The sequence below is a fragment of the Diceros bicornis genome, chromosome 16, assembly GCF_020826845.1.
Source record: "Diceros bicornis minor isolate mBicDic1 chromosome 16, mDicBic1.mat.cur, whole genome shotgun sequence".
NCBI classification, from domain to species: Eukaryota; Metazoa; Chordata; class Mammalia; order Perissodactyla; family Rhinocerotidae; genus Diceros; species Diceros bicornis.
Genome location: NC_080755.1, coordinates 29,441,179 through 29,546,922, shown reverse-complemented (window position 1 = coordinate 29,546,922; position 105,744 = coordinate 29,441,179). Strand labels below are relative to the sequence as shown.

Below are 105,744 nucleotides of genomic sequence, written 5' to 3'. Positions count from 1 at the left end.
TATGTGAGATGCCACCACAGCATGACTTGATGAGCAGAGTGTAGGTTTGCACCTGGGATTCGAACCTGCCAAGCCCGAGCCGCTGAAGTGCAGCATGCAAACTTAACCACTATGCCACCGGGCCAGCCCCTAACTCTGTTATTATTAACTCTTCATTACTAACTGTGCTAGAGAGGCTGGCCATAGTTCTGGGCTCTTGATTTTGACCTTCTTCCTGAGCAAAAAGAGAAGATATTAGACCTAATGAGCACAATAGATGCAGTGTTACGGTCTTTCTTCTCTCGGAAAAAAGGCGATGGGGGCTCTGGTAGTCAGAGGGGGGAGAGAAGGGCAGAGGTAGTCATGAGGGTGTGGCAGGTGGACAGGCCATCCTCAGGGCCTGGCACCACTCATGTCATCCCTGGCACCCTTTTGTCTCCCTTCTTCAGGTTTTGCTTTGGCTCTGAAGCTTAGACAGAATTTAATAGACTCTAAATCAATCAATTCTAATTTAATCAGTTCTAAAATCCACATTTTTCACATTTTAATATCTTTAGAGTAAAGATGGTGTGTGTGTGTATGTATATGTATATATATATATACTATATATGTTCCTGCTCCTTGTGATCAGTATCTGGGACCATGATAATGCCCAGGATTGTATACTTCAGGATCACCTTCCCACAAGATTCACAGTCATCTCAGTTTGTTGACTGTTCTTTGACATTTGTGTAAGGCTCTGTGATAGTTTTGTATTGCTGCTGTAACAAATTACCAGAAACTTCATGGCTTCAAACAGCACAAATATATTTTCTTATGGTTCTGGAGGTCAGAAGTCCTATATACTGAGCTAAAATCAAAGTGTCAGCAGGCTTCATTCCTTTCTAGAGGTGCTAGGGAAGAATCCATTTCCTGCTCATTTGGGTTGTTGGCAGAATTCAGTTCCCTGTGGTTGTAGGACCAAGGTCCCATTTCCTTGCTGGCTGTATGCTGAGGGTTACTGTCAGTTTCTATAGGCCACCACTTTCCTTTGCTTGAGGCTCCCTTCTTCTATCTTCAAAGTCAGCAATGGTAGGTTGATTCTTCTCACACTTTGAATATCCTTTTTCTTCCATCTCATCTCTCTGATCCAACTAAGGGATTTTTGCTTTCAAGTCTCATGTGATTAGATTGGGCCTACCCAGATAATCCACGATAACCTCACCATACCTTAATCACACCTGCAAAGTTCCTTTTGCCATGTAATGTAACATATTCACAGGCCCCAGGGATTAGAGCATGGACATCTTTGGTGTGGGGGGGCATTATGCTGCCTATCACAGCCTCCTCTACACAATACCTTGCCTATTAAGACAACTAAATCCCAATACCTTAATCAGCAGAGGGCTTTGCCACAGATGGGAAAAACTGAACTAAAACCACATGTATGCTCCATCTTTTGAATAAACTTTGGTCAGGAGGACACATGAGTAGGTATACTGGGGATAGAAAGGGGTGGTGAATTTCCTGGGAGACCTCATGAAGGATGGAATCTTGTAGGTCTTATTGTACCTATCTGAGCTTGGTAAGAGTAAGAACAAGCAAAAAGTCCTCACGTTATTTCAGACAAAGAGAGAAACTTTGGCTGATTCATATCTTTTCATCTGAAAAAATCAGCTTGTATACACAAAACACACATACACATACTTGTACACTGTCCAGTATGGTGTTCTTCCAATACTTCTTTCCCAAAGACTCCCCTCTCCTTCCAGCACACTGTGTTCCATAGACACTGCAAGCACATTATTTTACTCCTGAGACCCAGCTGTGCCTGTGCTCCTCCGGGACCAAGCCAAACAACCCTGAGAACAGATTTGAGTGGAAGCCTTGGGAGAGGGATACAAAGGCAGGTATCTCCATTCCAATTAGATAGAACCCAGATGTACCTGGAAAACAGAGTAGGCATGGCTCCATGCCCATCCCCCACTGACCTTGCCACTGGGAATTCAATACTTCATAATAAGTTATCTGAGAGCAAACTGATAAAGGATTTTGAGTTTTCCATGATTTTGTGATTGGATGTTTCCCTCAGCTACAGAATTTATCATGCAGGGGTGGTCAGTGGCTGCCCCACAGATCTTGTGGTGGGAATTACAGCCCCAGCTGCAGGGTTTAATTATATGGAGTCATCACCTTTCTCTAGCAAGAGATCTGGTATCCTGCCTTCATTAAGGATATTTGGAAAAAAGAAAAAGATGGCACTCTGTGTGAGACAGAGAACCTACAAACAGCCCAGAACCAGACAGACATCAGACTTGTCAACAGCAACTATTGATGTGAGGGGAGCATGGAATGGTGGTTTTGAAAGTGCTTCAGAAAAAGAGCTTTGAACTAGAATTTTACATCCAGCTATATTACTATTTAAATAGGAGGATGAAATAAAGATATCCTCAGGCACATAGAATCTCGTAGAGTTTTATTGGACAAAAAACCCTTTTTGAGAGCAATCTGGGAGGAAGAATTCTAGCAAAAAAAAAAAAAGAAAGAAACAAATATAGGAAAGCTTTAGAATAAGGGATATAAGGGTGAGTACATAATTTGGTAAAGTTTACTGTTGTGTAAATATAAAGCTTCCTATTGTGTAAATAGTCAAGAGCTTCCAATTTTCTTTTAAATGTCTCCTCTGAAATATGAATGAGAAACCAGAAATCACCTGACAATAGAAGAAAGCCTTTAACATGAAATCTGGAAATCAAATAGACAGATAGAAAAATGATATCTGGAAACAAAAACAATGCAGAGAGCAGAAGGATATGCTTAAAAATATAGTTAATATTCTAGATAGATGAGATATTATATCAATTAAATAATAACAAGAGGCTCTTAAAAAAAGAAGCATTCAAAAAATAAGAGAGATTTCCTGGAAATTTAAAATACGATAGCAGAAATTTAAAATTCAACAGAAAATTTAAAAGACAACGTTGAGGAAGTCTCCAAGAAAGTAGAATAAGACATAGATAGATACATAGACACATAGATAGATAGACAGATAGACAGACAGACAGAAAACAGGAGAAAAAAGAATAGAAATTAGGGAATTCGTCCAGGAGATCCAACATCCAAATAACAAAAGTTTCAGAAAGAGAGCATAGAGAAAACAGAGCGAAGAAAACTATCAAAGAAATAATTCAATAACGCACAAGATATTTATGGAGACTATTTAAAATCTCAAATTAAGAAAATAAAGGAGGGATATTTGCTTCCGCTCAAGATGGATTAACAGGGACTGGATTTTACACTCTTGCCTCAAATAAACAAACAAACAAATACACAATATATGAAACAGCAGGTTTAAAGACATTGGACATTAGGCAACAACGACCATTAACCTGAAAGACAAGAAAGAGACGAGGTGAGCCCTGTGTTTGTCCAGCTTCCTGCCCTGAGAGTTTCCAGGCTGCAGCACAGGGAGAGGGAACCCAGGCAGAGTCTAGCAGGAGTCAGAGCTGAGAGTCACAAAGAGACCAAGGTAGCTAAAGTGCTTAGGACAGAGACAGAATCCCAGAGATCTACAGAGGTTCACCCCTGAGTATTCAGCAGAGAAGTGACCAGCACAGGAGTGAGAGAAAACTACCTAAGACTGGGGGAACAAAACTATCTGAAAGGACTGGAGAGCAATGCCTGGCACTGACACCAAGCTGAGAACGTGCCTATTCCCACCAGCCAGACTGGAAAAACTCATATTTCACAGGCACCGAGTAGAATACTCAGGAAAGCCTTGTCTCAGTAATGGAGATAATTAGCCCTAGACTGAGCACTACTCTGGACCCACTAGAACCATAAAAGTAAGACTTGAAAGGATCAGACTTTTTTTTTTTTTTGTGAGGAAGATCAGCCCTGAGCTAACATCCATGCTAATCCTCCTCTTTTTTGCTGAGGAAGACCGGCCCTGAGCTAACATCTATTGCCAATCCTCCTCCTTTTTTCCCCCTTTTTCTCCCCAAAGCCCCAGTAGATAGTTGTATGTCATAGTTGCACATCTTTCTAGTTGCTGTATGTGGGACTCTGCCTCAGCATGGCTCGACAAGTGGTGCATTGGTGTGCGCCCGGGATCCGAACCTGGGCCTCCAGCAGCAGAGCGTGTGCACTCAACCGCTAAGCCATGGGGCCGGCTCCAGGATCAGACTTTTTTTTAAGAAACTTAACTGCATCCCAGAACAAACCTTAAGAATATTCACAAAACCAAATATCCAGCACCCAACAAGGTAAAATTCACAATGTCTGGCCTCAAAACAAAGGTCACTAGGCAATGAAAAGAAGCAGGAAAATACAATTCACAATAAGGTGAATAATCAATCAATTGAAACCAACCCAGAACCGACACAGCTGTTAGAATAAGCAGAAAACGCTATTAAGACAATTGTTGTAACTGTATTCTATATGTTCAAAAAGTTAAATAGAGACATGAGATATATAAAAAAAGACCTAAATCAAACTTTTAGAAATGAAAACTACAATGTCTGAAATGAAAAATGCACTGGATGATATTAATGGCAGATTAGACTTGGCAGAAGAAAGGAAGAAAAAAAACAGCCTCAGTGAACTGTGGGACAACTTAAAGCAGAGTAACATTTAGATAAATGGATTCTTCACAGGAGAGAAGAGAATGGCAGGTCAAAAAGTATATACTAAATCATGGCTGAAATTTTTCCTAATTTTTTGCAAACTATAAATTCAAAGATCCAAGGAACTCAATGAATCCCAAGCATAAGAAACATGAAGAAAACGACACCAAGTCACAAAATAATAAAAAGACAGTGATGAGAAAATCTTAAAGGCAGCCAGGGCAGGAGGTAGGGGGATATCATGTACAGAGAGACAAAGGTAAGAACAATATAACCAAGAAAACACGAAGCAGTATCTTTAAAGTACTGAAAGAAGAAACTGTCAACCTTAAATTCTATACCCAATGAAAATATCCTTCAAAAAATGACGGCAAAATAAAGACATTTTCAGACATAGAGATGCTGAAAGAATTCATCAACATCAGACCTGCACTAAAAAAAATGTTAAAGCACATCCTTCAGGCAGAAGGAAAATGATGTCACCAGTAAATCTGGATCTACACAAAGGAAGGAAGAGCACCAGAAATGGTAACTACATAGATAAATATATAAGATTTGTAATTATCTAAATCACTTGAAAAAATAACTGACAGTTTAACAGAAGTAATAACATTGTATTGTGGGGTTTATAACAAATGTAGAAAATGGATAACATAAATGCTAGGAGGGGAGAGATGTAAGTAAAGTATTGTAAGTTTCTTATACTATTTGTGAAGTGATATAATATCACTTAAGGTAGATTGTAATAAGTTAAAGATGTATAATATAAACCCTAAATATAGTATAAACCTACTTATATTAGAGAAGAAAAGATTCATGAACTTGAAGATACAACAATAGAAACTATCCAAAATAAAACACAGAGAAAAAAAGACTAAAATAAATGAACAGAGCATCAGTAAAATGTGGGATAACTTCAAGTGGTCAAATATACACACAATTGGAATCCCTGAAGAAGAGGGGTAGAGGGGATGGGCAGAAAAAAATCTGTAAAAATAATGGTCAAAATTTTTCTAAATTTGATGAAAATTATAGACCCACAGATCTAAGAAACTCAATAAAACCCAAGCACAAAAAAATGAAGAAATTACTCCAAAGCATATCATAATTAAATTTCTTAAAACCAAAGAAAAAGAGACAACCTTAAAAATAGCTGAAGGGGGGGGAAAAAAGATAGTACATTACATAAAGAAAAGAATGATAGCAGATTTCTCATTGGAAAAAACTCAAGCTAGAAGACAGTGTAGCAACATCTTGAAAGTACTGGGGGAAATCTGTCAACCTAAAATTCTCAACTCAGCAAAAATACCTCTCAAAAAAGAAGGCAAAATATAGCCTTTTCCAGACAAACAAAAGCTGAAAGAATCCATCACCAGTGACTTGTACTAAAAAAATATTTAAGGATGTCCTTCAGGCCTTTCCATACGAGTTGGAAAACTGGATTTACTCAAAGGAATAAAGAACATCAGAAACAGTAATTGTATGTGTGAATATAAAGAACTTTTTAATTCTTTAAATTACATTATAAGATAATCAAATGCTTAAGAAAATATAATAACCATGTATTGTGAGGTTTAGAAGTAAAATATATGACAACAATAGCACAAAGGCCTGGAGGGGAGAGATGGAAGCATACTGCCATAAGGTACTTATAATGTACATGAAGTAGTATAATATCACTTGATATATTCAGGATGTACACTATAACCCCTAAAGCAAGCACTAAAAATAATATGACAAAGAGTTATAGTTAGTAAGGCAATAAGTGAAATAAGATAGAATCACAAAAAATCCTCAACCAATCCCAAAGGAGGCATAAAAAGGAGAAGGAACAAAGAACAAATGGGATATATAGAAAACAACTATCAAGATGAGAGACTTAAACATAACCATACCAATAACTACATAAAATGGAAATGCTCAGATTGTCAATTTGGATAAAAAAAGCAAGACCCAACTATATGCTGCCTATAAGAAATGGAATTATATTAGAAATAAAAAACAGAAAGATCTCTGGAAAACCCCAAATATTTGGAAACTAAATAACACACTTTAAAATGACCCATGAATCAAACAGAAAATTAGAGAGTATTTTGAAGAGAAGGAAAATTAAAGCATATGTTATATATCATAATTTGTGGGATGCTGCTACAGGAGTATTTAACAGCACTAAACACCAGTATTAGAAAAGAAGAAAGGTCTCAAATAAATTATGTCAGTTTCCAACTTATGCAACTACAAAAAGTAGGGCAAATTAAACCCAAAGTAAGCAGAAGAAAGGAAAGAATGAAGGTGTCTTAACATGAGTACAGCCATGTTTGGCCGCTCCATTGACCTATAGCCACCAGCACACAAAGTAATATAAAGCTGCTTTCTGTGTGGTGGGAACTGGCCTTTTCCCGGGAACTGGCCTTTCTCTCACGGAGAGAGTTGCAAGTTGTAACATTTCAAGGCTCTTGGAGCATCGTAGCACAGGATGGACTGGACATCTATGCCGGGCTAGGACGATAACCAGAGAGAACAATGCACGTACACAATTACTGGGCTGGGACGTTAGCCAGGGGGCTCAGTGCACGTACGCCACTGATAACCATTTGTGCATGGAAACACTAAATGCTTGCTCTGCAAACTCTGTAATTGCTTACTCTGAAAATTGATGGTATAAAAACTTCTGGAAACTGAGACCTGATGAGAGTTCCACCTGTGGAAGGGCCACCTTGCCCAGGACGTGTGATCCTTGCCCAGCCGCATCAATTGACAGGACTCTCCCGGCAGTGGGGCATGGATATTGTGAGTAATTGATTTGATGTGAAGTAATTGATTTGATGTGTTCTCTTTTCGGTCAACCTGGTGTTTCTCTTTCCGGTTGATTTGTGTCATTTCTCTTCAGTCGATGTGGATGTTTTCCCTTTCCAGTCAAGCTGATGTTTTTTCCCTCTTAATATTTGACCTATTCGGATCTGTTTGCAGACTATCACCTTTACTATCCTCTACATAATAAAATATACCTTCAGTTCATTTGTTTGAAGTGGAGAGTGTTTTTTACATCTCCGATCGAATCCCCGAACCTCTCGTAACAGAAGGTCAAAGTGGAAATCAATAAAATAGAAAACAGTAAAACAATAAAAAAAATCAATGAATCCACAAGCAGATTCTTTGAGAAAGTTAAATGATAAACCTCTAGTCAGACTGATCAGGAAAAAAGGAGAGAAGACACAAATTACCCACCTCAGGGAAAAGTAAGGTGATTCACTGCAGATTCTACAGATATTCCAAAGATGAATAAAGGGATATTATGAAAACATTATGCCTATAAGTTTGAAAACTTCAACGAAATGGACAAATTACTTGAAAGACAAAAACTACCAAAGCTTACTCAAGAAGAAAGAGATAACCTGAACAGCCCTATATCTATTAATAAATTAAACTGGCAGTTTAAAATCTTCCCACAAAGAAAATTCCAGGCCCAGATAGCTTGACTTGTGAATTCTACCAAACATTTACAGAAGAAATAATACCAATTCTACACAAACACTTCCAAAAATTGAAGTGAAATGTTTCCCAATTCATTCTTTGAGGCCAACATCACTCTGATACCATACTAGTACAAGGACATGACAAGAAATAAATCTACAGATCAGTATCTTCAACAAAATTTTAGCAAATCTAATCCAACTATATATAAAGGACAATAGATGACGGCAAGTGGAGTTTATCCCACGAATGCAGGATTAGTTTAATGTTCGCAAACTAATTTAATTCACCATATTAACAAACTAAAAAAGAAAAACAATATAATCATCTCAATAGACAAAGAAAAAGCATTAGACAAAAATCCAACATCCATTCCTGGTTGGAAATAAAAACTCTCAGCAAACTAGGAAGAGGTGAAAAAATCCTTAACCTGATAAAGGACATCTATAAAAGACTTACAGCTAACATCAATACTTAATGGTGAAAGACTGAATGTATATCTTCTAAGATCAGGAACAGGACAAGGACATTCAACACTGTACAGGAGCTTCTAATCAGTGCTATAAGTAAGAAAAAGAAACAAAAGAAACAAAAATAAATTGCATTTCTATATACTAGTAATGAACAATTATAAATTGAAATTAAAACACAAGGCCATTTAAAAAATATAAAATACTTCAGGATAAATCTGACAAAAGATGTGAAAGACCTATGTAATGAAAAATACAAAACAATGTTGAAAGAAATGAAAGAAGATCTAAATAAATGTATATATCTTGTTCAGTGGTCAGAAGACACAATATAGTTAAGATGTTGATTCTCCCTAAATTGATCTCAAGACATTGATCAATTGATAAATTGATCTCAAGAATTGATCTCAGATTTCAAGACATTATAATGCTACAGTAATCAAAACCATGTTGTGTTGGTATAGCAACAAACAATTGGATCAATGGAATAGAACAGAGATACCAAATAGAGACCCACACATATACAGACTATGGATTTTTAAAAAATATTTCATATTTCTTATTAGGACTTTGGCAGTAAAATTGACGGAAAGGTACAGAGATTTCCCATATATTCCTTGCCCCTGCACATGCATAGCCTCCCCCATTATCAGCATCCCCCACAAGAGTGGTATATTGGTTACAATCGATGAACGTACATTGACACATCATAATCACTCAAAGTCCATACTTTACATTACAGTTCACTCTTGGTGTTGTACAGTCTATGGGTTTGGACAAATGTATAACGACATGTATCCATCATAAAATATTTTGCATTTTCATTGCCCTAAAAATCCTCTGTGCTCTGCCTATTCATCCACCCCCCGCCCCCCAACAAATGTAATTTAGTAGAGAAAGGATAGCCTTTTCAACAAATGGTGCTGGAACAATTGGATAGCCACATGAAAACAAACACACTTCTATCCATACCTCACATTATACACAAATATTAACTCAAAATGGATCATTGACCGTGGGGGGCAGAATTATGTTCCCCAAGAAGATTCCATGCCCTAATCCCCAGAATTGTGAATATGTTATGTAAAAAAGGACTTTTACAGATATAATTAAGGTTATTAATCAGTTGACCTTAAAACTGGGAGATTATCCTATATTATCCATGTGGGCCCAATGTAATCACATGAGCCCTTAAAAGCATAAGAGAAAGGCAGAAGGGGAAGTTGGAGATATTCAAAGATGAGAAAGAATCAATGTGCCATTGCTGCTTTGAAGATGGAGGGTGCCATGTGAAAAGAAATGTGGATAGCCTTCAATTGCTGAGAGAAAGGTCCCTGGCCAACAGCCAGCAAGGAGCAGGGCTCTCAGTCTTAGAACCATAAGTAACTGAAATCTGTCAAAAACTGTACTTTGCTTGGAAGAGATGAGAACTGCAGCTCCGGCCTACGATTTGATTTTAGCCCCGAGAATCTAACCGTGCTGTGCTGGACTTCTAATCTACAGAAACTGTAACATATTAAATTTGTGGTGGTTTTAAGCCACTGCATTTGTGGTAATTTGTTATATGACAATAAAAAGCTAAACATAGACCTAAATGTAAAACCTAAAACAATAGAACCCCTATGAAAAATTCTTTATAAATGAGTTGGGCAAAGTTTTCTCATATACAACATTTCTTATATACAATTTTTTTATATAAAAACATGATCCACAAAACAACAATTTGAGAAATTAGATCTACTCAATAAAACTTGTGCTCTCCAAAAATATTTGCAAATTACATATCTGATAAAGGACTTCCAACTGGAATATATAAATAACTCTGAAAGCACAATAAAATTTTTTTTTTTTAAATAGGCAAAAGTGGGGCCTTTTGCGGTGGCGCAAGTGGTTAAGTGCATGCGCTCTGCTACTGGGGCCCAGGGTTTGCTGGTTTGGATCCCGGGCGCGCACCAACGCATCGCCTATTAAGCCATGCTGTGGCGGCGTCCCATATAAAGTAGAGGAAGATGGGAACAGATGTTAGCCCAGGGCCAGTCTTCCTCAGCAAAAAAGAGGAGGATTGGCATTGGATGTTAGCTCAGGGCTGGTCCTCCTCATAAAAATAAATTAATTAATTAAATTAAATACGCAAAAGATTTGAACACACAGTTCACCAAAGAAGATGTATGGATGGCAAATAAGGAGATGAAAAGATGCCCAATACTTTGACAAATTAATTACGGAAATGCAAGTTAAAACCACAAGATACATACAACAATACGTTAAAAAGATTATACACCATGATCAAGTGGGATTTATTCCAGGGATGCAGGGATGGTTTAACATTCGCAAATCAATCAACGTAATACACCACATTAATAAAATGAAGAACAAAAATCACATGATCATCTCAATAGATGCAGAGAAAGCATTTGACAAGATACAGCATCCATTTATGATAAAAACTCTGAATAAAATGGGTATAGAAGGAAAGTACCTCAACATAATAAAGACCATATATGAGAAACCCACAGCTAATATCATCCTCAATGGTGAAAAACTGAAAGCTATCCCTCTAAGAACAGGAACCAGACAAGGATGCCCACTGTCACCACTCCTATTTAACATAGTATTGGAAGTCCTAGCCAGAGCAATCAGGCAAGAGAAAGAAATAAAAGGGATCCAAATTGGAAAGGAAGAAGTGAAACTGTCACTATTTGCAGATGACATGATTTTATATATAGAAAACCCTAAAGAATCCACCAGAAAACTTTTAGAAGTAATAAACGAATATGGTAAAATTGCAGGATACAAAATCAACATACAAAAATCAGTTGCATTTCTGTACACTAACAACGAAGTAGCAGAAAGAGAAATAAAGAATACTATCCCATTTACAATTGCAACAAAAAGAATAAAATACCTAGGAATAAACTTAACCAAAGAGGTGAAAGATTGTACACCGAAAACTATAAAACATTTCTGAAAGAAATTGAAGAAGACACAAAGAAATGGAAAGATATTCCGTGCTCTTGGATTGGAAGAATTAACATAGTTAAGATGTCCATACTTCCTAAAGCCATCTATAGATTCAATGCAATCCCTATCAAAGTTCCAACAACATTTTTCACAGAAATAGAACAAAGAATCCTAAAATTTATATGGAACAACAAAAGACCCCGAATAGCTAAAGGAATCCTGAGAAAAAAGAACAAAGCTGGAGGTATCACACTCCCTGATTTCAAAACATACTACAAAGCTATAGTAACCAAAACAGCATGGTACTGGCACAAAAACAGACACACAGATCAATGGAATAGAATCAAAAGCCCAGAAATAAACCCACACGTCTATGGACAGCTAATCTTTGACAAAAGAGCCAAGAACATACAATGGGGAAAAGAAAGTCTCTTCAACAAATGGTGTTGGGAAAACTGGATAGCCACATGCAAAAAAATGAAAGTAGACCCTTACCTTACACCATGCACAAAAATTAACTCCAAATGGATTAAAGACTTGAATGTAAGACCTGAAACTATGAAACTTCTAGAAGAAAACATAGGCAGTACGCTCTTCGACATCGGTCTTAGCAACATCTTTTCAAACACCACATCTGACCGGGCAAGAGAAACAATAGAAAAAATAAACAAATGGGACTACATCAAACTAAAAAGCTTCTGCACAGCAAAGGAAACCATCAACAAAACGAAAAGACAACCTAACAATTGGGAGAAGATATTTGCAAACCATACATCTGATAAGGGCTTAATCTCCAAAATATATAAAGAACTCATGCATCTCAACAACAAAAAAACTAACAACCCAATTAAAAAATGGGCAAAAGACCTGAACAGACATTTCTCCAAAGAAGATATACAGATGGCCAACAGACACATGAAAAGATGTTCTAAATCACTAACTATCAGGGAAATGCAAATCAAAACTACAATGAGATATCACCTCACGCCCGTCAGAATGGCTATAATAAACAAGACAGGAAACAACATGTGTTGGAGAGGATGTGGAGAGAAGGGAACTCTCATACACTGCTGGTGGGAGTGCAAACTGGTGCAGCCACTATGGAAAACAGTATGGAGATTCCTCAAAAAATCAAGGATAGAACTACCATATGATCCAGCTATTCCACTCTTGGGTATTTATCCAAAGAACTTGAAAACACCAATTTGCAAAGGTACATGCACCCCTGTGTTCATTGCAGCATTATTCACAATAGCCAAGACTTGGAAGCAACCTAAGTGCCCATCAAGGGACGAATGGATAAAGAAGCTGTGGTATATATACACAATGGAATACTACTCAGCCATAAGAAACGATGAAATCCAGCCATTTGTGACAACATGGATGGACATTGAGGGTATAATGCAAAGTGAAATAAGTCAGAGGGAGAAGGTCAAATACCGTATGATTTCCTTCATTAAGTAGTAGATAATAACAACAATAAACAAACACATAGGGACAGAGATTGGATTGGTGGTTACCAGAGGGGAAGGGGGGAGGGAGGAGGGTGAAAGGGATAATTCGGTACATGTGTGTGGTGATGGGTTGTAATTAGTATTTTGGTGGTGAACATGATGTAATCTATGCAGAAATAGAAGTACAATGATGTACACCTGAAATTTTTACAATGTTATAAACCAATGTTACTGCAATAAACAAAAAATTAAAAAAATTAAATAAATAAATAAATAAAACCACAAGATAGGCGCTGGCCCGGTGGCGTAACAGTTAAGTGCACACGCTCCACTGCAGAGGCCTGGGGTTCAGATCCCAGGCACGTACCAATGCACCTCTTGTCAAGCCATGCTGTGGCAGCATCCCATATAAAGTGGAGGAAGATGGGCATGGATGTTAGCCCAGGGCCAATCTTCCTCAGCAAAAAGAGGAGGATTGGCAACAGATGTTAGCTCAGGGCTAATCTTCCTCACCAAAAAAAACCCCACAAGATACCTCTACACACCCATTAGAATGGCTAAAATATATAAAGACTGACCATACCAACTGTTGGCAAGGATGAGGAGGAAGTAGAACTCTTATCTACTGCTCGTGGGAATATAAAATGGTGCAAACACTTTGAAACACAGTTTGGCAGTTTCTTAAAAAGTTAAATGCACAACTACCACGTGATCCAACCATTTGACTTCTATGTATTTACCCAAGGGTAAAGAAAACATATCTACATGCAAAGACTTTTACACAAATGTTCATAGAAGCTTTATTTGTAATAACCCCAAACTGGAAACAACCCAAATATCCACCAACAGATGAATGGATAAACAAATCGTGGTGTATCCACATAGTGGAATACTACTCAGCAATAAGAAGGAATAAACTATTGATTCGTGCTACAAGATGAATCTCAAAATTATTATACTGACTGAAAGAAGCCAGACAATAAAACTACCTACTATGTGATTCCATTTATGAAAAACTTTAGAAAATGCAAACAAATGTATCTATAGTGACAGAAAGCAAGCACTGGTTGCACTGGAAAGGGGTGGGGAAGGGATAGGAGAAAAGGATTACAAAGGGGCACAAGGAAATTGGGGAGATGATGAATGTGTTCACTACCACTATCTTGGTAGTGAGTAGTGAACATTGGTGATGGTTTCACGGGTTCATCCATATGTCAAAGCCCACCAATTTGTACATTTTAAATATGTGCAGGATTTTGTGTGATGATTTTATTTCTATAATGCTGTTAAACATGAAATACAGGAAGATTTATAAATGCACACGGATGTAATGGCAACACTTTAAGAATTTGGTTATTCCAAAATTAATCTGTAAATTAAATGCAATCCCTATTAAAATTGCAGCAAGATTTGAGAAAACTGACAAACATTCTAAAGTTTAATGGACGAATAAAGGTTCTCGAATAGTCAATTTGATCACGAAAAGCAGAGAAGGGCAAATTGTCCTACCAATTAATTATGAAGACACACGACAAAGGTACAGTATTAAAACAGTGGATACTGGCATGGAGCAGGCAAATGGACCATAGTATGGAACAGAGGGCTAAAAAGTGGATCTAGGTATTATTGGACCTGGTATATGAACTTTAAAAAAAATGCTTTCACATTTTTAAATCAGCAAAAGGGCTGTAAGTTCAAGTTGAGGAATTTTCTTTTTTCCTTCAGCTTTATTGAGATAAAATGACACTTAACATTGTATAACTTTAAGGTGTACAACATGTTGATTTGATACATTAATATACTGCAAAATGATTACCACCATAGCATTAGCTACCATCTCCATCCTGTCACATTTCTTTTTTGTGGTAAGAACATTTAATATCTACTCTCTTAGCAACATTAAAGTATAAGATAGAGTACTATTAGCTATAATCAACACACTGCTCATTAGATCCCCAGACTTGTTAATCTTATAAGTGGAAGTTTATACCCTTTATCCAATATCTCCCCATTTCCCCCACCCTCCAACCCCTGGTAACCACCAATCTACTCTGTTTTTCTGAGTTTGACTTTTCTTAGATTCCACATATAAGTGATATCATACAGTATTCGTCTTTCTCTATCTGATTTATTTCACTTAGCATAAGGCCCTCAGGGTTCATCCAAGTTGTCGCAAATGGCAGGATTTCATTCTTTCTCATGGCTGAATAATATTCCATTACATACGTATTATATTATATATATATACATTATACATATACTATACATGTACACACATTATACACACACACACCCCACATCTTCTTTATCCATTCATTTGTTGATGGACACTTAGGTTGTTTCCATATCTTGGCTATTGTGAATAATGCTGCAATGAACACGGGAGTGTAGATATCTCTACAAGATCTTGATTTCAATTTCTTTGGATATATACCCAGAAGTGGGATTGTTGGATCATATGGTACTTCTATTTTTTTGTTTGTTTTTTGTGAGGAAGATCAGCCCTGAGCTAACATCCATGCCAATCCTCCTCTTTTTGCTGAGGAAGACTGGCCCTGGGCTAACATCCGTGCCCATCTTCCTCCACTTTATATGAGACGCCGCCACAGTATGGCCTGACAAGTGGTGCATCAGTGCGCGCCCGGGATCCAAACCCAGGCCACCAGCAGCGGAGCATGAGCACTTAACCGCTACGCCACCGGGTTGGCCCCTGGTAGTTCTATTTTTAATTTTTTGAGGAACTGCCATACTTTTTTCCATAGTGGCTGCACCAATTTGCATTTTCACCAACAGTGCACTAGGGTTCCCTTTTCTCCATACCCTCGCCTATACTTATCTCTTGTCTTTTTGATGATAGCCATTCTAGGTGTGAGGTGATATCTCATTGTGGTTTTGATTTGCATTTCCCTGAAGATTAGAGACGTTGAGCACCTTTGCACATACCTGTTGGAAAGCTGAGTAATCTTAAAGGAAGTAGATGAAAACAAAAAATCCCAAGAGATGCAAATGAAAGAAAAAAGACTGGAGAATTAGAGTTTTAGTCCAGTAGGTCAAACTATAGAATCCTAAAAGCACAGTGCCATTGATGTAATTTAAAACATACATAAAAGACTACCACAGTTTTTAATGATTTATGAATTATGCAATATCAGAGTTGGACTCTGGAGGAGGGGGGCAAATGGGAGTGGCACTCAGAGGTGAGGAAAACACAATTAAATTAAAATGGGGGTGTGGGGGCTTGTGTGGACTGATTGAGACAGTATGGGTTCATAAGGAGTGTCTCTGCCCTTATGGAGACAGAAAGGGAAATGTTAGGACTAAAAGTGTGATGCTTAGAAAGGGAGAAAATAATTCAACAAGTCAGCCATGTGGAAACAACTTTGAAAGGGACCTTCCTTATCTTCTCTGCCCTCCCTAATTTACTGTGTCACTCTGGCTCCAAAGGAACAAGTCAAAGAGAAAATAAGATTCTGTGCAATTGGATTCTTTAAAAATGGTGGTAATTCAATAATATTTCCTCTCAAGGAATGAAAGTGCAGTGCAGGCTGAAGCAGGCACTTATCTAAATTTCATTTCACTCATAGTAAAGTAGCAAAAGACAGCATGATTTATACCTACACCAGGAAAATGTGAGCAAGACTTTTAGCAGCAGTATCCTACCAAGAAACAAGGCAGGGATGCCACAAAAACACCTTCAGTATTTCCCATCACCTGCAGAATGAGATCATTCACCATCTTGCTTCTACTGACCCTTTCCAGCCTCAATCTCCATCCCAAACAGACTGACTCACTGTCCCACCAATAGCCCTTGAGATTTCTGACCACCTGCCTGGGAAACATTCCTTGCTAATGCCTCTTTAGTGGCCTGCTCAAACCATTTCCTGTGATCCTTTCATATGTCTCTCGTCCTAAGTGAATGTCCCATTATGAACTAGTAGAGCACTTATTGTCTACACCATTCACTGACTGATAGTCATTTTCTTTTAGCATTTTTTTTTTTAAGAATGATATTTATTTATTTATTTATTTATTCCCCCAAAGCCCCAGTAGATAGTTGTATGTCATAGCTGCACATCCTTCTAGTTGCTCTATGTGGGACGCGGCCTCAGCATGGCCGGAGAAGCGTTGCGTCTGTGCGTGCCCGGGATCCGAACCCGGGCTGCCAGCAGCGGAGAGCACGTACTTAACCGCCAAGCCATGGGGCCGGCCCTCTTTTACCATTTTTTTTTTTTTTTTTTGTGAGGAGATCAGCCCTGAGCTAACATCCGCCAATCCTCCTCCTTTTTTTTGCTGAGGAAGACGGCCCTGGGCTAACATCGGTGCCTATCTTCCTCCACTTTATATGGGACGCCGCCACAGCATGGCTTACCAAGCAGTGCGTCGGTGCGCGCCCGGGATCCGAACCAGCGAACCCTGGGCCGCCGCAGCGGAGCGCGCGCACTTAACCGCTTGCGCCACCGGGCCGGCCCCTCTTTTACCATTTTGAAGATATCATTTCACTGTCTTCCAGATTCCACTGTGTCTGCTTTGAAGTCAGTTATAAATTTATGGCTTAATATCTTCAATCAATTTTTGAAAATTCTCAACTATTAACTCTTCAAATATTGCTTCTGTCCCACTCATCCTCTCCTCTCCTTATGGGACTCCTTTCTGTAACTTCTTTGTCTCTTACCCTTACTTGGTTTTTTTTGTTTTTTGTTTTTTTTGGTCTTTTCATCTTTCAATACTGTATTCTGGATATTATCTTCTAATCCATCAAAAATTCATTAATTCTCTCTTCAGCTATCTATTCTGCTGTTAAATCCATCTACTGAGTTACTAATTTTGATTGTTGTATTTACAGTTCTAGAATTTCCCTTCTTTTTTATAGTTTATAATTCTCCGTCAAAATCCTCAGTCTCATCTTTCATCTCTCAGTGAACGCAGCAAACATAATTATTGAGTTTATAACTTCATTCTCTAGATCTCCTGTGGGTATCTGGTTTCTGCTGGTTGCCATTTATATTGTTTTGTTCCCTCATGTACCTGGTTGGTTTTGTTTTTTTTCAGGTGAAATGCACATAACATCAAAATCATTTTAAAGTTGACCATTCAGTGGCATTTAGTACATTCACAACGTTGTGCAATCACTACTTCTATTTAGTTCCAAAATATTTTCATCACCCTTAAAGGAAACCCTGTACCTGTGACTTCCCACCCCCACCCTCATCTCCGGCCCCTGGCAACTACCAATGTGCTTTCTGTCTAGATTCATGTCTTTGTCTTTAAATGGGTTTCTTGCAGGCGGCATGTCATCTGGACTTGTTTTGCATGGGTCCCCTGCTCTGCACTGTTGCCTAAAAACTCTTAAGGCAAGAAGCTGGGGCAGTCATTTGTTTCCCTGATCTCAGGGATCACTGTCATTTGTTGCCTAATGTTCATTCTCTTGAAAACCATTGTTTCATATATTTTGTCCGCTTTTCTTTTTTTCGGTTGTTTCAGGCGGGAGGACAAATACAATCTCTATTGCTCCGCCTTGGCTAGGAGCAGAATTCTGCTGCCCTTTTAAACCATGTGCTTTAGTTTAGCAGTTAAATTCATTCTATTCAATTTTAATTTTAATTACTTAATTCAATTTTCATTTTAGTTTTTTTGAGGCATGATGTTATTTGATCACATTTTAACCAAGACATCCATCCTGAAATCCTTCCCTGGTAGCCTGTATTGTATAAAATATGCTCATTTCTTCCAAGGTAACCTCCTTTGCCTGTCACCAGCAAGTGCCAGCCTCCACACCCTCTTCTCCCTGGGAGCTGGTGAGAACACGTTTATGAACTGCTGACAATGTCCCCAGCCATCAGATACACTGACTACAGCTGGCCTCTCTACTAAAACAGGATCATAACTCCCCCACCCCTAGGATGCGCATAGACTCTTGGGCTTATGCAAGTCTCCTAGAGCTCTGGGGGTTTTGATATTTGTTTTAAAATCCAACACAGTTAACTTTTAGATGTTGGTAGATCTTTAAAAATAATTTCCATTTACATGAAGATTTTTCTGAGTTGAGTTTTCTCCTCTTTCCTCCTTCTTGATTTTTTTTTTTTTTTTCCCATCAGCTTGTAGTGCTTCTAAATAATCCAGACGCTGTCAACTCCCCAGCCCAGACTGTCTTGGGCGGAACTTTGTCTGAGAACCATTGGCACTGTGATATGTAAGTGATCAGTTGCCACCATGGTCTTGTCAGAGGCAGAACCCTGTGAAAGTCCTACCAATGGGAGGACTGGAGATCCCATTGGCTTTAACATGCTACAACCGAGGAGCATTTAAACAAAAAGCAGGCTTTTTGTCGTGCTCAAACCTTGCCCATCATGAAAACACCTTCCCTGCAGTTATTGCCCCATCTTTCCCTGCCTTTTCTCAGCCAGACTTCTCGAAAGAACTGTCTGCACTTGCTCTTTCCATTTCTTCACGCCTGGCCTGATTGCAATCTGGCTTCTACTCCCTGAGGTCTCTCACTAGCTCTTGCAATCGCCCTTCAGGTCTCGTCCTGCTTGCATGAGCAGCACTGACAGTGCTAACCCACCCCCTCCTCTTCCTCTGCTTCTCTGCCACCCTTCCACTCTTTTTCTGCCCCCTCCTTTTGTTCCCTCCTTGTTTTGTTGATGGTCCCCCGGAGCTTTGTCCCCACCAGCCCTCTTCTCTTCTTCCAGGAGAACCGTGGGCTCCTGTGTCTCTGATGACCCCACCCTCTAGGGAGGGTTGGGGATGAAGAATGAAGACTTTGCAGATTGAGGGGCAGGGGGTGTCCAGCCTTGGATTAGACCTGGAGTGGATTGCTGGGGAGGAGAATTAAGTCAGCTGAGGGAGAGTGGAGACGCTAAGGACATGCCTGCTGCTTCCGGGTGTGGTGCCTAAACGCTGATGAGTCAGTATCGCTTGTGGATTCAGAATACGAGAAACGTAAACTATGCGAGGCAAGATGTTCCCACAGACAAATTATTATAACACCTGATACTCCATGCAAGCACCAAGCAGTATATCAACCTGGAACGCCGAACAAGGCTTCTTTGTCTAAAGTACAAAGAGGAGTATGATTTATATGTTGAAACTCCCCTCCCCGAGGGGAAAGAACCCTCAGATGTGTTTGTCCCAGTTTGCTTTATACCCGTGTATGTGGTACAGAGAAGTGACAGAGGATGCTATCTTTCTATGGCTGCTGGTTCAACACCAGAACCTATTAACCATGATTGTGTCCAATTGCCAGTCTCAGCCCGGAAATCTCCCTTCCTGCTATGAGTCGACCCTCCTTCTCTCCTTCCTAGCTGAGCCGGCAGCTGCCTTTCCCAGGGAGTCCTCCACCACCCCCTGCTTGCCCCTTGCACCTGAATGTCTGGTTGTTCACACTTCCCTCTGCTGTGACTCAGGGGCCTCATAGAAACCTTTTTGCTTCAGCCAGTCTGTTGGCTTCTTGAAGGCGAGGCTTGTCCTTCAAGACACCTAGCAAAGCAACCCACCCACCATGAGCACTCCACACTTTTGAATTGCAGTTTGTCTGTAACTTCCTGCAGGAGGGCAGGGATTCCTGCAGACGGGTGCATTGGCAGAGCTTGTGCGGCTCACCTCAGCCTCAGCCACCCCTGTCAGCCATAAAGAGGCACTGGAGAGTGCTGATGCGGTACCCTGCCAGTTCCTGCACCAGCCAAACAATTCCCTAGTGGGAATGAGGGAGAAAGGGCAGAGGGAAAACACGTCAGTCCATCCCTGTCTCACTCACTCTGCAGCATGTCCCGTCCCAAGAGCCCTTGGAGGACATTAGTGACGGGAGGGGGGGGGCGGTCAGTCTACCCTGGACTGGGTCCAGGCCCTGGTCAGCTCAGGCTGTGTGTGTGCATGCGGTGAAAGGACTAGAGCATAATAATTGGATATCACACTGTAGCATTCCAGTCATTCCAACCATCCAAATCCATTTCTCCCCCCTTGAAGTTGAGCTCCCTTAAAGTTCATGCCCCGAAGACTCACCACCCATCACCCTCCTTCTGGCTGATTTCTGCTCACCTCCTCATTCCGTAGCCACTTTAGCACCTGACTGATCTGGTCCTCTCCACCCCTCTCCTGTCACTTCTGTACCTTGGAGGAGCCACCACACTCTGGATTCTCAGTCCTTCATCATCTCAACAACCATCCTCTCCCTCCACAACACCTCAGCTGCCCACAGCCCAATCCCAGATCTTATTTTCACAAATGAAGGCACCATGTTCAAAGCTTGCTTGGCACCACCATGTCCTGTGGTTCCCACTCTCTACAGAATCCCAGCTCCAACACCTGGACCCACAGGACCTGGTCAGCAGCCAGCGTCTCACTTTCTTCTTCATCTGGCTTAGATTATCTGTGGTCCAGTATATCACCACTTGCCTTCTGATACCCTTAACCACCTTCCACCCTTTCTCTCCACTAGGGCAAAACCCTAGTGCCAGTTAACCAGAACCATCCAGCCATAGAACCTGAGGCGAGGGACCAAAAGGACAGGGATGTCACAGCCAGGAAGATCCCTCACAAATCTCAAATAAGCACCAGCCCTTCCAGCCAGGCTCGCCACACTCCTTGGACACATCCACGTCCCCTCCCTCTGAACAATCTATTTTACACGCTCCCCTTTCTCCTCTGCTCCCCATCTCATCTCAAGCTCTGCAGAGATCCACTGCTTCTGGGGGAAGTGAAAGCCCTCTGCTCCCAGGAGTGGGGCAGGAACCCTCTTGGGCTCAGGATCCTGTGCCAGAATAAAGCCAACAGCCACTGCCACTCCACTGAGCTCCTAACTCTGGCATGGACTGCCAGCCTGGCCTTGATGTGGAGCAAATGGGCTTCACAGAGGTGGGGTCAGAGAGCATCATTCATCTCCCTTACGGTGGGGCTAGTCCTTCCCTGTCCTGTGCAGAAACATTCGGGCAGCAACTAAGATTTTTCTGGTTACTTATGAGGAACAAAAGGTCTTCTAGTTACTGTAAGTAACTAATTAAATTGTGGTGCCCAGCATAATAATAACAAACTTTAAACTTCATGTTTGGGCTGTGTTTCCTCTCCTCTGCCATGACACCTGCAGGGGGAAAGGTCCTGATACATTTCTCTTTCCTCTCCAACCTTTTTCAAGACTTGCTCCTCGTTTTGCTGTGGTTTCTGACCCCAGCAGAGTGGAGGTGGTGAAGGCGGGACAGGAAAGTTCTCAATACCTTGGAAGTCTGTGATGATCTGGCATCAGTCCTTGCCGTAAAGCAAGTGCTTTCCTCCCTGACGTACTTTTGTGGGGTTTTCGGAGACCCCCTAGTCTCTGGGGCTCTTTCCAGCCGGTCATTCAAGACCTTTTCCTCAGCCTTTATGTGTCTGATGGAGCCTCAGAACTTACTCTCCTGTGGGGTTCTGCTCGTCAGGTAGCCTTCTTGGATGGGATATAAAATGACCCCACGCCTGCTTTCTCACTTGAGTGGCCCACGCCTGGTCCTGGAGAAACACACGTTCTCTCTGCCCCTGCAAACTGTGGGAGCACAGGCCCCTCCTACATAGCGCCCCTGCTTCCTCCCTCCACAGCACAGGCTAGGACCAGCACACTGGCAGCTCTCTCTAAAATCCCTTCTCATTTCCAGCGTTTTCAGTCTTTTAAACCTCTTTTCTTGGCTACAGGTAGGTGGTCAGCTGGGGTCAGAGAACCGGTCTTTGGAAACCTTCTTTGTAAGGTAGTCTTGACTATCACCTGGGACAGCAGCACGTGGGAACGCAGCGTCTATCATTCATCCCTAACTGGGCTGACTCTAGCTCCATTTTCAGATCCTGCCTTGCTTAATTGCAAGTGCAGTGAATGCAAAGTTTACTCATGGCTGCTGTTGTTCTATAGCAGGAAAGCAGCAAAAAGCCAGGAAACAGAAATGCCCTAAACGGGAATGGGCATCCTGATCAGTTTAACACATCAGTGAAGGTTCAGCCCTTCCCTCAGGCCCTTCAGGGTGCCCCACTGCAGGCTGTATGAGATTTTGCTCCAGAATAGAAACGAAAACATTTTGCATACACCAGGTGGTTTGTCATGACAACCAATATGGCGTCCTTTGGCCCACAGTCATATCTAGAAACCTGAACGTGAGCAGAAGTGGCAATGACTCCTCTGGTTTAGCCTGTGTGCCCCCCTTGTCTGGGGCTGACTCCCCAGATGGTGAAGCCACTGCACGCAGAACTGAAACCACTCACTCTTTCAAGCAGAGAGGAATTTAGTGCAAAGAGCTGTTTACCAAGGTGTTGCAAGGGCTGGGGGTTGCCAGAGCAGAAAAAGAGACAAGGGAAGCTATAATGATTGAGTTATAAAACGTGACCAGCACGTATGGCGTCATATTTAAGAAACACAGAGGAAAGACCTTGAAGGAGCCTCTTAGAGATCTTTTAGTCTTCCCTTGGCAATCCCACTTGAGTTTCACAGGTGAAGGAATAATAATAATAATAATGGCACCTTCATTTTTTTACTGTTTCCTTTTAGTGTAAAGGATCACTTAGACACTTGGAAACACTACCTCATTTATTTATCACCTCATTTATTTCTCAGGACAATCCTCTAAGTTAATTACTATCATTGCCTTCATTTTACAGATGAGAAAATCGAGACTCCGAGAGGTAAAGTCACCTGCCCCAGGTGCCCTGGCCAGGAAGGACAGCACCAGGATGAGAGCCTGTGCTTTATGACCCCTGGTCCAGTGTGATTTCCATTACACCATTACACCTCACAGCAGACAAGCTCAACTGGAAATGCTCTCCTAGAACCAGGTTTAAGATCTGAAAGGGTAGTGTATACCTTTTCCACTCTTCAAGTTCAGAGTCCATGAGCAGCGCCATTGCTTTGAATACACTTGTAGTATTAGATTGAAATACCAAAGGTAGAGCGTGAAGACCAGGCCATAAAAGGAAAAACGGAGGTGTGAAAACAGCCATATTCACCAGAGCGCCATGGGTCCTGAGAGTCAGTGCATTTCCAGGCCCCGAGAAAGGCAAGCTGACCACGCGACAGATGTGAGACCACTGGGGAAGAAGGATGGAGATCCCAGTGTTGGGAGAGGAATGGGTCCAGGAGAGGAGAAGAAGTCTAGAGACCAGGGAGGCTCAAGAGAGGAAACAGGCTAAGATCAGGGAGAGTAGTTCATCAGAGGAGCTTAGATGTCCTGGACAAGAAGGCAGCCGGAGCTTGATATTTGAGAGCAAACCCTCAAATACGGAGGAAAGGCCTGAAAGAAACCACTGGTCTCTAAGAGGAAAGGGCCCTGGACAAGGAAAATGGCCTCTGTGAGAGAGTGAAGCACACCTGGAGAAGACCATGGTGGTGGGCTGAAGGTCATGGGGCCTTGAGGGAACAGAGCAGGCTGCAAGGGGCAAAGGAGAACAGACCTCAGATTCTGCCCAGTGTTTACAGGCAGAGTCTTGGCTAAGAAGCCTTCACCTCTTTCATCATTGCCCCCAGGTCTTCTAGCGTGATATTTCCCACCTTCCCAGGCACCCTGGGCCCTCAGTGCTCCCGCAGCTGATCTCTCCATGTGCAGTCTATCCTACCCCACTGCCTGATCCAAAAGCATCACTGACATTGCGACCAGGTGTGCCCTGTCCCCAAGCATTCCAACCTCTCCCAAGGAACACCCCCAACTCATTATCTGTAGGACTCCTTGGGGCCTCAGCATATCCTCCAAATATATTGTTCTTGCTCCCTCTGTGACCCCACTAGATCATGAGCACTCTGAATCATGCCTTATTCGTCTGGGTATCCCTTTAAAAGTGCCCTGACCTCAAAGACGGTTGTTGAGATGTTAACAATAGCAGTTTGTCGACTCTACCAAAATGGAAGTAGGTGGTAGTCAGCTGGTAACAGCCAAGGCCAGCGCTGAAACAATCGAGTTGAAAATCTTATTCTCCATGCGCCCTCTTGTGGAGAAGAGGGCAAAGAACACTATACTACTATCTTGGAAGATAGGGATTTCGTTCTTTCCCTATCACCTCCTCCTCCTCTAAATATAGCTATAATACAATATTAGCAAATAAAAATATATTTAAATATAAATATATTATTCTATATTTAATTTTAATTTAATATTATTCTATATTTAAATATAACTACATTATATCTAACTATAGTTATAAACTATTAATGAATCACCTTTACTATATTATGATTTATGATTTTGTAAATACTGTTCACAGATGAACCAGAGTATTGTATAATTACATTTTCTTTCTGGTAACATCCTTGTGTGTTTTTGCTCCTGGAAAAACATTACATTGCTCCATTTTTTATTTGCTTTGTTTTCTAGGTACTTATCAAAATTAACGCCCAAACTCTCTGCTGAAGCTTTAAGGTCCTCTCAATATTGTTAAACAAATCTGGAATCTCCAACAATACTACTTTTAAAAATGACTGGAGCTATCTTCAGTGCTACCATTCGAAGTGAGGCTAATTATTTACCCTCTCATTTGCTGCACAGTTATCATCCTGGGATCTCACACTTGCTGCCTTTTCAGTCTTTTGATGAATAGAAGTTCTGAATATTAATAAGCCAAATTTATCATTTTTTCCCTTTCTGGTTAGTGCTTTTAGTGTCCTATTTTTAAAATCTCTCCCTATCCCACTATCTTGAAGATGTTTTCCTACATTATATTCCAAATCTTTATTATTTTGTTTTGTACACTTAGGTCTACAACTGACTTGGAAATGATTTTTGTGTATGGTGTGAGGTAGGGATGAAATTTTATTTAACTTTTTCTATATAGATAACTAATTCTCCAACATCATTTATTGAAAAGACCACCTTTCACCCACTATTCAGCAGTGCTATTTGTGTCATTCATCAAGCAACCATGTATGTGCGAATTGTGTGAATCTATTCCTGGGACCTTTAATCTCTTCCACTTATCTATTTATCCTTACATTAATACGACACTGCTTAAGTTACTGCATGTTTTTGTTTTTTTGGTGAGGAAGATTGGCCCTGAGCTAAGATCCATGCCCATCTTCCCCTATTTGTATGTGGGACACTGCAACAGCATGGCTTGATGAGCGGTGTGTAGGTCCGCGCCTGGGATCTGAACCTGCAAGCCCTGAGCTGCCAAAGCAGAGCACATGATCCCCACTGCTACACCACCAGGCCAGCGCCAGTTGCTGCATACTTTTAATACATCTTGACAGCTGATAGAACAAGTCCTACCACCTCATTCTCTCCTTTAAGAGTGTCTTGGCTCTTCTTAATTCTTTGTATTTCCATATAAATGTTAATATCAGTTTTTCAATTTCCAGAAAAAGTGTTGAAATTTTTATTGGGATTGCACTAAATCTACAGATAATTTTTGAAAGAATTGTCATTTTTACAATATCATGTCTTCTAATCTTTGAACATAGGATATCACTCCATTTATTTAGGTCTTCTTTAATTTCTCTCAATTTTTTTTACTGGATCCTTAATAATTTTCTCTATAAATTTTACTTTATAGACTCTGTTGGATTTTTTAAATTGTGGTAAAATGTACATAAAATAAAATTTACCATCTTAACCATTTTTAAGTGAACAGTTCAGTAGTGTTAAGTACATCCATGTTGTTTTGCGACCAATCTCCAGAACTCTTTCCATGTTGCAAAACTGAAACTCTATATCCTTTAAACAACAACTCCCCATCCCCCCTCCCCTAGGCCATGGTAACCTCCATTCTACTTTCTGTCTCTATGAATTTGGCTACTCTATTGATTCCACTCATGTAAGTGGAATCATACAGTATTTGCCTTTTTGTGACTGGCTTATTTCACTTAGCGTAATATCCTAAAGATTCATCCATGTTGTAGCATGTGTCAGAACTGCCTCCCTCTTTAAGGTTGAATAATATTCCATTGTATGTATACACCACATTTTTTTAATCAACTTATCTGTCAATAGACATTTGTGTGGCTTCCATCTTTTGGCTACTATGAATAACGCTGCTATGAACGTGGGTGTACAAATGTCTCTTTAAGAGTCCGCTTTCAATTATTTTGGGTATATACCCAGAAGTGGAATGGTTGGATCATACGGTAATTCTATTTTTAATTTTTTGAGGAACTATAGTATGTCGTTTTAATTCTTCTTACATAATTATTTTTAAATAATGGGGAAAAGTCATATTACAAATATTATAGAGTGTATTTTTTAAAGAATTTTTTGATATGTTAATCCAAAATATTTTACATAAATCACTGCTCTATATCAAGCAACAGTTGATGAATTTTTTTTTAATTCCCAAGTGGTTTTGAGAAATTACATATTAACGTTAAAGATGCTCTCTAGTCAAATTAGGTTGAGAAATACTGTATTCACCGAAACACTGAATTTGGAGCAAGAAGCAGATTAATCAGTGTAGCAAGTAACAACAGCTATTTAATTAAGAGGTATTCATTGAGTGTGTACTCACATGTGTGTTTTTGATGGATAATGTAAAAAAGGAATGAGACACAGTCCTAAAAGAGCTTAGGATCTAGTGGACTGGGGCTGGAGGAGAGGCAATGTAATACATCAAATAATTAGAGGAAAACTAAATTCAGAATATAATTAGGTGCTAAATGTGTGATATAATCAAGTTCTTCAGAGACGTGAGAGGAAATATTACTAGAGGGTAGAGTAATTGGAAGAAACTTCACGGTGAAACAAGCTGTGTCTCAAATTTGAGAGGATAAGAAGAGACATCTAAGGTTCAAAGAACAGCTCAAGCAAAAGCACAGTGATACAAATGAGGATGGTCTTTGGCTATTCAGCGTCCATGTGCACCCTTCTATACATTTTTGAACTTCTGTACATCAATAAAACAACTCTAATTTTTCCCGTAACAAAATACAATGATCTCTCTTAAAGTTCTCACCTTTTCTTCAAAATGTAGAGATACACAGTCCCAACCATCATTGTATCTGTCACTGATTATATTAATTACTCCTCAAATTCAGGCAGAGTCCCACTGAATATTCTGCTACATAAAGAATAAATTGTAAAGTTAACTTTCAACTACATGCACACAAAATAACAATGGGAAGGAGAGAAAAGAAAATGGTTAGCATATAAAATAAACACACATATATAATAAGCAGATAGAAAATATACAAAGCTGCTACTGTCATCATTTCTGTGGTTTGTTGTGAGGCTGTCAATGATATCTCTGTCTTCCTTCCTCCACTACCCAGTCCACATTTCCCCATCCACAGCCAGAATTCAGCTGACTGGGGTTCTTTGGCTACTGAAGTGACCCAAGCCTTCACTCCCAAAGGAGTGGGAATCTTCAATCCTGCCTTTTTTGGTTTCTGTAGTTTTCCCTTAACCTTTACTCTTGGGCATGGAAGTACTAAGAGACACCCCGATAACTCCCTGGGTTTCAGACATAGTCTTCCTTGCCCACATTATGTAGTAGCAACCCAAGTTCAAGCACCTCAACTAGAGTAACTCTTTTTTTTTTGGCCAGTTGGTCCAATGGCACAAGAAGTCCAAAAATGTGCAGGAGGCAGCCTCACTTTCGAATCCAATTGAACCATTGTGTCTGCTGGTGGAAGCACTCCTCCCTTGGAGTCTGTGACTTCCAAACCAGCATTGCACAAAGCTTCTGGGGCAGGAAGAAAAATTCTGCAAACAGGTTATGAAGTTTAAGAGTGAGAGGACCCACTCCCATTTCCATCTCTTGATGCCCAGATCCATATTTTCTGACTATAGGAGAGAGAACATCATACAAAGGTCTCTGATTCGTAGCATATACTGTACATTGTACAGCAGAATCTCATTGTTGTGGGGTGTTGTCTCTCATTTAGCACCATAACTGAGTCTTCAATAAGCCTTTGTAATTTTCAGTGAGGCCAACTGCTCCTGGGTGATGGGGTATGTGGTAAGACCAATTGATTCCATGGGCATAAGCCCATTGCTGTCTTTCCCTTGCTGTGAAATGAGCTCCTTGATGAGAAGCGATGCTGTGCAGAATACCGAGACAATGGATAAAGCATTCCATCAGTACACAGATGGTAGGGCTGGCTGAAGTACTATGTTCAGAGAAGGCAAATCCATATTCATAATACATGTATATTCCAGTGAGGATGAATCTCTGCCTCCTCTATGAAGAAAGAAGTCCAATGTAATCAACCTGCCACCAGGTGGCTGGTTAAACCCCAGGGGGAGTGGAGCCATAAGAAGGGCTTAGTGTTGGCCTCTGCTGTTGACAGATTATGTACTAAGCTGTCATGTTAGCCAGGTCAGTCTTGGGTAGTGGAAGTCCATGTTTTTGAGCCCATGCATAGCCTCCATCCCTGCCACTGAGGCCACTTTGCTTAGGGCCCATTAAGCAAGCCCTGGGAAGACTGGGGTAAGAGACTGACATAGCCACAGAGTGTATTGTTTTGTCCACCTAATATTAGGATCCTCCTCTGCAGTGCACAGCCTTGGCTCACTGGATAGCACAGAAGTCACTGTTGTGCCATGGTACTGGAACTTGCTGAAAATCTTCCCTCTAGAGTGCAAGGGAAAGCCATTCACTGGAAGGCTTCTCACTAGTGGCACTCTGCTATGAAACTGCCTGAGAGGTGCAAGAGGAAACTGCTGCCAGGGAAAGCTCCTGCTCACACTGAAGAGCTGCAGGCAGAGCTTGCTGAGCCAGAGCACACCAGAATCAGGAAGGGAAGCCTGTCCTCCTGCGCCGTCTGTCCAGTGCTTCCTACTGACAAACTGTAACATTGTGCTTGTGGGTAAAGGGAAAATATTTAAGAGACCCATTCGACATTTACAGAGCAGGCAAAGAAGGGTGAATTTCAATAAATCACTAGCTGGCAAAGGCACTGTACTGGGTTAAATAGTGTCCCCCCAAAATTCATGTCCACCTGGAAGCTCAGAATGCGACCTGACTTAGAAATGTACATTTTTTTGCAAATGTAATTAGTTAAGATGCATACTGGATTAGGGCAGGCTCTATATCCAATGATGGGTGTCCTTTTAAAAGGAGGCAAGACATGCAGCCAGACTTAGACACAAAGAGATGAAGGCCTGGGGCCGGCCCAGTAGTGCAGTGGTTAAGTTCACACGCTCCACTTCGGCAGCCCAGGGTCCACAGGTTCAAATCCTGGGCGTGCACCCACGTACCGTTTGTCAAGCCATGCTGTGGCGGCATCCCATATAAAGTAGAGGAAGATGGGCATGGATGTTAGCCCAGGGCCAATCTTCCTCAGCAAAAAAAAAAAAAAAAGAGGAAGATTGGTATCGGATATTAGCTCAGGGCTGATCTTCCTCACAAAAAAACAAAAACAAAGAAATGAAGGTCGTGTGATGACAGAGGCAGAGATTGGAGTGATGCAGAATTGCTGGCAACCATAAGAAGCTAGGAAGAGGCAAGGAAGCAGTCTTCTCTAGCACCTTCGGAGGGACTATGGCCCTGCAACACCTTAATTTCAGACTTCTAGCCTCTAGAACCATGAGATAATAAATTCCTGTTATTTTAAGCCACCAAGTTTGTGGTAATTTGTTATGGCAGCCCTAGGAAACTGATACAGCACCAAATCAGGTATCATCAAATGTTTAGTTCCAGTTTGTGGAGAACCAACTCACAAATGAATACATGGAGCCCCACGCCTTGGGAGAGAGGCAAGAAGCAAGAGTCCATATGGACAGTGTGCTAAACACCCGAGGTTATAGCAGACTCTGAAACTCTACCATATATCTCACTCTCATTAGGCTTTACTGTCTTCCCAGATGTGATTTTCAGTACTGTATGAAATTTATTATCTTCATCTCTTCACATTAAAATGTCCTGAAGCCATTATGCTTTTATCTACCTGCAGCAGCTCTGTGACCCACTGGACTCTCCTCCTCATGGATTATCTATCTTCTTTGGTGATGATGCCTTTAAATCTGTCTGAACAGTCTTTGTTAAATTTCAGATTTAACATTTTGGCTTGGCTTTGTCCTTCGTCTCCTTCAGACCTTACCCTGGGCTCCCATTACCAATATAAATCCAATTTCATATCCTTTTCTTTCCAGTCCACTCCCATAATCCCATTGCTAGTAGGAAACTGACCTTTTTACTAATTTTATCCTCTTCTTTTTTTATTCATGCATTTATGGAGCATGTATTATGTAGAGATCAATGCGCCAGCCACCATAAAGGAACCAAGGCCACAGCACAGGATGAATGGGACACAGACCCCACATGACATGTACATGAGTAAATTAGACATGTCTTGGAAGATCCCAGATTTCTACTGGGGGGAATAGGTGGGTGGTGGTAGGCCAAGAGATAAGGAGGAAAAAGGCGAGGGTACAGCAAGTGAGGAATAAATCATGATTAGTTTAAGGTGCCTGTGAAACAAACAAGTAGTGATGTTTGGTAAGCAGTCAGCTCTACGGAGAGGAGGCTCAAGGAAAAGACCAGGCTCAAGATATAATTTGGAATTCATTAGTTTGGAGATGGTAGTTGAAGCCTTAAAGGTGGAAATAGATGAGCTAGCCCACAGAGAACCAATAGCATGAAACATGCAGGAACAAAAGGCAGAACAATGGAGAACACTAATAATATGTGGGATTGCAGAATAAGAGGAAGCACTGTAAGGAGTGTTCAGAGGAAGGAGAACCTGAAGACAGTAGAGGAATGAAAATGAAGGAGAGAGAGTTCAAAGTGGAAGAAACACTGTAATTAATAATGTGAAATGCTGAGAAGATAAGGACTAAAATAAGATTTGGCAATAGGGAAGACAGTGAAGGGATGAGAGTGGAAGCCTCAATACAGAAGGCTTAAAGAGGAATGGGAGGTGCAACTATAGTTTATTCTCTATAATTGATATTATAATACACATAATTGAAAAGTCAAATAGGTCTCTAAGACCTAAAATGGACAAGGGCAGTCCTTTCCCCCGTCACACCATCAAGTCCTACTCTCAGGACTGCATCCACTTTCAACTCTTACAGCTGTTTCTATGGGGATTTACTTACACTTTTTAAACAACTTGTTAATACAGCTATTTCTTTTTTACTTATTACTGATCAACTTTACATGATGGAAGATAAGGATTTAGCTCTCTCATATATCCACACCACCTCCACCACACAGAATTCTCATCTCTCCCCCAACCCCAATCCTCCCAATATACCTCTAACATAATTTTGGTTAGACCAGCATTCAATGTGTATATTATTGTGACCATATAAATATTATCTGTAGTTAAGCCTTCTAATGTACTATAATTAAATTTCTTGTGCACCATTTTGTTTTCCTGGACTTAATGATAGTGTTGTTTTCCCCCTTTGCTTAGTCTTCTATGTACCTATCACTAATTCTGCCACTAACTTTCAGCCAGAGTATAAATCTCCTCTCAACACTGGGACATAACATAACAAACACACATGGCACTCCATCTGCACCATTTTTTTTTCTTGGAGGCATGTTCCTTGAGGTCTCCATCCCTCTGCTTCTTAACTCTGAACCTGTCACCTGGGATCTCCTTTCACCACCCTCTCGGGAATTTCCTTCATTACCTACTATGTTGAATCTCCTATTTGTGTCTTCTTACTTCATTTACTCCCTTTTGGGTAGACCTCCAGTAGCCTCCTGAGAAAGGATGCATGAGAGGTCACTTTTTTTTATACTTAGTATGTCTGAAAATGTCTTTATTCTCACTTTGAATAATGATTCAGCAGAGTTTAAATTAGAGATGAATTTCCCTCAAGATTTTGATGGCATTGTTCATCACCTTCTAGACTGAGAAGTCCAATACCATCCTGTTTTTCAATTTTTATCTTGTGGCCTGTTAAATTCTGGAAGCTTTTAGGATTTTCTATTTGTCCCATATTTCAAGAAATTCCAGAATAATATAGGTCTTTGTCCCTTGTGTTGAGCACACAAAGGGCTAGCCCTTTTAATCTGTGAATTCTTGTCTTTCGGTTCTGGGACATTTTAAAAAATAGTATCCCTTTTCATTTTCTCTATCCTTGTTTTCTGTAACCCTTACTATTTGGATGTATCTCTCGAACTAATTCTCTAATTTCCATTTCTTTCTTTTGTGCTTTCTGGAGAATTCCCTTGTTTTTCCAATCCTTCAACTGAATTTTCTTTATCTGTTGCAGTTTTAATTTTCAAGAAATCAATTTTACTTTCTGGATTTCTTCATTAGAGCATCCATGAAACATAAACAGGAAACAAGGTCCTCCTTTTTTCTCCAAGGACATTAATTATGGTTTTTAAAAAGTTATCTTCTGCTTCTTGCATTGTCTGTCATCCCTAAGTTCCCTTATTTCTATCCTATTTGTTTGCTTATTTGTGTCTCTGTCTTTCACACTGGTGGCTTTCCTCAAATGCCTAGAGACATCCTTGACTAACAGGCAGATTGGAAGCTCTGTGGGAGAAGAGGGTGTTGATTGATGGAATTCCCAGTAGGGTTATCTGCTAGGGCCATGTTGTCGGATGACCCCTGTTGGGGAAGAGGGAGAATTCCCCTCTACCCTTTCCCTTAAGGTTCTTATGGCTGGCCAAATAATTAAAAGATAGCTTAGCAGGAGAAAATAATACCAAGTTTAATAAATGTATACATGGCAGAAACCAGGGAAACTGAGTTTCTCACTAAAATGGCCAAAGCCACCACCTTAAATACCATCTTCAGCTAAAGACAAAGGAGGATATTTCGGGTAGTGGGGAGGGAGACAGCAGGGAGACAGAAATCACAGTAATCAAAAGTATGCAGATTTAAGTCCTTTCCTTCTGTACTGATAAAAGTTTCCCGGAGATAAGGCCATCCCCACCCCACCCCCTCGTCCCAGTACAGAGAGGTAGATACCTTTACAGATGGAGATTTCCCTTATAAATGTAAATGTTTTGGTAAACAGAACTTTGAAAAGAATGGGCTCAGCAAGAACCCTCCTAGTCTGTCACTGTTAGGCATAAGTTTGGGGGAAGGTTCAAGTTTCTTTCAGAGAAAATAATCAAGGTAAAAAGATATATTTCAGGGTGGCCAATTTTGATCTTCTACACCCCCATCTGTCAGGAATGCATGCCATTCCTCCTGGCCTGGTCAGTGTAATAATATGCATCTCACAGAGCTATTGGAAGAATTAAACGAGATGACAAGTGAAAGAACTTATTACAGTGCCTGATACATAGCAACTACCCAGTAAATGTGCTTTTTTGGTTGTTATTTCAATCTAATCACTTTTCAATCCTCCTGACTTGCTGCCCCTCACATATCACCACTGTAGCTTGATAATCCTGTTTTAGTCTCTTGCAATTCTCTTTCCCATAAGCAACCGTAAGCTATGAAGCACTGTGTGTATGTTTTTTTCCATCCATTTCTTCTCCACTGATTCTGTCTGCCTTAAGAGAATAGGTAATGTTTGTATTTCTACTTCTCATTTCAACTTAAGGTATCTGTATGAAGAAGAGGAAATACTCTTCTAAGCAGGAAGTTGCTGTAGAAACAGGACCATATGAAGATGTTTCTGAGAGCCATAGTGAAGACGTTCTCCATGATTTCATGTTCGAAAAATCTTTGAAGGCAGGTTAGAAAGAAACCAGAGAAAACCATCTCATAAAAAACAATATAAATGTGATGAGCATGGTACAATCTTTAGCCAAAACTCAGTCTTTATTCTACATCAGATAATCCATACAGGAGAGAAACCATATGAATGAAAGCGACAGGGCATAAAAGCCTGCAACTAGAATGCAGATCTCACAAATCCATCAATCCACAGTGGAGAGAAATTAAATGGATGGGATAAGGGTGGAAAAACCTTTACTTAAAGCTCAACCCTTATTCAGTGTCAGAGCATCCACAAAGCGGACAAGCCCTATGACAGTCATGACTGACAAAAAAACCTGTCAGACAGAATTCAGCCCTTATTGATCATCAAAGAATCCACACTAGGGGTATGTGTATCGTCTTCAGGTTGTTTGGTAAAATGTTTTATGCTAAGAACCTCAGGTATCAATCCTCACATTGTTTGATCATCTTCAGGTGGTTTGGTAGAACAGTTTATGCTAAGAAACTCAGGCAGGTTTTACCTTAGAAACATTTCCCGAGTGGGCAATTAAAAACATCTCCACCCATATCTGTGCAATAATTAAACTAAGGTTTTTTTTTTTAATTTTTATTTATTTACTTTTCCCCCAAAGCCCCAGTACATAGTTGTATGTCATAGCTGCACATCCTTCTAGTTGCTGTATGTGGGACGCGGCCTCAGCATGGCCGGAGAAGCAGTGCGTCGGTGCACGCCCGGGATCCGAACCCGGGCCGCCAGTAGCAGAGCGCACGCACTTAACCGCTAAGCCACTGAGCCAGCCCTAAACTAAGGTTTAATTGGTACAAATTCACTATTAAATTCCAAAGAAGCCATTTTAAAGATAGGGAAAGAAAGTTCATTCGCAGTACTACTTATACTGTACAGTTATACTGTACCACTAGTGCTGCAACTTGTCTGATATTTGGAGCACGTCTCTGGCAGCTTGAATTTGGCTCTGTATTAAGTTATTCTAGGAAACAGATATTGTCTTGGTTTTTGTTGATAGACATCATGAACCAGGTCCTAGATTCAATCAGAGTCTTAATACTCAAAGAATTACCATTGCCTGGGAACATGTTAGAAATGCAGAAACTTGGGCCCCATTTCAAACTTATTGAATCAGAATCGGCATTTTAACAAGATCCCCAAATGATTCCTATGCACATTCCAGTTTGAGAAGCAGTGATCTGGGTCATGGACATCTGTATGAGTATCAGATAGAAGACGAAGACCAAAGTTTCAAACTCCAATACCTACAGGAACTAGGCAGGTGATGGAAATGGCAAGGGGCACGAGGAGACTTTGACCAACCGGGGAAAGCATGCTCTGTCTAAAGCAGGTAGCAGATACTTCACTCCGGAAAACATTTGCCCTGAGGTAATGCAGGATCAATGTTCCTAGATTTTTCAGTTTTCCAAAAGTAAGTAGTGTGGAATTTTTTTAATGCATTGAATCAAAATTCACATGTTAGAAACCAATTCAGTTTTAAAACAATGGGCCAAATAAAACAGGCTGGTCTTTGTCAAGGTTGGTAACTTGTATCTTCTGTAAGACTCTGTCCCTAGAGAAGTGCCCCTATGCACCTAGAAACACATATCTCAGGAGAGTATACAGTGTGTCCATTAGAGCTTTCTGCGATGATGGAAATGTTCTCTATTTGTGCTGTCCAATATGGCAGCCACTAGCCACATGAGGCCATTGAGCACCTGAAATTGGCAAGTGTGACTGAGGAATTGAATTTCTAATTTAATTAATTTATATTTAAACTTAAGTAGCCACATGTGTCTAGAGGTTATTACATTGGGTGCATAGAGAGCTAGCCCATAGACCATGGGTTAAAACTCCTCTCAAATGCTTGTTTTCCTAAAGCTTTCCTTTTGAAATAGTTCTTTATCCAGCTAATATGGAGGTTCTCAGCCTTGGCTACTGTGGTAGGCTAAAAAATATCCCTAAAGACAGCAGGTCCTAATTCCTACAACCTGTAAACGTTACTTTACTTGAAAAAAAGGGTCTTGGCAAATGTGAATAATTAAGGATCTTGATTATAGGGAAATTATCCTTGATTTTCTGGGTAGACCCTAAATGCAATCACATATATCCTTATATGAGGGAAGCAGAGGGAGATTTGAAGATGCTGGCCCTGAAGAATGGAGTAATATAGCCACAAGCCCAAGAACGCTGGCAGCCACCAGATGCTGGAAGAGGAAAGGAGTGCATTCTCCCCACAGCTTCCAGGGGGAGCGTCAACCTGCTGCAAGTTTGATTTTGGACTTCTAGCCTCTGGAACTGTGAGGGAATCATTTTCTGTCGTTTTAAGCCACTGATTTTGTGGTAATTGTTACAGCAGCTCTAGAAAACTAACACAGCTGCCCACTGTAATCACCTGGGGAGCTTTACCCATCTACATTATCTTATTTAATCTTTATCTAATGAGATGACTATTGTGATCCCTATTTTATAAATGAGGAAACAAGGATTAGAGAATTTTAGGAACTTACCCACAGTTAGCTTGTGGCAGAGTCAGGGAGTGAACCCAGCTCTGTCTGCAGACTTCTGGGCCACACTGGATGCAGTGAATGAGGGAGAGGGAAATGTCCAAGATGACTTCTAAGACTTCTGCCTGGAACATGGAGTCAACAGCAGTTTCACTAGCAAAGCAAGGAATTTGGGGAGCTCAGCCAGTTGAGGGTGTAAGGGGGAGAAGATGAATTCAGTTTGGGATGCTTCCTTAGTTGTTTTCCCAACTTGATACTTCATTCCTCTCTTCCACAAAGGGATGCATAGTTCCCCTGGTTCCCTCATCCAAATTCTTCTCTTGGACTTCCTACACACATCCTATCCACCACTCTCTTGGAAACTAGTTTCTTTGTAGGCAAATTGCCTTCTGTTTCTAAACCTAAATTTCTTGACTCTCTCTTTATCCTTCTAGAAACATGGCAGCTTGTGTCTAACACACCTGCTTCATACACCTCTGGTCAAGGAAAAAATGGGTATGTGCATAGACAGCCACAGATGCACACCCTTAAAAGCTTCTAACCAGGTGGAGAGCAAATATGTTGGGATGAAGGAATGTAGTGATGAAAGAGAATAGAAGGTTGAGGACTGAATGTCTCTATAGTCTTATTATAGAATAACTGCCCTCTTCCTTCACTGTTTATAAGTGGTTTATGAAATTCACGGGGAGTTTAATATATAAGAGAAGTATTCAGATAGAGAGCAAAAATTTGGTATTTATTTTCACACAATCTCACGAAATGTTCAATTATGTATAGGGTATTGATTATAGCATCTTATTCAGCCTCAGATTCAGTCTATTAAAAACTCCCCTCAAATGTCCACATAAGCCACTGTCAAACCTAGTCATGCTGTTTTTTTTAAACCTCACTGAATGACACACTATCCACCCAATCATCTGTCAGTCTACCATCTAAGTAAGGACCAGCCTCTCAAATGTTTCCTGAATCTGCCTCCATCTTTGCCCCCTCTGCACCAGTTCAGACCTCCATTAGCTGCAGCCTGGATCCTTGCAACAGCTTCAGAGCTGGTCACTCTGCCTTGAGTTCTGTCTCCCTTCAAATCCATCCTTCATACTGCCATCAGAGAGCTCTCTCTGAATTGCAGACATGCTTGTGCCACTCTCTCAAGACTCTGCTTAAATTTTTAGTTCATTGCCTTTTGCCTGGCCTGCCAAATCTTTTAAAACTAGGCCCCTGCTTACCTCTTCATCCTCATCCTCAGCCACTCATGGCCTGCCATCCTTCAATCCTGCAAATCTAAACATTCCACACTGGTCCCTCAGTCTGGAATGCATCAACAACACTCAGCTTTCCCCATCAACTCCAATGTCAGTCTATCTACCCCCTCCCCAACACCTCCCTTTCTTTGTGTTTTTATACCATCCTGTAAATAGCGCCATCAGAACATCTGCCACGTTGTTTGGAACAGTCAATTTATACACCCTTCCCCTTAATTAGTCAGTTCCTAAAGAGCAAGAATCTGTATCTTACATTTGAATTCCCCACGTTTACCATGCCTCTGATATATAGGAGTTGCTCGCTCTACTGGGACCATTGTTTCTGCTAATTTCTTTCCACCCCACCCCCAAACATTAAAAAAATAAAAAGCAAAAACAAAAACCTGTCCTTTATCTAGCTTACTGTGAAACTTTATAAGCAATCTTTTACATTTGCTCCTTTTTTTTTAACTTTAGCTTCCAGGATCTGGCTATTTGGTGGAATCCAAAACCCATGAATTCACCCCTGACCTCCTGCCAAATCCTATGGTTTTTCACAGTTCCTTATTCTCCTTTCAGCTTTCAACTTTTGTCTATTTTCCACTTAAACCACCTTCTTTGACGTCACACCATTGCCAGGCACTGCCCTTGAGGAATTGTTTCGGATTCCTCATTGCCTTGAGTCATTTAACCTCCCCATCATTACCATAAACATATTCCCTTCTGCACTTTTGGGTTGTCTTGCTATTTGTGTTAGCAGTTGCCTCAGCAAAAAATCAGATCCCTGTTGAAGAAAGAATTTCTTCAAATTTAAGGTCATTGTATGTTAATTAGGATGAAAGTTTCTCCCCTAACCTTCTAGATGTAGTATAGACTGAATAAACCAGCCTTTTTTTCATCACTTCAGACTCCAGTACAAACATCTTTTTTTTTTTTTAGTCATATCAAAAGGGGTTTTTCTCGTTTTAGTTGTTTATTAATTAGCAAGTGGTTTTCAAGCATCTCTGTTCTCTCCCTGTCTGATTTCCCCCTTCCCTCTACAAGTACATTTTCCAATAATCCCTAGGGAAAGTGGGTGGAGGAGGAAGCCAATGTATGGGGCTGTGGCCTTGTAACCCATTTAGCCCCATATTTATTTTTAAATTTACTTAAGATTATCTAAGGATATATATACGTATATATTGGTGCTAAAATGTCTATGTGAGCAGGTTCTCACCTTTTCAAGGGCCATTAGGTTCTCTTATAAAAGCATGGGGGGAGGGGGCGTTTATACCTGTTCCTTCAAATGGCAATGCCTGAAGCATAATCCACTTCAGTAGCGCGAATGGTATTAGAGGAAAAGTTGTCCTTAGCAGTAGAAAGCACATGAATCTCCCCTCTCTATGATCTTTGAGCAAGTCACGGAACCTTTGGATTTATTTTCTGTAAAATGAGAATAACCTTACTGGGTTATTGAAAGAATAAATGAAATAAGGTAAGTAAAAGTACTTTGAGAAATAACAATCTTGTTTATTCGAACCGGGATGCCCAGCAGCTGGATTCCCACTCATGCCGGTTCTCTCCTTCTCCTAGCTCCGGAGCGGCCTCCCAGGAAACCCGAGGCGGCGGCGCCTCGTCTCCACAGCAACTGCTCCCGCTCCCCCCCGGCCCCGCCCCCACCCCGCCGAGAGGACCGGAAGCAGCTTCCAGCCTGACGCCTCCCCCCGGCTTCTCCGGGATAACGCGAGCTCGTCCTTCCTGGTTCGGAGGTGAGACTCGAGGGCTCTTCTCTGTCTCTAGGCCGCAGGGGAGAAGCGTCCGACACCCGACGGGTGGGGAAGGGGTGGCCGCGGCTCTCGGCGCCGCCTCGCGACAGCCCACTCCGCGCGCCCGCGCGCCCCCTCTTCACGCCCCTCCCCGCCGCCCCCGCCTCACGCTCCCCGGCGCCTCCTCGTGGCCCCCACCTCGTCCCTGCACGTCACTGCCTCTCACCGCGCGTTCGTGTTTCATTTCTCCCTGTCCTCCCCCGCGCACCTCTGGTGCGTCTGCCCTCCCCAGCCGGACCCACTCCCGTCCCCACCCCCCCCAGCCCCGGGCGCGCGCTTACCTGCTCTCTCCGCGCCCCCAGCCATGCCCGCGCGCCTCTCGCGGTCTCGCGGTGTTTGGTTCCCGCCCGGGAGGGGCGGGGGGCTGTGCGGGGAGCTGTCCCTGGGGGGGCAGGGGAGAGAGGTGTCCTGGGACTGCTAGACGTTCGGCCCACTAAAGGAGGGATTTCGAAGTGCGAGTCAGTGGTCTCCGGAAAGCCCCTGGCTCTGGGGGTCTGAGCGAAGTCTCTTCGTTACAGGCCGCCGTGCGGTGTTTGGTCTCTTGTGTAGGGCCGAGAGCAATTGTGGAGACAGCACAGATTCGCCTCCTGGTCTTGAGGAGGCAGAGTGCGTTCCGCCTGCCACTCTCCTGTGACTTCAAGAGGCTGCTTTAGCTTGGCGGCACACAATGTAAGGCCCCAGAGGGCTCCAGGCTCTTGACCTCAACCCTTCCCGCGTCTCTGGTTTCGAGCCCAGACTCTGTTCCCGCCCAGGATCATCTGGGTCTGCTGCTCCTTCTCTGCTCAGGGACTCCTGCCTTTGCCTCTTTTTTTTTTTTATAATTTTATTTATTTTTTCCCCCAAAGCCCCAGTAGATAGTTGTATGTCATAGCTGCACATCCTTCTAGTTGCTGTATGTGGGACGTGGCCTCAGCATGGCAGGAGAAGCGGTGCATCGGTGCATGCCCGGGATCCAAACCCAGGCGGCCAGCAGCAGAGCGTGTGCACTTAACCGCTAAGCCATAGGCCGGCCCTGCCTCCGCCTCTTGACCACGAAGCCCGGTGGATAAGTGTGGACATCCTGGATTCAGACTCCACCCTGCCCCTTTGCCCATGGTGCGGTTACCTGACCTTTGCGTGGCAATTTCATCATCTACAACTGTGGGGATGAAAATAACTTGACAGAGCTTTTGTGAGGGTTTAAATGAGTTTATATTTGTTAAGATGTTTAGAACAGTGCTTGGCACATAGTAAGTTCTATATGTGTCAGCTGTTATTTGCATGGTAACACATCATTGTATAAAGTTGTATCATTTATTTGGTAACATTGTTGTCTTTCCCCGCTAGAGTATGTGGATGCAAATAATCCATACTCAGTCTATAAATCAAAATTGGGGTGAGTTTATTATGAGCCAATATTTGAGGACCATAAAGTCTGGGGCCTTCCTTCCCCAAGGAAGGAAGAGCACCAAAGAAGGGGGGTGTACAGAGTGGTTATGTACTGTCAAAGAGCATGTATGACATATGATTGCAATGTCCCTTTTACAATAGACATGAGATTGTCCTGGAGGTTGTCCTGTCAGCACAGTGATTGATGGACACAGCAGGTATCAGGTCTGCTCTCTGGATAGGCACAGCAAGTAGCGGGTTTGTTGTCTGAAGTTGTGTGGTCACAGGATGAGTGCAGCAATCAAATCCTAGCCTAAGGGGAAATGCTTATCTTTAAGGAAGTGCCAATGTGGGGGAAGTTGCATCCTTAAGGGCATTCTTGTCTTTGGGACATGGTAAATGCTTAAAGCAGATATACAATGCACGTTCAAAGGCCACATCAGACCCTTTTGGAAAAACAAACTCAAGCCGAATTAGTTTTACATCAAATGGCTTCCTCATATACTCCAATATGTCCTATTGCTTGCCATTCATCTATCAAGTATATGCTCCATGAAGCCACAGGCGTTGTTCAGGTCACCCCCGTATCTTCAGTGCCTAGAACAGTGCTTGGTGAAGTGGGAAAAAATATAGCAGGCTACATAAAGAGGAAAAATAGGGGCACATATAAGATTTTTAAATTAGTCATCAGTTAACTAATAATACTCAGTAAATAGTAATAGTACTGAGTAAAATGGTACTAAGAAAAGTATCTTCCCAGCCCGTTCCTATTAACAATCTAATCATATTTGGAGAAATTGTTGCCCTCATACATCATTATGTTGCTGGTGGCATTGTGAATTGATAATCTTTTCTGTAATTTATTTGATAATACATAGCAAGACAGAATTTGCCACTGTCATTTGAAAACCTCAATAAGGCAAGACCTTGGGACATGCTTGAAGGAAATAATTTGAAAAGAGAAAAATAGTATATTCATGAAGATGTGCCTCCCAGCATTGTTTATAATAGTAAAAATCAGAAACAACCTAAATATTCTACAATAAAAATATAGTTAAGTAAATAATATAGATGTTACAGATGGAAAGTATAAGTGATTATGAAAAAATTGAAATATATTAAGATGGAGGAATATGCGATTACTTTTTCTTTTGAATGGTTCCTTTAATGTCAAAATAATATTGTTTTAACAATTAGTAAATGTTTAAAAAAATCCACACTTAAGTATTTCTCTCATGAGATTATTTCTTAGAGTTCTTTGCAACAGGCTAGATAAAATTAATTGGCTCTCTGAACCTGCTCCAGAGTCATAGCTTTTCTCTGGCTTCTGTTGTTTCTATTCTCCAGAGCTCCTTTGCAATCCTGGCTGATCTCTTATTGTGATATTTAGTCAGCCTCATGGGCATGGTTTTCAGAATAAATTAGGAATTACTCACGCATATGAATTAATGTGTCTTAGCTCTTTGATTCTCTTAAAAAAGGAAGTATTCTTTGAAAGAATGGTTTATGTTAGATTAAGGGCAGTACTTTCTGTACAGTCTTATGTTTCTAATCTTAGTTGTATTGTTCTAAGAAGCATTTGTCTTTGTCTTGTTTCCACTTGTTTCTTTAATCGTATTTAAGGAGTGTCTTAGGGAGAGCTTCACCTCCTTGAAGATTAAAGCCTAGCAGTCCTGAGCTATTCCCAGTCCAGATGTCTGCAAAATTGAGAGCATCATCAACACTCCTTCCACAAATTTCGGAGGAGCGTGACGGCATTCTGGTAGTGAAGATGGAAGAGGAAGAGCAGGCCTGTGATCTGGACTCCAGCCTCCACTGGAGCAGCTGCTATAGCCCAGACACCTTCCGCCAGCGGTTCAGGCAGTTCGGCTACCAGGAGTCCCCTGGGCCCCGGGAGGCTCTGAGCCGGCTCCGGCAGCTTTGCCGTCAGTGGCTGAGGCCGGAGGTGCACACCAAGGAGCAGATCCTGGAGCTGCTGGTGCTGGAGCAGTTCCTGGCCATCCTGCCAGAGGAGCTGCAGGCCTGGCTGCGAGATCACCGACCAGAGAATGGAGAGGAAGCAGTGACTATGCTGGAGGAGCTGGAGAAAGAGCTTGATGGGCCGGCTGAGCAGGTAAGAGGGTGTCTGTGGGGATGAGTGACCAGGCTGAGTCAGGAGCCCTGGCACATCATTGTGGGTAGAGCTCCCAAACTGTACTCTTACTCAGCACCACTGGATGGATAGCATGGTGAATGTACTCCCGGCTCTGCCAGAAATAGAATGTGGCTCTGCTTTTTTCCTCCCTTTTCCTGTGTCCCAGGGTATTTTCTACATAGTTTCTCCTCTGTTATTTTATCCTCAAGTCCCAACCTGATTCCCTTCTTCAGCCTCAGTTATACTTAACTGTTTTCAGGTTGTCTTTGGACGAAATGAGGACATGCCTGCAGAGAAGCTAGCAGCTTGGGAAATCACTCAGGAGTCACCAAGTAGCCAGCTCAAGCCTGTGAAGAAGCAGCTTCACTCCTTAAGACAAAAGGGTGAGGAGCAGGATTTGGTTCATGGTGGGGGGCAAAGTTGGCCTCTCCTGTCGCACACACCTCGGCTGCTTTCTGCATATGGGCTCAAATCTCCCCTCTTGCCTCCTCTTCACTGGGGGAACTTGCACCATTATGTGTCACACTAATGAACATTCACAGTATTTTGTTCTTGTTTCTTTCTCATAGATTCTTATAAAATCTTCAGATTTTAAAAATTCTTAACATCATCTCCATCAGGATTTTCAAACCTTTTTTAAGCAGTATGACCCTTTTCTCAAATGAAATTTTATGTGGAGTTCCAATGTATAAGACACATGAAAACACAGCTGCTCTGACTGAGGCAGGAGCAAGCAGTCTCAGCGCACAAGGGCTCCAACTCAGCCTTGTTCCCACCTCTTTTACCTTCAGGAGCCCCTGTGGCCCTTCTGAAGGACCTCAAGGTTACAGTCTAACCTTGATCTCACACTGGCCTACCTCATCATTTTCTCTGTGTCGTCTTGCTCAGTTACTGGTGGGATCTAGTATCAAAATTGCCATATTGCTACTAAGATGACTTTGTTTTCTTGTGGTGCTTTGAATACATTTCTCTACTCCCTCCCAATCTAAACTTGCCTCTGTTACTCTTTGCGTCACTTTTTACAGAAATGCCTCAAAATGGCTGACATAGCAATCTTTTCTTCCATTGCATATACTAAAAAAATAAGTGCTATGGGAAAGAAAGCAAAGCAAAATAAGGGAGATACGTGACGTGGGGACAGGGTCTTATTAAATAGAGTGGTGGAGAAGGCCTCTCTGGTGAAGTGACATTTAAGCCTCCTAGATGATCATCCTAGATAAAATGGGAGCCAGAGATGAAGAGGGAAACCTCAGTTGGGAGGATCTCCTTCCCCGCCCCCCCCCAACTGCTTCTATATTCCAGGGGTGGCTTATTAGCTAAGCAACGTTAGAGTTTTTTCAAGGGAATTTTGATAAGAAACTACAGAAAAAACAAAATAAAAAATTTAGAGAAATATTTAGAAAAGATTTCTCTTATTTGACAAATACCTGTTTCCAAGAAGCTTGTACACTGGGCACTTAACACCTCCAGTCTAGCAATTGTCTTGGCTTTACTAGGAGAAAAGTGAGTCTTTTCACACTTCATCAGGATAGAGAGGGAAGCCATCCCCGCCTCAGCGGCTTGGTGTGGTGGTACTACAGAAAGCCGGGTCCTGGGCTCCTGGTATTGGCAAGAACCACATTCTACCTGTGAATGTCCTCACAGGGGGCTTTCCTACATTTTTATCAAGATGCACAGAAATTTGAAACAGAAAGCAGAAGGCCCAGAATCTTGGGATACAAGGCATAGAAAACGGGAATCATGTTATAGGGTAACAGAACCATTTAAGGCCGCTACATGATTTCTGTGGTACCAAGTCATGTCTTATCAAAGCTTCTGCAGATGACCTTGGTCTCCATGCTGTCAGGTGCTAACTGTTGCTAGGATTTTTTTTTTTTGTGAGGAAATCAGCCCTGTGCTAACATCTGCCAATCCTCCTCTTTTTTTGCTGAGGAAGACGGCCCTGGGCTAACATCTGTGCCCATCTTCCTCCACTTTATATGGGACGCCGCCACAGCATGGCTTGCCAAGCAGTGCGTCCGTGTGCGCCCGGGATCCGAACCAGCGAACCCCGGGCCGCCGCAGTGGAACGCGCGCACTTAACCGCTTGCGCCACCGGGCCAGCCCCTGTTGCTAGGATTTTGATGGTAGTAACTAGATATTGAGGTCATTTTAGAGTTTGAGCTATAAAAAATGAATTTGAGACAGAATTCTTACCATTTATAAAATGATTTCTATTTAAACCAGTAATGATGTTGTTCAACTGGTACTATAAAATACATATAAGAGTAGAGGTATTTTGTAGAAGAGTACTCTGCTACCCTTGATCTCCAGAGGTGGCATTTACTCTAGTCTATAATCCTCCCCTCCCTTTCTCTTTTCTCCCCGGACTTGATTGTCTAACCTTATTTTCCGTATTCCTTTTTAACTCCTTGGCTTCTTTCATCTCCTTTCTTTGCTTAATTATTGATTCATTTATCATATTGAACTTTTGTTGATTGATACTCTTGTACTAAACCCTGTTTATTACTCCCACTGCCACATTTGATTCCTCTCCTTCAGTTGCTGCTCTGTTTCTCCAATAGTTCCTCATCTTTTAGGCCCTTTCTTTTCTTCCACACTTTCCTCAGTCTCTCACATATCTTTTTGCCCCTACTTACCATTCTACCTTTTGCATAGAGCTTTTCATCTTTCTAGTTGACTGCCTCCTCAGAATATAAACCTTTCTCTTTTGCCTTATGATCTTCTCAGTGTTTTCTGCCTTACCCTCTCCGTCCTCCACATTGTGATGCTGTTTTACAAACATGCTAGCTAATAATAATAATTCGTATATATTTCATTTGGATCATCCTATTTTCCTTTTTTTCTTTCTGAACAGAGAACTGGTGACATTTGCTTTTCTGTGTATTATTTCAGATAAAGACACCAGAACTACAAACATCAAATCAACTTCGAGGCAAAAGACTTCTTCAGGCGTAGAACTGCATTCCGATGTTTCTAACACCCTTCATATGCATACTTCGCAGAGTTTCACATATAAAGGAACCTGTGAACAAGGTGGCAGGTTTGAAAGAAGACAGAGAAATCCGTCTCGAAAAAAACAACATAAATGTGATCAATGTAGCAAAATATTTAGTCAGAGCTCAGCCCTAATCCTACATCAGAGAATCCACAGTGGAGAAAAACCTTATGTGTGTGATGTGTGTGCAAAGGCTTTCAGCCGAAGTGCAGTCCTGATTCAGCATCGAAGAACCCACACTGGGGAAAAACCCTACAAGTGTCATGAATGTGGGAAAGCCTTTAGTCAGAGCTCAAATCTTTTTAGACATAAAAAGGGACACGCTAGAGGAAAAAGTCCCATCAGTATCCTGAGGGAATCAAAGCATTTACTCAGAGCTTTTTCAACAGGGGAGAGGACACAAGGCACAAACACTCATTTAGTATAAATCAGTGGTTTTAATGGGCTCATTTCCTTTCAAAGGTCATAAAAGCCACAGGGGAGACTATCGACTATCTTATGTCAGCATTGTTTGCTTTTCTGCTTATCAATACATTGTCAATTCAAATGGTTGAGATTCTAAAGCTTAATTCAGATTTCCATCCCTAGGGCAGCTCTTGAAAAGACAGTCTCAGATATGTTCTACTATTTCCATTATTAACACAAATAATGAAATAGTATATTCCTTTTTAGACAAGTACATTTTCCCTGTTGAGAAGGAATGTGTGAGTTACTCGGTATAAAAATGGATATTCTCTTCCATTTCATTACTTGAGCATTGGAGTTCTGAGACCAAAGATTAAAGCACTTTTTAGAAAATTTCCCATTTTTTTTTTTCTGTTACCAGATTCAAAATACAAGAATAGGATTGAGAATGCCCAAAAGAGTATGTTCCTCAAGACCAACGCTGAAATGTCCAGGGTCATTGTTAGGAGGCAGGTGAGTAAAGGGACTTAATCTCTTATGAAACTCACAAGAGCCTGTACATTATTATTGATACTAAGTAATTTCCTATGTAGGAAAAAAATAATCTCCTTTACAATATAATTTGAAAATAACTCAGTGAAAACATTAAGGTGACACTACACATGTCTTCAGAGAATGGCCTAAACATAAAGAATGTTCTAATAATAAACAGGGCTGTCTATGGATGCTCATATAAGATTGATGACCATCTCAATATAAAGAATAAAGGGAGATGAAGAAAAGACTGTCCAAACAAGACTGACTGATGTAACACGAATGTTGCCAAGTGTGGCATGTAATGGAGAAGTGTGCCACAGCTTACCTGGAAAAGCAAACCCTTAACAGCTGAAGACTATCCTTCAGTGTTCTTCCTGGCCCCTTTTCTGGCATAAATCAGCTGTGAACATGTTTCAGCCATCACAAGACAGCCTTTTCAGGGTCTTACGCATTAGTAAGATCAGTTTCTAGACAAGCTGTCACAAAGTGAGGCCTTGGATTTTGATTCTCCTGTACTAATGAGGAAATCACTAAAGTTCACTTTAAGGAATCCACCAAAGTTTTACCCATATTTAATTCAGTCAGATTCCCTGTTGAAATATAAAATGACTGACTTATATGTTATCAAAATTATTCTGACAGTATACAATGTAATGTTCCCTATTCCAGGGATTCTTGATGAAACTCTGTATGTATTACAAGAATACACGTATTGGTGTGTTTTCCATGGTGCCACAGTTACCCATCATGGAGGCAAACATCAGAAGTGAAAGTCCTTGGAAGGAGAAGGGAAGAGGGGGCTTATAGTGGACTTTGATTGGGTGAACTGTAAACATTTCTTTATCAAAAAACCCAGCCATATCTAGTGCTTAGAGTAACTCCAGAAACAAATGTGGGATTACTGTGCTCTGCTTAGTTAGTATATTGATAAATAGAAGAGTAGGGGGAGAAATAAATACAAATTTTAATTATAGAATTTTCTGATAGTGATTATATTTTCTAGTTCTAGTAAATATGCACATATATTGGGTTTTGTATATTTCTAGTTATTAAAAATGTAGGAATCTTTTTATTTGGAGCTCATTCTCTAAAGAGAGGAACAAGCCATCTGTTAAAGCAGCAAATGCCCCAGAGATATGTGTATATTGAATTACTGCTTAATTATGGAAAGACAGTTTCTTAGGTACTATGTGAATAAAATGACAGAATCTAAATCAAGTATTCTGAGGGAAGTGTCTTGTCTTTACTTGTTGCTGCCATAAACTTTGCAAGATTGCATTCTTTTCATGGTGAATAATCTGAACTTCTCCACCAGAAAGTCATGTGAATCATATCATCTAAGTACATGATGAATCTTGAAAGGGTGTTGCTATGCACTTTGAGTTATCTTGCACTAACAGAGGTCTCCTAATGAGTAGAAGGTGTTAGCTTATCTAAATGGAGAATTACTATGACTTGGGCTAACCTTGATAAAAATTAGCATGATATTAGCACCCCCATTAGATTGATTAATTTCCACATATAGTAAATAATCCAAAATGAAATTGGTTTTTTTTTTAAATGAATTTCACTTCATCTGGGCCTTTGATGTTATCTATAATCCTGTGTTCCTTCTTCATCTCTCTCCCATTCTCTTCAGAGACATGCTCCTCACTGTCCTTAAACCTTCCTGTATCAGGAATGCTTCTGGTTGCAAAATCTACCTTTGGTGGCTTAAACAAATAAGACTTTGCAGCAGGAAATCTGGAGGGTGAGTTGCTGCTGGCTCTCAGTCAGCAGCTGGACAATGACTGGTCTCGCTGGCGTCTCTGCCCTTCTTTTGGCCTTTCCCTCATGTTTATTTTCTCAGATATGTGAGAGAGCTGTCCCAGCTCCAAGATTGACATCTGGGGTCAAGTCAGGAAGGAAGAAAGAAGGGCTCCAGCCATGGCTGTCTCCTTTACTAGGAAAAGTAAAGCTTCCCAAGAAACCCTAGCAGAATTCAGTGTATGTTTCCTTGTTGCAAGTGTGTCTGGTAAAGCAAGCATTTTCAACTTCCAGAGGGAAAGCAGCAGGGTAGATGGGGATTGGGAATAACATTGGGTCAGCCAACAGTGTTTGCCATACTCCTTGGCCACCTTCTTCATGGGCAGATGACTATGATTTTCCCTCTTTTTTTTTTCTTTAATAGACTGTCACCCTTTGGGGCTATCGGCTTTTTTTTCTTTTTGAGGGAGATTGGCCCTGAGCTGACATCTGTTGCCAATCTTCCTTTTTCGTTTTTTCTTCTCCCCAAAGCCCCAGTACATCATTGTATATCCTAGTTGTTGGTCCTTCTAGTTCTACGTGGGACGCTGCCTCAGCATGGCTTGTTGAGCGGTGAGTAGGTCCACGCCCAGGATCCGAACTAGCAAACCTCGGGCTGTTGAAGCAGAATGCACGAACTTAACCCTACGCCACTGGGCCCGCCCCTGCTTTTGCCTCTTGCATTATAGAAAAACAGATAAGAACTCTTAGAACCTCCTGCCACCAAATTTGCCAACTTATCTACACTTCACTCATCATTTCCTCTTCCTCTTTCAGGGAGAAATCTTTCTCTCTTACTCCCTCAGAGTGAAAGAGGGGTCTCTCTGGTCCCTCACCATTTCTTCCCACCTTTCTGGTTCCTTGGTTGCCATCAGTTATTGTCCCTCTCTTCTATTTCTTCATCATTTGCCTTCCTTCAGGATCTATCTCTTCAACGTTTAAATATGCTGATGTGACCCACCCTCTAATTGTCTACTTTTCTAGCATGTCTTTAAAAAATTCAAGATGGTGGCTAGTCCCTGAGTGAAGGGGAGCAAAATGGCCCTTAACTTTGCCTTCATATGCATCCATCTCTTTCAACCAGAGTGGTCATCCTAAAACATAAATTTGATAATATCCTTTCCATAGAGACAAAACATAGGCTTCCCACTGTTTTTTTTTTTTTTTTTTTAATTTTTTGTTTATTGCAGTAACGTTGGTTTATAACATTGTATAAATTTCAGGTGTACATCGTTATACTTCTATTTTTGCATAGATTACATCATGTTCACCACCCAAACACTAATTACAACCCATCACCACACACATGTGCCGAATTATCCCTTTCCCCTGCCTCCCTCCCCCTTCCCCTCTGGTAACCACCAATCCAATCTCTGTCTCTATGTGTTTGCTTATTGTTGTTCCCCATTGCTTTTAATGTAAACTCAGAGCTCCTAAACAAGGTTTTTGAGGCCCGTCATGGTCTGACCTCGGCTTACCACTTCAGCTTTATCTCTTGCCATTGCCTCCTTTATACTCTGCCAAAGACATTCTGAATTATCAGAAGTCCTGCCTCTGGGCCTTTTACCTGTGTTCCTTTTGAATTTTTATCCAGCTTCTGCACTTCAACTCTGTATTCTTCAAGTTTTAGCTTAGATACCACTTCTTCCAGGAGCCCTACTCTAACATCCCAAGAGTAGGTTGGGGAGCACCACTACACCCTTCTATTGATTCCATAGCAGTCTCTTCTTACCCCTGGCATTACCTTTATCACACAAAATGTTTTTAAAATATCGAACTGCAAATATGGCCCGAAGGAAGAGGAGGAAGATGAATGAGGTAGCAAAAGAGAAAAATTAAAAAGCCCTCCTGATCCTGGGAATGGTGAGACAAAGAGAGGGTCAGACACAGCGTGTCCTTTCACCTTTTCTTGCAACCCCTGTGGAAATTCTAGAGGGGGTTGGCAGAGAACTTGAAAAGGGAGACGGCTGGGCCCACTTGCCTTTGAGTGCATTGGGAGAACAATTGCGGAACACACTTCCTGTGCTCCAACACTGGACTGTTGTAAAAATGGCAATGCAGTGTTGGGCAAAGGGTCTCTACCAGCTAACACGTGGCTTAGAAGATAGATAGCAATTCTCCATGCCTGATGAGGACCTTGGCAAATAGCTGATTATACCAGCTGGAGAGTTGGAGTCATTGCACAAAGTAACTTTGTGGATCTTATAGCTAAGATCTGCAGGACTCAGCAGGCCCAGGATCAGCTGAGAGTCTCAGCGACACCTTAGAGGTGGCTAGAACCAAGGTGGAGGCAAATTACCAAGGAATGGGTACTGGCCTCCAGTCTAGCCAAAACACCAGATCACTTGTTGCTGCAGATGTGATGAGCAAGCACCACAGTCGCCAGCCGCCCAGAATAGAGACCAGAGAAGATCAGGAGGACAGCAAGCCCGTCTGAGACCCAATCCTCAGCACCACCTCACCATAGGGAATGTAAACTCCCCTTCCCAGACATCCAGATGGCAGAAAAGGGCAGAGGGAGAAATAGCCATGATAGGGAGTTGAACATAAAATGAGCTGAATAATTTAATTCAATTCTTTCACCATCCCTATCCCCCACCCAGTGAAGTGGAGATTCAAAAAGCAAAAACATCCGTTGTAAAACATAAGCTCCATTTTCCTTTGCATGTTTGAGAAGCAATGTGATAACTTTTTACCCCACTAAATGGACACTATATCTGCTTCTGCATTGACCCCACTATTTTTTTTATGCTTCTTGAGAGCATGAGCTGCCTCATTCACTGATATTTCTCAAGCATTTGGTGCAATGCATGGCCCATAATAGGCACTCAAATTCTTGTGGAATAAAATATTTGCAAATCATATATCTGATATGGGATTAGTATCCAGAATGTGTAAAGAACTCCTACAACTCAAAAACAACAACAACAAACAACTAGATTTTTAATATGGGCAAATGGTTTGAATAGATATTTTTCCAAAGAAGATATACAAATGGTCAATAAGCACATAAAAAGATGTTCAACATAACTAATCATTAGGAAAATGCAAATCAAAACCACAATGAGATAGCACCTCACACCCATTAGGATGGCTATGATTAAAAATACAAAAAATAACAAATGTTGGCAAAGATGTGGAGAAATTGGAACTCTTGTGCATTGCCGATGGGAATGTAAAATGGTGCAGCCACTGTGGAAAACAGTTTGGTGATTCCTCAAAAAGCTAAATAGAATCACCATATCTAGCAATTCCACTCCTAGGTATATGCCCAAAAGAATCGAAAGCAGGGACTCAAACAGATACTTGTATTCATATTCATAGCAGCATTATTCACAATAGCCAAAGGTGAAAGCAACCCAAGTGTCCATCAGTAGATCAATGGATAAACAAAATGTGGTTTGTACATGCAATTCAGCCTTAAAAAGTAATAAAATTCTCATACATGCCACAACATGGATGAACCTTGAAAACATTACGCTAAGTGAAATAAACCAGACACAAAAAGATAAATATTGTATGATTCCTCTTATATGAAGTACGGAGAATATGCAAATGAATAGAGACTAAGTAGAATAGTGGTTACTAGGGTTGGGGAGAAAGAGAAACGATTTGTTTAATGGGTACAGAGTTTCTGTTTGGGGTGATGAAAAAGTTCTGGAAATAGTTGTGATGGTTGCACAACATTATGAATGTACTTATTGCCACTGAATTGTACCCTTAAAATGGTTAAAATGGTAAATTTTATGTATATTTTACCACAATTAAAAACAAAATGGGGGCCGGCCCCGTGGCTTAGCGGTTAAGTGCATGTGCTCCGCTACTGGCTGCCCGGGTTTGGATGCTGGGCACACACTGACGCACCGCTTGTCCTGCCACGCTGAGGCAGCGTCCCACTACAGCAACTAGAAGGATGTGCAACTACGACGTACAACTATCTACTGGAGCTTGGGGAGAAAAAGGGAAAAAAAAAAGAGGAGGATTGGCAATAGATGTTAGCTCAGGGCCAGTCTTCCTCAGCAAAAAGAGGAGGATTGGCATGGATGTTAGCTCAGGGCTGATCTTCCTCACACACACACACAAAAAACCAAAACAAAACAAAATGGAAATTACTTAATGGAAATTACTTTTATACAATCCTTGCCCTAATAAAGTTTATATTCTAACAAAAAAAAAAAGAAGAAGAAACCCTATGGAATTAGTGTTTTTGAAGGGCAGAAGATCTGGAAGATAAAATCAGGTGAGTATTTGGTGAAAGGACAGAATGTGAGCCCAAATAATGTTCTCTTTGCTACTAACATTGAGGACAGGCAATGATGAGACTATCCCAGCAGCCCTAGTAGAGGAATCAAATAGACTATAAAAGCCACAAATCCTGGATGGCTAGTAAATAATATTAAAATTAGTTGTAATTTCCATCTTGGATTCAAAGTATTTCCTTGTATAAAGCTATATGCTAAATTAATTACTTTATTAATTTCTGAAATTTTACCTAATGGATGTATCTTATTGTCTGGGTTTCTTAATCTTACTTGAGTTTGAATTTAGCTCACATAAACTGACTTGTCTTCAACTGAAGGATTATTTTTATTCAAAGGCTACGATGACATTGAGTGGCAACTTATATAAGGTGTGAAATAAGGTGCCGGAGCTAATGATCAGCCAGGCAGACTTCTGCCATCTTTTCCTGTGCAGCATTGCTGTCTCCAGTCTATTACAGAAGGAATTGTAAGGATTCCAGGTAGAACATCTCCAGTTGGACATGTCAGTGGGGCTACATCAGAACTGGATTAGTCCACTAAACTTTGCTTTTTATTCACTGGCTATCAGCAGTCTTGTCACTTAGGTGGCTTTATAGTTTGACTTCTCAATATTCATTCAACCCTGAATGGCTGGTCTAAGCCAATCACGGTAATCCTATTCCACCTACAAGTAATTTTGATTTAGGAATGGGCCTATCACCCAATCTGGGCCAGTGAGACATTAGGGGAAGCCTGCTGCATGGCTTCTGGGGAAAGTTTGCTTTCTTCTAAAAAAGACATGCAGAAGAGATGATGCCTTTCTATCTCCAGATTTTGTGACTTTATGATGGCAGGCAATGCTGCAGCAGCTGGAAGATGAAGCTGCCCCATGTGGAGGGAGGAGCTAAGAAAACAACAGAGAAGCAGAACTGAAGTTCTGATGTACCATTACTTTAAAAACTTATATAAGAAGAGAAGAAAGGTTTAAAATCAATGATCTAATTATCCACCATTAGAAGGTAGGGAAAAAACAAAAGAGCAATTTAAAACCAAAGTAAGTAGAAGGGAAAATATGATAAAAACAAGAACAGAGGCTCTGGTTCCAGGGAAGATAGAGTAAGCACACCATCCTGTCTCTCTCCGTAGATTGATTCCCAGAGAGTCCTGGATAGAATGCATGGGGCAGCTCCCTGAGGACTCCTCAAAGCAAATAGTAGCAAGCAGATTGGGGAAGAAGACCAGAATTTGGAGTTCCACCTTACTAGCATTGAATTTACCCCCCCCCCCTTTTTTTTTTCCCTTGGTGTCTCCTGGCTTAGACTCAAAGGCAGCCTGAAACCCAGAAGTGCACACACAGAGTGAACAGGAAGAACTCCAAGAGAAGAGTTCTGTTTCTGGCCCAAGGAGTGGGAAAAGAGGCTTCTTAGGGACAGAGAGAATGGGGGAAATCCCATATCTTTTTTTCTTCATTTGCCTTCTCTCCAACGCCTGCCTCCAGGCAACACTACGGCAGTAGCACAGCAATGGCAGAGGTCACAGAGAAGGCTCCTTCAACTCAGAGAGAGGGGAACTCTTCACTCTGATCAGAGGAGCTTTGGTCCCAAGAGTCCGGTGCCAATACCCATTGCTTTTATCCTCTCTGTGTCCTCTCAGTGTGTGGCCCAAGATGCAGATGTAGTTGAGAGAAGGAAGCAGCAGAGTAGGGAGTCTAAAACCCCAGCTTTCTAACTGGAGGACTAGTAAGGGAGTCCTCAGGGGGCCAGAAAGTGTTGGGTTATTGCAAAGAGAAGGGAGATCAAGTGTGATCCCCAACAGTGGTATACGAACTTCTCTGCTCACCTCTAAATTGTGCATGCAGGGGCCGGCCCGGTGGCTTAGCGGTTAAGTGAGTGCGCTCGGCTGCTGGCGGCCCGGGTTCGGATCCCAGGCGCGCACCGACACACCACTTCTCCGGCCATGCTGAGGCCGCGTCCCACATACAGCAACTAGAAGGATGTGCAACTATGACATACAACTATCTACTGGGGCTTTGGGGGAAAAAATAAATAAATAAATAAAATTATAAATAAATAAATAAATAAATAAATAAATAAATTGCGCATGCATGAATCTGACTCTTAAACAGCAGACAACCGGCATTGAGAACTGAGCTACAAAGTAGACTACTGCCCAGGATCCAGACTGGCCACTGGGTGGCATACACAAAGGACAGATCCAAATTGCACTGGAAATGTTTGAAAACCAAACTGACATTGGAACCACAGCTCATGCAATATAGATCAGAACTTGTGGCCTGACCCTAACTAGAGCAATTGCCAGCTAAAACAAATAAACAAATCAACCTTCTCCTAAGGGTTTAGGTGATACCCAGAATCTGATAAAATAATATTCAAAATGTGCAGGATACAATGCAAAATTACTAGGCATAGGAGGAACCAGGAATATCTCAATTTTTTTAAAAAAAAAGAAAATCAAATTATGCCAATGCCTAGATGATACAGATGTTAGAATTACCAGAAAAAGACTTTAAATCAGGTATTATAAACATGCTTAGGAAATAAAGGTGAATGAATGGAAAGATAGAAAACCTCAGGAAAGAAATAAGAGATACAGTATAAATAAGAACCAAATGGAAATTTTAGAGCTGAAAAATACAACAACCAAAATAAAATATTCGCTGGATGAGCTCAATGGGAGAATGCAGATGATAGAGGAAATAGCTATGGATCAATAGAAATTATCCAATTTAGACAACACAGAGAATAAAAGATTGAGGAAAAAAAGTAGTACAAGAAAACTACAATCCAAAATCATTAATGAGCATAGGCACAAAAATCCTCAACAGAATATTATCAAATTGAATCCAGCAATGTCTAAAAAGAATAAAACACCTGCACCAAGTGGAGTTTATCCCAGGACTATAAGATTTTTTTTTTTTTCCCTCAGGAAGATCAGCCCTGAGCTAACATCCATGCCAATCCTCTTTTTGCTGAGGAAGACCGGCCCTGAGCTAACATCTATTGCCAATCCTCCTCCTTTTTTTTTTCCCTTTTTCTCCCCAAAGCCCCAGTAGATAGTTGTATGTCATAGTTTCACATCCTTCTAGTTGCTGTGTGTGGGATGCCGCCTCAGCATGGCCGGAGAAGCGGTGCGTCTGTGCGCGCCCGGTATCCGACTCCCGCCCGCCAGTAGCGGAGCACACGCACTTAATCGCTAAGCCACGGGGCCGGCTGCAGGACTATAAGATTGGCTCAGTATTCAAAATCAAAGTTATCCAACAGAATAGTAATTTCAAAAGGAAAAAACCACATGGTCATGTCAATTGATGCAGAAAACGGATTTGAAAAGTTCAACATCCATTTATGATAAGAATAGAAGAGAACTTCCTCAAACAGATAAAAGGTGTCTATTGAAAAACTAGAGTTCACTACACACCTAATAGAATGGCCAAAATCTGGAACACTGACAACACCAAATGCTGGCGAGGAGCAACAGGAACTCTCATTCATCGCTGGTGGGAATGCAAAATGGTACAGACACTTTGGAAGACAGTTTGGAGGTTTCTTACAAAACTAAACATACTCTTACCGTACCATCCAGCAATCATGCTCCTTGGTATTTATTCAAAGAAGTTGAAAACATAAAAACCTGCACATGGATGTTTTTAGCAGCTTTATTCATAATTGCCAAAACTAGGAAGCAACTAAGATGTCCTTCAGTAGGTGAATGGATACATAAACTGTGGTATATCCAGACAATGGAATATTACTCAGTGCTAAAAAGAAATGAGCTATCAAGCCATGAAAAGACATGGAGAAAACTTAAATGCACATTACTGAGTGAAAGAAGCCAATCTGAAAACACTACATACTGTATGATTCCAACTATATGACATTCTGGAAAAGGGAAAACTAGGGAGACAATAAAAAGATCAGTAGTTTCCAGGAATGGGGGAAGAGGGAGTGATGAATAGGCAGAGCACAGAGGATTTTTAGGGTAGTGAAAATACTCTGTGTTATATTATAATCATGGATATATGTCATTATATATTTGTCCAAACCTATAGAATGTACAACACCAAGAGTGAAACCTAAGGTAGACTATGGACTTTGGGTGATTATGATCTGTCAATGTAGGTTAATCCTTGGTAAAAAATATGCCATTCTGGTGAGTGTTGTTGATAGTGGGAGAGGCTATGCATGTGTAGGGGCAGGGGGTATATGGGAAATAGCTGTACCTCTCTCTTAATTTTGTTATAAACCTAAAACTGCTCTGAAAAAATAAAGTCTTGGGGCCGGCCTGGTGACATAGTGGTTAAGTTCGTGCACTCTGCTTTGGTGGCCCAGGGTTCGCAGGTTCAGATCCCAGGCACAGACCTACACACAGCTTAGCAAGCCATGCTGTGGCAGGCGTCCCACATATAAAGTAGAGGAAGATGGGCACGGATGTTAGCCCAGGGCCAATCTTCCTCAGCAAAAAGAGGAGGATTGGCAACAGATGTTAGCTCAGAGCTGATCTTCCTCACTAAAAATAAAAAAAAATAAAGTCTTAAACAAAACAAAACAAAAAACCCTAGAGCTAATACCATACTTAATTATGGAAGACTGAATATTTTTCCCCCAAGATTGGGAACAAAGAAAGGACGTCCACTCTTTCCACTCCTACTCAACGTTGTACTGGAAATTCTAGCTAGTACAAGAATGCAAGAAAAAAGATATAAAGTAATATTGATTGGAAATTAAGAAATAAACTCTCCCTATTTGCAGACAACATGATTATCTACATTAGAAAATTCCACTGAATCTATAAAAAAGTTTCTAATACTAATGATGGAGTTGTGATGGTTAATTTTATGTGTCGACTTGATTGGGCTAAAGGATGCCCAGATAGCTGGAAAAACATTATTTCTTGATGTGTCTGCAAGAGTATCTCTGGAACATATTAGCATTTGAACCAGTAGACTGAGTAAAGAAATTCACCCTCATGGGTGGGCATCATCCAATCCCTTGAGGGCCTGAATAGAACCAAAAGGCAAAGGACGGGCAAATTTGCTTTCTCTGCTTGAGCTGAGACATCCGTCTTCTTCTGCTTCTCAGACGTCAGCTGGACGGAATTACGTCACCAGCTGTCCTGGTTGTCCAGCTTGCAGACAGCAGATTGGGGGACTTCTCAGCCTCCATAACTGCATGAGCCAATTCCTATAATAAATCTCTTCTTATATATATATATATGCTATTGGTTCTATTTCTCTGGAGAACCCTAACTAATACAGGAGTTTATCAAGGAGTTTATCAAAGTCAATACACAAAAATCAATTATATTTTAAATACTAGTAATGAACAATTGGATATTTTATTTATTTATTATTATTATTTTTAATTATTTTATTTTATTTTATTTATTTATTTTTAATAATTTTATTTGTTTATTTTTTTCCCCCAAAGCCCCAGTTGATAGTTGTATGTCATAGCTGCACATCCCTCTAGTAGCTGTATGTGGGACGTGGCCTCAGCATGGCCAGAGAAGCGGTGCGTCAGTGCGCACCCAGGATCCGAACCCGGGCCGCCATCAGCAGAGCACGTGCACTTAACCGCTAAGCCACGGGGCAGGCCCAACAACTGGATATTTTAAAACGTCATTTTAAATAGCTCCAAAAAAACAGTGCTAAGGAATAAATTGAAAAAAAAATGGGCAGGATCTGTACACTGAAATCTACAAAATGCTGATGAATAAAATCAAAGAAGATGAAAATGAATGGAGAGATAGAATGTATTCATGGATTGATACACTAAATATAATTAACATGCCAATTGTCCATAAGTTGATCAAAAGATTTAATGTAATTCTGATAGAAATTCCAGTAGGATATCTTTGTAGATATAGGCAAGCTAATTCTAAAAGTTATACGTAATGTTAAATGAACTAAATAGCTAAAATCATTTTGAAAAAGAAAAAGTTGGAGCACTCACACTACCAGATTTTTAACAATTATTATGAAGCTATAGTAATCAAGGGTGTGGATGCATAGATCAATATAACAGATTAGACAGTTCAGAAATAGACCCACACAAATATGGCTAATTAATTTTTTTATAAAGTTGCAAAGGCAATTCAATGGAAACAAAATTTTCATCAAATAGAGCAATTGGACATCTATATACGAAAAACCCACACACACATTTAAAAAAACCCTCAACCTATAATTCATAGCTTATACAAAAATTAATGCAAAATAAATCATATACCTAATACTAAATGTAAAAATATAAAACTTTTAGAAGAAAACATAAGAGAGAATCTTCATGTGCTGGCGTTAGGTATTCTTAGCCTTGAAACCAAAAGCACTATCCATAAAAGAGAAAAATGGATAAATTGGAGTTCATCAAAATTAAACATTTTTCTCTGTGAAACACACTATCAAGAGAATAAAATACAAGCTACAGACTGGGAGAAATATTTGCAAATCACAAATTAGACAAAAGACTTGTGTCTAGAATATATGTAGAACTTCCAAAATCCAACAGAACGAAAAGAAATTTTTTTAATGAAGTGGGGGGAACTTGAACAGACACTTCACAGAAGAGTATTTATGGATAGAAAATAAAGAAATGAAAGATTGCTCAACATCATTAACCTTTAGGGAAATGCAAATTAAAACCATGATGAGATATGACTATACACATATTAGAATGACTAAACAACAACAAAAGATAATAACAAGTGCTGGTGAATACATGGAGCACCTGGAACACTCACACATTGCTAATGGGAATTTAAAATGTTGTAGCCCCTCTAGAAAGCAGTTGGTCAGTTTCCTATAAAAGTAAGCATATACTTACCACATATATTAGTCAGTTCCAGCTGCTATAACAAAATACCATAGACTGGGTGGCTTAAATAACAGGAATTTATTTCTTAGAGTTCTGGAGGTTGGGATGATCAAGATGCCAGTTGATTCAGTTCCCAGGTGAGACCTTTCTTCCTGGTCTGCAGAAGGCCATCTTCTTGCTGTGTCTACACATGGTGGAGAGAGAGAGGAAGCAAGCTCTCTGTGTCTCTTATAAGGGCACTAATCCCATTATGAGGGCCCCATTCTCATGACCTCATCTAAACCAAATTACCTCCCAAAAGGCCCATCTTCAAATACCATCACATTGAAAGTTAGTGCTTCAACCTGTGAATTTGGGGGGCAGGCACAAAGATTCAGTCCATAACACTATACGACCCAGCAATTCCACTTTTAGATATTTACTCTGGAGAAACAAAAACTTATGTTCACACAGAAGCCCGTCCATGAGTATTTACAGTAGTTCTATTCATAATTGCCCAGATCCAGAAACAACAGAAAGTCCTTTCTGTTGAATGGTTGAATGGATAAACAAACTGTGAAACCTACAGTAAAATACTACTCAGTAATACTCAGCAATGAAATGAAATGAACTAGTGAGACATGCAACAACACAGATGAATCTCTAAGGCATTATGCTGAACAAAGGTATGTAAAAGGTTACATACTTCATGATTCTGTTTATATTACATTCTGGAAAAATCAAAACGATTTTGATGGAAATAAATCAGTGGTTGCCACTGGTTAAAGATGTAGGAAAGTTGTGAGTACATCTTGAGGGAGTTTTATGGAATGATAGAAATATTCTGTATCATGATTTGGTGGTAGTTTCACAAATCTAAATATGTGTTAAAACTCATAGAGCTATGTGCCTAAAAAAGAGCCAATTTTACTGTACATTAAATGTTTTAAAAAATGAGCAGAACTTCATGAAATAAAGAACAAATAACAGAGCAAATAAAGAAAGCCAAAAGTAGATTTTTTGAAAGATTAATAAAATTGATAAACTTCAAGCAAACTGATAAAGGAAAAGAAACCAGAAATTACCAATTTCAGGAATGAAAGAGGGGACATCACTACTGGTCCTATAGACATTAAAAGGATATTCAAGAAATATTATGAACAACTTTATGCCAACATATTTGACAACTTCCATGAATTAGATAAATTTCTTGAAAGACACAAACTACTTCCCCTTATATCTCGTTGACCAGAACTGAATGATACAGCCATTCTTAGCTGCCAGGGAGGCCAAGTGAGTATCTGGCAAAGGGAAACAGAATGGTTATGGATGGCTTAGCTTGGTCACAACTTATTACCTATGGCTGAGCACAGTGTTACCCCCACCCCAAATCCAAAAAACCAGGGGTGTACTAGAAGTAAGGGATAGTGCTTTATATAAGAAGCTAACAGTCCTTCCCACAGTTAATTTTTTAGTCACTTGCAGTCAAAAGACTCCTGGTGCAGTGCACTTAATCGCTAAAATGGAATCTTTAACTGATGTACTTAAAGTTGCCCAGAGGGAGATACTTTTGAGCTGAGGGGAAGGACTGAGAGCTCCAAAATAATTATTAGAAAAAAGCCTAGAAAAAATTACTCTTGGATGAAATCTGATAGCACCAAGTCTGAAGGTCTGTGCTTTCCTTCCAAAGGCAAAACTTTTCTTACTTCGTTTCCTCCACCTCAGGGTGCCTCTCTTCCCCCTCAGCACACTACCTCATTTAGGGGCTCCTGCTGGTATTCTGTCCTTCTCTGCTGAAGCACTTCTCCACTGCCTTGTAAATACTTGTTTTCTTGTCTATCTCCATAATGAGATGGTAATGTTAAAAGAAGGAATCATGACTTCATTTTAGTCATCTTTAGTTCTCTGAAATCCAGGTAGTATCTGTCGTTTTTGTTTGTTTGGTTGGTTTTTTGTTTTTTTACCATTAATTGATGAATGAGATGCTTTCAAGGCAAGGCTGAAAGATCTGGCTGGTAAAGACAAAGAGTCCTTTTTAGATTTAGACAGATTGTTACTTACGTAGACAGTGAAAGCAAGAGTAGCCAAAGGTGCCAGCTCCCCATGAGCTTTTGTCTCACACACCAAAAGGATGACACTAAAACAGAAGGAGCCAGATGACTGCAACATGAGCTGTGGAACGCCTTGTTGCTGAAGGGCTAATGCCATGCTGCATCTAAGCCTTTTTATAATCCGCTGCTGTATTCTAGGGGAGTGAAGCAGAAAGCCTTATCACAACCCAAGAAGCAATGAGAAACTGTCTCATGACACTCTCCTTGGAAGACAAGATGCTGAGTGGCAACTGGCCTTGTAGCAGCTCCTCACAAAGCTCTCGTGCTCTCATGTTCCGGGAGGATCACAAGGTGTTCTGCCAAGACTCAGATCGGCTGCTGTTCAAGCCTCGCCTATGTGGCCTATGTAGATACGTGCAAGGTTGCCCCTGCTGGCATGGAACTATTCCTTACACTCAGGTTTCCCAGAGGAACATGATGCTCCATTTTGACTAGATCTTTAAGATGGCAACCACGGCCACCACTCAAGAAAGAGCCCACATGATGGGGCTCAGAAAGATGGTGTTTCAAAGTGGGTGTTGTTGGTTCCTGCCCTCAAAAGAGTAAATTAGGGAGGATAACCTCATTGTCATTTCCATTTACTTTCTTAGAAAGAATTAGGAATAATAGAACGCAATCCTAGCAAAGGGTTTTGTAAAATTTTGCAACATTTTTAACTTCCCCAAGTATTTCTGTTTGATGTTGTTTATCTTTTTTGTTTTCCAACATTAATTAGATGTAAAAACTCTTAAAGAAAACAAAACAAAAATGCCTTCAGCTAGCCTTTAGGGTGACAAAAGAGGGAAAGGTTGGGAAGAGCAGCCAAGTGGGTTGATGGCAGTAGCCAAGTAGGAAAGTGAAAAGCTGCCATTTCTGAAGCCTCCTAAATGAAGAGAGAAGAGGCATCAAAGAAAGAGAAAAGAGGCATCGAACTTCATCTGGGGAGAAGAAGTTACTATCAGAATGTAAAGCATAGGGGCCGGCCCCGTGGCTTAGCGGTTAAGTGCGCGCCCTCTGCTACTGGCGGCCTGGGTTTGGAACCCCGGGCTCACACCAATGCACCGCTTGTCCGGCCATGCTGAGGCCTCGTTCCCCATACAGCAACTAGAAGGATGTGCAACTATGACATACAACTGTCTACTGGGGCTTTGGGGAGAAAAGGTGAAAAAAAAAAGAGGCAGATTGGCAATAGATGTTAGCTCAGGTCCAGTATTCCTCAGCAAAAAGAGGATTAACATGGATGTTAGCTCAGGGCTGATCTTTCTCACAAAAAAAAAAAAAAAAAGAATGTAAAGCAGAGCTATCCCATCAGTTGCTGGCTCATTTATTCTCTCATTCACAAATCCATCAGAGGCTAAAGGTACTTTGTAGAGGACACTTTCCTGAATGAGGCAGAAAGCTGAAGCCTGGGCATCTTGGAACGCTTCTGGAAGGCTAGACCTGCACTTCTAACATCGACCTTAAACAACAGGGCTCTTTTGTGTGGTTTCTGATGCCTGACATGTGACCTAGCAAAGACAGCAATGTGACCAGCCCACAATTCATTCATTTATTCAACAAATATTTGTTTTCTCTATGTAACAGGCAGTCAGCAGCCTGGGATGTTGTGGTGTATAAGACAGACAAGGTCCCTGCCCTTATGGGACTTAATAGACAAAAAAAAAAAAACAGAGAAAGCAATAAATGAGATCATTTTTACTAGTGCTGTGAAGAGGGGGAAGGCTTCCAGGAAGAAAGGCAATCAGTGAGGCCAAGAATCCTGGGCCACTGTGAGCCTAAGAGCTGAAGTCAGAGGGAGGAGGCAGGCAACAGACCACAGGGGGCCTTGCCGACAGATGTAAGGAGTTTTTATGTCAGTCTTAGGGCAGTGAGGATCCATTGAAGGCCTTTAAATAGGGGAATGAAGTGGTCTGATTCATGTTTTTAAATGATCACTTCAGCAGCTGTTTTGTGGTATAAAATGCCCAGCCTGAAGTCAGAACATGACTATGCATTCTGCAAATTCCATGTGAGATCATTGCCAAAGCTCTTAACCTGTCTCATCTTGTTTCCCTGGTAGATAAATTGGTCAAAAAAAAGCTCTGCAGCATAGCCAGTGGGAACCATAAATTGGAATCATGCCTTGGCTTCACATCTTGCTCTCCACTTTCATTAGTTATGAGGTCTCGGCAAGTTATTTACTTGTGCCTCAATTATCTCAGCTGTGAAGTGGGAATAATAAAAGTTCCTACATCACAGGGTTGTTGTGAAAATTAATGACAATACATGTAAATAAAGCACGGTGACAGTGCCTGGCACAACGTAGTAAGCATTTATAAATATCAGCTTTTGTTACTACTTTCAGAGGATGACTGTGAGGGGATCACATGAGATAATGCACGTGAAAGGGTTTGTGAAACCATGAAGACTATCTTAATGGCAGAATTCTCTCTTTCTTTTCCTTGCCTTTTAAGCGGAACAAAGTACACTGGACTATCCGAGGAGAGAGGCGCGAGGCCAAGCGCAGCCTCAAAGCGGTCATTGTCGTCGGGCCGCCCCTCCCCCGCCCAGAGCGCATCTCCATGGCAACGCGGGGCTTCGCCTCCGCCCGCCTCCTGGGGCCCGCAGACCGGAAGCAGTCCGCGCCGGGGGCTTCTGGGAAACGGCTTGTGAGCGGCGTTTCTGCGTCTGCCGTGGACAGCGAAGCTGCTGCGGACCCTGAGCAGGAGGTTTGCGCCAGGGTGGGGGAAGGGCGTGAGGGGGACGCTGGGCTAGGGGCTGCGGCCCGCTTGGCGGGAGCCAGCAAAGAAGCCTGGCGGGACCTTCCTCGGCTCCCTGAGAGGCGCAGACAGGCCACGGTCTCCGCTCTCAGCAGTTGCAGGGCGGAGAGGGGTAGACGGAAGACCAGATCGGACTTTCGGCATCCTCGGAGAGTCCTCCATCCCGTGTGTCCTCCCTCGTCCTCGCCTTTCCCCTCCCCCACCGGTGGTTTTGTTCTATTTCGAGGCCCTGGCCTCTCGCGGAGGGTTCTGGGACTCGTTTCGGGCGGAGGTGGGAGGGGGCGGTCCTTGCGCGGGGCTTGCCGGGACTTGTAGTTCCCCCGGCCGCGGGCGGAAGTGCTGTGGCTCCGACGCCGTTGAGGCAGGGTGCCTTTGGTCGTCTGAAATCAGCCGCCGCGAGTGCCTGGAAGAGGGGCTGGAGGTCGTCGGGGCGGGGGCGGGCCTCGCAGCTGCGCTTTGCGGGAGTGAGGTGGGGTGATCTCCTGGCACCTCCTTCACGTCCCTCGAGCAAGCTGCCGAAAGAAATATAAAGGGAAGAGGAGAAATTTCTCTTCTATGGAATACTTGAGCCGTTGATAAGGTAGGGTCGAATAGGAACGAACGAATCTGTTGGCTGAACCGTATTTATGAGGCCACCACACTCCAAAGTATTTAATTAAACCTGTATGTTTTACCTGTCCTTTTCTGATTTCTAGTCTTGATAGGGTTACCAGAAGTTTTTTTTGAAATTACTGGTCTTCAGATTCTGGGCCCGGAATAGCTACATAATGGCTCATTCCTAATATGTGTTGTAAACAATAGCACGGGCATGACTGTGCAAATACTAAGGAAAGGAAGAAATAGCACAAGGTTTCCCTTCAGGTAGAAGCTGGGAAGACTGTGAGTCATCCAGTATAAGGACGAGATTCTGGGCCGCTGCAAAAAGTTAAGGTGTTAGGAGAGTGCCTTTTTTTCATAGAATTTGCTGTGATTAATGCCTGTCATTATAAATTTAAATGTAATTATGGTATGGTGGGTGACTGAATAATATTTGTATTTTATGGCACCTAGTGGTTAATTTTTTTCAATATTGTGCTGTTATTGAGCAAGTGAATTTTTTTAGCATATATTTCAAGTCCAGGGAGTTCATAAACATTTTAAAAATATTTCTTAACTCTTAAAAAAAACATTTTGTTAAAAGGAATTTTTTGTAAGCGGATAAAAAAAGCAGTGCCTGCTTTTGAGTTGACATAAATGTCTCAGGCAACACCCGTCCTGAATTGGAAATAATGTGTCCTAGGGTCAAATGCATTTAGAAAACATTGAGTTGGGCTGGTTCTTACTTGAATTCCTTTTATTATTGAAATAGGGTTTGTTGATTTTGTAGGTCATAGATTGGCAAACTTTTTCTCTAAAGGGCCAGATAATAAATATTAGGTTTTTCAGGCCATATTATGTCTGTCACAGCTACTGAACTCTGCCATTGTAGCATAAACTGTGAACAAATAAATTATTTGTGGACACAGACATTTTAATTTCATATTTTCACATCATGAAGTATTCTTTTGATTTTTTTCAACCATATAAAAATGTGAAAACTATTGTTGTTACAAGCGTTGCACGAATATGGGCAGTGGGCCAGATTTGGCCGTGAGCTCTAGTTTGCCAACTTCTGGTGTAGGTTATTAATTGGAATTTATAATCTGGTAAAAAAACAAATATTTTTACTTCCTTTATCAGTATATGTACAAATACTTAGGATATTTGGACATTTATTTTTTTTTTATTTCTTGTGTCTCAAGAGTGCTTGTGAAGAAAACGGAGTATTTCCCTGAGGCCTGTATCCTGCCTTGATTGTCTTTCCTTGAAGTATTATAAATCAGGATGTCTGCACAGTCAGTGGAAGAAGATTCAATACTTATCATCCCAACTCCAGATGAAGAGGAAAAAATTCTGAGAGTGAAGTTGGAAGAGGATCCCGATGGGGAAGAGGGATCAAGTATCCCCTGGAACCATCTGCCTGACCCAGAAGTTTTCCGACAGCGATTCAGGCAGTTTGGATACCAGGATTCACCTGGGCCCCGTGAAGCTGTGAGCCAGCTTCGAGAACTTTGCCGTCTATGGCTCAGGCCAGAGACACACACAAAAGAACAAATCTTGGAGCTGGTGGTGCTCGAGCAGTTTGTTGCCATCCTACCCAAGGAGCTACAGACTTGGGTTCGAGAGCATCATCCAGAGAATGGAGAGGAGGCCGTGACAGTGCTGGAGGATTTAGAGAGTGAACTAGATGACCCTGGACAGCCGGTGAGCCTGCTCGTGTCACTTTCCTGGGTCAGCAGCACTGGCATAGCAGTAGGCAAAGCTGAATTAATTCCATTCAACTAAGTTAGAATTATGTTTATGCCTCCCCTACCCCATTCCCGCACTGCTCCCATCATCTCTGCTCCTTTGCCATCTAACCCTCTGCAGTATATGTTTTGTATGGTTTCTGTTAGGTGTGTTTAGTTCTGATTCTCATCACATTCCTTTCTCAACTAAACCAAATATTATTATTTCCAGGTTTCTCTCCGTCGGCGAAAACGAGAAGTGCTAGTAGAGGAGATAGTGTCTCAAGACGAAGCTCAGGGATTACCAAGTTCTGAGCTTGATGCTGTGGAAAACCAGCTCAAGTGGGCATCCTGGGAGCTCCATTCCCTAAGGCACTGTGGTGAGGACCAGAACTCCATGGGCTAGAGGGTGGAAGAGAGTGTGGGTCTTTTGTCCAGAACTCTTCGCTTGTTTCAGTGCAGCGGGGTGTGGTGGGGGGCTGATCACCTTTACCTGGTTTCTTAGACATAAATACACAGTAGGATCTTGATTCTTTCCTTGTCACCATCATTGGTTTGCTGACCTCAGGTCTTTTATTCCTAGATTTTGCCATCATTAGCCTTTTCTTCCTTTTCACCTCTTTCTTGAAGACTTGCCCATTTCAGGCTGGCATTTGCCTTTCTTTGAGGCAACACCCACCTATTGACCACGTCCGTCTATTTTGTATGTGCTATTGCTTATTTGCTATCTGTTTCACATCTTTTCAGTCTCCTGCCTAATCCTGTTGGTACAATAAGCTTACCTGAAGCCTCTTCAAATCTGTTTTTGTTTGCCAGTTTATCAATGAAGTCTTTCTAAATTTTTAGCTGTTTTTGTTTTTTCCTTCAAATTCTGAGTCATTTTTTTTTAAGAAGCTTCTTTTCTAGAAATGATCTCTGGGCAAAACTCTTCACCTTCTCTAAGTATTTATGCAAAAATAGGCTCCCTAGCTATAATATGCTTTATAATTTTATTTATTTATTTTATCCCCAAAGCCCCAGTAGATAGTTGTATGTCATAGTTGCACATCCTTCTAGTTGCTGTACGTGGGACGCGGCCCCAGCATGGTGGGACAAGCGGTGTGTCGGTGCGCGCCCGGGATCCGAACCCAGGCCGCCAGCAGCGGAGTGCACGCACTTAACCGCTAAGCCTCGGGGCCAGCCCTATAATATGCTTTAAATACAGAAAAATTATACAAAAAGGTATAATTCTAATAACTCAGACTAGTCTTTCCCAGTATATTGGCAATTAATGCTGCATACTTATTTGTATACCTGCATACTTATTTGTATACCTTGATACAAGCTATGATATTCCTAAAACTGCTAGATTTGTTTTTCATATTTATATGAATTAAAATGAAATTTTTTTTTAATCAGAGATTTTTATTTATTTATTTTTTTTTGTGAGGAAGATCGGCCCTGAGCTGACATCTGCCAGTCCTCCTCTTTTTGCTGAGGAAGACTGGCCCTGGGCTAACATCTGTGCCCATCTTCCTCTGCTTTATATGGGACACCGCCACAGCATGGCTTAATAAGAGGTGCGTGGGTGCACGCCCGGGATCCGAACCAGCGAACCCTGGGCCACCGCAGTGGAGCGCGTGCACTTAACCACTTGCGCCACTGGGCCAGCCCCCTAAAATGAAATTTTGAGACTGCTTTGGCAGTCATTCCTTGAGGTAGTTGGAGATGACACTGGTGTGCCACAGAATGAGGTCTGAGCAGGTTTTCTTCCCATCTGAGGGGGACAGTGCTAGTGAATCAGAACTTCTGGGGTAGGGCTGAAGTCTGCTGAGAATCTGCAATTGTACATGTTTCCTGGGACATTTGTTCTGTACAATAAAGTTTGAGAACCTGTATAATTGGTCTTTGGAGGTGGCATTTTCTTGGGTAGAAAACTTATCCCCTACCTGAATTTTAGAATAATTTTCACCAGTTTTTAATTAGCCTCATTTCAGCAGTGTAATCTCTCCCACACGTGGGAGCTTACTACTTTCTGTGCCATTTGTCCCCACTTCACCTGCGCACTCATTCCTCTATTCTCAAGTCTCCAGGCCTCACTAGTACCCTCAACCCCTTTGGTCTCTGTCAGCCTTCTCTCCTGACTTTATGCCTTTTGTAATCATTTATTATAGACTTGCTCCCTATTTACCACTTTTCTGAGTGCTGCTGCTCTCCCTATAGTAACTGTCTTGACTCTTGAAGGCTTGACGTTTCAGGAAAATCTTAAGTGAGACTTGCTCATACTGCTGCCTGCAGGTGGGTGCTGGTACCTCATGTTGGTAATTCAGGCTTTTCTTTCACCAGACACATCTAACTGAGGCTTAGAAATAACAACTCCGCTCATCATGACAAATACCAAATAGGACAAGCTGCTTTTACAGGAAAACTTGCATTTATTAAGGGCATATTGAATTTGTAAATGTCATGTCCTAAATTAACACAGGATGCTCCCAGCTTATCTTCAGCCCCTGCTTGTCCAGTCTCCTGCTGTGTTCTGCTTTTAGTCTAATCTTGGCTGTGACCTGCTTGCTCATTTCAGAAACAGTCATTTTCTGACTGACTGCTTATTATTTACACCATTGTATTTTGAGGTAATTTATCCCTTTCTCAAAGCAAAAGAATATTATAATAATTTCCTAATGGCCAATTTTATTTTTCTTTTAACAAAGTTTCATATAGAGCTAGCTGCATTACTTTGTCTCCCTAAATAGTCTTATAATTGACCATCTTTCTGCCTTTTGTTTTCTGACCACCATTTATAACCCACCTGCCTGTGTTACCACTTTCATTCAGATTTAACCTTTTAATCCCTCGTTGTGTTATCGTGCCATTACCTCATTAGCCTCATTTTTTTTCTCTTGAGAGTAGGCAACCTTAACACCAGTTTTCAGAGTGCTGTTTATAGATATATGCGCAAGCTATTTATTTTTAGTTTATTTTTAAAAAATTTTTCCTTTAGGTTCTTTTCTCCCAGAATAGAAATGAGTGATATTTACATTTTCTGTTTATTTCAGATGATGATACTAGGACTGAAAATGGAGCACTAGCTCCAAAGCAAGAGATTCCTTCAGCAGGAGAATCTCATGAAGTTCCTGGCACTCTGAATATAGGTGTTCCTCAGATTTTTAAATATGGAGAAGCTTGTTTCCCCAAGGGCAGGTTTGAAAGAAAGAGAAATCCCTCTCGAAAGAAACAACATATATGTGATGAATGTGGAAAACACTTCAGTCAGGGCTCAGCCCTTATTCTTCATCAAAGAATCCACAGTGGGGAGAAACCCTACGGATGTGTTGAATGTGGGAAAGCATTCAGCAGAAGTTCCATCCTTGTGCAACACCAGAGAGTCCATACTGGAGAAAAACCTTACAAATGTCTTGAATGTGGAAAAGCCTTTAGCCAGAATTCTGGGCTTATTAATCATCAGAGAATCCATACTGGGGAGAAACCTTATGAATGTGTTCAGTGTGGGAAATCCTATAGTCAAAGTTCAAATCTTTTTAGACATCAGCGAAGACACAATGCAGAAAAACTTCTGAATGTTGTGAAAGTTTAAGAAATTGAAAAAAAAAAATCAGCACTCAGGTCTTTTTCTTCAGAAATGAAGACAAAAACATGAAATGATACATAATAGTTTTGTTTCCCTATAGACTGTTAGAAAATCCACTGGGAAATGTAGAAAACCTTCACCCACCATTATTATTTTATCTTGAAAGAAATGGTGTCATACCTGCCTAGAAACTGAAATTTTAAACTTAATTCAGGTGTTAATGCCTAAATCTTCCATGTGATGTTTATATTCTTATTATTTTTCCAAATAGTGAACTACCTGATTCTTTGTCCCTTTCTTACAAGTTTCCTTTTTAGACAGATACATTATTTCTGTGTTGATTATTGAAAGTTCTTTGCAAGAATACATTCCCTTCTGCGTTAAAAGGCAACATAGGAATTATAAAATCTGAAAAAGGAAACCATATTTTCAAAATTTACCCTTTGGTTTCCTTTTATCTGATTTGAATGTGCATTTCAGAAAACAGAACATAAAGGATGACCAAAAGCCTCAGAGTAAAATGAGCCTTAAAACTCAGATAAGAAGGATGATGATAAAACATCAAAAAGCAAATGGGCCACCTAGACGAGGGAGGATATACAAATGCTTTGATCCAAGAATTGAAATTTATCAATTATAATTACATTTATTATCTAAATGTAATTATCTGCCTGCAGGAAAACTCAAAAACAGCTTATCTGTAAATTGGAGGCTTTCCGCTAATGAAAATAATGTTCTCCCATGTATCATTAGAAAGTGGATGGTCTAAACCATAAACAATTGTAAACCATGAAAGTAGAAATTACCACACTGGGAAAGAATTTGTAGTGAATGGCAGTGTTGAAGGGCAAATGTAAACAAGAGTAATGGTCTGTCTTGGCTTTTAGAAAACACAAGAGACTTGAACTTGAAGATGGAATTCATTATTATTTATATGCCTTCGTTTTTGTTAAGGACAGTAAAATCCCTGACAGGTGGGCAACAAGTATCAGGTTTGCTGTTTTATTCCTTTGGTACAAAATGGTTGAACACCAGGCTAACAAAGCAGCCATGCATTTATTATTAAACATTTTCTACCGACAAGGCACTGTGCTAGGTACTGTAACCCTACCATAAGTAGGTAGGTATTTCTTCCACTGTAAATTATTGGGGGTTTGGTACAAAGCTGTTTCATGTGAGTTAGCTTCTTCCCCCTGTCAGAGCAGTCCTGGGGGAGATCACCTCTGAGATTCCCAGAGCCATAGTTCTCTTACCAGGGTGTTTTATTTGGGGGAAAGGAAGACTCAGCTCAAAGAGCTAGCCAGCTCTCCAGCAGTCTTCAGAGGTGAGTCCAATATACTCTCTCAGTTTGGAGGTTTGTGGGTCTTTTTAAAAAACTAATCAATCTCTAGTAGCATTGAGGTTGCACTTACAGGTTAAGTTGAATGGATTGTTTTATTTAAAAAATAAACAACTAGGTTATTAACAACTATTAACTATCAGAATTGATTGAACTTTTTTTTTTAACTTTAAATCTTAACACATTTTTAAAAATGTATAAAAGTAATACATTGTAGTAGTAGGATTATATACTCCTTGGCTGAGAATCCCAAGTACTGTGGTTCTACTGTTTGGTGGAAAACTCTGGAAGTTAAAATATAGACTATGAGAAAAGGCTTTTTTATAGTGGGTGTCACTGTGTGGAAAATGACCCATGTGAATAAAAGTATTTCATAATTCCAGAGATTTTGGTTGCATCTGGTGCTTGGATCAAAGTAAGAAATGGAAGGTGAGATTTGCATGAGCCTGTTAAAAAGCATAGTAATACATGCAAGGCCAGCTGGTGGAGAAGTGAGGCAGAATGGAGCTTGTTTGTAGATTTTCTGATAACAATTAATTATAAGAAATGTGCTTTATAGATTAAGATTTATTGAAGTATAAATATGTAGTAATGATATAATGTATTTTAAGTTATACAAGAAAATGTAGGGACTTTTGTTTGGGTCTTTTTCTCTGTGGCTGAGAGGAAACAAGTCAATGTACAATAAAGGTATAAATTCCTCTGCTCTAAGATAAAATGATCCTGAGTTGATTTATTTATAACTGGCTTCTTTCCAAGTAGGTTTTGAGGTGGCATATTTGGAATTCTTCTGCTGGGATGACAGAATTCTTGTATCAGAGTAGGTAAGAAGGGAGCAACCTCTCAGTGGCTAGAACATCACACTTTTTAAGATCTTGCATATTTCCTGTATACAAAGAAGCTTCCCTCTGGTAGATTTGTCATAAATGCCAAAGATGTTTGGTATAATGTGAGAGCTTAGAAAAATGTTGTATTAGAGTTGGCAAATATGTGTTTAGCTTGCCAGCTCTGATACGTGTGGGTTGTTTAGAAGAGATTCTGAGACTAAGGCAAGGCTCTTTGGGGAAAACGGGCTGGACCCAAAGACTGAGTGATGGTACACAGGAAAAGGAAGTAGTAGTCTGAACTTGCCATCTCTGGTCAGGCTAAGTCCCCACTAGACAAATTGATTTTAAATAGCTATTCAGTAATGATTTATGATTTCATCCTGACATTCATTTATACCCACACAGATGATCATAGTTAGCAATTCTGGGGGTTAGCCAGCCTTTGATGAAGTGGTGATCTGGCAGTTGCCAAGCAGTGGCATCTGTTTGGTTAGCAAATGAGCAGTCATTGTGAATGGCATGCAGACTGCTGATACCTGCCCAGTAGCCACTGAGTGTGTGCTCGTTACTGCTAAATTTTCTTCTGGTTTTCTTGGAGGTTAAGTTCCTCACATTCACACCCCGTTGGCACTTGATCATTTAGCAATATGTCTATCACATTTATGTAAGTTGAAGGGAGGGTTATATGTATTGAAATAATCTGCATGCCAGGCATTGGATTAGACCCTATACCTGTCTCACTTAGATTTGTAGACTAGGAGAGCAAGATTCAGAGATCGTGTGACTTGCATGTGGCCAATTAGAGCTAAAACTCAAATCTAGTTCTTTGAACTCCAGGGACATATAATTTTCACTATGCCATGAGTGATGGCTGTTAAACCTGATTGAAAAATTTTATGCTTTTTTATGGTTAACAGATGTGAAAGCTATTAAACGTGCTTATTTGTATTTTCTATAGTACAGAAATGTAAAATGAAAAAGGACATTCCTTTTCACAATCTTACTCAGAAGTAATAATTATTTGATTTGTTATTTTTCCAGACTTAGGCATATACATATTTAAACAAAATGTGTTCATAGCTGACACTTGTGGTCGCTGTATACAGGCACTGTTAGAAGCGCTTTACCAGGGATTAACTCTTAATCCTCACAGCAACTGTATGAGGTAGGTACCTAGCCCCATTTTACATGTACTGCACTAAAACTTCCTCTCCTCCCTCCCACTTGGATGTAGACATTGTTTTTCATGGCTACATACATATTCCATTGCATGAATATAGTAATTTATTTAACCAATCCCTTATTGATAGATAATTAAGTTCTTTCCCATTTTTTATTCGGGATAAAGGTATAGGTAACATCCTTGTACATGTATTTTGCTACCTATCTGGGTATTTCTGTAGGATAAATAGCTAGAAGTGGATTTATTGGGTCAGAGAATGTGCACATTTAACATTTAGAGAAATACCACCCAAAAGGTTGTACCAGTTTACAACTCCATCAACAGTAAGAGTGCCTGTTTGCCTACTTTCCCACCAACTTTGAATCCTTAAATATTTTTGCCAGTCTGATAGGCAAAATTTTTCTTTTCTTTGGTTATTAATAAGGAGGAACATCTTTTCATATGTTTAGTGGCTATTTGCATTTCCTGTTGTGAATTCTGTTTCCCCACCTTTTTTTTTAATTATGAAAGTATAAATGACTACCTTTTCATTGTACAGAACTTAAATGAAACATAAGTATAAAAGCAGAGAGACCCTTTTCTCCAGTGCTTCCAATCACATTCCACTGCCCACAGTTTAGTGTACGTCCATCTAGTCTCCTTTCCATACATTTCCATATGAATATATGTACACATATAAATGCTATTTTTACATAAATAGGATCATATGTATTCTGCAGCTTGCTTTTTTTGTCTCAAAACCTGAGTTCTTTAAATTTCTTGAATGGTCGAATAGGATTCAATACTATGAAGATGCCCTTATTTAACTATTCCCTTATTTTTTTTCTCTTGCTATTACATTGCCAAAGTAAATATCTTTTTCATATATCTTTGTGTATGTGTGTGAATATGTGACTGTTTCTTGATGGAGTCGTATAAGGTGGATTGTTGGGTCAAAGAGTGTGCTCTCTGATAGACCCACCTTAGCCTTCCCCAAAACCTTTATAACTATATTTTCACCAAATGTATGGAAAGTGCTCATTTCCCCATGTAGCCTTATCTACACTTGATAGTTTTTATCTGATGGGCAAAAAAGAAAAAATCCTTATTTTGCATTTTCCTGATTAATGGTGAGGTTGAGGTTATTTTCATATGTCTATTGGCCATTTATAGTTTTTCCATGGATTGTTTGTATCCTTTACCTGCTTTTCTGTTGGGTTACGTGTGGCTATATGTTGTTTTTGTTTGTTCAGCATCTCTTTCCCCATCTTCTGGTAACAGAACCCTTATTTATTGTGAGGAACCCATTCCCTGTGACTTAGGTGAGTATATGACCAGGCCTGGCCTTCCTGAGTCCTGCAGCTCCCTAGCCACAGTGATTAAAGAATGGGATGTAACTCAAGCCAGGCTAAAGAGAGCCGTCAACAGAACTTCTGCTGGAACTATTGGAAAGAAGGCTCTATGGAGATCCCATGAACTAAGGACTGTGTAAAGCTGAATTTGTACCATTTGGAGAGAGTCTGTCTCAGGAGCAACTCAGAGGCTAGCAGAAAGGAAAGAGAATTAAGTTCTGATGTCATTATCCTGGAGGCCCTAGATCCAGCTGTGCCTAAAGCGTGCCCTACCTCCGGACTTTAAAGTTTTGTGAGCCAATAAAGTCCCTTTCATTGTTTAAGATAATTGAATTGGGTTTCTGTCCTGATTAATATAGGTTATTTGTATTTTCTTATTGATTTGTAGAAAACCTTTGTAATTTTAAATTCTAAACTTATACTTTATGTGCTATATAGGTTAATAAAATTAGCATGGCCTTCCATGATTTGGCCTCTGTAAACCTCTGCCATTTGTTACTTGACTCTGTAAACCACACGCATACGCTTTACATTCCAACAATAACTGAACATTGGTGTTGGGAATGTCTGTGGATGAAGAGCTTTTCACATAATTGCGTCTTTGGCATTTCTGTTCCCGTCCTTACTACAGATTCATTAACCTGGGACTCTGAGACTGGGGATTACACTGCTGAGTCTATGCTGCACCCACCTCCAACCACTGCTCTTGAGGCATTCCCCTCAAGCCTCCCCTATATGTGACCCTTGGAGCCCCTCTCCATGACCTCCATCCGCCCTCCAATGTGGTTCTCTGGGGGCTTCATTTTATTCTCAAGCCTGTGGATTTGAAGTTGCTCAGGCCCAAGACTGTTTTGGGGTTTATATCTATTCCTTGTGTGTGTGGAAACTACACATAGCGGTGGAAAAAATAAAAGCATATTGTATGTCATATGATGAGTGGTAAGGAGAAAATAAATTGAGAAAGGGATACAAAACATCAAGGAGGAAAGGTATTGCAATTGAGATAGGCTGTCCAGGGGAGATTTCTCTGAGAAAGTGAAATTTGAAAAAGATATGAATGAGTGTAAGGAAGCAAGCCACGAGACTGGAAGAAGGATGTTCCAGGCACGGGAACAGCAAGTGCAAAGAACTTGATGTGGGAGCAATGCCTGATTTGTTCAAGAAACAGCAAGGAAGCTAGTGTGGCTAGAGCAGAATGAACATGGAAAGTAGTGGATGAAACCTGCGAGATAAATGGGCTGAGTGTGGAGGGCAGGGCCAGGCCAGATCATGGAAGACCCTGTTAGCCATTGGTATGAGTATGACTTTTACTTTGAATGAAATGAGTAAGGAGTGACCTGACTAGGTGCTGAGACTACAACAAAGTGTCTAGCTATCTTGTTTCTTTAAATTCTTAAAAATGTTTCTTTACATATTTTCTTTATGAAGGTAATGTAATAATAGGAAAAATTTAGAAATAAAACTCACCCAGAAAGTCACCCATGAGTCCACAATTCTAATCACATCCCATTAACATTTTGATGTTCTCTATACACCTATTACAGGTTCTCTATATACCTATCCCCATCTATACCTATTACACTGTTATTTACAACAGAATAAAGATATGTATTTGGAAATTAGTAAACTAAGTGTGCATATCTTGGTTTGTTAATCTTATATGCCTTCTTTCCTCTTAACTTTGGCTCAACTGTGCTTCTACCTGAGGCTAACCTCTTCACTGGATCTAAGCTGTCCTCTCACACCTACTCAAAGGCATACTCCATTAATCCTCACCTCTTGCATTATCAATTTTTCCTCTCCTGGATTTTTTTAACTAGCATGCAAATATGCTTTTTTTTTAATCACAGAGAAAGTCCTTTAGACCAAGATGACCAGATCTAACAGGCCTAAACAAAAAATATCAGACAAAATATATCAAACAGAAGCAAAGGATGGGAGAGATGGGACCCCTGAGAGATGGGAAACAAAGTTCTCATCTCAGTTTACTACCTGGAGATAATTTCTAGGCCATGGCACAGGCAGGGAGAACTAAAGCTGAGCCTTGCAGTCTCCTAAGTTGGGAAGATGAAGTCCTGGGAGGCCAAGGTGGCTAGCTTTTGCAGGGCAGCATACAGTCATGCACCAGATAACGTTTTGGTCAATGATGGACCGCATATATAACAGTGGTCTCATAAGATTAGTACCATGTAGCCTAGATGTGTAGTAGGCTATACCATCTAGGTTTGTGTAAGCACACTATGATGTTTGCACAACAAAATTGCCTGATGCATTTTTCAGAACGTATCCCTGTTAAGTGACGCATGACTGTACTAGAGAGGAGAAAACTAAATAGAACACTGGAGATTTGCAAAGAGTCCCTCCTCAGTATTCAGTTGAATACTGACGAGCACACGTGTGTAAGGAAACTACCTGAAGTGGGCGAAAGAACCATCCAAAAGGATTAGAGGGAAAAAAATCAGTGGAACTCACAAAGGGCCAGTAGTACTATCAGCCAGAGAGAAAAGCTCATAATTCACAGGGCATCAGTTAGCACAGTGGTTCTCAAACAAGGGCAATTTTGTCCATTGCCCACCACCCCCCCCCGCCCCCAAGACATTTGGCAACATCTGGAGACACTTTTGGTTGTCACAAGCAGAGGAGGTGGGCTTTACTGGCATCTGGAAGATAGAGGCCAGAGATACTGCTAAATATCCTGCATTGCATAACGAGTTACCCAGCCCCAAATATCAATAGTGCTGAGGTTGAGAAACTCTGGGTTAGGGTAGTAGGAAGGTTCTCCTTAGTGGGGAAAAAAGCTCTAGACTAAACACTGCCTAAAAGACACTTACCAGCCAGACCTGAGAGGATAAAACTGTGTCCAAGTAATTTAAACACATCGCAGAACAAAGCTCAAGAATATATATATTAAAAATATCCAGCATTCAACAAGACTACAATACACAATGTCTGGCATCCGATCAAAAATTACAAGTCATGCAAAGCAGCAGGAAAATACAACCCATAATAAGAAAATCACTCAATCAAATTGACCCAGAAATGACAAAGAATTAGTAGACAAGCACATTAAAACAATTATTATAACTGTATTCCATATGATCAGGAAGCTAATGGAAAAATTGAACATGTTTAGTAAAGACATGAAAGGCATAAAAAAGCAACCAAATTATAGAGATGAAAACTACAATGTCTGAGTTTTGTAAAAAATGCAATGATGGGATTAATTGTAGACTAAACATAATAGAAGAAAAGAAGAAAAAAATTATGGTAGATAAGACATAGCAATAGAAACTATCCAAATTGAAAAACAGAAACAAACACACTGAGAGAAAAAGAATAGAGCGTCAACAAGCTGTGGTACCACTTCAAGCAGCCTAATTTGTGTAATTGTAGTTGGAGTCTCTGAAGGTGAGAAGAAAGAGGAGGAATACAAAAATATTTGAAAAAATAATCCATGGGATGCAGTACTTACAGGGAAATTTACAGCAAAAAAACACTTTTATTAGGAAAAAAAGGCTCAATTGAATTACCTCAGCTTCCGCCCTAAGAAACTAGAATAAGAACAAATTAAACCCAAAGTAAAGAGAAGATTGGAAATCAACAAAATGGAAAACACAAAAACAAGAGAGAAAAATCAATTTCTATACTCTAAATCAAAAGCTAACTTTTTTAAAAGATTAGTAAAATCAATGAACTTCTAGCCAGATTGATCAGGGAAAAAATATTTGAAGATACAAATCATATCAAGAATGAAAAGTGTGACATTACTGTATATTATACATAATCTTATCCACATAAAGAGTTCTAACCAAGTTTGCTAACCTCCATGTTGCTGATTCCAATACTCATTTATTAGACTTAATATTGCTTGAGGCATCAGCAGTATTTTGCACACTTGGCATCTTTTCATTTGGCTTCAAGAACAACACTCGGGTTTTTCTCTACCTCATGGGATGTTTCTTCTTAGTCTCAATGCTGGTATTTCCTCATCTTGCTGGACTTTTATATATTGGAATATCTAAGGGCTTAGTGTTCAGATCTCTTCTCTTTTCTACCTACATTCACTTCCCAGGTGATCTCATCTGGTCTTACGTCTTTAAATAGTATCTACAACTTAGGAGTTATAATAGTATATATATGTTAGATATATAATATAATATATAATATTATATATATAACTAATTACATAGATCTGTATCTCATGCTAGACCTCTTCTCTGAACTACAGGCTCAGCTATCCCTTTGCCTACCAGACATCTCCACTTGGTTGCCTACTTTAGTCTGGGTTCCTAAGAAAACAGAGCGTAAGATAAAATCTTATTGCTAATACGTCATTGGCATGATGCAATCCCAGAAAAGGATGACTGAGGATAAGTGGGAGGTGAAGCAAGGAAGGAGAGAGAACAAATACAAGTAGTTGTTACCGAGCTGTCTATAGCTTCTAAAGAAGGACAGCTGTTCACTTAGTCTCACTATCTTCAGAGCGCAAGTGGTATGAATTAACTCATCTCACCTCACCATGGGGTAGGAGGAGGGAGAAGACTTCAGACTCCCCTCTCCCTCTGGTCAGTTTCCACCACAGAGCATCAACTCCTTTACACTTGCAGGTGGCACTATTCAGCCTGTCCAGCAGCAACCAATAGAAAGTCAGGCTCCAAGACAACACAACAGCACAGGAGGGGTGGCAGGCCAGAGATCAAGTGGGAGTCAGTTGCTCCCTCTACCTGCAGCCTTGTGGGCCTCTAACCTCAGGGGCAGATGGTACAGACAATCTTCTCAGAGGGTCATCAGTATCATAGAGCAGAAACCCTGACCCTGCAAACAGGCGGAGGCTTATAAACTGGGCTTGGAACAATGACTAATCAGGTACCTAACATGCTTCAAAACAAACATTTAATTTCTCCCTGAACATCTTCTTCTTACAGTCTTCTTCATCTTACAAAGTGGCAATTTTGTCTCTCTGCTTGCTTAGGGCAATAGTCCCCCTGCTTCCCTGTTTGCCCTCCTTCACTTAGTTCTCAGTGCAGCAGCCAGGTTACGGAAGTCAGACTATGTCACTTTGCTCAAAATCCTCTTCCATCTTGCTCCATTTAAATGTCAAAGGGGCATTGTGTCTGCAAATTACTCTTAAACAATTCAGAATATATACATATATATATCTGGGTAGATAAGCAGATAGAGTAGATAGAGATACTCTGTCTAGATAGAGTAGAGATAGTAGATAGAGAATTATAAAGCAAATGTGATAAAATGTTAACATTTGGGGACTTTGGGTGAAGGGTATGCAGGAATTCTTTGTACTGTTCTTGCAATTTTTCTATAACTTTGAGATTATGTCAAAATTCAAAGTTAAAGAAAACTTAATGGCCCAGAAAGGCAGAGAGTGAATTACTACAGGAAAATCAGGGTAAGTGTGGTTATTGAGAAAACTTGGGGCAGGGAGGGGAGGAGGGAATATCAAAAAAGCAATTATAAATATCCACTATAGCCACAATTTAAAATGATGATGTAGAGCTATGTTTATGGACTTGTAAAATGTTTATAACAACAATGGGGAAAAATTTAGTTTACTATTATCAATATAATTTTTGGAAGGAAAGTACACAAATACGTAGAATGGCACACATCAAAATATTATGTTTGCTAAGTAGGCTTCTAAAGACAAGTGACTTTAATCTTTTTTCTTTTACATATTACCAAATTTTTTTACAATAAGATAAGAGCACATTTATAATCAGCAAAAAAATCAATAAAAGTTAAAAAAAAAAAGAATTCTCATTTAGATCAGGGGTTAGCAAACATTTTCTGTCAAGCACCAGATAGTAAATATATTTAGCTTTGCAGGCCATACAGTTGCAACCAGTCAACTCTGCCATAGTAGCAGAAAGCAGCCTTAGATAACACACAAACAAATAGGCGTGTCTGTGTTCCATGAAAACTTTGTTTACAAAAATAGGTGGCTGGCTGGCGTTCCTTCAGTAATTTGCTGACCCCTGATTTAGATGAATACTTTTTCCAATAAAGCATGGCTTACAGGGAAGGAATGTTCTCATTCCTATGGAGCTTCCTATGGGGCCCCCTGGACCAGCTGACAGTCTGGGAATTCCACTGGCACAATGTAATTAACTATATCATTGAGTAAGCAGACTAAATGGAATTCAACGAAAACATTTAAAACAAGTTTATAAACAAATAACAAACATCTTGTCTAGGGAAGTGTAATGTAAGTGATAAATATTCATTTTGTGATATTGTAGATAGATACAGTCTGCCAGAGATGTGGATCCCAAATGTTGGCAAGAGATTCCTTTTAATGTGCCCTAGAGGCTCAGCTGCAGCTCCCTGACAGCTGGAGTGATCAAAGGCCTGAAGGGTGTCCTAGGGAGATGTGGAGAGATGAGCATGCCAAAATCCTTGGGAAAGCCAGGCTCTTCCTGGTCTTGTTCTAGGGAAGAAATCTTGCTCTGTAAGGAGCATAATCCACAGTTCTATAACATTAGTTGGGTAGTGTACCATCTTTTCCTATTACCTTGAAAAGATTTTGTAAGATTGGTTTCTTTCTTTAATGTCCAGAAGTATTCCCTGAGATATCTGGCCTGGAATATTCTTTATGGGAAAAATTTTTAACCACAAATAATTTCCTCAGTAGACCCAGAACTATTCAGATATTATATTTCTTCTTGTGTTAATTTTGGATAAGTTTTCAAATTTTTTAGATAAAATTATTAATCATATCTTTCATATTATATCTGTAATGGCTGTAGGATCTGTGCTGATGGCCACTTTTGCATTCCTTACATTGACAAATTCTCTCTTTTATTTCTTGATCAGTTTTGCTGGAGGATTATCAATATTATTCTTTTAAAAAATGAACTTTTGGCTTTCTTTTTTTTAAATTTTTTTTTTTTTTCCCCTAAAGCCCCAAGCGATAGTTGTAAGTCATAGTTGCACATTCTTCTAGTTGCTGTATGTGGGATGCGGCCTCAGCATGGCCGGAGAAGCAGTGCGTCTGTGCGCGCCCGGGATCCGAACCCGGGCAGCCTGCATCGGAGCGCACCACTTAACCACTAAGCCACGGGGCCGGCCCGGCTTTCTTTTTTTTTAATGCTTGTTTTCTGTTTCATTAATTCATGTTCTACTGTTTCCTTCTACATTTTTTTTTTTTTAAGAAACTTTATTTTCTATTTTCTATTTAAGAGACTGTGGAAGAGCAGCTTCAGACTACTCAGTGGTAGTTCCTACGCCCTTCAGTGGGAGCTGCGGACCAGTCTTCAGTGGCAGGCTGAGCACTCCAATCTTCAGTAGGAAACTGCTGAATGGGCACAGAGAGCACCTGCATGACTTCAGACCAGTCTGTGACCTCAGGTTGAGGAGCAGTAAATTCAGGAGCTGGAGCAGTCCTTTCACTCTGAAATTCCTCCTTGGTCACAGCCTTTCTAGCAATGGGCTGCTCTTCCTCTTCAGTCTCTTCGGATCTCAGTAGAAATAAAGACCAAGCATGACCTCCCACGGATATTCACAGGAGATGGTGCCACATATGCGCAGAACATCCTGGGCCAGAATCTACTACATCAGATCCACTGAATGAGCTCTCTTGTTGCACAGGGCGGCAATGTCTACATAGTGCAGAGGAGAGTCTGTGTTACACAGAGCAATGGTAGGCAGGTTAACATTAGATGCCTCTGTAAGAGGCTGGTGGTCAGCCGTAAGATCAGTAACCACCGGAAGTCTCAGCTCCCGGAAGACTGCCTGGATGTGGTTAGTGAAGTTTCCAGGAGTGAAGCGGGCAGCAATGAGTGGCTCTAGTGGCAGCAGCAAACTTCACCACAGCTTGCTGGTCAGTATTGCTGGAGAATATGACACTGACATCAGCCAGGTATGGCAACAATGGCCTGAGCTGCCAGCAGAAGCTTCTCCCAAGTTCTCTTTCAGATTTATGATATAGATGCCATCACTTTTCCTTTTATAGATGTACTCTTTCATTTTGAAGTCAAGGTTGGTGCCACCTAAGTGGGTTCCTGTTGCAAGGAATTTGAGGACACCCTCCTCCTTCATTTGTGAGACATCAAGGGCTCTGGACATTGTGCAAGTTTCCCTTTAAGTTACAACGGGAACCCAGAACAATGTGGTATGGACCCCTCCATGGGTAGCATGAAAAAGCTCTACTTTCTTGAGATTTACTTGCTTTTCTTTTCTAACTTCTTGCAATGGATACTTAGATTACTGAATTTTAGCCTTTTATTTTCTAATACATGCATCGAATGCTATAAATTTCTCTCTTTTTTTTTTTATTTATTTTTCCCCCAAAGCCCCAGTAGATAGTTGTATGTCATAGCTGCACATCCTTCTAGTTGCTGTATGTGGGACGCAGCCCCAGCATGGCTGGAGAAGCAGTGTGTTGGTGCGCACCCAGGATCTGAACCCTGGCCGCCAGTAGTGGAGCCCCCGCACCCAACCGCTAAGCCACAGGGCCGGCCCTATAAATTTCTCTTTAATCAGGGCTTTAGCTGTATTCCACAATTTTCACTATTATCCGGATTAAAATATATTCTAATTTCCTTTGTGCTTGCTTCTGTTAACCATGGGTGATTTAAATTGTCTTTGTTAATTTCCAAACCCTTGGGAATTTTTTTTAGTGTGTGTGCTATTGATTTCTAGCTAATTTCATCATTGTCTAAAATCATATGATAAATCTGTGCTGTCCACTATGGTAACCACTAAAAAGTTGTGGCTATTTAAGTTAATTCAATTGAATAAAATGTAGTTCATCAGTCACACTAGCCACATTTTAAGTGCTCAATAGACACATTTAGCTAGTGACTCCTGTGTTGACTACGGTGACTACGGTATTGAACAATACAGACAGAACACAGAAAGTTCTATTGTGAAAGTTCTATTGTGACAGCACTATTCTAAATGATTTCAATTGGATGAAATTTGTTGAGGCTTGCTTTACGAACGAGCGCATGGTCAATTTTCGTAAATGTTCTCTGTACACTTAAAAAGAATAAGTTTTCTGCCATTGTTGGTTGCACTGTTATCTATATGTCAATTAGGTCATTTTGTTAATCCTATTTTAGTCCACATATACTATATTCTTAGACATTTTTTCTGCTTCTCTTTTACTGACAGAGTTGTGTAGAAGTTTCCCACTAAGATTGTATATTTATCTTTTTTATTTTAGTTTGGTCAATTTTTGCTTTATATACTTTGAAGCAAAATTATTAGATGTATACACTTTTAGAATATTTATATTTTCTTGGCAAATTGATTCCTTTATCAATAGAAATGTCCCATTTTATCTCTAGCAAGACTTTTGCTTTACAGTCTACTTTTTGTCTGATATTGGTACAACTGTTAACAGGTTTCTTTTGATTGGTATTTGAATGGAGTATCTTTTTTTAATTTTAAATTTCCTGGGTCTTTGTAGTTATAGTGTGTTTTGAGTAAGTACCATATGATTAATTTTTTTATATTTTTTATTTTTTGTGAGGAAGATTAGCCCTGAGCTAACATCTGTTGCCAATCCTCCTTTTTGCTGAGGAAGATTGGCCCTGAGCTAACATCTGTGTTCATCTTCCTCTATTTCATGTAGGACGCCTGCCACAGCATAGCCTGATAAGTGGTGCGTAGGTCCACGCCCAGGATCCAAATCTGCGAATCCCAGGCCGTCAAAGCTGAACGTGCGAATCCAACCACTACACCACCGGGCTGGCCCCCCATATGATTAATTTTTAAAAATTCTAGTCAAGGGCCGGCCCCGTGGCTTAGCGGTTGAGTACGTGCGCTCTGCTGCTGGCAGCCCGGGTTCGATCCCGGGCGCGCACAGACGCACCGCTTCCCCGGCCATGCTGAGGCCGCATCCCACATACAGCAACTGGAAGGATGTGCAGCTATGACATACAACTATCTACTGGGGCTTTGGGGGAAAAAAAAAAAATTTTTTTTAAAAATTCTAGTCAAGAATCTTTGTCTTGTATTACATATAATATAATTATTGATGTATTTGAGTTTACATTTACCATATTCCTATTTGTTGTCTTTGTCTTGCCTGTTCTATGTTCTTTTTCTCTTTTTTTTTTTTAAAGATTTTATTTATTTATTTTTTCCCCCAAAGCCCCAGCAGATAGTTGTATGTCATAGCTGCACATCCCTCTAGTTGCTGTATGTGGGACGCGGCCCCAGCATGGCCGGAGAAGCGGTGCGTCGGTGCACGCCCGGGATCCGAACCCGGGCCGCCAGCAGCGGAGCGCGCGCACTCAACCGCTAAGCCACCGGGCCGGCCCCTTCTCTTTTAGATTAATCAATAATTTTTATTACTTCATTTTACTTTCTGTTAACTTACTAGTTATACTCTTTTACTCTAGAGATTACAACATGTATCCTTGGTTTATTAGAATCTGATATAAATTAGTACTTCTACAACTTCCCTGAGAATGTACTTAGGTGCTGATTTTAGGCATTATTATCTTGTCTCCCAGACAATATTCATTTAGATTTACTTTTAGATTTACACTTCCTACGGCTCTTCATTTCTTCTTAAACTTGTTTTTCAGCCCAGAATCATTTTCCTTATGCCTTAAGAACTCCTTTTAGTATTTAATTTAGTTTGAGTCTGTGAACAATGAATTCTCTCGTTTTTGTTTGTCAGGAAAATGTCTTTACATTGCCTTTACTTTTGAAAGCTATACCTCCAAGATATTATATTATCTTCTGGCTTTATACTGAGAAGTTAAATCTCAGTCTTACTTGTTGCTTCCTTGCATATGATGGTTTTTTTTTTTTCCTGTTTTTAAGATTTTCTCTTTTTCTTTGATTATGTTAGATACTACGATGTCCCCAGGTGTAGTTTTCTTTATATTTATTCTGCATGGTGTTTGTAATGCTCCTTTACTATATGACTTGATATTATTAATGAGTGTTGGAAAATTCTTGACCACTCTTTCTTTAAATATAGCCTGTGTCTCATAATCTCTTATCTCATTTTGAGACTCGAATTATGTGTATGTTAGACCTTTTTACCTATCATATATGATTCCTATGCTGTCTTCTGCATTTTCTATAATTTTTTTCCTCCATGCTTCAGCCTTGGTATTTTTTACTTATGTATCTTTCAGTTTACCAATCCCCATTTCAGTGTATCCAATCTGCTGGTAATGCTATCTGTTGAGTTCTCAATTACAACTATAGTTTTCAGTTGTAGAATTTCCATTTGAATAGTTTTCATAGATTCTAGGTTTCTGGTAAAATCTATTCATATTTGTCATCTATTTTGTTAAGCATATTAATCAGTTATTTTAAAGTCCATGTCTGATAACTCTGATATCTGCATCACTTGTGATTATATTTCTAAACATATGTGCTTTCTCTTGGTTGTGGTACTTTCTTTGCATATTAACTTTTTTAATTGAGATATAACTCACATGCCATAAAATTCACCATTTTAAAGGGTCTAATCCAGTGGTTTTTAATATACTCACAAAGTTGTGCAGCCATCACCATTATCTAGTAACAGAACATTCCCAGCACCCCAAAAAGATACTCCATACCCACTAGCACTCAAACAGCCAAACTGTTTTTCAAGTGGCTGCACCATTTTACATTCCCGGCAGCAATGTGTGAAGGCTCCGGTTTCTCCACATCCTGGTCAACACTTGTTACTGTCAGACTTTTTGATTATAGCTATCATAATGGGTGTGAAGTGGTATGTCACTTTTTTGTCAAATTGATTTGCATTTCCCTAATGATTAATGATATTGCACATCTTTTCATGTGCTTATTGGCTATTTCTATATCGTTTTTGGAGAAATGTCTATTCAAATCTTTTGCCCGTTTTTAAGTAGGATTATATTATTTGTCATTATATTGTTGAGTTGTAAGAGTTCTTTATATATTTTTAATACTGACTGTTATCAGACAAGTGATTTGCAAATATTTTATGCCACTCTTTGGGTTGTCTTTTTACTTTCTTCATAGTGCCTTTGAAGCACATAAGTTTTAAATTTTGATAAAGTCTAATTCATCTATTTTTTCTTTGGTTGCTGGTGCTTTTGCTGTCCTATCCCTAATCCAAGGTCACAAAGATTTACACCTATATTTTCTTCTAAGAGCTTTATAGTTATATTTCTTACATTTAGGTCTTTGATTCATTTTAAGTTAATTTTTTAACACAGTGTGAGGTAGAGGTCCAACTTCATTCTTTTCCGTATTCAGTTGTCCCAGCACCATTTGTTGAAAAGACTATTATTTCCCCCATTGATTTGTCTTGGCATTCTTGTTGAAAATCAATTGACCAAAAGTGTAATTTGAAATTGGGAAGTATGAGCTCTCCAATTTTATTCTTTTTTCCAAAATTGTTTTGGCTATTCTGGTCCCTTACATCTCCATATGAATTTTAGGATTATCTTGTCAATTTCTGAAAAAAATGTCAGCTGGGATTTTATTGGAATTGCATTGAATCTGTTGGTCAATTTGGGGAGTTGCAATCTTAACAATATTATATCTTCCAATCCATAAATACGTGATGTCTTTCTATTAATTTATGTCCAATTTCTTTCAACTATATTTTATAGTTTTGAGAATATAGGTTTTGAACTTTTTTGTTAAATTTATTCCTATTTTTTTCTTTTTGATGCTACAGCAAAAGGAATTGTTTTCTTAATTTCATTTTCAGATAGTTCATTGCTATGAGTAGAAATACAATTGATTTTTGTATATTGATCTACATATATTATGTGGAATTCTTCCATAAGGAAGATTTGTCTCTTCTCCCATATTTATTTATATCACTATGGACTCACATATATTTATTTGGCATTCAGAGCTCTTTCAGGTTGGCTCCTATTTTCCTTTGATATGCCCCCATTATTTTGTTTTTTGAGCTCTTGCTTATTTCTTGGTACTACAAGATGCTCCAGGATCCTCTTGTATTTTCCTTGCCCTAGTTCCAGAATGAGCCATTTCTCAAAGGAGCCCTGGTTCCTTTTATTTGTAGAGTGGTATTTACAAACCACGATCTGGGTATGCTCATTGATACTGAAGTGTCACTGCCTCGGGGTCCTCTCAGAAAACAGAGCTAGGTAATATATGTACGTATACTAACCCACGCATACACATGTTCTATAATTGTTTCTGTATCTATCCTTCTGTGTGAGTGTGTGGGTGTATGAGTTCATGTTGATGTCTATGACTCTAATGATTTTAGTAATTTTTTTTTTTTTTTTGGTGAGGAAGACTGGCCCTGAGCTAACATCTGTGCCCATCTTCCTCTATTTTGTATGTGGGACGCCACCATAGCATGGCTTGATGAGTGGTGCATTGGTCTGTGCCCGGGATCCGAACCTGTAGACCCTAGGCTGCTGAAGTGGAGTGCGCAAACTTAACCACTATGTCACCAGGCCGGCCCCTGATTCTAGGAATTTTTGATTGAATATTGGATATTGTGCATGAAAAGTTAGTCTCTGCATAGGTTGTCATCCTCCAGAGAGGATTCACCCTACCTTCTCTTCTAACTGGCAAGTAGATTAGGAGGAGATAATTTAATTCACTAAAAGGCTGACCTGACTTGAGACTGTGTTCCAGACTTTTTTTAGACTTGGTCCACAAAAGTTTCATTCTCACTCCTAGGGTATAGCCTTTTAATGTTTACACTGAGATTGTGGGGTGTTTATAAGAGCACCTCATACTTGGCATGTTCTGTACTCTAATTTTTATTCCTTATTACAATGAATCTGCTGAGAGTTCCACTTAACCTTCCAGTGTCCTTTGGCTAGATTTCTTGGCCTTTTGCCTTGCCAGTTTAAGAATCAGTAATTGTCTGGGGGAATCAACTGGCATAAAATGTCAGGCCAAATATTCTGCATTTCCCTTCCTGTTTTACTCTGTACACTATATTATTCTTTGAATTTTACAATAAGTAGTGTTACTTTTGTAACTCATTTCTAAGACCTAGTGAGCAAATGCACTTAGAAAACTGAAGGAGAGTGAGGAGTGTAGGATGGCAAGGTGTTTGGTAGTGCAATTCACCAGGATAGGGAATTCAGAAGGAAGATATCATGCGTGTGTGTGTTAAGTTCATGAATTTGAACCTGTAGGACACTAGACTAAAATGTGTAGTAAGCAGTTAGTTCTTAAAATTTATTCTTAGGAGAGATGGCTAAACTTCAGATGTAAATTTCTTCATCCTATTTTTCTTCCTCACTTTTTATATTCCCTAAAGAATAGTCAATAACTGATTGTACACTTTTCTCCCTATTCACTTCTCAACCTATCATCATGTTAATGCCTTTTAGCTCCTCTACTTCTGGACCTCATGATTTTATTTGCAGATTTCCAAAATAGTTTTCCTGTCTGCTGTCTCTTTCCCCCTTTTAATCTTAGAAGAGTCTAAGATTAAGCAGGAAGCTTCCTTAAAGCAGGAAGATGATCATACCATTCCCTGGTTCAAAGACCCTAATAGTTTTCCATTACTTTGAGAACAAAACGCAGAAATGCGAAATCTACTCCAATCATACCTAGTACTTTTCTGTTTTACAGATGATACTAAACTCCAGAAAGCTGAAGTGCCTGCTTGTTTAACATCACACTCCTTAACAGTTTATTCTACTTAATTTTTATTTCCACCTTGTTCTTGCTCTTTTAAGTACATGTTTCAGTCATTATTTTCATAACACTTGAGCTTTAGGGCAGGAACCCTTTTTTATTTTTTCTTCAGCAGCACTCAGTACAGTGCCCGACACTGAATATTTATTGAATAAATTATAACTAAGCACCATACTCCACATTTCTTATACTTCCTTGCTTCTGTGCCTTTGTTGACTGTTCCCTCCCTGCCTTTATGCCTCTACTCTTATCCTTCAAAACTCAAACCTTAAGAGCTCCACAAAGCTTTCCCTTTCCTTTCCAATCAGAATTGAACCCTACCTCCTCTGAGCTCTTATAAGCATCTGGTCTACCTTTACGATCACATTGAGCCAAGTGTTTTCAGTCTTTATCATTATAGAATACACATTTTGTTGGAACTGTATATTCTGTGTGTACACTAGAAAACCTTTAAAAAATGCCTTATACATAGTAATTTAACAGTGTTTGTTAAATTGAAATATTAATTGGATAATTATGAGGGATAGTCAAAGTAAATGATAGTAGCATAATTTTAGCAAATGGTTAATACCAGGCAGACAATTTGAATTTTTTTTTAAATTGTTTCTATTTTTCAGTTGAAAACTTTGCATATATGTAGCCTATTATCAATATGTATGTCAGAAATCAACAAACAAAACAAAGTCTGATGAAAGTTGCCACTTGAAAAAAAGACCAATAGGTCTTTTTATTTTTAGACAGAAAATGCTATACAAATTAGTCATGTAGATATTACTTTAGCTACCATTTTTGTTCAATCTATAGATGACAAGATAAACAGAGTAGTAGAGAAATCTTCACATTTTGACATATGCAATTTTTTTTTTTGAAAATCCTATTTCACATATTTAGAAGCTGTGATTAAATGGTAGAACTGATGAAATGATTTCAAACCACTCAAGTTTATGTGCTGCATTTTTGAGAGGAAAATAAATTCATATTTGCTGTGAACATCACAGGAAATTGAAAACTCATGCTCACTAGGAAAACTAAAACTAGGCCAAAAAAAAAAATTCTGAGAAAATGGGGCACTGGAGTTATACAGTGAGTTAAGTTTGATACTGGAATAGCATAGCATGTTCACATACAAGGAATTTAATGATAGACAACTAGCATTAGCATAAGATAGGACTCTCCAGCTGTCAGGAGATAAGTGTGATAGCAGAGTGAATGCCAATTAAGATATGAAAGGGATTTAAATTTTCCCCACATTCCCTAAAATAACTTCTGTGATATGCAATATGTAATTTGGGCTCACTACAGGCTTGAGATTATAACACTAATGCATTTCCTGCTGAGTTCTGATTGCACACCCCACCACACTGATTTTTACAATATCTGATAAGGTTCTGCATCAATAATGTTATACGTTTCTTACAGCAATAAAACTTTCCTCTTGTGGATTATTTTAATAAAAGACTAGAGCTTTTCTTACATTATAGCAGATAGGGCTTTCTTTCCATTGTTGCTGACATTCATTAAAATTTTTATTCACATTGAAGGTTTTCTCACAAGATTCCTCCTCAGAATTTTTCCTAAGTTTAGTAATGTCTGAGCTCTGAGTTAAACTTTCATTATAAAAAATGAATTAATGTTTTCTCTCCAGTGTTGGTTTTTGTTTTTAACGTAGCACAAGAGTTGAGCATTGATTAAAACCTTTTTCATAATCATCAATAGCATTCATAAGATTTTTTTCTGGTATAGTATCTCTGGTACTGAATAAAGTTGGTGTACACACTAAAGGTTTTCCCACATTCATCTCGTTTAGCCTGTCTTCCTCAGAATGGCCTTTCTTATGATTAATAAGATCAGAGAGTTGGCTAAAACTTCTGCTGCACTGAACACACCTGTGTGGTTCCTCCCGAGTGTGGATTCTCTGGTGTTCAATAATATCAGTGCATGTGCTGAAGGCTTTCCCACATGCATCACATCTATATGGATTTTCACCAGTGTGGATTCTTCCATGGTTAATGAGATCAGAGCGCCGACTAAAGCTTTTGCCACATTGATCACATGGATATGGTTTCTCCCCTGTGTGGATCCTCTGATGTAGGATAAGAGCTGAGCACTGACTGAAAGCCTTCCCACACTCATTACATTTATATGGTTTTTCTCCAGTATGGATTCTCTGGTGTTTGATAAGGTCTGAGTTCTGACTGAAACTTTTGCTGCACTGTGTGCATGCATATGGTTTTTCTCCAGTGTGAATTCTCTGATGAAGAATAAGGTCAGAACTCTGACTGAAGGCTTTCTCACAACTATCACAATGATAGGGCTTTTCCCCAGAGTGTACTCTCTGATGTTTAGTGAGGTCTGAGCTTTGACTAAAACTTTTATTGCACTTATTACATACATATGGTTTCTCTCCAGTGTGTACTCTTTGGTGTTTAACAAGATCTGAACGACGACTAAAACTTTTAGTACAATCACTACACGGATAGGGTTTCTCTCCAGTGTGGATTCTCTGATGTAGGATAAGGTTTGAGCTCTGACTAAAGGTTTTCCCACACTCATCACATTCATATGGTTTCTCACCTGTATGAATTCTATGATGTTTAACAAGATCTGATCTTCGACTAAACATTTTACTGCACTGGCTACACGGGTAAGGCTTCTCTCCAGTGTGAATTCGTTGATGATTAATAAGATCTGAAAGTCTACTGAAAGTTTTGCTACACTGATTACATGGATAGGGTTTCTCTCCAGTGTGAATTCTCTGATGCAGAATAAGGACTGAGCTCTGATTAAAAGCTTTCCCACATTCATTACATTTATAGGGTTTCTCTCCAGTGTGGATCCTTCGATGTTTAATAAGGTCTGAGTTCTGACTGAAACTTTTGCTACACTGATTACATGGATATGGTTTCTCCCCAGTGTGGATTCTCTGATGTAGAATAAGATCTGAGCTCTGACTGAAGGCTTTCCCACACACATCACATTTATATGGTTTCTCACCAGTGTGGATTCTTTGATGTTTTATAACATCAGAACTCTGACTAAAATGTTTGTTACACTGGCTACATGTATAAGGCTTCTCTCCAGTATGGATTCTCTGATGTTTAACCAGGTCTGAGCGCTGGCTAAAACTTTTACTACAATGATTGCACTGATAGGGTTTTTCTCCCGTATGGATTCTCTGATGTATAATAAGATCCGAGCTCTGACTGAAGGCTTTCCCACATTCATCACATTTATAAGGCTTTTCGCCAGTATGGACTCTTTGATGTTTAATAAGGTCTGAGCTACGACTGAAACTTTTAATACACCAATTACAAGGATAGGGTTTCTCCCCAGTATGAATTCTCTGATGCAAAACCAGGGCAGAGCTCACACTAAAGGCCTTTCCACATTCATCACATTCATAGGGTTTCTCCCAATGGGTTCTTCGATGCCTAATAAGGCCTGTACTCCAAGAAAAGCTTTGCCCACATTCATCACAGTTATACTGTCTTCTTTTAAGGAGGTTGTGATTCTTTCCATTTAATTTATCCCCACAGTCACAGAATTCTCTGCATTCAGAATCCTGGCCAACACTGTCTCTGAGACTGCCAGACTCTTCAGTCAATGGTTCAATTTTTGCAGTAATTTCCTCCTCTGAAGCCAGTTCTCCAATCTTGGCCTTAGTCTCACCATCTGGAACAATAAACAAAATCCAAATGGAATGTGTTCTTCATACTGCAAGAAAGTTTCGGGTGAAACAGATCAGTATTTACCTATAAAATGTCATCACACTATGGGAGTGCCCAGAAACATTCAAAATTATCCTCTGAGAAGGAAATTAGGAAGAATTAACAAGTAATGGATCACAATAACCATTCAGTGAAGTGGCTTACCAGATATGTTCTGTATATGTTTGTCACAGGAGATCTGGGAATATTGAAACCTAATCCCAGTGATTAGGAAAGTCTGACTAAATTAGAGCCAATACATAAACAATTTATTAACAGATGTAACGTAAGCAGTGTGAAAGAGTAGTTGTTTGGGAAGGGAGAAGGAGGCAGTGTGGCTAGGCTGTCACTGGGAGGGTACACCAACCATGCTGGTCTAGAGGCTGCCAATAGGATAAAGAAGAAAGCATCATGCCCAAGAATGGTCAGGACTGAATCCTGAATTTTCAAAAACAGGTCTATATAATCCCCTACCTTTTTTGTCCTGATCATTACCAAGGAAGTGGCCAAGAAAACATGCTACCTTTTGGGGAACAGCCATATTCAGTGACTAAACTTCCTTACTAAGGTGTGTGAATCAGGAAAAGGTTAGGGAGATGGGATCAGAAATCTTTTTTGAGTTGATGTTTTTTTTTTTTTAGATTTTATTTATTTATTTATTTTCCCCCCAAAGCCCCAGTAGATAGTTGTATGTCGTAGTTGCACATCCTTCTAGTTGCTGTATGTGGGACACGGCCTCAGCATGGCTGGAGAAGCGGTGCGTCGGTGCTCGCCCGGGATCCGAACCCGGGCAGCCAGCAGCGGAGCGCGAGCACTTAACCGCTAAGCCATGGGGCCGGCCCTTGAGTTGATTTTTGAGAAGGCCATTCCTATGCTCAACAATAGCACATGCCTGTGATGGTAGGGAGCATGGGAGCTCCACTGAAATTCCTGACTATCAGCCCATAGTTAAGTGGTATTTCTATAAAAGGCACACCACTGTCAGACTGCAAATAGTCTAGAGAGCTGAAAACATAACACAGATTAATTTCAAAGGCAAAGTCCAAAATCCCAAGCCTCCAAGTGAAGGCTTCTTCCCTTTGCCAGAGGCAAAGGACATTGGAAGAAGTAAAGTATCTGGGTAAATCTAAATGTGTACTGACTGATTTAAGCAATATGAGTGTCTTATTGAGTTTACAATATATATAGTATTAAAATACATAGCAAAAATAGCACAAATTGAGGGAGGTAAATAGAACTAAAATATTACAATGTCTTTGTATTGCCCTAGAAATAGTAAATTAAGATAAACTGTAATAAATCAAATGTGTATGCTGTTATTTCTAAGGCAGCCCTTTTCAACTAAGGTTCCATAAGAGAATACAACAGAAAATTATTTGAATGGCTATTTTCTTCATTTTACCAAAGATGGTACATAGCTAGTACCACAAAAGACATATAGGAGAGACATTAATACATTACTTACAATGGATGCCTTAGAGCACTGGGGCTTAATTCTCTCAGAGAATCACATCTGAGAAAGGCTGCTATGAGGTAACCATTAAATAACAATAAAAAGATGTATAAACAATAAACTAATAGAGAAAAAAAGGAAAAACAAAAACCCTGAAAATGTAAAATTAGACATAACAAGAGAAAAAAAGACAAAAAACCCACAAAAATTGGATAAATAAAAACAAAAAAGATGGTATATTGAAATCCAAACATCAACTATGTTATATGTAAATTAACTACTCCAATAAAAAGCAAAGAAAAACCAACAGCCAACATCATAATGGTTAAATTGAATGCTTTTCTCCTAGGAAAAAGGAAGCGAAACAAGGAGGCCCTCACTTACACTTCTATTCAACATTGTACAACTTTTATTCAATATTCCTAGCCAATGCAACAAGACATGAAAAATAATTGAGACCTACAAATAAAACAGAAAAAAGTCAAACTGTCTTTACTTACAAACTATACAATCATGTATACAGAAAATCCTAAAGTGTCTCAAAAACGTTATTAGAACTTGTAAAAGAGTTTATTAGAGCAATATACAAAAACCAATTGTGTACTAGCAATGAACAATTAGAACCTAAAATTAAAAACATTTTTTTTCAATTGCACCAAAAAATGAAATACTTGGAAAGAAATTCAACAAAATATGTTTAATATCTGTATAATGAAAACTACAAAACATTGCTGACAGAAATTAAAGAAGACCTAATAAACAGAAATATATGCCATCATTTATGGATAGAAAGATTTAATATTGTTAAGACAGTGGAATTCTCCTCAAACTGATCTACAGATTAATGCAACCCCAATCAAATTCTCAGTAAGCCTTTTTTTGTAGAAATTGACAAACTGATTCTAAACTTTATGTAGAAAGGCACAGAAAAGTGTAAACAATTTTGAAAAAGAAGAACAAAATTGGAGAAGTTACACTACCTGATTTCAACCTTTACTATAAAGCTACAGTAATCATCACAGTGTGGTATTGGGATAGGGACACACATATCCATTAATGGAACAGAACAGAGCATCCACAAATAGATCAAAACACAAGTAAAACTGATTTTCAACAAAGTTGCCAATGGTGAAAGACAGTCTCTTTTCAACAAAAAGTGTTAAAACTGGATATCATACTGACAAAAATTAACCCTGACTCTTTCCTTATGCTGTACACAAAAATTAACTAGAAATTTAATAGAAACCTAACCATAAAAGCTAAAACTATAAAACTTCTAGAAGAAAGCAAAGCATAGATGACCAAAATTAATGCACAGAACTGTAAGAAAATAAATTTGTGTTGTTTAAGCCACCCAGGCTGTGAAATTTTGTTATGGCAGCCCTAGCAAACAAATACAACATGTTTTTGAAACTTACATATTTATGAAATTATACCACATGTATTCAGTGACTTGCTTCTTTTATTCAACATTATGTTTGGAAGATTCATCCATCATGTGTGTAGCTGCAGTCCATTCATGTTCACTACTGCAGTGTGACGTATACCACAATCTATTTATCTATTCTTCTTCACTGGACAATAACATTTTGCTATTTCAAACAATGCTGATATGAATATGCTAGAACATCTATCTTGGTGCACATATCCAAGTGTTTCTCTAGTTTATATAAACTTAGGATCAGAACTGTTGGATCTTCAACTACTTATTTCCAAAGTGGTTAAACCAATTCATACTTCCGTCAGGAGTGTATAAGAGTTCATTGCTGTATATTTTAACCTACATTAAGTCTATTCTCTTTTTCAGCCATTGCAATTAGGTTTTTGTCTCCATAACTCCATCAAAACTGCACTTATTAAAGTCCCTAATTAGCTCTATCTTGACAAATCCACTGGTCAATTCTCAATCTTATTCTTGATTTATTTGCCATAGTTTATTATTCTCTTCTTAAAACATTTGCTTTCTTCTTGCTAACTTACCTTTCTCCTACTCTCCATACAACAGTCAGAGTGATCTTTACATGTTATTATCCTGTGTAAAAAGCATCAATGATTTCCCATTACACTGGGAATAAATTCCAAGTACTCACTATGGCTTAGAAGGTTCCATATGATCTGGTCCCTTTTTTTTCCTTTTGCCCTCATTTCATTCCACCACCACCTCTATTACCCGTCTACCCCAGGCTCACTCTGTTCCTGCTACATCTATGGGCCTCTGGCATTTGCTATTCCCTCCACCTGGAACACTCTTCTCTCAGATAGTCATATGGCTTGTTCTCTCACTTCATTTATATCTCTAACCAATTGTTACCACCTCAGAGAGACACAATGCTTGGTGGGCCCTGCATTTTTGAGGCAACAGATACCAAAGTTGAATGTGCTGAAGTGACCAATTTGAATAACTTGTAAGGTTGTTACTTCTCAGTGAGGCTCAGACTAAAAGAAGGCTCTGTAGTTGGTCCAGGCTGCAATGCAAACTGTCCTGTCACATGACCTTATTAACCAGCATAAGCAATGGTAATGGAAGTGTCTGCGGCAGTCAGAGATACTGTATGTAGCCTCTTTCATGCCTCTATAAGAGAACCACAGTGGAGTAAGGCCATACTCTCTTTTGCCAACAACAATTTTCTATGTGAAAAGCAGATCCTGGCTTGCTCTTGGACACTAATAGAGACTTAATGCTCCATCCCAGAGCACCAAATGACTATTATAAACTGACCATTGGTACTAGTTGTTATTTGATCCATAAAATCATAAAATTGGACATACAAACCAGCATTCCATTATAAAAGCAAGTCTGGAAGACAAGTAAATTCCATGTGCTAGTGACTCGGATTTCCATAGTACCTGTTCCTACTGCCCACTACCTTTCCCCTCAACCTACACTCACGGCCTCATGGGAATTCCCTATTACCAGTTAATAGAGGAGGAAAAAGTACAGAACTGGTTTACAATGGGCCTGCCCTGTGTGTGGGCACTAGCCAGAAGTGAACAGCTTTCACTTACACCCCTACTCAGGAGTGGCCTCAAATACTCTGGTAAAGGCAAATCCTCTCAGTGGGCAGAATTTCAGGTATGGTTGTCCACTTTTCATGAAGGCAACACACAGCCTAAGATACAGGTCTATATTGATTCATGGGTAGTGACTTATGGGTTACCTGATTAGTTAAGTACCTGGAAAAATAAGATTGGAAGACTAGAAATAAGGATTCTGGAGGAAAAGTATGAGGATAGATCTCCTAGAATGGGCAAAAAATGAATATATTTGTGTCTCATGTGAATCCTCACCAAAGGGCATCCACTGTGGAGAAGCCTCTCACTCAGATGGACATGATGATCCATATTATAAACGTCAATCAGCCTTTTTACCAAGGCTTGCCCAGTGGACTCATATACAAAGTGGTCATGGTAGCAGAGATGGAGACTATGCTTGGGCTCAACAATATGGACCTCTACTGATAAGTCTATAAATACTGCTGTGTGCCCAAGCACCCAACCACTAAGGCCAACACTGAGCCAATAAGGTACCATTCCCTGGAGAGGAACTAGCTAGCCCTTGGGAAGCAGATTCATTATACTCAACTCCTTCTATCATGGAAAGGACAGCAATTGTTTTCAAAGGACTAAATACACAGTCCAGATACAAATCTGCATTGACTTAAGAGAATGCTGTATTTATTACTATGGTATTCTGTATAATTTTGCCTTCAAAGGAATCATTTTACAGGGAAGGAAGTATAGCAGTGAGCTCACACATGTAATTCATGGGTCTTACCACATGTCCATCATCTAGAAGTAAGTGGATTGAGACAATGGTTGAATGATATGCTGGAGGCTCAGTACCAGTGAGGCAAAAACACTCTGATAAGTTTGGAGTGCTATTGTACAGGATGCGATATATGCCTTAAACCAGAGGATAATAAACAGTGTTGTCTTCCCCATGGCCAGAATACACGAGTACAGGAGCTAAGGGTGGAGAAGTAGTAATAATGTCGCCTCTTACTATATACCTAATAATCTACTTATATTATTTTTGCTTCCTATCCCCATAACCTTGGGCTTGGTGGGTTTGGGGTTCTGGTGCTCAAAGGAGAAATACTTCTGCTATGAAACAAAGTCATGATTTTATTTGAAGCTGAGACTGCCTCCTGGCCATTTTGGGCTCCTCATGCTGCTGAACCAACAGGCAGGGAAGGGGTCACGCTACTGGCCAGGGTAACTGATACCAATTACCAATGAGGAATTGGTTGCTGCTACATAATAGAGGCAAGAAAGAATATGTCTGGAACTCAGAGGATTCAGTGGGTGTGCCTCTTCATTCTCTTATGTCTAATTGGCCCAGTCAATGGTACAATGAAGTAACCTGAAAGAGACAGGATCACCGAAGGCTCAGCTCATCCAGGAAAGAAGGTTTATTTCACTTAAGTGGTAAAGAACTCTGTGCCACTGAGATTCTGGCACAGGGTAAAGGCAATATGGAATGGGTGATGGAAGAAGATAGTTATGATTACCAACTTAGACTTTGTAAACAGCAAAAACTGTAGCAGTTATTTTATGTTAATTATCTCTTTTTCCCATTTTCCTCACCACCTTATATGAAGACCACTGGTGGCAGAAAGTTTTAGGTTTCAGGTAGGAGTATGATTTAATTATATGTCAACCTGCAATGAAACAGTAGCTCAAGAGACTTTGTTTTTCTGCTGTTGGGAACACAACAATCCAAACAAAGGACAAAAGTGGATGTTACAGGTTAAAACGGGCAGACTGTAACAGATATTCTCCTTTCACCCCTCTAGATCTACTGTTCACCCTGCTCTGTGCCCCAGGAGGCTGATATCAGTGTATGGACTGCATCACTTGGGGTTCCGGACCCTCTGGCTTGCAATTAGATTTGGCCAAGAGCGGGAGGAGAGTCCTAGAGTGACCAACTGTTCTGGTTTGCCCAAAACAGAGGGGCTTCTTGAAATGTGGGACTTTCAGTGTTAAATCCCAGGCAAACTGGGATGAGCTGCTGACCCTACATACTGGCTCCCTCCCTGCCAGAGGTAGGGAGTTGGAAGTAATTGTGTTTCTTTTAGCAAGGCCACAGCTCCTATTGGGTGGCTCTATCCTACAGCTACACTCTCCAGGATCTGGTAATCAACCTCGTCCCTTGTAACTTAAGGCCTGAAGTAGTAACTGCTCCTCATTGTTGTCTGCCCCTAGGCTGTTCTCCACTCCTTGATTTCTGTAATCCTGCCCATCCTCTTCATGAAACTTTGAACTACTCCATTTGAATGACCAATCTGTTTCCTGCTAGAATCCTGACTGACACATCCTGCTTTATTTTCTCCATAACCATTATCACTATTTGATATTATACTGTATATTTATTTATTTCCTGTTTCCCCCACTGGAATGTAAGCTCCTTGAGGGCAAAGGCTTGTCTGTTCAGTTCACTGCTGTATCCCCAGCACTTAAGAGTGCCTGGCAAAGAGTAAACCCTCAATAACTAATAATGATATTATGTAGTTAACAATAATTAATAAGCTATGGTCTTATTAACTAATAAACATTTACCAACAATAGGTATTTGCTGAATAGTTAATTAAATGATTTGAAGGATACATTAATGTCAGTAGAGACTATTTCTAGATGGTAGAGTTTTAGGTTATTTAAATTTTCTGTTTTGTGCCTTTCTATATTTTATAAATGCACTTTAGTATAATTATATTACTCTATAATAAAAAATGTTATTTTATATACACTCTAAGAGACATAAACACATGGAATATGTATATCAACTTATGTAAAACTGCACAGAGGTGGCCCAATTCTGCAGTGATTCTCAGGAAAGACGAGAGCTAGATGCTTTAGAATAGATTCTTAAGGAAAAACAAATTCTAAGTACAGGAGAGAGAAACTAAATAAAATAAAGATGCTCCAAAACTAAAAAGAGGCAGAAGATCCGGAGTAAAAGAAAGGGATAATATAAGTTGAATTTCATACACAAGACAGCAGCAATGGAAGGACCAAAATCAAAAAGCAGCAAAATACGATGTGGAAGTGAGACCCTGCAGAACATCTGAACAAAATTCGGGATCAAAATTATCTTACAAAAAATGACAGTGGCTACCATTTATAAAGAATTTACTACCAGCCAGGTCTATGCTGACATCTTTATATATAGGATCTCATTTAGTGCTTGTGGTGTTTGTTATAGTAGTAATGGACCCCAATGAATCCTATCTCCCAATATCTACACCTTGTGTAGTTCTCTCTGACAATGACTCTGGAATGAGTCATGTGACTTGCTTTGGTCAATGAGATATTAACAAACGTAGGTTATAAAAGTACTTACGCATCCCAGGGCTTGCCCTCTCTCTGATTTTGGAAACTAGCTGCCCTGTGAAAATGCCTGGGCTAGCCTGCTGGAGATATGTAATCCAAGCCATAGCCAGCACCAACAGCCAGACATATATGATTGATACCAACTTAGACCCTGGCCCTAACTGAGCCACTACATGACTGCATGAGTGATCTCAGACAAGACCAGGAGAAAAAAACTGCCCAGCTGAACCCAGCCTAAGTCGATGGCCTACAGAACCATAAGAAAATAACATGGCCTGAAAATGTCTGACGTTTTAGGTCACTAAGTTTTGGGTCCTTTATTACGGAGTAATTGATAGACACAATCCTCAAAATAACCTCCAAAGTATGAATTATTAGATAGATAAAGTGAGGAAACAGAATCATAAAAAAAAAGTAAGTGACCTACTGAAGCTAGTAAGCGAGAAAGCTAGTATTTGAATCCAGGTTGTCAGACTCCAAAACTTTTAACTACTCCCCTACAGTAGATGAGAAAGAGGATTTGAAAAGATTTTAAAGGGGGCCATACCAACACTGACAGATTGGTGATAAAGTGATTATAATGGGGAAAATGGATGACTTTGGGGACTTAAAGGACAGGAGGGAATTCTATGAGAACCTGATTGCCAGAATTCACAATAAAGTCTTGTGACTGTGCTTGGAGCACTAAAGAGATGGTACTGCCTAACAGACTGAGGGGTAGGCAACGAAGAATACCAATAGCACTTGAAGACACTAACTCAGCAAGGGTAACATCCATCCTCCCACCCCGCCAACCACTAAGACAGATATAATACACTGCTTCTCACCTGACAGAAGGTGGTGTTCTTGAGATTCATAATTGAACTGGATCTCCATAGGCTGCAACTGGACACCTGACACCTCAGGGAGCAACTGGAGAATCACCATTTCCTCAGTAAGCTTTTCTTGTCCAGGTAGGGGTGTGAGACCTGGCAGCAACCGGGCACCACTGGGCTTGAAAGGGAATCATTGCAGAGACCGGAGATATAATTTCTGATATAAACCACCAGAAACATCCTCTAGATATAAAAGAAGTGAAGATGAAAACAAAATCTCATTTAATTTCCAAGTGCTTTTCTCTCAGAATTTATTAAGCTTCCTCCTTCACCATCCAGGGGTCAGGCATTACCCCTCTTGGACATATATTCTCCATTCCAAGTTAAAGATCTTCAAACATAATTGGGGGCTAATGCTACCAAAATAAGGGCATAACTGGAAAGATAAGGCAGGGGAGGGAATTTCAGAATTTTGTTCCAGCAGTTAACAGTAAGTTATTCGCTGCCCTTCCTATACCAAAAAGACACTACTGATCCATCATCATGATCTTTCTTTCTTTCTTTTTCTCCCTTCTTCCAACACTCACACATTCTGGTTGCTCTCTCTGCACAGCCGGCTGATTCGCGTGGATGCATCCACCTTCCCGATTCCACCAGCTCCAAAAGTTTCTGGTGTTCATTCAGCTGACCCCAAGGCCGAGCAACGGCTGACCGGGTACCAAACGCACACCAGGCCAAGAACTGACCAGCTCGCCGTGCCCAGGAGCCGCGCCCCGCGGCGACCCTGACGGCCTTGACTCTGCACGGACTCAAGAAACCACACACGGTTCCCTGGCGGCGCTGCGAGGCCGCTTGGGAGGCGAGACCACTCGAGTTCCTCGGTCTTCCGTGAGCCGACATCACCCATACCTCGACGTATTCTCCAGGTCGCTGTCAAGCCTCACGCTGGGCGAACTCGCCATCACCCCGTCCGCTCTAGGAATCTGGGAGGATTGCTCAGCTCTATGGCGCGTGGCCTCGCACGTGCGCACGCGCGGGGCGGCAGCGGCGGCAGGGCGAGGGTAGAGCGGAGGGTTGCCCAGATTTAACCCCTGAACGTCCACGGAGCTGTCCCCAGCCCAGCGACAGATCCCTTGTTGCGCCACCTGCCGGTTCTTGACTTGAATGTCGGAAAACAACTTTCGGGAAAGCTTTCTGGGGCGGGTTAGGTTTTTTGACTACACGATGAGTTCTTCCTTAGTCAGCTCTTTTTTCTACACCCGCCTGCCCTCCCATCTCTCAATCAGATTCGGTGGTGGGCTTCCATTCTAACTTTCTTCCTGTCCTCTGTGGTGTTTCCCCCAGAACAGTTGCTGCCACCGAATCACCTGGAGGCCTTGTTAAAATACTGATTGCTGGGCCCCACTCCCAGAGTTTTTCGACTCAGTAGATGTAGGTTGGGAGCCCAGGTTCTCAGGTGATCCGGATGCTGCTGGTCCTGGGACCACGGTTTGAGAACCACCGCCCCCAAAATAAGTAATGCTCAGCAATTAATCCCTGACTTGCTGGGAAGTTGTATTTTCATCTACTTTGCCATCAGGAAAGGGCACGGAGTCTCTTTCAGAAAAGTTTGCTTGCCAGTACAATCCTCATTGTGGCTAAAGGATCAGGGTGAGAAGAAGGACCTGAAATGGGGAGGGGGGAGGGGCGCAACAGTAGGAAAGGATATTGCTGTGTCCTTGGAAATATCTTGGGAAATAAGGGGGGAGTTAGGAGAAGGATTGAGACAGGTGAGACGTGTGACTTGGGTTAAGATGTCAGGAAGAAAAGGTACAGGTATGGGAAACTGGTGGCTGGCTGAAGTGATGGTTGAAGTAGAGGAAGAGGGCTTCCTGTCCCAGCCCAAGACCCTCCTCCGATACATGAAATCTTAGAGATGTATGAACGACACCTGATATACCTGTAAGGAACTCGTTTGAATCCAGCCCTCCCAAGCAGCAAGCATAGATACTTTTAAAAAACAACTTTACTGAGGCATAACAGACATGCAGTAATCAGCAAATATTTAAAGTATACAATTTGATAAGTTTTGTCCTATGTATACAACTGTGAAACCATCACCCCAATCAAAATAGTGAACACATCCAGCAACCTCAAAAGTTTCCTCCTTCCCTTGGTAATTCATCCCTCTTCTCCCACAGTCCCTAACCACTATTCTGCTTTCTATCACTATAGATGTTTGCATTTTCTAGAGATTTAGTTAAATGAAATCATACGGAATGCACTCTTTTTTGGTCAGATTTCTTTCACTGAGCATTATTATTTTGAGATTTATCTATATTGCTGTGTGTTTCAATAGTCTATTCCTTTTTTTGTGTGTGTGTGTGTGTGTGTGTGTGAGGAAGACTGGCCCTGAGCTAACATATACCAATCCTCCTCTTTTTGCTGAGGAAGACGGCCCTGGGCTGACATCCATGCCCATCTTCCTCCACTTTATACGGGACGCCGCCACAGCATGGCTTGACAAGTGGTGTGTCAGTGTGCACCCGGGATCTGAGATCCCCGGCCACTGCAGTGGAGCGTGCGCACTTAACTGCTTGCGCCACGGGGCTGGCCCTGATAGTCTATTCTTTTTTGTTGCTGAATAATATTCCATTGGTTGTATATACCACAATTTGTTTATGCATTCACCAGTTGATGGGTATTTGGGTTATTTCTAGTTTTTTACTATTACAAATAAAGCTGATATGAATATTCATGTACAAGTCTTTATATGGACATATGCTTTTTTTCTCTTTCATGGTAGGTGTATGTTTAACATTTAAGAAACTGCTACACTGTTTTCAGAGTGGCTAAACTATTTTGCTTTCCCACCAGCAGTGTATGAGAGTGCTATAGTTGACATACTACTTTTAACAGGTTTCCAGTAAAACAGAATGAGCAAGTTAACCAAAGTTAATTCTCACAAACAAAGGTAAAGGATTTTATTAATCTTTTATCTAGAAGTGATGATGTGAACATAGGTTTTTCTGGGTGTTTAACCAAGGAAACCAAACTGTTCTTTCAGATTATGCTAGATTTGTTGCTTTGTGCAGTTTTAGTGGAGATGTTACATTCTGTGTGTGAGTCTGAGAAGCCAGTGTGGAGTTTAACAGTTTGCTAGATTGCCCAAAACAAA

General features: G+C 40.3%; 3 protein-coding genes across 8 annotated transcripts; 2 read left to right on the top strand and 1 right to left on the bottom strand.

Annotated features, from left to right (window-relative positions):
- The first annotated feature begins 39,871 nt into the window (after positions 1-39,871).
- ZNF396 (zinc finger protein 396) lies at positions 39,872-47,299 on the top strand. 3 transcript variants are annotated; one of them, XM_058556993.1, is made up of 5 exons: positions 39,898-39,944; positions 40,520-40,670; positions 42,993-43,482; positions 43,763-43,886; positions 46,399-47,299. In XM_058556993.1, the coding sequence occupies exons 3-5, from the start codon at positions 43,063-43,065 to the stop codon at positions 46,926-46,928; spliced, it is 1,074 nt and encodes a 357-aa protein (XP_058412976.1). In that variant the 5' UTR covers positions 39,898-39,944; positions 40,520-40,670; positions 42,993-43,062; the 3' UTR covers positions 46,929-47,299. The 3 variants fall into 3 exon arrangements, with proteins under 3 accessions (XP_058412977.1, XP_058412976.1, XP_058412975.1); XM_058556994.1 differs by lacking the exon at positions 40,520-40,670 and having other exon boundaries at positions 39,872-39,944; XM_058556992.1 differs by lacking the exon at positions 39,898-39,944 and having other exon boundaries at positions 40,462-40,670.
- Positions 47,300-64,996: 17,697 nt separating this feature from the next.
- Positions 64,997-76,148, top strand: ZNF24 (zinc finger protein 24). Of its 3 annotated transcripts, XR_009222435.1 has the most exons (5): positions 65,298-65,707; positions 66,909-67,410; positions 67,666-67,813; positions 70,469-74,332; positions 75,611-76,148. XR_009222435.1 is itself a non-coding variant. In XM_058556991.1 (4 exons), exons 2-4 carry the CDS (start codon positions 66,991-66,993, stop codon positions 71,005-71,007), a joined length of 1,107 nt encoding a protein of 368 aa, XP_058412974.1. In that variant the 5' UTR covers positions 64,997-65,076; positions 66,909-66,990; the 3' UTR covers positions 71,008-76,148. The 3 variants fall into 3 exon arrangements, 2 of the variants coding, with proteins under 2 accessions (XP_058412974.1, XP_058412972.1); XM_058556991.1 differs by lacking the exon at positions 65,298-65,707 and adding an exon at positions 64,997-65,076 and having other exon boundaries at positions 70,469-76,148; XM_058556989.1 differs by having other exon boundaries at positions 70,469-76,148.
- A 14,748-nt stretch (positions 76,149-90,896) lies between these two features.
- Positions 90,897-103,581, bottom strand: LOC131415364 (zinc finger protein 271). Of its 2 annotated transcripts, none has more exons than XM_058556984.1 (3): positions 103,175-103,581; positions 102,600-102,765; positions 90,897-93,954 (listed from the first exon to the last, which is right to left on the bottom strand). In XM_058556984.1, the coding sequence occupies exons 1-3, from the start codon at positions 103,265-103,267 to the stop codon at positions 91,943-91,945; spliced, it is 2,271 nt and encodes a 756-aa protein (XP_058412967.1). In that variant the 5' UTR covers positions 103,268-103,581; the 3' UTR covers positions 90,897-91,942. The 2 variants fall into 2 exon arrangements, with proteins under 2 accessions (XP_058412967.1, XP_058412968.1); XM_058556985.1 differs by having other exon boundaries at positions 102,600-102,830; positions 103,175-103,253.
- Between the last annotated feature and the right edge of the window lie 2,163 nt (positions 103,582-105,744).

Bases quoted from the DNA above. Each gene is read 5' to 3' on its own strand.
- ZNF396 (XM_058556994.1), top strand. From the start codon at position 43,063: ATGTCTGCAAAATTGAGAGCATCATCAACACTCCTTCCACAAATTTCG. The intron at 43,483-43,762 runs GTAAGAGGGTGT...AACTGTTTTCAG, and splicing joins TTGATGGGCCGGCTGAGCAG to GTTGTCTTTGGACGAAATGA. The intron at 43,887-46,398 runs GTGAGGAGCAGG...GTATTATTTCAG, and splicing joins TCACTCCTTAAGACAAAAGG to ATAAAGACACCAGAACTACA.
- LOC131415364 (XM_058556984.1), bottom strand. From the start codon at position 103,267: ATGAACACCAGAAACTTTTGGAGCTGGTGGAATCGGGAAGGTGGATGC. The intron at 102,766-103,174 runs GTGAGTGTTGGA...TTCCCTTTCAAG, and splicing joins AGAGAGAGCAACCAGAATGT to CCCAGTGGTGCCCGGTTGCT. The intron at 93,955-102,599 runs GTGAGAAGCAGT...TTATTGTTCCAG, and splicing joins AGAACACCACCTTCTGTCAG to ATGGTGAGACTAAGGCCAAG.
- ZNF24 (XM_058556991.1), top strand. From the start codon at position 66,991: ATGTCTGCACAGTCAGTGGAAGAAGATTCAATACTTATCATCCCAACT. The intron at 67,411-67,665 runs GTGAGCCTGCTC...TATTATTTCCAG, and splicing joins TAGATGACCCTGGACAGCCG to GTTTCTCTCCGTCGGCGAAA. The intron at 67,814-70,468 runs GTGAGGACCAGA...TGTTTATTTCAG, and splicing joins CCATTCCCTAAGGCACTGTG to ATGATGATACTAGGACTGAA.